Source organism: Hemicordylus capensis, chromosome 1 (assembly GCF_027244095.1).
Source record: "Hemicordylus capensis ecotype Gifberg chromosome 1, rHemCap1.1.pri, whole genome shotgun sequence".
Classification (NCBI taxonomy): Eukaryota; Metazoa; Chordata; class Lepidosauria; order Squamata; family Cordylidae; genus Hemicordylus; species Hemicordylus capensis.
The window spans coordinates 435243852-435388030 of record NC_069657.1 but is presented as its reverse complement, the minus strand read 5'-3'; the positions used below and the strand labels follow the sequence as shown (position 1 = coordinate 435388030).

At 44.1% G+C, this 144179-nt stretch overlaps 3 protein-coding genes and 1 long non-coding RNA gene across 24 annotated transcripts in view; 2 read left to right on the top strand and 2 right to left on the bottom strand.

Moving 5' to 3' along the window:
- Positions 1-47153, bottom strand: part of DHX57 (DExH-box helicase 57) — a 60998-nt gene extending 13845 nt beyond the window's left edge. Inside the window, exons 1-19 of the mRNA XM_053243098.1 lie at positions 47005-47153; positions 43594-43787; positions 41553-41699; positions 36604-36777; positions 34656-35476; positions 28890-29083; positions 27553-27674; positions 24749-24944; positions 21579-21703; positions 19389-19522; positions 16635-16689; positions 15204-15415; positions 14110-14226; positions 10094-10190; positions 5722-5895; positions 4417-4617; positions 2408-2684; positions 672-767; positions 473-556 (exon numbers count right to left, since the gene is read on the bottom strand). Coding sequence (XP_053099073.1) covers positions 473-556; positions 672-767; positions 2408-2684; positions 4417-4617; positions 5722-5895; positions 10094-10190; positions 14110-14226; positions 15204-15415; positions 16635-16689; positions 19389-19522; positions 21579-21703; positions 24749-24944; positions 27553-27674; positions 28890-29083; positions 34656-35476; positions 36604-36777; positions 41553-41699; positions 43594-43784 — 3417 coding nt within the window. The 5' untranslated portion in view covers positions 43785-43787; positions 47005-47153. The remainder of the gene's footprint in view (positions 1-472; positions 557-671; positions 768-2407; positions 2685-4416; positions 4618-5721; positions 5896-10093; positions 10191-14109; positions 14227-15203; positions 15416-16634; positions 16690-19388; positions 19523-21578; positions 21704-24748; positions 24945-27552; positions 27675-28889; positions 29084-34655; positions 35477-36603; positions 36778-41552; positions 41700-43593; positions 43788-47004) is intronic.
- On the top strand, positions 47096-53360 carry MORN2 (MORN repeat containing 2). Of its 13 annotated transcripts, none has more exons than XM_053243133.1 (6): positions 47130-47178; positions 48593-48638; positions 50641-50756; positions 51067-51173; positions 52184-52320; positions 53112-53360. In XM_053243133.1, the coding sequence occupies exons 1-6, from the start codon at positions 47172-47174 to the stop codon at positions 53212-53214; spliced, it is 516 nt and encodes a 171-aa protein (XP_053099108.1). In that variant the 5' UTR covers positions 47130-47171; the 3' UTR covers positions 53215-53360. The 13 variants fall into 13 exon arrangements, with proteins under 13 accessions (XP_053099152.1, XP_053099180.1, XP_053099161.1 ...); XM_053243109.1 differs by having other exon boundaries at positions 47175-47276; positions 48594-48638; XM_053243128.1 differs by having other exon boundaries at positions 47176-47215.
- A 10908-nt stretch (positions 53361-64268) lies between these two features.
- On the bottom strand, positions 64269-70798 carry LOC128340576 (uncharacterized). The gene is made up of 3 exons (XR_008313808.1): positions 70534-70798; positions 67240-67415; positions 64269-64403 (listed from the first exon to the last, which is right to left on the bottom strand). It is a non-coding gene; the product is annotated as an uncharacterized LOC128340576 (long non-coding RNA).
- A 5872-nt stretch (positions 70799-76670) lies between these two features.
- Positions 76671-143973, top strand: ARHGEF33 (Rho guanine nucleotide exchange factor 33). 9 transcript variants are annotated; one of them, XR_008305590.1, is made up of 16 exons: positions 77617-77802; positions 83030-83079; positions 87818-87982; positions 89751-89872; positions 90139-90281; positions 94752-94796; positions 104086-104310; positions 104909-105038; positions 105832-105964; positions 106639-106722; positions 123632-123715; positions 128814-128962; positions 130563-130727; positions 135140-135908; positions 140677-140943; positions 143856-143973. XR_008305590.1 is itself a non-coding variant. In XM_053243062.1 (15 exons), the coding sequence occupies exons 1-15, from the start codon at positions 76767-76769 to the stop codon at positions 140812-140814; spliced, it is 2454 nt and encodes an 817-aa protein (XP_053099037.1). In that variant the 5' UTR covers positions 76671-76766; the 3' UTR covers positions 140815-141967. The 9 variants fall into 9 exon arrangements, 8 of the variants coding, with proteins under 8 accessions (XP_053099037.1, XP_053098999.1, XP_053099015.1 ...); XM_053243062.1 differs by lacking the exons at positions 77617-77802; positions 143856-143973 and adding an exon at positions 76671-76818 and having other exon boundaries at positions 140677-141967; XM_053243024.1 differs by lacking the exon at positions 143856-143973 and having other exon boundaries at positions 90142-90281; positions 140677-141967.
- The last annotated feature ends 206 nt before the right edge of the window (positions 143974-144179 follow it).

Sequence of the window (144179 nt, the reverse complement as noted above, 5' to 3'; positions counted from 1 at the left end):
CATTAGTCAGGATGTCAGCCACTGCCCCTTAATACTGCCTTCCCTCCAAAGATTCTCCCCCATTTCCTCGAAGGAGCTGCAGCTGTATTCAAACCCTTCACCTAGATCTCCCCCCACCCCCCTCAATCTTATCCTATGCCCAGTTTCTCCATCTTGCATCACTTGCTCACTCAAGGCTGACAACAGATATGTTCTACTTCTTGCCCAGGGACAGCATAGTTTAGCTGATCTTCTAGTAATGAGGTGGAAGAAAATTGGATAAGACCCCAGCAGTCATAAATGGTCCAAAATATGTTTTGCGAATACACCCTTTCCTAAAAAATGAAAGGTCAAACCTATAACACATTTTGCTATATAGAAGAGAAACGGTGTTGGCAGAACAGAAAAAGGAAAGTAGGACTAAACCATTTGACAAGAAGGTCAAGATGCTTTTTTAATCCACTCCACAGTTGGGATATAAGTGTCAACTTGCCTGAAGAACACTTTCTGATAAGAAATTTTGCCTGCAAAAGTTGTAACTTGCTTGAAAGCTTTCTTTGGAAGAGAGGCGCCATCCCTAAAGAATGGAAATGTAAAATGTTACTCTGCTATTTAAATTCCATATAGATGAATGCTGTTTATGACAAAAACCGCTTTGGAACTGAATCTGATGGCAGGTTTCTGTTCCTCACCTTATATGCTTGAAGGAGAGCCAGATAATCACTATTTCCTATTGAAAATTCCAACTTTTTCTTGAATGCCTCCTCTCTTTTGTCCCAGGGAGAAACCTTTAAAATTAGACACACCATTATCCAGCAGGCTTCTTAACATTAAAATTGTCTATCAGAGTTCAGATCTACACAGTGAGTTCTGCAGTGGATATACAAGAATTATGTGAATTACACTCTGCAAAAATGCAGGGACACAAACAGGTATGGAATTTGCAATGGTAATTTGGAATTGGAACTGCTTTCCATATGTACGTATTATCATATTTGAATTCTATCCTTCCTCCACAAAACTCAGTACACGTATTCTTATGAGGTGAGATTAGGCTGAGAGACAGCCGCTCGTCCAAGGCTTCCTAGCCAAGTAAAAATCTGGACTCAGATCATCGTGATCCAAGTTCAACTACACTGATTTTCATGTCTGAAAGCACTGAAGATTTGTTAAGGGTGTAATGCGCACTCAGCCTATAGACTTCCTTGCTCCAATGAGGTTGTAGTGGCCTCTAGCATAGATTAAAAAGAAAAAGAAGTATATCTATAATGACCCAGTGTTGAGGTGGGGTGGGGTGACAAAGGAAAGCTATTCCATAATGCCCTAACTGTAAGCCTCCTAAGAACATCCAGCAGGAAAGAGACTGCTGAACTAGATGGAACTTCAGGGCTGGATATAGGAAGGCCATTCTTATTTTCTTAGAGGTGGAAACATTTCAGGAGAATTGACAGGTGGGCCCCTGCTCTTTTAGGTGGGCCCTGGAGGTTGATACTAGGCCTTTGCAAACACTTGGCTTTGACACCAAAACATGTGCACATCACCCCTGGCCCTGTACCGAGGTGGCTGCTTCCACAACTTACTTCCATGCAGAGTGGTCCTGTGCACAGTACCAGAGAGGGCCCTTACAGGGAAGCAGAGCCACAGGAAGGCATGTGGGGGTGGGTGGGACTGGGAAAGGTTGTCCATCCCAGCCAAACCTTTGCATAGGCCTAGGAGACATTAGGCTTGTTCACACAATCAGGATTCGGGTAGGAGGTTCGTCCTACCCAACAGCTGTACCCAGTTGCTGACTGAGGTAGGACAAAAATGGCTCCTACCCAGATGCTGCTTCCCACACGATCACGGCCTCCTGTTCAGTCCTTTGTTTTAATTTGCAGGCAGTTGGCAAATGAGAGCATGCTCAGCTCCCAATTTAAGATAGGAGGCTCCTCCTGCCCTAATCCTGGTTGGGTGAACAAGCCGACTGTATTTTCAGAGAGTAATTTGAGAGGAAGATGGCTACTTGTGGTATTTATATTCATCCCATTTTTGCCTCTGGTAAATAAATGTTGCCGGGTTTTAGTTCATTTGTTTTTTTTAAGCCTGCAAAACCTGTTTGACCAGAGGTGACAATGGGGTAAAATAAAATGTATATACACCATGGAAACCAAAACTTTTCTCGTCGAACCACTCTTAAAAATGCTCTCCAGCCTTTGTTCTTTTAGTGGGTCTCCTTAATAAAAAGTTTAGGAACCATTCCTATACACCAGGGTTTCCCAACCAGTGGTACTCCAGATGTTGCTAAATTACCACTCTCATCATCCTCGGCTACAATTTATTGTAGCTGGGGACGAGGGGAGTTGTAGTTCAGCAACATCTGGAGTACCACTGGTTGGGAAACCCTGCTATACATATATGCACACAGCTTAGAGCAAAATACTGTACTTACAAAGGGTGACTTATAGGCTCTGCTTGCTGCTATAGTTAGCGCAGGATCCAGACAACGAAAGATGGTGCCGAACAGCATTAGCTTCCCAATCCTCACGTCCACAGGCAAGGAAGCCAAATGATAACCCAAGGGGGTGAGATCTTCATCCAAAGTTAAGGCTCCTACATCCTGCAATCGTGACTTTGATGCACGGAGAGAGTCCGTTGTTGGTGGCTCAATCAATCGTGATAAGACTGACAGGAGGCTTTGCGTGGAGAACATTTCCAAGACTTTAATTCTGAAAGAACAGTGGGGGAGAGGGGCAATAGATTTGTCTGAGCAAAACATGACACCTGTCAAAGTGACAGTTCTCCACTGAGAACTTCCTGTCATTGCCTATGGAACATAGGAACATAGGAAACTGGCATATACTGAGTCAGACCATTGGTCTATCTAGCTCAGTATTGTCTTCACAGACTGGCAGCGGCTTCTCCAAGGTTGCAGGCAGGAATCTCTCTCAGCCCTATCTTGGAGAAGACAGGGAGGGAACTTGAAACCTTCTGCTCTTCCCAGAGTGGCTTCATCCCCTGAGGGGAATATCTTGCAGTGCTCACACATCAAGTCTCCCATTCATATGCAACCAGAGCAGGCCTTGCTTAGCTATGGGGACAAGTCATGCTTGCTACCACAAGACCAGCTCTCCTCTCTCTATGGAGAGAGCATGTCATGACCTGAATCCAAGGAGCACTTGAAGTCAATGTTTAATCCTAAAATATAAAAGATGAACTTTTGCTTGCGGATTAATTCACATCATGATTATCTTAACTTTTTTTTTTTAAGCCAATAGCCTGTCCAAACATACCAATAAAAGGCAGGATAACTTTGTTTAAGCCAGATACAAGGTCACTGATTTCAATGTCCCTGTGTAAACTGCCATCTATGGGTAATTTCTAACAGCCGTGGGCCCAGTAAATTCTTACATGCAATAGCAGCTTCCAGAGGCGTAGCTGTATTAGTCCAGCAACAAAAACCACAAAGAGTCTTATGGCACCTTAAAGACGAATATAGTGGTTGTATCATAATCTTTTGTGGAATAGAGCCTACTTCATCAGATGCATGAAGTGTTATCTTCAGGTGGTAGAGAGGGGTGCATGTATATACAGAGAATTTTACATTTCCTTTATTTAGGGGTGATGCCCACCTTCCAATGAAAGCTTTCAAGCAAGCCAGAACTTTTTCGGACAAAGCTTCTTATCAGAAGGTGCATAGAAAAGGGGGTGGGGGACCCAAAATGCTTCGTTTTGGGGATATGGGTCCTAGTCTGTTAAAGTTTACTAGCTGACCTGGCGCAGAGCATCTGCGCCTCTAGTTCTCCGTCTCCCTCCCCCATCCCTTCAGCTGTTCTTGCCTCCTTCCTTCAGCCCCAGTTGGTTCTCCCCCAATGCTTCCTCTCCCTGCTGGCTGGCCAGCCTGGCCACTGCTTTCTCTCCCCGCCCATGGCCAGGCCAACTGCTGCTTCCTCTTGTTGTCTGCTGGCCGGCCTGGCCACCACTTTCTCTCGTCACCCAGCAGCTGGCCTGGCCACCACTTTCTCTTGCTGACCGCTTGCCTTCCTCTCCCACAAAATCTCACGAGAGCTGCCACGCATGGGATTAGTGACGGGCATGCCTTAGAGAAACAGATAGATAGATAATACAATATATGTGTTAGTTTTTAAAGTTCCAGGAGATATGTTGTTGTTTTTGTTATATTGGATAGAGTGTAGGAAGCAAGCCTCAAGAATGCATTCACAGCACAATGGAAGCCAGTTGTGAGACGGGCATCTGTGCTTCTCTCAGAAGGAGTCGAAGGACTGGGTAAGTTGGGCAAACAACTTTCACATATATCAAGGACTCTTTTCTGGACAATTATATTCAGGAGGAGGAATGAGACTTGAGCAGGAGGGAGAAAAAAAACTTAAGAATGGGAATTAGGGCAAACCACAAGCTACAAAGATGATGCATGAGCGGTTCTGCGGAAGAGCGATTTACCTGAGGCAGAGCTGCTCCAAAGGCACTCTTTGTATTTCAGGCAATGGCTGCTTTAAAAGGTGGTGATGATAGTGATGGCTAGTGAAGAGATGAAAGCAAACCCCAGAAGCTACACGGCCTGCTCGCCCTTTCCTTTGCAAGGCATTGGCTTTGGACACAAATGTATCCTCCAGGCTCTCCATGCCTTTGCTTGGATCATACCTACAAGGACAAAAAAAATACGAGACAGTGTTTGGAACATAAGATGAATCTTTGGGAGCACAGAAGTATAAAAACTAGAATGCAGAATACTTCTGGATTACTATTCAGCAAGTTTATAGCACTGTGTACACCCTGTTTAGCCATTTTTATTGAAAGATCTTTAAAAAGCTTACAGCCTTAAGTGTGGGCAAGACATAACACATTCATACAGGATTGTGGACATTGTTATAAATTGATGCCATACTAAACTTGGCATCAAGGAAGGATAAGGAAGAAAAGGGCTAAATGAATAGCTAGGCCTTGTCTTTTTAAAGCAGCAAGAACTGAGACAGACAACAGGGAAAAGATAATTCAGTGTCATATGGAGAACTTAATGTGGGTGGGTGGAGAAAACAATCTAAGGGGATGGGACTGTAGAACTCAGTTGCAGAGTACCTGCTTTGCAGGTTCAGTCTCTGGGAGCATCTCCGGGTAGGGCTGGGAAAGACCCATGTCTGAAAGCTTGGAAAGCCACTGCCAGTTAGTGTATACACAATCCTGAATTAAGATCTGATTCACTATAAGGCAGCTTTGTTTAGTGTTATAAAGGGAACAGATACTAATAGTTACTCATCCAAAAATCTAGGAAGCACATAGCTGATTTTGGATTTGAATTTTGGTCTCCCATAGCCAGAACTATCACTCTCATTTAATTGGCTGCCATTACGATTATAGATGCAGATTTCTGTCCCTGGGTTTTGTGCACAGAACCTTTGCGACATCATCGGCCTGTTCAGACAATATTCTGCTTCAGAACCTCTATTAGACTCCCATGCTTTCTTCCCCTTTCCACATACTGTACAGAGAACATATTATTTGAGTTGTAAAATACTGCACTACTCCCCTGATTTCGCAATCCAAATCCTGCTTCCAAGAGCAGAAATGCACTCCTAATTTAATTGTGGGTAGAGGTTCTGATGAGTGAGCACTGTGTGAAGAGATTCCATTTATAGATCATTTTCTTTTAACAGGTATTATACAATGTACACTGGTTTTGATTACTATTCCTCTTCAGAGGAGAGAAGAGAGAGAAGACTACTATTCCTCTTCTGAATAATCCAATACCTCTTTTCTTTCATCTTCCCTGAATCGATCACATACACCACATCATCAATGGTAATGGAGGTTTCTGCAATGTTTGTAGATATGATGATCTTGGTAACCCCTGGAGGAGGCTTAAGGAAGACAGACTGCTGATCTTCACTGGAAAGTGAAGAATGGAGTGGATAAACAACACAGCTGGAAGGAAAAAAAACAGAGTGGAAGGCTTATTAATATTTTTTAACCTCCATATCACTAACTTTACACCAGGCCTGCTCAACTTTGCCGCTCCCCCAGCTGTTTTTGGACTACAGCTCCCATAATCCCCAGCCACAGTGGCCAATAGCCAGGGATTATGGGAGTTGTAGGCCAACATCTGGAGGTGGGCCGAAGTTGAGCAGCCCTGCTTTACACAGTAACTAGAGGTGAAGAACTTGGGCTCCACTTTTTAAATATATATTTATTAGATCTGTGCTTTTTCATCTTGGCAAAATGCCTCAAAGTGGTTAACAATATTGGTTTAAAACAACACAGTACGACAGCTAAACCCCCATAATTGACAGTCAGAATAAAAACAATGGCTGACATCCTGATTAAATTACTCAGTGGAAGTCCTGTTGAAATATTCTAATAGACTACTTAATTTCAACAGGACTTCCACTGAGTGAGTAATTTAGTCAGGATGTCAGCTATTGCTTTTATTCTGCCTGAAAGTTATGGGGGTTTAGATGTCTTACTATGCTGTTATTCTAACTCCTGAAAGTACTATTGAGTAACTTAGTCTGGATGTCAGCCAGTAAACCCAGAGAGGCATCCTTCACCCTGGTCCAAAGGCACAGCAGAGCAGGCGAGTCTTCCAATGACATTTATAAAAGACAAAGATGGGGCAGCACAGATCTCCCAGGCAAGGGAAGTTCCAAAATCTCGGTACAGCCCAAGGGAAATTCATGTCCTGCATGCTTGCCAACTGAGCCTCAGTAGCTGGTGGCATGAAAAGCAGAGCCTTCTCCTAGGATCACAACAGGTGGGCAAGATAACATGGGAGCAAGTGATCCCTGAGGCACCTAGGGTCCAAACCACTTAAGGGTTTAAAGGTAACTATCATCAGCACCTTAAATTGCACTTGGAAACAGATGGAAAGTCAATACAGAATCCAGTGTACTCCTGGCCATAGTAGTCACTTGGCCTTTCAGGAGCAAAGCTGTGTCCATGAATATCCCCCTGCCCATGTTCATTTAGTGGAAGTCCTAACCCCATCCAGAACTGGCTCCTCCCAAATCAGCTCTCCTATTGACCACCAGCACTCCTGTCCTGTCTGGATTGAGTCTCAAACCTCTCACTCTGGTGGAATGTGCTAAAATTCTGTTAGGCACCCTAAGATGCTGAGACTCATGCTGAGACCAATGATACACATGCCTTGATCCACCAGCCTATGGTTGATGATGGAGCCAGCTGGCCCACTGAACTTGGATGGAATGACACAAATAAGGCTTTTGTGACCCTAAACTGCTCAGTACATTGTAGATAAATTTTTAGGCACCTACACACATCCAATTTATGCCAGGCTTTTTCTGTCTGATGATTCAATTTTGGACAAAAAGATGGTAAGACCATATCCTGCAATTGGTGAAAAGCTGATGACACCTTTGAGATCACGAAGGGATCAGGAATGAGTTGGACTGAGTCAGAGAACATGCATAAGTTTTTGTGCGCAGAGCCCTGAGATCCTTCATGCCGATGTAATTGCTATAAGAAATGATGTCTTGAAGGACAAAAGTCTTAGAGGGATTGTTCTTATAGGTTCAAAAGGCGATGATTGAAGCACTCTTAGTACTATATGAAGGTCCCACAACGGAAACCGGTGGTCTACAGGGGGAGTCAACAAAGTCTACAGATGGGGGTGAGCTTGTAGAGAACTTTTAGAGACTCCAGAGATCAGGCCTACTAATGAGGCTGCCTGGTGCTTCAGTGTATTCGCCCTCAAGCCTTTTTCCAGGCCCTCCTGTAAAAATTGTAGCAGATGCTTCACTGTGGCTTTCCCCCTCGGAACTGAGTTCCTTGCGACCAATGTAGGAAAGCCCTCCATGTACGCTGATAAATCTTGTTGATTGACTCACACCTGGATGCCAAAAGTGTATTAAGTACTGAGTTGGAATAACCATGTGTTTTCAACATGCGCCGCTCAGTCTTCAGGCAGCTAGCTTTAACCAGCCTGTATCCTGATGGAGTACCGGTCCCTGTTGTAAGAGATCTGTCACGGGAAGAGGAAGGTGTTCTGCTGTTGACAGGTTCTGAAACTCCACAAACCACGTCCATCGAGGCCAAAACTATGACTTCTGTATGAGTATGAGCCACTACTAAGACCTCTGCCCTGAGGGTTTGTATCCTTTGAAGTAGATGGCTGTGAAGAAGAGTTGGTGGGAATGCATGTAAGATGGATTTTGGCCATGGTGTTGCCAACGCATCCACTGTCTGCAGTAGAACCTCGTGTAAAAGCGCCATAGTTTTGCATTGTGTGGTGTCGTGAATAGATCTATTTGTGGCTGCCTGAAGTGGGAGGTAATCGGATGGAAGACCAACTGTTTGAGTACCCACTGCCCTGGTAGAATGTCTTTGTGGCTTAGCCAATCTGCCACTGAATTCAGGTTGCCCTGAACATGGTGCGCTGCTATAGAAAGGACATGCATCTCTGCCCCATGCATCAGAAGAGTTGCCTCTGCCTGTAGGGACCTCAAACACGTTCTTCCTTGCCTGTTTACATGGGCCTTTGCGGTAAAGTTGTCCACCTTCATGAGTACATGTCGACAGTGCACCATGGACCTCAGAGATTTCATCCTGAACTGCCAACTTCTCACCCAACGATTCAGGTATTTCAGGTCGAGTATGGCCCCAAAGAAACAATTTCAGCATCTATCTCAATCAGAATAACTGGACCTGGTCTATTGAAAGGTCTGACAGGAATCTGGAGTTTAGATGGCTGTGGATTAGGAGAATCAGGCTCTGACAATTCAGAAGAATGAACGCTGTCTGGGCCCTGGTTCCCTTTATATGACCCCTTAGATTTGTCCTTTCTAGCCTTTTTTCCATGCTTTGATTTCTTTTTGGCCTTTTTCGGGGAAGGGCTTTTTGCCTGTGAGGTAGATGAGCCAGTCTTGGATGAGGTGGAGTGGTCTCTTCTGCCCCATTTTCTTGGATCTGTTTTTTTCCAGTTTGCCAAAAGAGTCCAAAAGGGTATTAAGAAACCAGGCTTGCCAACCTGGGGGCATTTCCTGGGGGAAGCTTGGGTGCCCGAAGTGCCCCCTCCGTTCGAGCTCACCGATCGCTGGGCAGTCATAGAAGAGATAGCAGCTCTGCTTGCTGTCCTCTGTTGGGCCATTGTATAGACATGCAGCGATGGTGCACTTTCCTTCTTGCTTCCCGCCAAAAACTGACCTTCAGGCCCTGCCGAGGCCTCAGCTGCAACAGTTCTTGTTGCGCGGGTAAACCTACTTGCGAGGGGTTACCACTTGTGCTGGGAACTGGCGGTGCCGCCTCCAAAGCCAGCTCCTCTTCGCTGGAGTCAGGGTGCAATGGCTGCTGCTGTGGCTCTCCTCAGGTGTCTGGGAGTGAAGTGGAAGCTTGGCCCAACCTGCCTGCACCTTCACCATGCCGGCGCTGTGCCTCCTTGAGCCGCCATGCTTCAGGTCTTGTGGCCATCAGGCAGGGGACCTGGTGCGGCATTTCCCTTCTACGTGTGGCCGGAGATAGCAGCTCTGAGCTGCTTGGGAGGTCCCTCTTGGTTTTTTCCTTTAGGCATAGGTATATGCCTCAATCGCCTGCTCTGCTCCATGGCAGTGGAGAAAAAGATGACAGAAAAAAGGAGCTGGAGTAGCCAGAAGCACCAAGGAAGGGAAACAAAGTATAAATAGCACGAAAGAAGGGAAACGAAGTGAGTGAGTGAGTGAGTGTGTGTGTGTGTGTGTGTGTGTGTGTGTGTGTGTGTGTGTATACACACATGCGTGTGCATACAGACACAGATTTGTTAAAAAATGGAGTAAAGAGAAAAAACTGGGGAACACACAAGGAATTCAGAATAGTAGTAGTTAAGACCAGAAAAGAGAAGAAAGGATCTGAAGGGAGAGTTCTGCCTTGAGGCAGTGCAGGACTAAAAGAATTAGGTGGGCTTAACGCCTCCCCGCCTCTAGGCTCTTAAAGGCTTTGTCTAATTTGCATAGTCTTGCCTTGAGCCACGTGGAGTGGATAACCCTCTCACTTAGATGTCCTCTAATACAGCCCCAGAGAACAGTAATTTCACTCTTGAATAATCTGCCCTACATTCATTTAATAGATATTTTAAAGTGAGTTTTCTTTTTATTTTAAGAGATCTGGGTTAAAAAGAGGCCTGTTCTTTACTTACCGCTTGCTGTGCCGGTTATTGAAGAGCACATTAGACTGCAGCTGCTTATACAGCGTTTTAATCTCTGCCAGGCCAGGCAAAAATATCAGCACTGCACCTAGATGAGGGTGTTTAAAAAGACATTTGAATGAATAGGACAGTCATCAGAAGCTCAAGAACAGTTATCTAGGTCTTGCTCCCGAAAGCAACCCTGACCCCACCTGCTTTATTTAGTTTTTAAAATTTATTTATTTATTTATTTATTTTTACATTTATATCCCGCTCTTCCTCCAAGGAGCCCAGAGCGGTGTACTACATACTTGAGTTTCTCCTCACAACAACCCTGTGAAGTAGGTTAGGCTGAGAGAGAAGTGACTGGCCCAGAGTCATATTACTTACATTTGTATACCACTTGTCATTCTAGGACCTCACTTGGGGAACAACCAACTTTAAAACAATCATACATATATTAAAAAAAATCAAACAAAACAAACAATCAAACTAAATGAAAGCCAGAGATCAACTAATCACTGGCTAAAGGCCCGAGTCAAAAAAGCAAACTGAAAAATTGGGAGCTATATGGATCTCAACTAAGAGTAAGTTCCACAAACTAAGGGCAATCCCTGAGAAGGCCCTGTCCCACGTTCTTGACAAACGAGTTTCAGCAGGCATTGGCACATGGAGCAGAGCCTTCCCAACAGAACTAGTCAGGTGGGCAGATTTAGTCAGGAGCTGGTGGTCCTTAGGGACCTGGGACCCAAGTTATGTAGAGCTTTGAAGGTAATAACCTGCATCTTGAACAGTACCTGGAAACAAATCAGTAGCCTTCAGGACTAGTGACAATATGCGCACAGTAAGCAGCCCCAGATACCTATCTGGCCACTGCATCTGTAGATTTCCAAATACTTTTCAAGGACAGCCCTCTGCAGAGTGCACTATAATAATCCAAATGTGGCATGACTAAAGCATAGGTGACAAAGGCCAGGCCAATCTTCTTGAGGAAGGGGTGCAGCTGCCACACAAGTCAAACCTCTGCAAAAGGCACTCACCACTGCCACATGATTCTCCAAGAGCAGTGCTGGATCCAGGAGAACCCCAAGGTCTTATCTTAGCAAATCTTATCAAACCGTTGGCAGTTCCAGGAGCCACGCAAAGGTTTGAAATCCTTATCCCGGCTCCTGAAGGAGGGCCGGAAATTCCGAAAGGGCCAGAATGGCCTTTTGAAATTTGGTTTGTCCAGCTTGTGTGGTGCTGTGGGCATGGTTTTTCTCTTCCCTTTGGACTCTACAAGGACGTCCTTAAGAGCTACATCACTTAACAGCTTTGTGCTGTCGTAGGGCACGGCCGACAAATTTGTTTTCGAGTTAGAATCAACCTGCCAGCTCTTTAGCCAGCGGTGTCTCTTGCCCACCACCACCGCTGCAGACGCCCTGGAGGAAACTCTTATCGAACCTAGTGTGGCATCCACCACAAAGGCCTGGGCCTTCTGGATTTTAAGTAATTGCTGCCTCATCCTGACCGAAACTGACAGTGGGTCATGGAGCAAGTAATCAACCCACAATAAGGTTGCCCTAGCCACCACTGAAGCCGATGCTGAGGATCAGGTTGCCAATGAGTTCTTGTGAACTCTACTAAAAGATATTTCCGCTTTTTAATCTTAGGGATCCTTCAGGGTTGCCTCTCCATCCCTCAGGAGCAATGATCCTGACACTAATTGCACCACCAGTGCATCTGTATTAGAGTTTTTAAAAATTCATTAATTCATTTTATTTCTATACCACCCTTCCAAAAATGGCTCAGGGCAGTTTACATAGAGAAAGAATAAATAAATAAAATGGATTCCTGTCCCCAAAGGGCTCACAATCTAAAAAGAAACATAAGATAGACACCAGCAACAGTCACTGGATACGTCTGAGGATTCCTGTAGGAAAGAGTAATAGTGATTTGCCACTGCCATTGGTTTTCTATTAGTTGTTGGTAGGAGCCATTCCTGTTTTGTTACCTCAGTGAAGCATTCTGGCATTGATAATAACATATCCCTAGGCTTAGCCTTAGGGAACACCAGGTCCCCCTTAGCTGACTGTGCAGCATCTGGTGCTACCTTTGATTGTAATCCATTAGTTGCTATGACTCTAGACATTAGTGGATTAAAGTTCTCAGTCACAAAAAGGCGCTGTGACACATTGTTGGAGTCTGATTCTTCCACCCCTGACCACTCACCCTCCTCTTTATCAGGTACAATGTCGGGGTCCTGATTTCCCCCATCTGGCTCCCCTTTGGGATCAGCTTCCAGATCAATCAGAAGTGTCACTGGCACCTTACGCCTGTCTGGGACAGGGGGACTGGGATTTAGAACATTAGGATCTCCTGAGTCTGGACCTGACTGATCCAAGGAGTGCAGCTCTTTATCTTCGTGTTTTAAACCCCTGGCCCCTTTCGAATGTGTAGTGTTTTTTCTCTTTAGCTTTTTTAGGGGATGGACTAGATGATCTTGAGGATGAAGATTCCTCAGATGAAGAGGAAACTTGCTTATGTGTTTTGGATCTTTTACTTTTAACATGAGCCTTGAGCTGCTGAACAGTATAAATGATAACATTCTTGAACCAAGCCTGCCACTCTGGGGGGACTCCCTGCCCTTGGCAAGCAGAGGACTGCCTTAGAGGAACCTACGTGGGGGCTGCTCTCAACGAAGAGAGGTCCCAACATCGATCCTGGCTGCCCCTGGTCCTGGGTCTAATCCCTGGCACTGCCTGAAGCCACCTTCTATGATCCTCCTAGAGTGCTGGGCATTTTTGCGCCATTATCAACATGACCGCCATTTGTGGCCTTGTGCTCTACCGCCGACATCGACTGCCTTAGAATGACCCAATCTGGCCGCCCATGCCCTCAAGTGTGCCCCCGTGGGTGATGTCTTTGTTAGGGAGGTCGCCGTCACCTGTTGCGACCTGGGGCAAGCAGGGATGACAATCCAGGGGCTGCTTCCCGCTCATCCTCTCCGGCCCTCCCTGCTGCATTTTGAGCTGCATGACTGCAAGTTTCACAGCCCGAAGGTGGGAAACTCACTGCAACTTTCTCCAGCATCTCACTGGGCAGCTCTAAAACGGCCGGCATCAACACAGTTGGAGCGGGCAATCCTGGCGCTCTTGTGGCCTTGGGAAAGCCGCTCTGCCCTTTCCCCTTTGGGACACAAATCTTCCTTGCTTTCTGTGTGCTCCATAGCAGGGAGAAGGAGGCAGGAGCGGAAGGAATGGAGGAGGTAAAACTGAAGGAGATCGAAATAAGGTTGGGTTTTTTTAGTAGACTGTTTTAAAGAGGGAAATGTACGAGGTTTTTAAAGATGTTATGAGGAAAATACAAGGAATGGATTAGATAAAAGTATGAGAGAAAATTTATGAGGTGAAAGAATAAGTCTGCCTGCAGCTACGCAAGATTGAAAGAACTGGGGCGGGGTCATCCCCCTCAGGCTCTAGAGGCTTCTGTTCTTTCATCTAATTAGCATAGTCCTGCCTAGGAGTATGTGAGGGGGATAACCCATCGAGATATCCTTGACCCCAGCAACCGAGAATATAATATTCTATCTCAAGTGGTGTGGACTGTAACATGACAATCACAACACATGGTGCTTTGTTGCATGTACACACATTCTTATCAGCCCCACAAGCTGTATGCTTTTTTCCTACATGACTGGCTTTCTGTGTTTATTCCACATTTTGTTTTTGCAGAAGTGCAACAGTTCTTAGTATGGAGAGACAGCAATAGCAAACATGGCCTCTCTTGGATCTCTGCCTGTTATGCAGAAGTCCTGTCAGAAAACGTTGGCAATTCTAGAAGCAACTCATCGCCCATAGCCAAAATACTAAAATGTTGCAATTTCTACATGTGCTGTTGCTGTTCAATTCAAGATGATGGGGCTTACAAGGAAGTAGAAGGGCTCAAGGCTCTAAACCGAGAAATAATGCAATTTGTAATAGTTATTTGGCGTAACTGTCTTAGTTGAATAAGCTTATGAAACAAGTTGCAACCACTTAACACGTTACCTGGTGGATACGAGTGTTTGCCACTGACGATCCACTCCAATAAGGCCTCAATTAATTCAAGATTGACTTTGTCTAGGTCCATGGATACCATTGTTTTTAACACTGATGTGCTAAGCCCTGCAAGAAACGACATAAAAACAGGAAGGAAAAGCCTCAGTGTGCCATATTTTCAGTAAAAGAGCACAGACTACAGTAACTTCCAAGTGCATTGAACCTTTGCAAGAATAGAAGTACATGGGTTTTCAGGGCAGCACAAGGTGCTGTCGAACCATCTCAGCCACACTTAAAATGTCACATTCAAGGTGCAGTCTTGTCTTCCACTGGCAATCCCCACCCTCACAAGCCTAAAGTTTCACATGTCAAACACCTTGCACTTGTTTCTGGATGTACAGTATTCTTAAAAGGCATACCAACAGTTAACCTGATCTATGTTGCCGAAATACGTGATGCATGTGGACAGCTTCCCCAGCTCTTCCTTCTCTTGCACTAAACCTCTCATTCCTTCATTGTCTCCCCAAATTCCCTTACATATTCCATTCAGCAACCCCATGCCCCTTCTCCATCCACTGTGGCTGCGGTGGATGTTTGGAATTTAACAGTCTGATGTAATCTCATTCTGACTTGGGTACCAAAAGACACTTGGGGTAGTTGACATCTGAATGTCATCTCATTCTGAATTGGGATAGGCTGGGAAGAGAGATTCGCAGCTAAAAGAAAAAAAAAATTTTGGCCAGGATTCAGCATCTCCACTTGTATACTTGGGATTCCATGAGCACAAGAGCTTCACATTCTCGCATGTAAGGGGGAAATACTCCTTCAGCCGTGCCATCCTCAACAGTTCAAAAGTCTCCTGCTCCCTCAAATGACTCAGTCCTTTCCCCCCTTATGCTTGGAATTGCCTCCCAGATGATCTGCTTGATCCCTCCTCTCTAATTTCTTTCAAATTGTGCAGACACAGTTGTGCGATAGCACGGCCATCATTCCTGAGTGTACAGAAGCTTGCGCTCTATGTCAGCCAGTATTTTTTTTCTGAAGGAAACTTGGGGTGGGGGGTGGGGGGGAAATGACTGCAATGCACATTTAAGAGAGATCACCTTTGTAGCGTACTAGTAACTGCTGGAATGTTAACTGCTGGTCTGGCATCGAATCCTTGACTGTCCCCGTCGCCTGCACAGCACACTGCCCCAGGCCAGCACGCCTGAGGTCTTCCTCCACCTCTTCTGCAGCAGTCCTCGAGTGTCGTGCTTTCTTGCCTGGAGCTTGTTTCGCACTGCGCATGTATGGACTGCCATGATCCAAGACATACCTGAATGGAAAGAGAGAAATAAGAAGGGGGCAAACGCCACTTGTAATCCCTAGGTTGTTTTTCTATTTTTATTTTTTTTTACGGTTAGTCGCTCTCTTAAGGTGCACAGAGGCTGAGTTCATAAGAAAAGATAACTGCAGAGATTGGTGTGCCCAGAGCCATTCAATAGTATCGTTATCACATCATACATATAACTCTGTCAAGAAACCTGCTCAGCAAAAAGCTGCATACTGCAACAAGCTGAGGCAAACATATACATTTATAGGAAGAAGAGTTCTGACACTTGGGTTTCATCACTATTAAAATGCTCAAAAAGTGGGTAGCTCTAACACAAAAAAATCCCTGCTTCTGTGAGGTTAGATGCTTCCAGATGCTTTACTTGTTCCAAACACTAGGTCTGACATTGTGAGAGGGATTGGTTTCATCTGCCCTAACTTGAGAGCACAGATCTATTCTTTATTTATTTTTATTTTTTTACATTTGATATCCCGCTCTTCCTCCAAGGAGCCCAGAGCGGTGTACTACATACTTAAGTTTTTCCTCACAACAACCCTGTGAAGTAGGTTAGGCTGAGAGAGAAGTGGCTGGCCCAGAGTCACCCAGCAAGTCTCATGGCTGAATGGGGATTTGAACTCGGGTCTCCCCGGTCCTAGTCCAGCACTCTAACCACTACACCACGCTGGCTCTTGCAGTGCCAGTGGATCTATGCAGTGCCTCAGACCAGTGTTCCTTCTAACGGATTCCCAGATGTTGTTGACTACAAGCATCCCTAGCTGCAATGGCCCAAATTTGGCTGGGGATTATGGGAGTTGTAGTCAACAACATCTGGGAATTCCTGTTAGAGGGAACACTGCCTCAGACTGGTTTTGAGACACTATCATCATCAAGGGAAATAAAATGCAAGTTTCCAAAGAGGAACAGGGAGCTCTTCCCGATCCCAAAGTGCTTAACATGGGTATGGGATAGATACCTGTGTCATATTTTTCTTAATAACATAAATATAACTGGTGAGGGGCCATACCTGTGGATATATTGTGCGCCAGAGTGCAGGTAAGAGTTTGACTATAAGAGCATAGCTGGGAGTGCAGTGGTTTGCTTGTTTATGCACTTTTACGCAGTTGGGGCTAGAAATCCATCCCAACATCCAGATGAGGGTTAAAACAGACCAAAGTTACATTAAAGGTGTTAAAAGTCCATAGTTACTACTGAGATTTCTTACCGAGTTACTGCAATTGCATCTTCCAGGAAAAACTGATCAACAGGGAATGTTCTACCTAAGAGAGAGATAAACGATAAGAAAGGGAGAGGCAAATAGTAGTTTTTTTAACATCAAAAATGGAGCAAGGGGGAGCTAACACCAATCTCCTAAATGTTCCATTCTTCTATTAACTAAAATGAGCAACATGTGGTGACAAAATTCTATACAGGGGATGAGACAGTGGCAGCCATATCAGAAAGCATTTACAATCTTGTTTTTAAATTTTGCTATTATTATTATTATTATTATTACATTTAAATCCCACTCTTCCTCCAAGGAGCCCAGAGCGGTGTACTACATACTTGAGTTTCTCTTTCACAACAACCCTGTGAAGTAGGTTAGGCTGAGAGAGAATTGACTGGCCCTGAGTCACCCAGCTAGTTTCATGGCTGAATGGGGATTTGAACTCGGGTCTCCCCGGTCCTAGTCCAGCACTCTAACCACTACACCACGCTGGCTATCTATAAACCACCTTGGGATTGTTTTAATGAAAGGAGGTATATAAATTTAACAATAAATTAAAAAATAAAGCATAGTGAGCTGGTTGCCCCAGGAGGCAGCTTTTGGGAAGGGGTGGTGGCTCATTGATAGAGTATATGCTTTGCATGCTGAAAGTCCCAGGTTCAATCCATGACGTCTCCAGGCAGGGCTGAAACAGATGATTGTCTGGGACCCAGGAGAGATGCTGCCAGTCAGCAAAGCAACGTCTGGGCTAGATGGACCAAATGGTCTTACTCAGTACAAGACAGCTTCATGTGTTTACCATGAAGGGCAGCAGTCTGGGAAACAGATAGCTCTGACCCGAGAGTCAGGCTCCACTGGGAAGTTCGGCCATGCTTTTGCTTAACTCCCAATAATGTCAATAGTCCACATGCTGAGCAGCCTAATGCAGGAGGTGCTGATTTGCTGCAAGCTCCTAATGAAGCCGTGGCAGTCTTGTGCTTTTGAGCAAGAGCAAAATATCTAAAGTAGTATGCCTGCTCTCTGGGAGCGCGAGGAAGATCAGAAACACATCACTGACAGGCGTGCGACCCTCAGAAACAAATTCCTGCAAATGGGAGGTCGTTTGCAGTGTAGGAAGAGAAGCGAGAAACACTCCCTCCTCCCCCTCCATGCCCACTTGGCGGCACAAGAAGCCTTTGCTGCAGGCTCCCTGCAAACACACAGCCATGCCTCCACTCACCTATTCCACAGGAACATAGGAAGCTGCCTTATACCAAGCCAGACCATCGGTCCCTCTAGTATTGTCTACACAGTATTGTCTACACAGACTGGCTGTAGCTTCTCCAAGGCTACAGGCAGGAGTCCCTCTCAACCTTGTCTGGAGAGATCAGGGAAGGAACTTGGAACCTGATGCATGCAAACATGCACATGTTCTTCCCAGAGTGGCCCCATCCCCTAAGGGGAATATCTTACAGTGTTCATACATGGAGACTCCCATTCAAATGCAAACCAGGGCAGACTCTGCTTAGCAAAGGGGACAAATCATGCTTGCTACCACAAGACCAGCTGTCCTCCCTGTCGCCTGTTGCATTAACTAAAAAGTCCTGAAATTAAATCTAGAAAAGCCATTTCCATTCTAAAAAGGATGCTAAAAAAGGGTTGCTTCCCTTCTAAAAGGGATGCTAACCCCTGCTAACTTGGCAAAGAAGCACCTTTTAACGTGGTGATTCTCTTTATTTAGCAGGGGGAGAGTAACTGGCCCTATCTACCCCCAGCACAGTACTTCCAGTGACTGTTGCTGGTGTCTACTTTATGTTTCTTTTAAATACATACAAATTCATGAATTATGGGGCTATAAGAAGTTATTAATCATGACAGCTAAATGCAGGGATGCAAACATTTGTGTCAAGTAACCAGTGATAAATTAATAATTGGGTGTGGAGACTTGCACTTTCCTGTAGAAGCCAGGAAGCAGGTTTTTCCTTATCCAACCTCTAGAAAACTGTGCTGCATATTACATTTAGCAAAAAAAGAAAAGAAAAAACTGGATCATGCAAAATTCCTCTAGACAAAGGATGCTGGGGCCAACAAAAGGGGAAGAGACTGCTTTCCAGGGGCAGCTGACTAGCTACTGTAAAAAAACAGAATGTCGGACTGGACCAGGGCTGCACAACTTTGGTCCTGCAGCTGTTTTTGGACTAAAACTCCCATCGCCCCTGACTACTGGGCACTGTGGCTGGGGATGATGGGAGCTGTAGTCCCACAAGAGCTGGAGAGTTGAACTTGTGTAGCTCTGGGCTAGATGGACTTTGCCCTGAGCTAGCAAGGTTGGTCTGGACTCTTATGTTCTTAAAAGGATGGATGTTAGACTAACATACCTGCCTTTCTTCAACTCAAGGCATTTTTTAGCAACTATTCGCAGCAAGGTACCCTTTTATTCAAGTTCTTGGTCAATAACTTCTCTCTCGCACATTCTCTCACTTTGGTGTTTTTTTGGTGGTTATAGTAGTGCCTGTTTTATTTAGAGGATGCTTTTATTGAAATTTTATGATCGATTTCTTTAACATTGTTCAGCCGGGAGATGAACAATGTTAAGATCAACAGCAGCATAAAATTCATTCATTCATTCATATAAACAAACAAACATTAAATATTCAATAAATCTTGCAAAGATTATGTCAACTAATTAAGAATTGTTACAATGGAGAAGGATCTGTCAAAACACACAACCTGTGAAGAGAGGAACAACAAAATAAAGTGACTGTTTTTCACCTGGTATGTTAACAACGGGACAGGAGTTAAAGTACTGAGAGAAAAGTTCAGCATTCAAGGTAGCACTCATTAGTATAATGCGTAGGTCTGGCCTCTTTAACATTATATCCTTCAAAACCAGCAGCAAGAAGTCACTGAAGAAGAAGAAAATGAAGCAAAAAACAGCTGAATCTCTTCTGTTTTTCTATTCCCAGCCCGCTACTGACATATCACCACTACTGATGCTTGATGGGTAATCCTAGCAAAGTTCAAGGTCATTTATGAATATTCCTCTTTTGGGATATTTCTGATTTCCCTCAATACTGCACTCATTCTATAAACAGAGTTTTGGGCATCTCACACATTTGAGCTTATGTCATTTAGGTCATTTAGCAGAATTTGGAAAACACAGAAGCCCTCCTTTTTTAAAATATGGAGAACAAAATGCCGGTCTGGCCCAGCAGCAAAGCAAATTTTGAGGTGTGAGGAAGTGTTCTGAAAGTAACTAAAATACAAGCCACTGCCATGCATACAGCAAGGACTCCATTGTCTCTCAAATAAGTAAGTCAGGGATGGATCATTAAATCAGCCTGGAATAGGGTTACCAGTTCCTTTCCAAGGGATAGTGGCAGAAACACTGCACAAGTTACCATTTGCTTTGTAAGAAAGCGTGCACATAATTGTGCGACCGTGCTCTCATGCAAATGTGCAAAATTGTGCAAATGCATTTGTGTGATGGACAGCTGTTGGAAATAATGGCCATCCATTGCACAAGTGTGTTCCTACAATTTCACACATTTGCGCAAGAGCGCTCTTGAGCAATTGTGTGCACACTTTGTTACAAGGCAAATGGAAGCTTGCACAGCATGTCAGCCATTCTCTTTAAAAATGCAGAGCATCAAGAGATGATGCAGCCACTGTACCTCCTATTCTGCTGCTCTACCAGTTCCTTCATCTTCCTGCTGTGCAGACAGAAGCCTATTGCAGCAAGTGAGACAGGAGTGAGGGTGAAGGATTGGAGAAGCAGCATTTTCTGCATTCTCTGACAGTGCCTTAGGTTTTTAGAAGGAACACACACCATTCCTGGGTTAAATCCTAGCCTAGAATGTTAGGAAGTTATCAATTCCATCTTTTCATTGCTATTGCTCCATTGCGCCAATGCTTTTTAACATCTACTGTATATGAAACTGCTGGGAGAGATCATCAGGAGATTTGGTGCAGAGTGTTATCAGTATGTTGATGACACCCAAATCTATTTCTCCATGACAACATAATCAGGCATAACCTCTTTAAATGCCTGCCTGGAGGTGGTGATGGGCTGGATGAGGGATAACAAACTGAGACTGAATCCAGATAAGGCTGAGGTACTTATTGTGCGGGGTCAGAACTCGGGAGACTATTTTGATCTGCCAGTTCTGGATGGGATCACACTTCCCCAGAATGAACAGGTTCACAGTCTTCTGGATTCAAACCTCTCCCTGGTGTTCCAGGGGCTTTCTATCAGTTCGGCCAATACACCAGCTGCATCCATTTCTTGAGATAAATGACCTCAGAACAGTGGCACATATGCTGGTAACCTCCAAACTTGACCACTACAATGCACTCTAGGTGGGGCTGCCTTTGTACATAGTCCAGAAACTGCAGTGGGTACAGAATGTGGCAGCCAGTTCAGTTTCTGGGTGATCTCTGAGAGATCATATTACTCCTATACTAAAAGAGCTATGCTGGCTCCCAGTATGTTTCCAGGCAAAATACAAGGTGTTGGTTATAACCTATAAAGCCTTAAACAGCTTAGGCCCTGGGTATTTAAGAGGAATGTTTTCTTTGCCATGAGCCCCACCGCCCATTGAGATCATCTGGGAGAGGTTCCTCTGCAATTGCCAGCTTGTCTGGTGGCTACGCAGGGATGGACCTTCTCCGTGCCGCCATGAAGCTCTGGAATGTGCTCCCTGCTGAAATAAGAGCCTCCCCATCTCTGAAAGCTTTTGATAAGTCTCTAAAGACTCGTTTTTTCACCCAAGCTTTTTAACTGGACTATGGTTTTAGGTTGTTTTAAGGATTTCATCTTTAATCTGTTTTATGTTCTTGTGAACCGCACAGACATGGAAATTTGGGGTGGTCTACACATTTGAGAAATAAAATAAATAAATATTATGAATGTAAATGCTATTTTTTTGGTATCACAACACTGAAAATCAAGGGCCGAGTTACCTTTCTTCAGTTCTCTCATGGACCTCATCAATAACAACATGGGTGAATCCTTGTAAAGTCATGTCCCCTTCTAATCTTCTCAGAAGCACTCCAGTAGTACAGTATAATAACCGGGTAGCAGAAGACTGGAAGAGAAAAGGAAAAGAATCCAGAACATGCCACTGAATGTTTGGGTGAACAAAAGAGTTTTTAATTGGTGCCTAAAGATCAGCAATGTAGGTGCCTGAGGAGGGAGTTCCAAAGTCTGAAAAAGGGCCGGTTTGGGTGGCCACTTGCCTCACATCTGAATAGGAGTGTGCATGGAACCGCGGAACTGCGGTCCGGCACTGGGGTGGGGGGTTCCTTTAAGGGCGGGGGAGGGTTTACTTACCCCTCCCATTGCTTTCCCCCCTCTGGCGCACGTATTCTCATTAGTAATCGGGGTGGCAGGATACCAGGTTTACTTACCCCTCCTGCCTGCGCGCGCCGGAGGGGGGAAAGCGGTGGGAGGGGTAAGGAAACCCTCCCCCGACCTTAAAGGAACCCCCACCCCAGTGCTGGATTGCAGCTCCGCGGTTCCATGCACACCCCTATTCAGATGTAAGGCAAATGGCCACCCAAACCAGCCCAAACCATGCACACCCCTATTCAGATGTGAGGCAAGCGGCCACCCAAACAGGCCCTTTGGGTGGCAAGTAGCCACCCAAACCGGCCACCCAAACAGGCCCGCACGTTTGTGGCCATGCGCACACGTCATGGAGACGTGAAGCGCGCGTGTGACGTGCGCACACGCAAAAGGCTTCTTGAATTATTTTGGGCACCTAAAATAAGGCCTGAGCAGAAGATCTTAGTATATGGGCAGGATCAGAGAAGAGAGAGAGAGAGAAAGAGAGATGAACAGGCTCATATAGGATTCATATATATTTGAACCTATAGAGTCAGATGGAAAATCTGGACTGTGTAGTGCGTTTGTGCATGTAGAGAACTTGTTCAAATATCAGGAGCTGAACTCCACTAAAAGATTTTACTTTTTCCTGGCTGGGATGCTCAGGGCCAGACACAGTACACCAATGGGAATATTTTCTCCAAGTCAAACAGTAACTGTGAAGGCCCCAATCTGGATTGGGACCAGAGACGTAGGTTTTCTGGAGAAATCTGAATTGGAATCTTTTCTGGAGGGGCATCCTGTGCAAATTTCTCCATTTGAATTAAATTTGTATCCCCCACTCCCACAGAAAATGTACTCTACACATTTTCCTGATGCTCTAAGTAGATTGTGATCTTATTTGGCATGTTATCCGACCTATTTATACAGTTTAAAAACACACTGCTACCATACTAATATACCCTCACTGTATCTCAAAAGTTATTAGAATTTTCGATGGAAAAATAAAGCATGGGAACATTTTCCTGAAATGTTTTCCACCCCACTTCTCTGACTGGGACCAAGCCCCCATCATGGTCATAATGCAGATACTGTAAGGAATAAAAGAGGCCAAATGAAATCAAATTGACATTGTAAACATATTTAAAAGAAGAAAGAAAATAGAGTAAAATGTAATCATGGTAGCAGTAGTAGCAACAATAACAGAGTCTCTAGAGTTCTTGCCCAGGAGGAGGTAGATTTCTGCGATATTTGACGTTTAATTTCTTGTAATTTCAACATGCTATTGAATTTTGTATTAATTGGTTTTTGAAGACTTGTGCATAAGCAAGGCCATCTACTAGAACAGATTATCTTTCAGAACTTTTATCTTCCAGTTGAAACTCACACATCCTGGAATACTCCTCTTCCAGTAGCAGCATCAATGGCTTGATGCTGTCAGTAGCATCCAGCAGCAGCATAAACGGCAGTAGCAGCATCAATGGCAATTTCGGGTAAATTGCTACACCAATTTACCCGAGGGAGTGCCTTGCCCCATATTTCCCAACTTGGACCTTAAGATCTTCTTCAGAGGCCCCACTCCAAGTGCCCCTGCCAAATGAGATGAGGTGGGTGGCTACTAGGGAGAGGGCCTTTTCAGTGGTGGCATCCCATCTACGGAATAGCCTCCCCAATGAGGATTGCCTGGCATCATCACTTTGTTCTTTTAGACCCCAGGTGAAGACCTTTCTGTTCACTCAGGCACAAGTTTTAAGATGATTTGCATTGTATTTTGTATTTTCTATTGTAATTTGTTAGTTTTGTGTTACATGTTTTAATTGGATGTTTTTATTGATGTGATGTTGTGAGCCACCAAGAGAACAATTTGTTATGGGGCAGCTAACAAATGAAGTTTATTTAATTATCATCATAATCATCATCATCTGACAAACAGAGGAGACTGTTTGAAAAGGGCTCGGATGAGTCAGGCCAAAACTTATTTTATTTTATTTATTTATTTAACATATTTTTATACCGCCCAAACCTAAATCTCTGGGTGGTTTACTTAGTCCTAATGTGATGGAGTCTCTGAGGCTCTGCCCAGGAGGACGGTAGATTATCTTTCAGAACGTTTATCTTATTAGATTACTCTGCTTACACACACAAGTCTTTCAAACATTGTTAGTAGGCTCTGCTGAAATCACAGGAAGTCAAATGACAAACATAAATAACAGAGTGAATTCACTCTCCAAAGATAAAGCATGCTATCTGCTACTGGAAACTTAATCTCATGGAAACTAGCTTTGCGCAAACACTACCTAGAGAGATATATATATCAGGTGGTATATAAATATGATAGATAGATAGATAGATAGATAGATAGATAGATAGATAGATAGATAGATAACCAGGACTTTGAGTATTCTTTGTTTATATGGATACCATGCATACTCATGGAACACAGTATCTGGTGCAGAATTCAGAATCCTGGGAAGTTCCGCTTTATTTATTTTTAGGGCATGTGTCAAAATTATGGATGCAAAGATAAATGGGAAAACCTGTAGTCCATTTTCTCTGAACCCAAACAGAAGCTAAGCAGAACTTCTGGTGTTATGTCATTGATCTGCGTAACAACTTGCTCCTGTACTCTCATTCTCAGTAGCTGAAACAGAAGCTATACTGCTTGAATTAATAAAGATACAGTTAAATGCCATAAGAGAGACCTTTTTAAGAATTGCTATCAGAAGCAAAACAAAAAAGTGCCAATTGACTAGTACCTAGGATACCAGTGGTGTAAAAATAAATGAAAGTTAACAAACAAACAAACCTTTACACTTTCTAGCCGGATCTGGTATCCAACTGTGATCCCAACTCTCTCTGTTCGTTCCTTGGCTACACGTTCAGCCACAGAAATGGCAGAAATCCTGCGAGGCTGGGTGCAGATTATGTTGGCTAACTGACTGGGAGGGCCTTCTAGTGATGAATCCAAGATAAACTGAGGAATCTGAGTGGTTTTTCCACATCTGTATCAATAAGAGAAAACAAATTTTTAAAAATTCAGTGCAATCCTTGACGAAGCCTGTCCACTGAGAACTACAGCTGTACAAACTAGCTTAAGCTAGGGGCCAGAATAAGCAAGTTTTGTATCATTTTGAACCTGGAAGTAGGCAAACTGCATAGAAATTCTCTCTCTTTTCCAAACTGGAGAAAACAATCATTCTACTCTGAGATGCAAGGCCTATTTGGTTTCCACAGAACATGATTCCTTCCAGGTATGAAGTTCCTCACAGGATCTTTGAGATTAATGACCAGCCTCCTCTCCATCTAAAGAGTTAACCGGAAGTGAACCCATTTCTTGACAGGCTGGTGAACTCCAAGGCAGCCAATCAGTACACCAGGTGGGTGGGACCTAGGAAGCTGTTGCCTGAAAGAAGGGAGTTCTTTAGGAGAAGAAGCTAGGCTGGAGGTGCAGAGGAGGACATGTGGCCATGGAGGTTGGCTGTAGGAGAATAACTGCATATCCTTGAAAGACAGGAGGGCAGGAAGCTTGAATTCTCATCAGGGGTTTGGTGAGTTCAAGGCAAGGAGCCAGGGCTTATGGCTTCAGGAAGTTTAGCATAGGGAACAGTTTGTTTAGTCAGACTAGGCATTAGGGATGTTATATTGCTTTGTGTGTGTGCTCTGCATATTCTGGATACTATTCTATTATAGTTTGCCTGCAATGTAATTGAAATAAGAAACACTAGCCTACGCTCAATACACCTAGGGCATTGCAAAAGGCTCTATAAACATTTAAATGTGCATTAAGACAACCTATTTTTGTAATCCTAAAGTGTGCCGTCAAGTCGATTTCGACTCCTGGCACCCACAGAGCCCTGTGCTTTTCTTTGGTAGAATACAGGAGGGTTTACCATTGCCTCCTCCTGCACAGTAGGAGATGATGCCTTTCAGCATCTTCCTGTATCGCTGCTGCCTGATATTGTAGCAGCGGGGATACAAACCGGCAACCTTCTGCTTGTTAATCAAGCATTTCCCCACTGCGCCACTTAAGATGGCTTTTGTAATCCTACTAAGATACGTAACTGTATCTAAGAAAGCTAGAAGCCTCAAATGGAAGAAGTCTGTAGTAATTGAATAAAATTGGGGTGGGTTTTTTTAGTTCTTTTCTTTCTCCAAGCCTCTCCGAGTTGGTTTTTAACAGAGAAAAGGGTGTGGGGGGAGAAGGGGGATTTTTCTGGTGCAAACATGTCCTCAAGCATTCAGCAGCTACCAGTTTTCTCACCACGTGTAGGCTTGCACGTGGAAGATTTTTGTACTTGTCCAAGAGGCAAATTAAGAGAGATTTTTTCTGGCTTATCCCACTCCAAGCCCAGAGAGTTTCTGTAGACAAAACGGGTGGTGATGGCAGCATTTTGAGCCTACCAATAATACAGAATAGTTTTAGGAGAAGCCTAGCCAGGCAGTTCAGCAGGGATGATTCAGCATTTCTTTCTCTCACGTGAGCTTGTTCTGAGACAAAGGCTATAATATGCTACATCTTGGCTGAGTATAAGAGGTAAGGGAACACTGAAGTAGAATCTACACCTTTGTAATACTCTAAAAAGATCAATACACGCACATGTATATAAACTATACTGCCCATTGGACTTTTACATGCATGTGTCTTTGCAACTGTAGACTTAGGTTGCAATTTTTAACAGAATACTTTAGGAATTGGATTACTTAGATATCCTATGCACACTTACCATGAAGTCAGCCCCATGGAACACAGTGGGACTTACTTTCAACTAAACGCGCAGAGAACTGTGCTGTCAACCTTTCACCATAAGTGATTAGGGATGTGCACAAATCACAATTTGAACAGCGATTCACTGCACATCTCTCACGCCTTTAAAAGGGAGGAGACCAGGTACATATCTGCTCCTCCAACACTCACTGCCATTTCCTGTTCCGGCAGTGCTTCTCCTGCAGCTATCAGTGTGCGCTGGAAGCGCTCCCCCCGCTACCCTTGGGCACTGCTGGCACGCACATGGCCTCCACACATGCTGACCATGCAAATGCGGTTACAGACCATGCAAATGGCTGCCACGCACGGAGGCCATGTGAGCCCCAGCGTCACAGCTACAAGGGTGGCTGGAGAATGCCGCTGAAACAAGAAGTGGTAGCAAGTGGCGGAGGAGCAGGTATGGACCTGTTCTCCTCCCTTTTAAAAAGGTGTGTGTGGGATGTGCTGTGAATCGCTGTTCGAATCGCGATTCATGCACATCCCTATCAGTGATGTGTACTGTAGAGTACATATTTCTTGAAGAGGTAGGGGACTAAACCTCACTAACACCCCAGATCTCACAGGGCAGGTTCAGATATTACACAGAACCATGGTTTATTTAATCTAACTATGTGGTTAGTTTGTATTCTGAACCCACACCAGTCAACTAACCATGGCTTATTTCAGGCTATCAAACAATGAGCTGAACCCAAGGTTTGAACTTGTTTGGTTTGTCATAACCATTTACACTTGCAAATTTGGCTTTGAGCTAAAATTTCTCCAAGTTGAACCAAAGGCAGAAGTGCACACATGTGTAGCCTATATATGTGTGAGCAAGTGTGGTAACAGTACAAGGCATGGCTTACCCAGTCATCCCACTCACAACCAGGACCTGATTTCTGTTCAGCAAGCCAAGGATGGTTTTTCTCTCTTCCCAAGCAGGAAGCTTCTGTCGTTCTTGCAACATGGCCTGGTAGTGTCTAGAAGACTGAAAAATACATACATGAGGTCTGCAGCAGCAACTCCTATCTCTCAGTTTATTATCAAGACTTAGTTATAGATGGTAAACAATATATGTACAGCTTTACAAGCAACTCAACAAAAATGTCTACAAAGCACTTGTGAAGCTATGCCTTATGAAAGAGCTCAGACAGGCAGGAGAGACTGTGGCCACAACCCAGCCACTGAAGACCTCAAATGTTTCCCTGGGCCAAATTCACCTCCTTTTACAGAACTGCACAAGTGCTCTGAGCATGTCCAATAGTGACTGGGAGCATTACAAAAAGGGAATGTGCTCACAAATATGACAGTCTATTTTAACATCATGAATTACTTAGGAGTGGTTTACGATGTTATATACATATTTGTATCTCTTTTTGGCTATACAAACACACAGAGGCTATTCTCACGCGTGGTGGAAACTGGGCTAAGGGAGCCCAGCCCAATTTGCACCGTGCATGTGAGCTGCCGGGAGCTGTGTGGCTCCTGGCGGCAAGCCCGCCTAACTCCACCCCACCCCCATAAAGTTAGCAAGCACTCCGCTAACCCTTCTCCTATTGTGTGTCACGCCTCCTGGCGTTGGGGCTCCAGAATGCCCTGCGCATTTGCGTGAGACATTCTGAGACTTCCAGGGGCCAGGAGGCCCCCGATCCCCACCGCCCCAACCGGCTCCATGACAGAGCCGGTAATCACAGGGCGAGCTCCCTGCTCATCTGCAGGGAGAGCGGGTCAAGTCCACTCTCCCCACAGAACCCTCTTAGGCTCTCCACACTGCGCTCATATGGAAAGCCTTACTATTGAAAAGGAAATAGACTGACAGTCAGTAGACTGTTTCCAGATAACCCTATATGCTGTATAAAAATCTCCTCTGGGAAACAGACATAGGTGCTATTGATCCCACACTAATTATTCAGAGAGCATGGGTACACAGATCTTTCCTTTAGGATGCAAAAATTTTAATGTGGAAGACAGCAATAAAATAATTTGTGAAGCCACAGAAAGCAAACTTTAGATATTCAGAGTTTTGCTGTGTTAGCAGAACCTCCATTTTCTCTCTCTCAGATTCTGAGATTACAATTTATTTCAGAGTTAGATGCATACAAAGCTAAATTATTTGGTAAAAGAAGAGCTTAGTTGAGCCTATACTAAACATTACACATTCCCCACCCATCTTAGTAATTTAAAAGATAAAACATAATTGTACCTTTTTAATTTTGAATTGTTTGCAAATCTTAAAATTTTCTTTGTCAATGGGCTTTGCTGGAGCACTGTACTTTCTCAAAAGCTTCTTTTTGAGGTTCACATAACTCTCACTCTCTATGTGAACTGTCTGTAGTTCCTCATCGTCATCTTCGTCATCATCGTCCTCTCCCTCTTCAATTACCAATTCCTTTGTGGCTTAAAAGAAAAAACAACTTCTTAACATACACTCTGCAATATTAAATGCTCTCTGGAGAAGACATTTGAAACTGCCTGATACCGAGTCAGGCCAATGGCCCATCTGGGTCAGTACTGTCTGCCACTAACTAGTGGTGGCTCTCCAGGAATCATACCTAGAGATGCCAGCTGGGGCCTTCTGCACGCACAGCTTGTGTTCTGTTACTGATCTCTGACTACTATCAAAAGTCTTATAACAGAACATGCTGTTTCATAGAACACTGCTGAGTGCTGGCCTAGAGATATTCTCGTCACATGAAATGGCAACCCAGCGCTGAATTTCTCATCACCCTGAGCAGCATTATTTAGTAGATCTCCCCTCATGAATCTTGCCCTTGACATACTGTATTTACCTGAATTCAAGACTAACCCCCCGCTCCGCCCCCAAGTTCTTTTATGTTATAAATAGCGAGGGCGGGGGGGGGGAGCGTCATCTTAAATTCAGAGTCCTCTTCCTTTCAGGTAAAAACACAAATATAACCTGTATTTCAGCTGTATTCTTAAAAAGGGGGCATTTTAAATCCAGAGTTGTCTCCTATTAGGGTTAATATGGTTCTGAATTCTCCTGTTCCCCCAGCAGCTACAACTGAGATGGACTGGGGTCAAGGAAATTCACAACTACATGATATGAAGGATTCACATGGAGAATTATATGAAAGAGTGCTGGCACTAAGTTCACGGAGGCTGCCATTTCTGGCCTCTTTAATAGCAGCTGGAGGGACATAAGAATATAAGAACAGCCTTGCTGGATCAGGCCCAAGGCCCATCTAGGCCAGCATCCTGTTTCACACAGTGGCCCACCAGATGCCACTGGAAGCCGACAGGCAGGAGTTGAGGGCATGCCCTCTCTCCTGCTGTGACTCCCCTGCAAATGGAACTCAGAACCATTTTGCCTTTGAGAGCAGGGCAGTGGAGACAATAATACACAGTCTCCACTGCAATATCCAGTGGCCAATGTGTCAATGGATACCGCAGGGGAGATAGTGTACTATTGGTCAAAGAAGATGGCAGCTACCAGTGCAGCTGCAAAGAATACTCCAAGCTGCTGCTGCTGCCGCCACTAAGGTACCCCTGCACAAGGGCTCTGAGGAGGTTTACCTTGGCAGTTGTAACAGCAGGGGCAACTTGGAGTGCTTCTCAGCAGCCTTCTTCATGGGCAGCTGCCTTCTTTTTCACCAGGTCCTCAGAGGTTAGCCATGAGCCCTTGGAGGGCCCTAGGCCTTCAGCCAGTGCCCGAGTTGGCTGGCCCCGGATACCAAACAATACTGCAATGGGGTGGGAAGCTCACTGCAGTGATGCCAGTTCTAGTGGAGAGTACAGTGGCTCCACGACAAGCTGACTTGCCAAACCGCCTCTTTACAAGAGTAACCTCTCATTCTAAAGACCCGGCTATTTCGCTTTGTCTCATATTTTGCCTGCAGCGGGAATTGTGTCCTAGAGCTGTCTCCAACCCACTTCCTCTTGAATTTACTCACATTCTTCAAATATCCTAGTATTGTTTCCTCTCTTGCGAGAGTTCCCCACAGACCAGAGCAGTTCTTTTATTAGATTTTGTATTGCAATTTGGGATTTGCTTCACTTGTGCATAACCCTGAGAATTAATACACAGCAGATAACTGCAGAAAACTGTTAGGTACTAGAAAAAAGTAGGTACGTCTGGCTGTTAACACCGGTAGCTTGCTGTTTTTAGGCATTAGTTGGTTTGTCTAGTTCTCATGGCAGGTGAAGACCTTTTTGCTCACTCAGGCTTTTAGGATTTTGATCTGATTTTAAGCGATTTTAAAACATGTCTTTTAAATTGTTTTGCATTGTACAGGTGAAACTCGAAAAATTAGAATATCGTGCAAAAGTTCATTAATTTCAGTAATGCAAATTAAAAGGGGAAACTGATATGTGAGATAGACGCAATACATGCAAAGCAAGATAAGTCAAGCCTTAAGTGGTTATAATTGTGATGATCATGGTGTACAGCTCATGAGAACCCCAAATCCACAATCCCAGAAAATTAGAATATTACATGAAACCAATAAAACAAGGATTGTCAATAGAACAATATCAGACCTCTGAAAAGTATAAGCATGCATATGTATTCAGTACTTGGTTTGGGCCCCTTTTGCAGCAATGACTGCCTCAATGTGGCGTGGCATGGATGCTATCAGCCTGTGGCACTGCTGAGGTGTTATGGAAGACCAGGATGCTTCAATAGCGGCCTTCAGCTCTTCTGCATTGTTTGGTCTCATGTCTCTCATCCTTCTCTTGGCAATGCCCCATAGATTCTCTATGGGGTTCAGGTCAGGCGAGTTTGCTGGCCAATCAAGCACAGTAATCCCATGGTCACTGAACCAGGTTTTGGTACTTTTGGCAGTGTGGGCAGGTGCCAAGTCCTGCTGGAAAATGAAGTCAGCATCCCCATACAGCTCGTCTGCAGAAGGAAGCATGAAGTGCTCCAAAATCTCCTGATAGACGGCTGCGTTGACCCTGGACTTAATGAAGCACAGTGGACCAACACCAGCAGATGACATGGCTCCCCAAATCAACACAGACTGTGGAAACTTGACACTGGTCTTCAAGCATCTTGCATTGTGTGCCTCTCCATTCTTCCTCCAGACTCTGGGTCCTTGGTTTCCAAATGAGATGCAAAAGTTGCTTTCATCAGAAAAGAGGACTTTGGACCACTGAGCAACAGACCAGTTCTTTTTTTCTTGAGCCCAGGTAAGACGCTTCTGACGTTGTTTGTTGTTCAGGAGCGGCTTGACAAGAGGAATACGACATTTGAAGCCCATGTCCAGGATCTGTCTGTGTGTGGTGGCTCTTGATGCACTAACTCCAGCCTCAGTCCACTCCTTGTGAAAGTCCCCAACACTTTTGAATGGCCTTTTCCTGACAATCCTCTCCAGGCTGCGGTCATCCCTGCTGCTTGTGCACCTTTTTCTTCCACGCTTTTCCCTTCCACATAACTTTCTATTAATGTGCTTTGATACAGCACTTTGGGAACATCCAACTTCTTTTGCAATTACCTTTTGAGGCTTTCCCTCCTTATGGAGGGTGTCAATGATGGTTTTCTGCACAACTGTCAAGTCAGCAGTCTTTCCCATGATTGTGATTCCTAATGAACCAGACTGAGAGACCATTTAAAGGCTCAGGAACCCTTTGCAGGTGTTATGGATTGATTAGCTGATTGGAGTGGGACACCTGGAGCCTAGACTGTTGAACCTTTTCACAATATTCTAATTTTCTGGGATTGTGGATTTGGGGTTCTCATGAGCTGTACGCCATGATCATCACAATTATAACAAATTAAGGCTTGACTTCTCTCGCTTTGCATGTAATGCGTCTATCTCATATATCAGTTTCACCTTTTAATTTGCATTACTGAAATTAATGAACTTTTGCACGATATTCTAATTTTTCGAGTTTCACCTGTATATTGTATTTTCTTCCTCCCTTTTTTGGTTTGCTAGGATTTAATGTGCTGTGTGTTTTTATCTCATGTTTTAATGTTGTGTTGTAAGACACCCAGAGGACAATTTCTTATGGGGTAGATAACAAACACAGATTATTAATTTATTATAATAATAATAATGGATATTTAGTGGTACTCAGGATAGTCCCAATGATTTAACTGCAATTTTTTAATCCAGCTGCTTGTTTGCTGTTTTAGTTTTTATTTGATTTGATCTGTGAAGCACCTTGAGGGCACTTATCAAAAGGCAGAGTATAAATTCTGAACATAAATAAAAGGACTAATAGTGTTATCAGTCATGCCATTAAATGTAATCTTAGAAGTTTTTTTTTAACTTAACTTGCTTCTAACTTTACTGATTGCAACAGATAGATACAGCCAGTCTTTATTATCAGTTACAAGATTCTATGATGAAAGATTGGTAGGGAAAACAAACCCCAGAAGATAATAGTACTAGTTTGAGGCTTGATTTATGTGTTTTAAAGAAGAAAAGGAGCAAAGATTTTGCCTATAAAAGCAAATGTTTTAGAAAACTTCGAGGTGTGTGTGTGGACTGGATGGTCTTTCGTCTCCTCAAGTTCTAGGATTCCCTGTGGAAGCATATGAGGCAGCAACTATAAATTACAATTATTTTAGATTAAATTTGTTCTTTTTCACCATACCTTATTGACTCAACAACATGGTGTAGTGGTTAGACTGTTGGACTAGAACTGAAGAAGTGCAAGTTCAAATCCCCATTCAGTTATGGAACTTAGTGAGTGAGCCTGAGCCAATCATTTATCTCTCAGACTAACCTACCTTACAGGGTTGTTGTGAGGATAAATATAATCATATTCTCTGCTCTGGGCTCCTTGGAGGAAAATGTAATAAAATAATGGAAGGATGGAAATGTAATAAAATAAAAATGGAAATGTAATAAAATAAAAATGACAAGCCATAACCTTAAAGTGTTTTCATTTTTGTTCTGTCCAATCTAATACATTCTCAGATTTTTTGAAACACACCTCTTCCACTCTATGAAACATGCTCCTGCATCCTGACAGTAAATTCTATATGTGCACAAATCCTGTCATCTTAAGCGCATAAAATACTGTAGTTCTCAGCTGTCCCCCTATTTCCTCCCGAAAGTACCTTCTAAAACAACATTCTTAACCTAGACTGTAACAAGAACATCTACCGGTGCTCTTTATGCATTAGAGCAGGGGATTTGAACCTTTTTAAAACAAGTGTACCTCTCTTGTCTGAGACCTTCAACTCAGATTTCACAGAGATATTTTTAGTGAGTGTGTACACACACACTCTTAAATGTTACTGTTATGAGACAGACAATTATAGTCATTGGCTCACATCCAGACTAAGCAACTCATGAGTTCTCACACTGAAATTAACAGGACAAGTAAACTTGCCTCACTAATTTCAATAGCACTACTCAAGCTGCATCCTCATCACTACCCAGTGAGTCTGGGAAGAGGGAGGGTACACCTTACAAGCCTTAAAAAGTATCTCCCCACCACCGCCACGTCTGTGTACCCCTGGTTGGGAAGCACTGCATTAGAACACATGCAGAGCTCTAAATCAGAGGCAGGGCGGAGCTGTAATTGCGCGCATGGGTTCAAAGAACCCATGTGCAGTTGCTGTTGGAGCCACCACACTCACCATGACTGGCACCTGGCGGTGGCCCCCATCCCATGTGGCAACCATTCTCTCACACCTTGCCTGTATGGCGGCGACAGTGGCCTCCCTGATGGAGCAACCCAGAGTAGACTGACTTGCCCCGCCACTCAGATGGCCACCATGAATGCCGACCACTCAAATGGCCACTGCGCATGGACAGTGGTCACCTGACCATTCAGGAGGCCACCACTGCCACACGCAAAGGTCAGGAGAGAAGGGGCATGGGGTGGGGGGTGGGGGTGGCCCAAACATGGGCTACCTCTGCCCCTCCCAACGCCCCTGATCAGAGGCTACACATATCCAATGGAAACAGAATCCAGACCTTCAAATTGCATACATGGTCTCCTTCTTTAACAGCTGTACTATACATTAAGGGTTTTATGATATTGCATGTACCTTCCGATACCTGATATGCAACACATGAGCTATTAAGAAGCCCTTGCTTATCAGTATCTGCTGGTGTTCTTCCCAAGGGCGACATCAGAGGCAAAGGAGCAACACTGTATTTGTGGGAAGTCTTACTGAGCAGTTTCATGACTTCAGCTTCATCGTCTAAGCACGTTATTAAAGCATAAACAACAGGTTCGTTTGACTCGGATGCTAGCAAGGCCTTTTCATAAAGGAATTCAGCAATGTGCAACTGACAAGCCAGAGGCAGCTTCTCATTAGTAGAATAGAGTGCCACAAGGGGTGGTTGGTAGGGGTATTTGTTATCCTCAGGAAATCTGACTTCAAGTTCATATACAGGAGCATTAAGTCTAAGATGACCATCTTCTTTGATGCTTGGAAGTGTTTTTTGCTTGCTTGGGTTTTCATGCTTGAATTTGCATCTGGATCCAAACCTGCACTCTCCTCGAAGGTAATGCTTACAGACTTCCATGGGAACTGAATTTGGTCCATTACTGGCGTCGCTATTCCCTTGTTTTGGCTTGCTGAGAATATCTGTGAGGTACGCCAAGTCTAACGTAATAGTCCAAACTCTGTTCTGAATCCTCTCCACAAATTTGTCTCCACAAATTGAATGGAGGGCAAAAGCCTCTTCTTGTCTTTGCTCCAGACAGTCTTCAGCACTAGCCTGAGCAGACATTTCTGTGAGCTGCATCCTCTCTCCGAATTTTTCCGAGAAGCACTGCAACAGCAAGTGCTCCAGCGATGCCCCAATGTTACCATTACAGGATTTCAGCACTGCTCGACAATGTTCACTATCAAAACCATACCTACAAGGAGAAGAGGAAAAGATATGTCGAGCAAGCAAATGCACTGCAAGCATCCTTAAAAGGAGTTACCTGTGGCAAGAAATAAAAGCCACACTTGATTTCCACAAACTGAATAAATTATACCATTTGGGTATACAGGAGGGCCTCTATATCCGTGGATTCATTATCTGTGGATTCACAGTCAGGTAAAAGACACCCAACCTCGGCATACGTGGGGGGAAAACTGAGGGGGAAAATACATTGACCTCACATATCCATGGGTAAAGGGTGACTGGAAATGACCGGGGAGGTCATTTCTGGCCGCCATTTTGTGTTTCAGGGCCTCAAAAAAAACTCTGTTTAAAAAAAGAAAAAGACAGCAATTTTCAGCCGATTTGGGGGCATTCCGGGGCACTGCATAACTCAGGGAGAGCAACAAAGCATGCAAGGGAGACCCCTGCCCCGCACTCCCCACCCCCAAATTTAGCTGATTTTTGGAAGGTTTTGATCATTTTCCCGACAGGGAACCTTACTTCCACGATCCCATAGCCCCCAATAAATTGATAGTCACAGTTTCCGTATTCATGGTTACAGCTGGAAACAGAACCCTCACAAATACTGAGGTCCTCCTGTACTTGTATACATTTGTTTTCCTTTTATGCCTTACACAATTTACATAGCTGCTCTATAGGAGGGGAATGTTTTCACAACATGAAATTTTGTATTCTTTGTATGGGGGAGGAGAATGGAACAAGGAAAATGGGTCAGAACTCCTGGAAAAGTGCCTGGGAAGCAGGGAAAAGATTGGAAGAGCATAGAAAGGGGGAATGAGGGCTCTATTAAATGGCTGATAGCTGGCTTAAAAGAAAGAGTCCTCTAACCTCCCCAACCTCCACACTGTTCAAATGGTAGCATAGAAGCTGTTGTGTTTGCAGAGTAACTTTTTTAAAAAAACCCACAAGGGATAGAAATTTGCTTTTAAAAAATATGAAACCTAAGATTCTCCACCTTATGCTCAAAACAGTATTCCAAGCTGTCACAATCCACATACTTTTGTATAACTGCAGATATGCAAGTTCTCATCTCAGTGCTGGTGTTTTTAATCAGTTTCTATTATTTTCTTTTTGTGGGGCGGGGAGTGGCATTACCTGGAAAGTTTCTGCACAGCAAATGAAGACACTTCAGTCTCTGGAACATGGCTTACTGGGGGTTGAGAAAAAGCACTTGTGATAGTTTTAGAAATTCCTTGGCCATCCGACTGGTACTGCTCGTCATCCAAGTAGTCTGGTTCATCACACTCATCTTCACCTGAATCTGGCATCCTAAAAAAAGAAAGCAAGGATCTCATGTAAAAAGAGTAGTCCTATGAGTAGAAGTCTGAGAAATTGATCCTATTCTTTGCCTGCAATCATAAGATAAATGATTCAGCTTAAGTTTTCAGTGTTAAGACTTAAAACCATCTCTGCATTCAGTCCTCTTAGGGCCAAACTGGATGTGACAGTAGCAACCATGCTGATTCATGTGCCTGCCCCATTCACGGGGGTGGATTAAGCATTTTGCCACCAATAGGCAAAAAGGGGGGTTGCCTTTGTACGTAGTCCAGAAGCTTCAGTTGGTACAGAACACAGCGGCCAGGTTGGTCTCTGGGTCATCTCGGAGAGATCACATCACTCCTTTGTTGACAGAGTTACACTGGCTGCCAATAGGTTTCCGGGCAAAATACAAAGTGCTTGTCATAACTTATAAAGCCCTAAATGACTTAGGCCCTGGGTATCTAAGAGAACGTCTTCTTCATTATGGTCCCCACCGCCCACTGAGGTCGTCCGAAGAGGTCCGTCTCCAGTTGCCACCAGCTTGGCTGGTGGCCACACAGGGGTGGGCTTTCTCAGTTGCTGCCCCAAGACTGTGGAAAGCGCTCCCTGCTGAGATGCGATCCTCCCCATCTCTGACCATTTTTAAGAAGCATTTGAAAACCTACCTCTTCACCCAAGCCTTTTCTGTTATTTAAAAATTTTAAGGTTTTAATTTGTGGCTGATTTTTAAATTGTTTTAAGTTTTTGTATATATTTTAACTTGTTTTACACTATTGTTATTGTTAGATGAAAGTTTGGGGTGGTGTAAAAATGAAATGAAATGAAATGAAATGAAATTAAAATTAAATAAATGGCCTTTGCCGCCCTTTAACCTTAAAATTAAAAAAAAGCACCACTGCGCCGCAGTAGCAGTGGGGGGGGGGGCGAGGGGAAGGTTTTCCCTTTTGCCCTCTAAAGAACGCTGCTGCCATCAGTGGGATGGGGTGTGGTGGCGGCTGCAGGGAGGGAGAGAGGGAGGGAGGGAGGGGGACAAGGAGGGGAAAGCTCCCATTTCACCTTTGAAAAGGCTGCGGCGTGGCAGGATGGTGGGGGGTGGCAAGCTCCTTCCAGCTCTCCTCCTCCCAAGTGACTGCTCAGGCCTCTCTGCTGTGCACCCTGTTTTTGGCCTTCCTCCACTCCTCAAATTTTGCCACCATAGGCAAATGCCCACTCTGCCTCTCCATTAATCCGCCACTGCCCATTCATATATGAAGTGGAGCTGATTTTTTACATCAAACTGGACATATGAAAATAGCATCACAGGTACATTAAATCCTCCATGGTTTGGCAAGGTGGTTGAGCGAGTAGTGGCCTCTCAGTTCCAGGCAGTTTTGGATGATGCAGATTATCTAGACCCATTTCAAACTGGCTTTCGTGTGGGCTATGGGGTTGAGACTGCCTTGGACGGCCTGAAGGATGATCTCCAACTGGCTATCAACAGAGGGAGTGTGACTCTGCTGATCTTTTTGGATTTCTCTGCAGCTTTCAAAACCATTGACCATGGTATCCTTCTGGACCGACTGAGGGAGGTGGGATTGGGTGGCACTGTTTTACAGTGGTTCCGCTCCTACCTCTCTGGCAGATTCCAGATGGTGTCGCTTGGAGACTGTTGTTCCGCTAAGCGAGAACTGAAGTGTGGAGTCCCACAAGGCTCAATACTGTCTCCAATGCTTTTTAACATCTACATGAAACCGCTAGAAGAGATCATCAGGAGGTTTGGTGCTGGGTGTTATCAATATGCTGATGACACCCAGATTTACTTCTCCATGCCAACCTCATCAGGAAATGGCATATCTTCCCTAAATGCCTGCCTGGAGGCAGTAATGGGCTGGATGAGGGATAACAAACTGAGGTTGAATCCAAATAAGATGGAGGTACTGACTGTGGGGTGCCAGGACCTGAGAGATGGTTTAGATCTGTCTGTTCTGGATGGAGTTACACTCCTTCTGAAAGATCAGGTACGTAGCTTGGGAGTGTTCCTGGACCCCAAGCTCTCCCTGGTTTCTCTGGTTGAGGCGGTGGCCAGGAGTGCCTTTTATTAGCTTTGGCTGATACGTCAGCTATGTCAATTTCTAAAGGTGAATAACCTTAAAACAGTGGTACATATGCTGGTAACCGCCAGGCTTAACTACTGTAATGTGCTTTATGTGGGGCTGCCTTTGTACGTAGTCCAGAAACTACAATTGGTACAGAATGCGGCAGCCAGATTGGTCTCTGGGACAACACGCAGGGACCACATAACATCTGTTCTAAAAGAACGGCACTGGCTGCTGATATGTTTCCGGGTGAAATACAAAGTGCTGGTTATTACCTATAACGCCATTAACGACTTAGGTCCAGGCTATCTGAGAGAGCGCCTCCTTTGTCATAAGCCCCGCCACCTGCTACGATCTTCTGGAGAGGTCCGGTTACGGTTGCCAACGGCTCATTTGGTGGGGACCCAGGACCGGGCTTTCTCTGCTGCTGCCCCAGAACTTTGGAATAAGCTTCCTGCTGAAATAAGAGCATCTCCTTCTCTGTTTGTTTTCAGGAAGAATCTCAAGACCCTCCTGTTCTCTCAGGCTTTAATTAGAATTAATTTTAATCATTTTTAAAACTTGTTTTAATAATTTTATTATATTGTTTTTATTGTCATATATTTTAATTTGTAACTTTTAAATATTTTATATTTTGTACACTGCCTAGAGATATGCATATCAGGCGGTATAAAAATATGATAAATAAACAAACAAACAAACAAATGTATGTATGTATTTAGAGGACAACCAGAGAAGTTCACTTTTGAAAAAAGGGGAAACTAGCCTGAAACAACAACTAACAAGCAGGAGCTCTTTCCAAACGTTGCCTGTAGGAACAAGACATGTGCAGAACCGGGGACTGATTGACACTAGCTCTATTACAGGAACTAGCCTGCCTGAAATTTGATTGGGTCCTGTCTGGAGCATGCAGAGGCCGACAGACGAGCATGGAGGATGACCTCACTATATCATGGAAAAAACTGACAAAGGGGGATGATGTGAAACTAAAAGATGAAGGGCAGATAAATCCAAGACAACTGCAAGGCTCTAAGTTGTGCTCAGGTCTTTTTTGTTATTTTATTCAGTTATGTAATTCCATATCCATATTTTTAATCACATACACATGACCTGGAGAATATATTACATATGTTAGAGCCATTGTGCTGCTGTTGAAAATTTCTGTTGTTCTACTGTCAAACAGCTTTTACAGTCTGGAAATCCCTCTTACGGTCTAGTCTGAATCTGCTTCCTTGTAATATCAACTCATTGGTTCTAGACCTGCCCTCAGGTTGAAAGAGAACAAGCCTGCTCCTTCTTTTGTGTGACAGTCTTTCAGATATTTGAAAATGGCTGTCATGTCCCTCCTACCCACCCCCACAACTCCACTCTTTTCTTCTCCAGGAAGAACATACTCAGCAACTTTAGCCTTTCCTCATAGCACTTAGTTTTCAGACCCCTCACCATCTTGGTTACTCTCCTCTAAGCCTGTTCAGAGGCTCATCAAATCAAGCGAGATGACAAAGAACCATAATATTTAAGAGCATTTAAAATATTTCACCGTTCATTAAAAGCATGGATCAAAAGAACTGTTTTAACTTGACACCTAAAGCTAAACAGAGTTGGTACCAACACATTTCTCTGGGGAGGGCATTCCACACATGGGGCTTCACCAGAGATAAGGCTCTGTCCTCGGTCAGCACCCACCTCGCCTTAGACAGCAGGTGTGCCTGAAGAAGGGCCTCTGCAAATAACTTTAACATCCAGGCAGTTTCACATAGAAGCAATGGTCCTTCTGATAAACAGGGCCTCACGTAGAGAGCTAGTGTGGTGTAGTGGTTAGAGTGTGGACCAGGACCGGGGAGACCCGAGTTCAAATCCTCATTCAGCCATGATACTTGATGGGTGACTCTGGGCCAGTCACTTCTCTCTCAGCATAACCTACTTGATGGGGTTGTTGTGAGGAGAAACTTAAGTATGTAGTACACCGCTCTTGGCTCTTTGGACGAAGAGCCGGATGTAAAATGTAAATAAATAAATAAACAAGGCATCAACACTTTATACATTTGTTGCAGGAAACATTAGCATACCTGTAGCAATTATATTTCCTGCAGAAAATCTGGAGCTTCCCTGGGATGAGTAAATAGCTTGATGTTTTACCCAGAAACACTGCAAAACCATGTAGGACAGGAGGCATGAAGGATGGTTGGCTTAACAGATTCAGGTCACGAGGCTTGTTCACATAACCGCTGGCAGAGTAGGAGAAGTGCCCAGCCTGGGTAGGAGAACCAGGTGCACTTCTGATTTTCAGTTGTGTGCTTGCAAATATTAAGGGAGGAGGCAGGGAGAATGATTGTGTGCAAGGCTGCAGCTGGATAGGATGGCTTTTCTTCCTACCTTGGTAAAGAGCTGGAGACGGAATCTGGGAAGGGTGTGCTCATCCTGCCCAGCCGCAGCCTCACACACAATCATTCTCCCCGTCTCCTCCCTTCATGTGTTCAAGCACACAACTGAAAACTGGGAGTGCACACAGTAATCCTACCCAGGGGGATGCTTCTCCTACCCTGCTGGTGGTCGTTTGAACAAGTCTGCTGGTGTTCCAAGCTTAAAATAATATCCCTACATATCATGAAGTATCCACTAAACAACAACAACAAAAGGATGTTCAGGTTCTGCCGCATGTAATGATATCTGTTTCACGCAGAAATTAGGTAGATTTAGAAAACATACTCTGAGCCAGCAGCCAGGTCTTGCCCTTGGAGCTCACGGAGCAGTTCTTTCACCCTCTTCTGATTCTCTGAAGTCATGTGCAGTGTCTGCAGAGGCGTCTTGGCTTTCGATACATGTCTGGTCTGTCCATTACCTCTGTCAACAGTACTGGATATTTAAAAAACAATATGTTACAATTCATGCAACAATGGGAAAGAAACACACAGGAAAACATCAGTATTCGCAGGGGTTAAATTCACAGCTAGTGCTGTGGATACCAAAACCGTGAATACCGAGTAAATGGGGCAATGGCATTGCGGGGGTTAAGTATCTAAGGGGAGAAATGGGCTGAAAATGGCGTGGGTTTTTTTGCTTTGTTTTTTAAAAATAAATTAGCTGAAAAATGGTCCAAAAATGCAAATAAAAGCAGGGCAAAGTGCCCGGCCTTGCTCCAGGGTCCCCAGCAGTCCTTCAGTGCCCCCCCAGTGCAGAAAATCAGCCAAAAATAGTGGGATTTCTTTGTTTTAAAAGGAATTGGCTGAAAAACGGCCCCAGGTTTCAAATAAAAGCAGGGCAAAGTACCCTACCATGCTCTGCAGGTCCCCAGCAGTCCTTCAGTGGCCCCCAAGGGCCGAAAATTGGCTGAAAATGGTGGTGTGTGTTTTCTAGGCAATAAAAGCATGCTCTGTATACGTGCACAGAAAGGCCCAAAATGGGCTGCAGACGGCCCATGTGGTCATTTGGAAGGCAGGGAGGGAGGGAGGGAGGGAGAAGTAGTCCCTGCTGCTGCCTCCACTGCTATCTGCTGCTGCAACCGACTCTGCCGACATACTGAAGGTACCATCTCCACCATCCCCCTCACCCCCCTCCAACCCAAGCCCTTTACAAATCCTTGGCGGATTCCCCTTTACAAATATGGCCATGGCCAACCCCCAGCCAGCGGATACGCAAGTCTTCTCCCCTGCCCCACGTATACCAATGTCGGGTGCCTACTCCCCGACCACAGATATGTGAAACCGCGAGTGTTGAAACCATGGATAATGAGGTTTGCCTGTACGTACATACTTAATATACATAATCAAAAGCTCTAGTGAAGACAAGAACTGCCAAGCTGGGCCAGGTCAATGGGCCATCTAGTTCAGCATGTTGTCTTTTGACCAGTTAACATGTTGTTTTTTTCAACATGTTGTCAGTTCAGCATGTTGTCTTTTGACCAACTAGGAAAGTTCAAAAGCAAGTCTTGTTCTGCCAAGATCCATCCTTTGTTGATAGAGAATTCCTAGAATTCCTAGACAGACACTCTGAGCCAAGAGGATTCAGTGTGCTTGATACTGATAATCCATACAGCAGCTATGCTGAGCCCCAGATTGATAGTGGTAAATCCAGACTAGCAGGATCAGGACAGATGCCACAGCAATTGGGAAGCAAAGCTATAGTGAGATTTCTCAGAGATTGGCAGTTAGCTTTTTAATAGGATTGTTTTTTCCTCTTAACTAAGCTTTCACTGACAAAGAGCTTCCTTTAGCTTAAAACGTAAGGATTCCTGTCTGCTTAATAAATTCCACTTGCATCTACTATATTTGACTTATTCTTCTCTAACTTTAGCAGATTAGAATATTGCTCTCTCAATCTCCTTTCATCATGAAAACAAGCAATAGCAACATACAAGTGCACAGCTACATAGTACTTCTTCCTAAAAGTACTTGGTGCTACAGCAATGAGGGAAAGCAGCAGCCTTTGGTTCCAGAAATCTAGTAGTCAGTTTACTGTGTCTGAAATGGCTAATAGCCTTCAACAAACCTGTCCCTCCATGGAAGCCAACATCCAGGGAACAGCAGATGAAAACCAAATGCTAGGACAGTGCTTTGCTGTCAATACACCCTAGGTATGTCTTAGTGAAGACATCTCCAGTAAACATGCCAGAGTGTTTTGGCTGAACATTTAGTCAAGTGATTTCACTTTACCAAATCTTGTTCTTTGAAACCTCAGTCTTCTAAGGACTTAAGATTTAATGCTTAAAATCTCAACATGTAAGACTCCAACAAACTGGAATTTTGCTGACCTGGCTACATTTCTTGCTCCAGTGGGAACATAAAAGTCATCATCATCATCCCAAATCTTGTCCGAACCCTTTTTGCTGCCGCCACCAGCTTGATGTTTGCTAGGTCCACCACTTCTTCCTCCCCTTCCTTTTCCTCCTCCTCTTCCTCCTCCTCTGTTTGGTCTTCCTCTTCTCTTCCCTGAGGAACTCATTTTCTTTCATTAAAAGAGAAAAATAGAGAAAAAACATATTATCAGCACTGATTCACAGCTCTAGGTTCATCAGTACCACATGCTTCCATATAAACATACACTAAAGGTAATAGCAACAATTACTTCTATTTATCTAGCACTAATCACATCAGTCAATCATCCCACTCCACCAAGAACCCATTAAAAATGACACCCTCTCCCCTTATCAATAGTCCAAGATATGCACCCTGAATAACTTTCATCCCTCACACTCCTCTGCATACACTCAAACCCAAAATATTCATTTATTTATTTATTTTATTTTATTTGTCACATTTATATACCAACCTATATAAAATCTCAGGGTGGTTTACAATTCAAATAAAGAACAAGTAAAACCTTAAAATCATATAAAACAGATTAAAATTACCATAAACAAAACTTTAAAACATCATCGTTTAAAAACAATCAGAAACGGGGAGAAACTGATGTCATTTGCAAATATGTGCCAGAGCAACCGTAGAGAAGGTTCAGTTTTGGGTCACCACCAAGCAAGCCGGTGGCAACTACAACTGGACCTCCCCCGATGATCTCAATAGGCGGGCAGGGTAAATGAAGAAAAAGGTGCTCTCTTAAATTCCCTGGGCCCAAGTCATTCAGGGCTTTATAGGTAATAGCCAAAACTTTGTATTTTGCCCAGAAACTAATTGGCAGCCAGTGCAATTTTTTCCTGTTTTTTAAAATAGGAATAATATGGTCTCTACGGATAGACCTGGTGACCAAACTGGCTGCTGCATTCTGCACCAGTTGCAGTTTCTGAACTATGTACAAAGACAGCCCAACATAGAGAACATTTTGTTTATTTTGTTCATTCATTCAGTTTATATACCGCCCTTCCTAAAGTGGCTCAGGGAAGTTTACATTAAAATAAAACACACATAAAACAATTAAAACCAAAAAAACATTTAAACCAGATTAGAAGTAAAACCAGGTATCATTAAAAGCCAGGCTAAAAAGATGGGTCTTTAAGATTCTCCTGAAGGCCTCCAAGGAAGATAATCCTCTTATATCCACATGGAGCGCATTCCACAACCTTGGGGCAACAACTGGGAAGGCCTGATCCCAGGTCATCACCAGAGGAACTGGTGGAACCCAAAGACAGACCCCTCTTGATGAGCTTAGTGAGCGGTGGGGATCTTGTAGAGAAAGGCGCTCTCTCAGGTAACCCGAACCCAAGCCATTCAGGGCTTTAAAGATAATGATCAGCACTTTGTACTTTGCCCAGAAACATATCGGCAGTCAGTGCAACTGGCATAATGTGGTCTCTCTGGTACACCCCAGAGACCAATCTGGCTTCCGCACTTTGAACTAACTGGTTTCTGAACGATATACAAAGGCAGCCCTACATAGAACACTTTGCAGAAGTCCAACCTGGAGACTACCGACTGGTATACCACCATTTTCAGGTCATTCTCCTCAAGGAACAGGCAGAGTTGTCGAATCAATCACAGCTGGTAAAAAGCGCTCCTGGCCACAGCCTCAGGCACCAGCATGAAACCCAGGTCCAAGGGTTCCCAAGCTACGGAATTGTTCTTTCTGGGGGACTGTTACCTCATCCAGAACAGGAAGTTCTATCCCATCTTGCAGATTACAAACCCCCCAAATGAGCACCTCTGTCTTGGTTGGATTAAGCTTCAGTTTATTATCCCTCATCCAGTCCATTACTGCCTGTAGGCAGGCATTTAAGGGGCTAATGCCATTTCCTGATATTGATGACAAGCAGAAAAAGATTTGGGTGTCATCAGCATACTGATAACACCCAGCACCAAATTCTCTAATGACCTTACCTGGAGGTTTCATGTAGAAGTTAAAAAGAATTGGTGACAGAATGCTTTTTATTGACTAATGCATTGCAGTAGTCAGACTTGGATGTTACCAGTATATGCACCACTATCTTATGGTAGTTTATCTCATAATAAAGTTATTTGATTTTATATCCTATGTTAAGCAACTCCAACCAAATTAAAATGTCCATCCCCTTTTGCCCATTATGACATATTCAGCTTGTATTTCCTGCTTATTTTCTGTATAAGAACTCATGGTTTTCTTGACAGAATTTTTCCAATGAGTCATCAGCTTTGTTTCCCTATTTAGCATATACATTGGTTCTTCTTGTGGTTTTTCCTTGTTTGGTCAACCAGATCCATGTGTTCTGACTCAATTGTTCCTAATCTGTCTGGACAGCTAGAGATCAGAGCTTAATTTGTTAAACAATATGCCTATGATATGCTGGTTCCCATCATTCTACATTTACATGTATTGATTATGATATGCATGTATTGAAATCCCCCTTCAACACTAACCCATAGCAGCCCGCTGGCTTAGCTCTACATCTCCTATGAACATATGAAACTCATTCTGAATCAAACTCTTGATCCATCTGGCTCAGTACTATCTACTCCAACAAGCAAGGCTTTCCTTAGTCTCAGGCAGAAGTCTCTTTCTCCAGGTAACCCGAGATCCCCATTCCCTACTGTAATCAAGCTTAGGTAACAGTAGCAAGTTGTAACAACTGCACATTCTATTTACCATGATTACTCCTGCCTCCATCCATTCCTCTCTCCTTCTTCTGTTGTCTCCCTTATGTCAATATTTAGACTGTAAGCCCCCTCAGGGCTTTGACTTGTATAAAGCACCATGTATATGGGTGATGCTATACATACATGGATAATAACAATAATAATAATTCTTTAAATGGAAATGACAGAGATTGAATTTGGGACTTTCTGCATGCAAAGCATGTGCTCCATCAGTTACTGGGCTGTGGCCCCCTCACATGAACTATGGCCAACCCCTATACACCCTAACTCTACACACACACACACACACAACTCATTCTCCACATAGGGTTGTCAACTCTGACTGAAGCTATTCCTGGAGATTCCCCCCCTCCAATATTTTCCTTCAATATTCAAAATATTATCAAGCAACTAAAATCTCCAGGATGTTTTCAGTAATCACCTGGCGATGGGTGCCGATTCCTGGAGACTCCGGGCTAATCCTGTAGGGCTGGCAGCCCATCCCTATCCCCCCACCCCCAGAGGTCTCCCTCAATAGTCTCCATCCAAGCCCACAAAGGCACCTCAAGCTCAGTGGCTCCCCCTGACTTCTTCCACGCCCTCATTTTATCCCCTCCGACTGCACGACAGTCAGCCCGGCCAAGGAAAAATACTCAAACTACCTCCTCTCTCCGGATATTTCGGTTCCAGGCATCTGTCAAAACCGGCTTTCTGCTCAACCCCCACTTACATACCAGCCACCCGGAAGTGAAAGGGAGGACTCATTCTGCTTCCGGTGCTAGAGGAAAACCCCGGTCTCCATAGCAACCACAGGAGCGTCCTTGTAGCCATGTCCAGTGAGTGGGGGGATGCTTGCTGGGCCCTCCCTTCCAGGTGGCTTTCGGGGGCGGGGAGAACGCGCACTTTCTAATTCTGACGAAGAATTAACAAACAGGTTGTGCCAGTTTCGCGCGACAGCTCGGCTTGGAGTGGCTGCAAAATGGATCTTGGATAAGCTCCTCTCCAGACTATGTTGCTGCGTGCCTTTTAGACCCTCCTTTCCTCCCCACCCCCCGATACTCAGTGACTGCTGGCGGCCGAACCTCCCAGCGCCCCGCGAGCAGGGATACGAAATGAGAGGCGCTCCGGCGCCCTGAATGAGGCTGCTTCAGCAGGGCACTCGCGGGCCTCTCCTTTAGCCCCCAGCTCGCACGGGGCTGGGAAGTTAGATCGCCGCTCTCTTTGCTGGGAGGAGGGAGGCGGTTCAAGTCTGTAGAGGTCTGTAGCGCTCCGCGCTAAATCAACCCTAAAGCGATTAGGGTACTTTCCTCTGCAGAAGCTCGTTTCATTTCTCTGGGCAGGGAATGGAGGGCGAGGAGCAGCCGCCTCCGCGGACCGGGAGTGCCCCGCTGAGTATCCAAGTGGGGTGGGGTGGGGTGGGGGGCTGAGGGGGAGCGCAGCTTGCCCCCAGCCCCGCACCCTCCTCGGGGCGGCTCTGCTTCCCACTCGAGGCCATCTCAGACTGAGACGCATTTCTGTTCTCCAGATGAGCGGAGGCGGTGTGCTTACTTGGCACACCACGCACTGGTCATTTCCCCCGCTTGTGTGTGTGCATTTATTTACGATTTTTAGTGCAGAAATCTTCCAGAATCTTAATCTTAAGTCTAGAGGGAAAACGTCTTCCAGGAAAGTTCATTTTTCTACACATAGCAGTGTGGACATTTGTTGAAGAAAATCTATTCGTTGTTGTTATTAGTTATATTTTTGTTCTTCTGCCCTTCCTCCAAGGAGCTCAGGGAGGCATTCATGATTTGCATGCCCTCTATGAACTCCCCCAAAGCACCCCAGAAGCATTGAACCTTCTCCATTCTTGTAGAGGGGAAAGCAACAATCCAGGCTTTTAAATTTTCTGTACATTTCTGAGGTGAAAGATGGTTTACCAAAGCGATGGGATATTGCTTTACTGGAAAAATTAATCTTGTAGAACAAGAGAAAAAAATACAGCAACAGACTTCTGATATGAAAGCTGTTTTTTATTTTTGAAATTTTGGACCTTGCATGCTCATATGTATGGTTTTACTACACTAGCTGATGATGTGCATACTTTATTCCAAATGTAAACTCTAATAGTAATCTTGTAAAAGACATAAATGAGATAGGAAAACAGTTCATATTATTTGGTCCATTGTTCTTGTTTTATATGTAAAGGCTTGAATTATTAATGTAATGCTGCTTTTAAAGATCAATGAAATTAGTGTTCTCTCTCAACAGGTCCTGAAGTTTATAAAGTAACATTTATATTTCCTAACCTAGATAAGTATGGTAAAATATTTTCACATAATTATATAAGTTCATTTAAGTACACTTTTTTGGAAACTTTTATTTTATTTTGAAAATGCAACTAGAATGCATACGAAGTATAAAACTTGCAGTTCCCATCCCACCTGTTAATCCACCCTGCCACTCATTAAAAATGAAAAATGGATGGAATCCAGGCCTTTAATGGAATAATGCACTATCAGCAGAAGCTCCTTCCTTTCATGGAAGGAGTGCTGAGCTTCCATGACTGGAAGGAGTTTCTATTAATGGAGCAGTGCAGAGAGGAGAGCTGGTCTTGTGGTAGCCAAGCATGACTTGTCCCCTTAGCTAAGCAGGGTCCATCCATCCTAGTTGCATATGAAAGGGAGAATAGGAGTGTGAGCATTGTAAGATATTCCCCTCAGGGGATGGAGCCTCTCTGGGAAGAGCGGAAGGTTTCAAGTTACCTCTCTGGTTTCTCCAAGATAGGACAAGATATATTTTTTTTTATAGGACAAGATTTTTTTATTGAACCAACAAACTACCAAAGCATACAGTACGAGAGATTCCTGCCTGCAACCTTGGAGAAACCACTGTCAGTCTGTGAAGACAATACTGAGCTAGATAAGACCAATGGCCTGACTCAGTATATGGCAGCTTCCTATGTTCCTAAATGTCTGGACGCCACCCAATATTTTCTAATCTTTATGGTATTGTATAGGGAGGGAGCAAAGTACTTAGCATGTCCAGTCAAATCATAGGCTTCCCTAGGTTTACATTCCCCTTATATGAAGGGGATATCAGTTGTGCACCTAAAACTGTGTTCAATTTTGCAACAATTGTTACTTGAGCATGTGGCAAATGCCCTGTGAACATCAGAGTTCCTACATTGCAAGGAGCTTCATCTTGCTGGGCTGAAAGGAGACTGAATCTTCAAGGCTTCAAGAAAGCATTCAAGTGCCCTAAACAGGGGCGTAGCAAGGTTGGAGTGGGCCCAGAGAAAAGATTTTAAAATTGGCCACCCCTCATCCTAAATTATTTTTTTAAAGGTTTTGTAAATTGTGGACGATGCAAGTCATTTAATGGTACTTGAGAAAGACATGCTGTTCTGGTAGCTCCAGGTCTTAACACTCACATCAATTTCGGAGGATGAATACAACTGAATGAAGCCGGGGAGGGGGTGCCCAGCTGGGGGAGTCAGTCATGTGACTTGCCTCTGGGCCCCCCCCCAAGGCAGTGGGCCCCCAGACAACTGTCTCCCCTTGCCCTGTTATAGTTACGCCCCTGGCCCTAAACACTTAGACACATGGGGCAAAACTAAGGTTTATTAAAGGATGACATTATAATTGAACAGGGAGAGAGCCTGGACTCTCATCAGCAGATTAGCACTGTGCCATTAAACTGCAGACCCTGCCTCAGTGATGGTGTTTTTTCAATAAGTTTTATATTCTTTTGAAAAACTGGACAAGCCAGTAAAACGTTCAGCCTAGTCAGGCGTCAGCCCTTCCCTAACTAGTGTGACTGATTTATAAAACCATGTTGTAGCTCCTCCTGCTGACAGTCGTGCAATGCATTTCAGTACCCTTTAGTCCTGTCCGATGGACTCTAGCCCACTGAATAAAGTGATGGAGATTGCTTAGAAGTGTATGTAATGCTTTTATCTACACTAAATTGCCAAAGGAGATTTAAGAGTTTCTACACTGACACTGTTCTGTAGCAGTGAAACAAGAGGAGCTAGAGTAAATTTCTTTTAACTGGAGTAAGTCTTTGTATGCATCTTCGTATGCATCTCCATACTCTCAATCCGAGAAGGGGAATGCTAGAGAATGCCAGGGAAACTTCAGAGTCATTGCCCAAGATCTCTTCTTAGCTATAATCTGAATCTGCTTGAAAGGGAAATGAGGGTGACTTGGAAGGGAATATCCAGCTACTGGAGACTGCATAGGTCTCCTGTATACCTCTGTTGTGTGACATTTGCTGGTGTGAAATAATAAAACATGATGTTATTTCTCTCACTGCAGTAGCTCCACTGAAACAAAAAGAATAGTTAATATCATAGATTTGAGAGAGCCTGTGAGAAATTGCTGCAGGGTCAGAGGAAAACTCATAAAACTTATACACAGATGTGTGCAGAGAGGTAAATGAAAATATGCTGTGCGGGAAACCATTGAAATCTAGCCAGAAAATTAGGAACTAGATAATATATTGTATCTCCATATTTCTAATGCTCTAAGGATGGTGAAGGCTTAACTTTTCTAATTAAACAGTGATTGAAATGGTGGAACGCTTAGCTCAGTGGTACAGCACATAATTTGCATGCAGAAGGTTCTAGATTTAATCCCTGGTATCTCCAGGGCTGGGAAAGACTCTGTCTAAAACCTTGGGGAGGCAGTTTAACATTTATTTTATTGAGTTTTACCTGCATTCTTCTTCTTTTGCTTAATTAGATGGTGATTGTACAAGAACACCTGATGGAGCTCTTGAGAGGAATGGCTACGGAGTTCATACCACTCCAGATGGAATTATTTACAAGGGGAATTGGAAGAACGATAAGGTATGATGCATTTAAGTTCCTTGCCTAATACCCATTCTGCAAGTAGAGTCAATAAAATTAGAGCAATTTTTTAAACATTTGTATTCAGCTCACATTTCTGTATATTGGTGTGTGGTGGGCGGGGGATGGTGCTCAGGTTAACAGTTTTTTCCTCCAAAATAATTACATCTGTGGTGATTTGGATACTTATCCAGTGCTAAAGAGTTATTGTGATTACACCCTAACTTGCAGAGGTGATAAGTTCTGGTATGGAACATTGTTTTATTCTGACTACTCAGCTGTTGTAAAGCTCATCTTGATCAGTTGCCTTGCTTTAATATTTAGGAAACACAGTGAGGAGAAACCCCATTGTGTTCAGTGGCTGACATTCTGATTAATGAAGCACAGGTGCTTCGAGGGACTGTGGAGATTCTCCTGGAATCTGTGCACAACTAACCCAGTCTCTCTATGTGCACACTGTTCCACCAAAGACTTTAGCATTCCGAATGCTCTCCACACTTCAGAAGGGCTCTGCAAGATCAGAAACATCCCTGAGGTCAGCAACGTGTTTTTGATCTCTCCGGAGCTTAGGGAGCGAACTCTAAGGGTTCTGGCACAACAGTGCACATGCAGTGCTGTGGTGGCAAAGCAAGGGGGGGGGGGGGCGGGCGCCGCGCAGAAGGGACATTATTATTATTATTATTATTATTTTAAAAAATTTTAATTTTTGGATCGTCGGGGGTCATGGCGGTGCCCCCCACGTGACCCACAAAGATGGAGCCGGGGGCACGTGTCCCCCTGACCCCCCTATCGTTACGCCCCTGGGTGGAGGTGTGGGAGATCCTAGCATTTCCCCACAGTCCTTCGAAGCATGCCCACTTTGTTGGTTGGGATGTCAGCCAGTGAAACTTCATTTCAATTATGTTTGCTTAAGATTACAGCCTTAAATGTACTAAATTCAGGGAAATGACAAGCCAGAATGACTATTTTAGGAATGGATATTAATCTGCTATCTCCTCTTATTAAACCAGATGAATGGTTTAGGAAGGGTGGAATATCCTTCTGGTGCAGTTTATGAAGGTGATTTCAAGAACAACATGTTGCACGGAGTAGGAACGTACATATTTCCTAATGGAGCAAAGTACACTGGACAATTCAGTGAAAACAAGTAAGTTGGAAAGAAAATAATTGTAAATGTATTGCCTTGATGTAGAGTATATTCATCCTTAACTGGTGTGTTTGGCTTTTTATTAGAACCACTGACTGTTCTAATTGCCTCAATTGGCTAGTATATTCTCTCTTCAATTATGTATTGCCAGGAGGTTTCCTGGGGTTATATTCCAGGGAACATGGTGCTTCTGCAGGTGACTGGTACATTGATACCTGCCATTGTAAACAGTCATAAGCTAGACAGGGGCGTAGCTAGAGGAGAGGGGGCCCGTGTTTGCCCCTCTCCCCAGTGGCCCCTTGGAGTGAAGGAGATAATGAAGAAAATAGGGAGGGGTGGAGTTCTAGGGCCCTCAGGAACTGGGGGGCCCAGGTTCTTTGAACCCATCCACTCAATTATAGCTACACCCCTGAAGCTAGATATCAGTTGATCCAAATGCTTGATGGCAGAGCTTGGTCCCAAGGCACATGATGCAGCAACCTTGCTAATGTTAAGCAGGTCAGTGCCTAGATAGGACACTGCCTGAGAAGCCCATGTATGCTACCTTTATGATGGAAAATAAGCAATAAATAAATAAATAGCACTAATTAACTAGTAGAATCAATGTGATGGAATCATTTCTGTTCTACAAAACTGGCAACCATAGTTCAAAAATTTCTCTTATGAAGTATTTCCCATTTCACTGGTTCAGTGCTGCCATTGCTGGGAAGCTGACCATTAGCATGTACATCATTAGACATAATGCAATGGCTGCAGTCTTCATGTAACACACTGATTCTATCTTGTTCCAGGCTGGAAGGGAAGGGAGAATTTACAGACACAGAAGGCCTGGAATGGGACGGCACATTTCATTACACAGCAGCACCAGGGCTGAAGTTAAAGCTGGAAATGTAGGATATTTTATACTGGAAGAAAAGCATGTGTTTGCCTTTTGTGCTTTTAACTTTGACCAAGCTTTTCTAAAGCAGATAATTTCTTAACCTAGTGATAAGAAACAATGAATAATTTTTAAAATAAACACTGGGCCTTTTAAAAAATGAGAGCTTCAGAATGTTACATAGTTTGATTTTTTTCCTTAACTAAATTGTCATTCTAAAACTCAAATACACAAGTATTTTAATAATATATTTTTTAAGATTTTAAAAGGATTTTAGCTTTTTGTTCTGGTGATTTGTGCTTCAGAACATTGACCCACATCTTCTTCAGTGCTATGAGGGCACTATGGTGCTTCAGTGCTATGGAAGCTTCTCTCCAAAGGCTAATAGCCAGGTGGGCAGATTTTCACTGGGATCTCAACATGAGGGGAAAGGGTTATTAAATCCTCCCTCCTTCTGTGCCAGTCTTGATCACTGCCCCCTCCCCCCCACCCCATGGATGGGCATGTGCACTCTCTCTCTCATTCACTCTCTCTCTACTGTACATATACATACAGGTGAAACTCGAACAATTAGAATATCGTGCAAAAGTTCATTAATTTCAGTAATGCAAATTAAAAGGTGAAACTGATATATGAGATAGACGCATTACATGCAAAGCGAGATAAGTCAAGCCTTAATTTGTTATAATTGTGATGATCATGGCGTACAGCTCATGAGAACCCCAAATCCACAATCCCAGAAAATTAGAATATTGTGAAAAGGTTCAACAGTCTAGGCTCCAGGTGTCCCACTCCAATCAGCTAATCAATCCATAACACCTGCAAAGGGTTCCTGAGCCTTTAAATGGTCTCTCAGTCTGGTTCATTAGGAATCACAATCATGGGAAAGACTGCTGACTTGACAGTTGTGCAGAAAACCATCATTGACACCCTCCATAAGGAGGGAAAGCCTCAAAAGGTAATTGCAAAAGAAGTTGGATGTTCCCAAAGTGCTGTATCAAAGCACATTAATAGAAAGTTATGTGGAAGGGAAAAGTGTGGAAGAAAAAGGTACACAAGCAGCAGGGATGACCGCAGCCTGGAGAGGATTGTCAGGAAAAGGCCATTCAAAAGTGTTGGGGACTTTCACAAGGAGTGGACTGAGGCTGGAGTTAGTGCATCAAGAGCCACCACACACAGACGGATCCTGGACATGGACTTCAAATGTCGTATTCCTCTTGTCAAGCCGCTCCTGAACAACAAACAACGTCAGAAGCGTCTTACCTGGGCTCAAGAAAAAAAGAACTGGTCTGTTGCTCAGTGGTCCAAAGTCCTCTTTTCTGATGAGAGCAACTTTTGCATCTCATTTGGAAACCAAGGACCCAGAGTCTGGAGGAAGAATGGAGAGGCACACAATGCAAGATGCTTGAAGTCCAGTGTCAAGTTTCCACAGTCTGTGTTGATTTGGGGAGCCATGTCATCTGCTGGTGCTGGTCCACTGTGCTTCATTAAGTCCAGGGTCAACGCAGCCATCTATCAGGAGATTTTGGAGCACTTCATGCTTCCTTCCGCAGACGAGCTGTATGGGGATGCTGACTTCATTTTCCAGCAGGACTTGGCACCTGCCCGCACTGCCAAAAGTACCAAAACCTGGTTCAATGACCATGGGATTACTGTGCTTGATTGGCCAGCAAATTCGCCTGACCTGAACCCCATAGATAATCTATGGGGCATTGCCAAGAGAAGGATGAGAGACATGAGACCAAACAATGCAGAAGAGCTGAAGGGCGCTGTTGAAGCATCCTGGTCTTCCATAACACCTCAGCAGTGCCACGCCGCATTGAGGCAGTAATTGCTGCAAAAGGGGCCCAAACCAAGTACTGAATACATATGCATGCTTATACTTTTCAGAGGTCCGATATTGTCCTATTGACAATCCTTGTTTTATTGGTTTCATGTAATATTCTAATTTTCTGGGATTGTGGATTTGGGGTTCTCATGAGCTGTACGCAATGATCATCACAATTATAACAAATTAAGGCTTGACTTATCTCGCTTTGCATGTAATGCGTCTATCTCATATATCAGTTTCACCTTTTAATTTGCATTACTGAAATTAATGAACTTTTGCACGATATTCTAATTTTTTGAGTTTCACCTGTATGTATACATAGCTCTGACTATACAGTGGACATATTTGGGAGGAGGCCTACTTTTACATAGGATTCTCAAACTGGATCCTCAGATATTGTTGGACTACAACTCCCATCATCCCAAGGCTTTGGCCATTGTGGCTGGGGGTGATGGGAGTTATAGTCCAGCAACATCTAGAGACCTAAGCTTGAGAACCTGTGGTTTAGCTGACAGCAAGCAACTGGCCCACAAGGACCTAAGAATTCCTCTGGCAGTCTCATGCAGAGCATTCTGCAGGTCAGCCAGATCCTTCCGAGTTCCAGATAATACTTTTATTGAGTGCTGTTTGAAGCTTTAAAAATCTCCTCTGCATATGCATACACATATAAAATAAATACATGGCCTTTGGGTTGGAATAAAGCAAGTAAGTAATGACAGAAGCTTCTAGGATCTGGTTCCACCCTAGGTTGTACTTCCCTAAAGACAAATACCAGAGGAGTAACCATATTAGTCTGTTGCAACAAAACAAAAAGCTCCTGTTCAGATGCAACACCAAATCATGGTTTGTCACTACATGAGACCTGACTCATCTCAAGCTCATGTGCCACACACACACACACACACACACACACACACACACACACACACACACACTCTTCTTGCATGTCATTATTATTTGTCTGCTTTCTGGTTCTCAGCAAATCATGGTTTGCCATTTTGTCTGAAACAAGCAAACTAAAGTTTCAAGAAACCATAGTTTGCCTGTAATACTTTGTTCATAAATAAGGACTGCAAAATAACATTCAAAGCATGGATTGCAATCCTGATTCACACAATTTGGATGAAATTGTGAACTATAGTTTGTCAAGGAAATGTTTGCATTTGATCAGTTGTGGGCCAGCTCAGATGAACTTCAGTCTGTTGCTGCTCCTACATGCAATAATGCTGGGACCATGGTGCAAATGGGCTCGCCCCTACTTCAGTCAAGGATGTGCTGATGTGGCACATTCATTAATCACATGTGTGGGTTGTGTGTGTGTGTATGTGTGTGCGCGTGTATGTCTCAGTGCAGAGCCTTTCAACAGTAATCGTAATACTAAAATACAGGGCCAATTCAGATGAACCACAGCGCACCACCTCTCCTACACATGATAATGTTGAGGCCACACCCACGCCTATATCACTCAAGGATGTGTCAACGGCATATCCTTTAGTCATGTGGTGTGTGTGTGTGATCATCTGAATCACCCATCTATACATGCTTAAAAACCCTGTTTGGACAGGGTTTTCTAGCACACATAGAAGGGTGATTCAGATGATCACTCCCCATGCAATTAAAGGACATGTCGCAATCGCATCTGCATGTCCTTGAGTGATGTTGGGGCGGGGGCACATTCACACCGTGGCCCCAGCTTTATTGTGTGTTTGAGTGGTAGTGGGTTGAGGTTCATCTGAACTGGCCCTGTACTTTAGTATTGCAGTTACTGCTGAAAGGCTCTGTACTGACACCTCAGTTTGGAAATTTTATTTTATTTTATTTAAACTTTTATACCGCCCTTCCAAAAGGCTCAGGGCGGTTTACATTACGCCATTAAAATCAGTTAATAATTAAAACAAAAATTATAAAAGCATAGAACAATGATTAAAAATTAAAAACATCGTAAAACAACAATCAAATAGAACAATTTGAAAACAAGTTTTAAAAAGCTGAGAAAGCCTGGTTGAAGAGATGTGTTTTCAGAAGTTTTTAAAAAATTGCCGGAGATGGGGAGGCTCGTTTCCCAGCAGGGAGTGCACTCCACAATCTTGGGGCAGCAGCCAAGAAGGCCTGTCTCTGTGTAGCCACCAAACAAGTTGGCGGCAACTGGAGACGGACCTCCTCAAGTAACCTAAATGGGCAGTGGGGCTCATAGCGAAGAAGACGCTCTCTTAAATACCCAGGGCCTAAGCCGTTTAGGGCTTTGTAAGTTATAACTAGCACTTTGTATTTTGCCCAGAAATCTATTGGCAGCCAGTGTAGCTCCATCAACAGAGGAGTAACGTGGTCTCTCCGAGATGACCCAGAGACCAACCTGGCTGCCGCATTCTGAGCCAACTGAAGTTTCCGGACTACGTACAAAGGCAGCCCCACGTAGAGCGCGTTACAGAAGTCAAGTCTGGAGGTTACCAACAGATGTACCACTGTTTTGAGGTCATTGATCTCAAGAAATGGGTGCAGCTGATGAATCAGCCGAAGCTGATAGAAAGCACCCCTGGCCACCGCCTCAACCTGAGAAACCAAGGAGAGACGTTGATCCAGAAGTACTCCCAGACTGCGAACCTGTTCCTTTTGGGGAAGTGTGACCGCATCTAGAACAAGTACATCAAAATTGTCTCTAGAGTTCTAAAGCAGTACAAGTACCCAATTTCAATAAAATAATTTAGGGTGTTCTTTAAACAGAATTCCAGGTCCCAAGATTCCAAGTCCCCTCCCTGGCATCTCTAAGATAGGGCTGAGAGAGATTCCTGCCTGCAACCTTGGAGAAGCCGCTGCCAGTCTGTGTAGACAATACTGAGCTAGATAGATCAAGGGTCTGACTCAGTATATGGCAGCTTCCTATGTTCTTCCCATGTTCCTGGTAACACTATTACTTGTTTGATATTATTATCTTTTCTGGTGAAAGATTATGGATGTGACCCCTGGACATATACTGAGAGGAAATTTGACGCTTTAGTTCTGTCATGGTTTGGCAGCATCTGGCCTTCTGAAAGGGGGAAGCAAGCTAACCAACTAGTAGTTGCGCCTCTGTGTCCCGCAAGAGCAGCTCCGGGGGGGTCGGGGACAAGCACCCCCCCCAAAGGTAGTGTCCCCCCCACTGCCCCCATTTCTGTTTCAGAAATCTAATATGTGGGACACAGCTTACCCACTGATACATGCACTTTGCCCCTTCTGTGCCCCCCCTCAATTTTTTCTGGTGCTGCCACTGCCACCCCCTGCCTCCACTAAACAGCTCACAGTATCTCTCAGTCCCCAACAATAACTTGGGTAGAGTAGAATGACCAATAAGCATGCGGTAGGAAACAAAACTCAGAGACTACAAAAGATCTGAACAAAGTTAATGTCTTTACTTGGAAAGAAAAACAAAACCACTTCTATTTTTAGAATTGTTTTCTGACAAATTTCTCAAAACAAACCCCAGCACGTTAGCAAAGGATAAATCGAAAGTAGAATAAACACATCCAGCTGTACAGACTAAACTGTGCCACTAACACAGCTATTCTCACCCACTCCTCAGGTTTTCCAGATTCCGGCAGCTTTTTCGTTCACCTTTCTTCTTCCGGCAGCACCTCTGATGCTTCTGACTTTCTTCCTCTGGATTTCTCTCTCTTTAAATATAAGCCATCTTCAAACCCTGCCTATTCCCTATGATTAGTCCCTCTGACTCTAAAGTAGCCAATCAGGAGGACAGATTTGGCATTCTTGGTTTCTATTCTTCCAGGACTTTTGGTTTCTTTTCTCCCTTAAGTTACCATTTCCTCCTCCTATTGATTTATAGTATGGTACGGTCGTCCAAGGAAAGGCCCTGTGTCTGCCACCGACGGAAGATTAGACTTTAACTAATCTGTTTAAGAGTCAGTTAGAACTGCTGTTGTTGAAGACTAGTGCCTGTTTAGATATGTTGTTCTGTGGCCCCATTCAGAGCATGCAGAGGGGATAAACTTCCAAAAGCTGCAGATGCTTGATTTCCCATGGGATGGGAGGGAGGGAGTTGCAGCTGTGACCCACAAAACATGAGGAGGAGATTTGTAGGTTCCCCAAGTTCTTTCGTACACATTTGTGTATGTGTGTCCCCAATACAGGAGGATTTGTTATAAAGGAGAGTATCTGTTATATTGGACCTTTTCTGTGAATATGGCATGGTCTCCGGTTCAGAACTAAATGCCGACAAAAGTGTGTTTGTTAAAATGGACCCCGAATGGTGGCAGCTCTCATGCCTGCCCATCTCTGAATGTAAAAACAAAGGACCCCCGGAGCCTGAACTGGAGTGGGCAGATTATTATTATTTTTATTTAACATATTTTTATACCACCCAAAACTTACATCTCTGGGCGGTTTACAACAAAATAAAAACAGAAAGTAAAACAGTTAAAACAAAAACAAAAAGTTTAAAACATTACAACAGTTTAAAATTTAAAAAATTATTTTAAAACAGCATTAAAATAATATTAATTAAAAGCCTGCGTGAACAGATACATCTTTAAAGACATTTAAAAGAATTTTTAAGGTGAACATTTTGGGGATCAAATTTGGGATTAAGGAAGAAATCCGGGGGGGGGGGGGGATTGGATAGAATGGGAAGAAAAAGTAATGCTTAAAATCTCCATGTGGAAAAAATGGAACCTTACAAAGAACCAGAAAGTGGTTTAGGTCCGAACTTACCTGATACCCCTGGTGCACAACCTGGCAGTGGTCTACCCTCCTCCACTCTTTGCAGAGTTGAAAGCCAAGTCTTCCATCTAGTATGGCACACAGCATTCTTCCCGTTGGCCCGTGTGGTAGCCTTTAAGGATGTTGAGGTGGCGGGGTCTAGCTCTACTGGCCCTGCAGCCCTACTTTGTGACTCAATTTATGTCCTACAATTTTGGAAACTGGATTTTTGTGAATGTTTGTAACACGTCCAGCCTCTTTCAAAAGACTTGGGTTTCACTTTCGCCCTGTGCTGGCGGAAGTCGATATGGGGTAAGGCATGGTGGGAGAAAGGAAATTTTGAGGGAAATGTCACGCAAGCATTGAAAGGGGACCATCTGGATTTTCTGAGGGATTTGTTATTTATACTAAAGAAATGGAAGGTTGTTCTGGATCTCTTTAAAGGATCCTCTACGGTCAAGCAGCTAAGGAAAACAATTTATATGGGATTCTGGAAGAGGCTTTTTTCAAACCTGCTTTAGAACATAAACACCACAAACACCACACTTCACAATACCTGTTGCAGTCCAATAGGCCTATAGCTCTGTTTAAGGGAAAAAAGGTCCCCTTTCATATGTGGGAAACGAGGTGGCGTTTATACCACCAAGTGTTACCGCTTAATGCCCCTGGTGGCGCAGTGGTAAAACTGCCGCCCTGTAACCAGAAGGTTACAAGTTCGATCCTGACCAGGGGCTCAAGGTTGACTCAGCCTTCCATCCTTCCGATACACAGTGGTCCCTCGACTTACGAAGATAATCCATTCCGAACGCACGTTCGTAGGTCGGAATTTTCGTAAGTCGAAAAGCGCATCCACGGAGGTCCGGAAACATTCGTAAGTCGAGGAAACCGCATCTAAAAATTCGTAGGTCGAGGAAGCCACATCTAAACCGGCAACAACTTCCGGTATTTTTTGTCGTTCGTATGTCGAAATCTTCGGATGTCGAGTAGTTCGTAAGTCGAGGGTCCACTGTATATATATATACACACACACACATACATAATACAATGTAAAAACAGATCTTTTGTATATAATTGTGTTATGGTAACATACTGTATGCTTTGGTAGTTTGTTGGTTCAATAAAAAATTTGTCTTCGCCGCCCCCCCCCCCCCCCGCCCCATGTCTTCCCAATAAAGGAGATGAACTGGATCATTGCTGCAACTTCCCCATTGGACTTGCTGCCTGCGTTTCCTTTCCTATCCAAAGGTGAAAAACCTAACAAGTGCTGTGCCTGCTTGCTTCAAGGTTGGGGGTGGAGTGGGGCTTCTGACACACCTAAAGGGGTGTGCTTCCACAGTCTTGTGCATTGTGGAAGCCACAAGATGCTATGGTCCCTGTGACCATTTTTTCAGAAGGTGCTCCCTACATGTGCCCCAAAGTTACAAACGAAGCAGGGCATTGGGAGGCTCAGTAGACAACTTTCCTAACAGGGAGCATCGCCCCCTGCATGGAGGGCATGCCATGGGGCTGTAATTTCAAAAGCTTGTAGGCTCTTTTTTCCCCTGTGCTCACAGCTGCACAAATAGCTGGTAATCCATCTTCATCCACTTCCCCAGCTGAACAAAGAGCTCTCTGGGGACACCACCACTTCTGATCTGATATTCAAGGAACTTACAGAGCACACATGACTTTTTTGCAGACAGGAGGTGGACACTTCCTGGACATAACAACACCTGGCAGTCCATGGAAGATTTGTCAGAGTGAGATGACTAGTGGTTCATGGGCAGCTTCAGAATGTTCAGACAGATCTTTGACTTCCTTGCAAGTGAAATAGAGCCAATTCTCCGCCTCCAGGACCCCACTATGCGTCGTGCCAGTGTGGAAGCAGCTGGCCATCATGCTGTACAAGTTGGCCTCCAATCTGAACTATCTGACACACCACAATCTGTTTGCAGTGGGCACCTCCACGGCATGTGAGATTTTCCATTAATTTTTCCTCCTGCTGAATGAGCTATTCCTGGAGGACATGATTCAGGTGGCAACCCCAGGAAGTGATGGCAGGGTTCCAGCACAAGGACTTTCTAGGCATTTTGGAGTGTATAGACAGCATACACATCAAAATGTTGGTGCCCCCTCGCCCCCATGATGAGTACTACAACCGTAAGCACTACTACAGCATGACCCTGCAAGCTCTGTTGGACTCCATAGGGCATTTAATGGACATATATGTGGAGGTGTCCAGAAGAAGCCATGACACAGCAATGCACTTGCAGCAAAACTGAGGGCAGGGGCCTTCATTTCTACATCCCGCATCACTGTCAGCAGTGTTCTCTCTAACTTTTTTCACCAGCGTGCGGGTTGAGTTTTGTTCTGGGTGGCAGTATCAAGGAAGTGTGTGCACACAAGCAATCAGAGTGGAGCCTTTCTGATTCAACCTGGGCGGGATATAACATGAACTGAGCAGACATCAAAAAGCATGTAAGCGCGCGCACAAGCGCATGCCTTAGAAGGAACACTGATAGTCAGTGGTGTTGCAGTCAAGCCTGTGATATTTGGAGACCAATGTTACAGCCTTCAGAAGTGGCTCATCACCCTCTACCATGCACCTCAGAGTGCCATGGAGAGCAACATCTGTCACAGCAATGTAGGAATGGTCATGGAGCAGGCTTTTGGGAGTCTGAAGTCTCATTGGAATGCCCTCTACACCTCCCTGGATGTGGAGGGGGAGCTAGGTGCACAGATCATAGTGGCCTGCTGCATCCTTCACAACAGCTGAAAGTTGAGGGAAGACACCCTGCTGCTGGACCATCCAGATCTGCCAGCCCCTCAGGCAAATGAGGGCAGCAGCGGCCAGATGCAGGAGCAAGTCACGGGAGCAGCACCTGCCCTGTTCCGGCAGAGAGGAGTCAGAGCAGCACTGGAGAAGCGAGGGCAGGAAGAGCAGCAGTGTTCTCAAGATACAGATGGGAACATCTTCCACCGCCTTAACAACAAGGCAGAAAGCTGTGTGGTGATAGTACACACTGCTTTTAAAGCACAAGAAACTTGGATGCTGCCCCCCTGAATAGCCAAACTTCCATCAAAGCTACACTTGCAGTAGCCCCACCCGTGGCAACCAGTGCTCTCCCTCATTTTTAGCCTACTTTCCAGTAGGCTTGTGAGATTACCTGGCATTCTGTGTGTCCATCCATGTGTCCTCCCACTATCAACTTCACAATGCCTGAACCACTATGAACCAAACCAGGTACAGTTATAGAAGCACATAGGGACACTTCAATAGCATAATTTATGAAGATGTCATCCACCCCGATCCAAGATGGTGGACCCGTAAACTTTTGAGGCGCAAGTGGGCCAACTTGTGAACCACCTAACCGATTTGCTACAGTTGTAGGGACACATAGGGATGCCCAAATGGTGTGGTGTGTGATGTCATCCACTTCAATTCAAGACGGCGGCTGTGTGAACATCTGAGGCGCAAGCAGGTTAATTTGTGGATTGTCTAACCAATTTAAACCAAATTAGGTACAGTTGCAGTGAGTGACACACAGGAACACCTCAATGATGTAGTTTGTGATGATGTCATCCACCCCAGTTCAAGATGGCAGATATGTAAACTTTTGAGGTGCAAGTGGGCTGACTTGTAAACCACTTAAACAATTTGAAACAAATTTGGCACAGCTGTAGGGACACATAGGGACACCTCAATGGTGTAGTTTGTGATAATGTCATCCATCCCAATCCAAGATGGTGGTCACGTGAATGTCTGAGGTGCAAGTGCACTGAGTTGTGGACTGTCTAACCTATTTGAACCACATTGGGTACAGTTGCAGTGAATGACACACAGGGACACCTCTATTTATTTATTTATTTATTTATTTATTTATTTTTCCATACCGCCCTTCCAAAAATGGCTCAGGCCGGTTTACACAGAGAAATAATAAATAAATAAAATAAGATGGATCCCTGTCCCCAAAGGGCTCACAATCTAAAAAGAAACATAAGATAGACACCAGCAACAGTCACTGGAGGTACTATGTTGGGGGTGGATAGGGCCAGTTACTCTCCCCCTGCTAAATAAAGAGAATCACCACGTTAAAAGGAGCCTCTTTGCAAAGTTAGCAGGGGAATGGCATAGTTTGTGACGATGTCATCCACACCAATTCAAGATGGCAGATGTATAAACTTTGGCGGCACAAGTGGGCTAACTTGTGAACCGCTTAAGTGATTTCAACCAAATTTGCTACAGCTGTAGGGACACATAGGGATGCCCCAATGGCATAGTCTTTGTGGTGATGTCATCCACTCCAATCCAAGATGGTGGACATGTAAACTTTTGAGGCACAAGTGCACTAACTTGAGGACTGTCTAACTGATTTGAACCAAATTTGCTACAGTTGTACTGAGTGAGGTGTCCCATTGAGGGACACCTCAGTGGTGTAGTTTGTAATGATGTCATCCACCCTGATCCAAGATGGTGGACGCATTAACATTTGAGGTGCAAGAGATCTAACTTGTGGACCTCTATTTGAACCAAACTTAGTCCAGTTATAGAGACAATGAAAGGAAAGTAGGCTGATTAATTCTTACTAGAACAACTTGTTTTCATGTGTCTGCAGACTGAGTTTTGTTCTGGGCAGTAGTATCAAAGCACTGTGTGCACACAGAGTGGGACCTTCCTGATTAAACCTGAGCGGGATCCAAAATTATCTGAGTGGACATAAAAAACATGAGCACATGAATACCTTAGATGGAACACTGGTGACAACCTTTCTTATTGTTCTTATTGTTCAGCCAATTAAAGAGATAACATTTTGCTGTAAAAATGTGATGTCTATCTCTCTCGGTCAATTGAACCTGTTCATTAACAGTTGTGTTAATGGATCAAAGGATCAAATATGAAGGGTCAGGCTATTTTTGACTTGTGATGTGCCTTCATGATCATGAATAAAAAGCTTATTTGAGCTCACACCCCTTATTGAATTTGCCTCACTTCTGTCAGGCAACAAGTTAAATTGTGGGAACTATGTCAATTCTTCTTTAGTTCAGTAAGACACCCCATTCTCTATCAAATCTGATGGAAGAATGAAAGCAAGGGACTGAATTAAACAGGAGAGCAAGGTTCCAGAGAATTTTCCCACAACAAAGTCACCTTCAGCGAATGAATGTATATTGTTGGTTTTTGTGTGTGTGTGTATCATAATAAATTCTGTCTATCTATCTATCTATCTATCTATCTATCTATCTATCTATCTATCTATCTATACACACACACCCACACACACACCAGTAAAACTGCTTACAATTTGCAAGCATGTCTCCCATACCACAAACTCTGGACTTCCTGTATTTAAAAGTACCCAAGAAAACTGACGTTTGTTTGAACTGTAACCCTAACCCTAACCCATGCTTTTCCAATGGGAGAGTTTTCCTGCATTTTCCAGGACAGTAGTTATTTTTTCCAGGCTTTTATTTTTTTTTAGTAGTCTGGGTGAAGTCTCAAACTTACATGTGAAAACTGCATGTTTCTAGATTTTGTGGTTTGGTCTGGGAGTTTCATGTAAGTCAGTGAGGCCCAAGCTGCTTTGCATATATAGATGCAGATATAAATAATCAGTTCATGGGTTTATTAATCCAGTATTGCCTAATCTTGCTGGCAATAGCTCTCCAGGTTGTCATTCAGAAGTCCTTACGGATCCCATCCCCTGATACCTGAACCTTTTAACTGGAGATGCCAGGAATTGAACTTGGGGCTTTGTGTGTGCAAAATGTGTGCTTGCTTTACCACTGAACAATGGGGGCCCATAGTCTAGAACAGGGATTAACGTTGGGTCCCCAGATGTTATTGGACTTCAACTCCCATAATCTCCAGCCCCAGTGACCTTTGGTTGGGGGTTATGGGAATTGAAGTCTAACAACATCTGGGACCCAAGGTTGAGAACCCCTGGTCTAGAAGAAGTAGAGTGTGCAAATTGAAAATTCTCTCTCATTGCTTTGACCTTCTTGGATGCTTTGTGTAAGTTGAAAACAGCAATGCTGTTGAGGTGGTGTGTCTTTTACCATGCTTGGGTTGGGTCCTCAGCAAATGTCTGACCTGAAAGCCTTCTACAATCATCCATGACCCTCGCTATAGAAAGTAGGTTAAACTGAGCTGGGGACACACCCTTGTTTCTCTGCAAAGACTGGTGCAGTGTGAGATCTCCTGGGCTGCTTCCTCCCTCCCTGCCTCCCTATAAAAAGAACAAGGGCATTGCTTCAAGCAACAGAGTTTTCCATCACTACTAGGAAAAAAACCTACAATGTACAGTTTAATAAATATCACCATTGTTTTAACCGTTCATCTTCATATTAAACTAGCAGCTGTGTTAACCAGCAGGGACACAAGGATGTGACCTGAGGATTGCATAATTAGATGGTTCAGATTAGATTTGCTTGGATTTGAAATGAGTATTAGCATGTGATAGACCCACTTCAGAAAACACCAGACACCCGTAGTTGCCTTCTTGCCTTCATTTTTAGACAGTAATAGTTCCTGACCCAGGAAAGTCCTGGAACTGCAAGAGATTTAGCAAAGCTGCTGAAGGTAAGTTTAAAACGCATTGCTCTTCCATTTTATGGAGCTCTTTAAAGCTTGTGTGTTTGCTTGTTTGTTTGTAATACCATACATTTAAAAATATATTCTTATCGGTAATGAATTAGTGCTGCACTCACAAGCAGTAAGATATTCTCTAAGAGCAAGAGATTCATCTTATTGCATTAGGCAAACTAATTAGATTTTTTACCTACCTTGGGATCCCAGGCTGACATAGGAAAATTGCTCAAAGCCGTCCCATTGAACTTCAAAGGATATGTGAAGCATTACCTAACTTGTCCTTTTAATTTTAATGGGACTACTTTGTGTAGTTTTTCTCAGTATGTCAGCCCCAGATTGGTGTGTTATGAAATATAATAAATTTAGGTACTGAGAAGGATAAATACTGTTTGACTGCTAAAAGACTTCCCTATTTGATATCAGTTCTGTACTCTCTTTTTTGGGGTAAAGTTGAAGTAACTTGGAATTTATTCAGATTTAAGGGGTGTAATAAGACTCAAAACTATGGGGAAAAAAACCCTAAACTAAATAGAGCCTCCAGTAGGTTTCATTAAAAAGTCCCCAGTGTATGAAGATCAACTGTTAAATATATTCTTACATCCAAAATATTGTAGGAAGTATTAGAGGTAAGCAACCTTTTTTTTTCTTTTTCTTGTTTAGCAATGTAGTCACCAAATGTGAACTTTAGTGACTTTGAATAGTAATTCCATAGTTGGTTTACTAAAGGCACTACCATTCTGTTGATCTGTCTATGTGTTATTTGTCATGCTTGTATTCTGCTCCCAATGATCTCCTGTCCAGATTTCTGACCAGGTCCACACCTGGTCAGTCCCAAAAGCACCACAGCTGCAGGTGCTCTCAGATCATCCATTGGCTCCCCAAATCAATAGATCTTGACATTATTTATTTTGGCTGGATAAGTTTTTGGCCCTAAGTACAGAATCTAATACTTACATCCTAAACACACATGGTGGAGGTTTCCATGGTTATATATTGGAGAAAGCAAGGGGACTTTCTTCAAAGTAGTCATGTCAAAGGCTACATCTCTTTGCCTTTTCTTTTAAGTGAGTCCCATAAGATATGGAATTACTAGGAGCAAGTGGCGCTCTCTCTCTCTCTCTCTCTCTCTCCTGTTAATACATAAATGAAAATGAATAGTTCTTTCCTTCAGGTCATATGATTCTGTGCTAAAAAGAGCATGTCTGTGCAAATACCAATATAATACATTATAAATATTCAGGTTATAGACTGACAAAAGAGGACAGCATCACGCACCTCCCTACTTCCCCATTCTCTATCATCCAAATATTTCAAAATAAAATTTGAAAACATGTTGTGTTGCCCTGTTTTTGAGAGTTCCAGAGAGCTATGGCATTTTGCTAATATTAATGGAGAGGGAAGTATAAGCATGATATATATGGTGGAGAGGGATTAGTGAATTTAAACAATGTTTGCCCAAAGTTCATCAAATTAAAGAATACTGTGATCAGCTAAAAACAAACAAACCCCAAACTCCTGATAATAAGAGGCAAATTGGGGTGGATATGGTAGCAGACACGGTATTTATGGTATTTATTAGTACAGGGGTTCTCAACCTCTGGTCCCCAGATATGGTTGGACTATAGTTCCCATCATCCCTGGCCACAATGGCCAAAGACGGTTGTGGCTGGGGATGATGGGAGTTGTAGTCCAACAACATCAGGAGTCCCAAAGTTGGGAACTCCTGTACTAGAACAAATCATGCAGCTTTGGGCTGCCTCATACAAAGACGGCTTCTCATTTTCTGAAAGGCTCAGATGGACCCTTGAAGAGAAATGCTCTACAGACTTTGCCCAGGAACTTCTCTGACATGGCTCTAAGGGTTGGTTATGTTTGATTTCACTGTAATTGACTACACTGATTTGACTGGACTTGCCCATGCTTTTCTGAGCTCATGAAGTTTGCTGGGCAGAAAAAGGCCTTCTCTGTATTAATATTTGTACAACATTATCAATATAGATGGTAATTATGCTCCATGAGTGGGTGGATTTTGTTTTGTTTTTATTTGTTCCTCTCTGAAGTGCTATTTACCCCCTGCTAACTGGCTACCTCATGGCGCATCAGGGAAATGACCTGATTAGCAAGCCGGAGGTTGCCGGATCGAATCCCCACTGGTATGTTTCCCAGACTATGGAAAACACCTATATTGGGCAGCAGTGAAATAGGAAGATGCTGAAAGGCATCATCTCATACTGCGTGGGAGGAGGCAATGGTTAAACCTCTCCTGTATTCTACCAAAGACAACCACAGGGCTCTGTGGTCGCCAGGAATCAACACCGACTCAACAGACACTTTACCTTTACTTAACTGGGCAAAGAGGCACCTTGTGAAGTGGTGATTCTCTTGTATATAGCACAGGGAGGAAGAGCAAATATCCCTATTTAGCCCCCACGCCACATTCCTTCAATGACTGTGGCTGGTGTCCGCCCTCTTTTTTTAGACTGTAAGCCCTTTGGGGGACAAGGAACCATCTTTTTCTTATTATTCTTTTTCTGTATAAACTGCTTTGAGAACATTTTGTTGAATAGTGGTATATAAATAATAGCAGTAATAATAATGGTAATTGTGGGTGGCATTTAAACTTTTTGCACAGTAGTGCACTGAATGAAAGCTCCTTCTGTGAATCTTACACAGGTGGGAGATATCCTTGCATATCCTTGTAACTCTGCTTCTACTGGCAGTGTGCCCTCGCACCAAAGGCATGGATGCCACCCAGTCTGTATTTCACTCCTGTGCTACAAAATTTTGCAGTGTTCAAATGCTGTTTTGACCATTTGGGGGTGTATGACAATGTGCAACTTTTAATCAACATGTCCAAAAGTGACTGGATGCACACATATCCAAGCACCAAGAGAGACTGAAGAAGTGGCACATTTCCCCCCTAGACATGTAAATAGGTGGCTTCCCAACATTTCCTGCATCATCGTCCTTAAGGAGCTTGTCTTATTGTTCTTGACATGTTTTCCCTCTAATGCATAATTTACGTGTGCTAAAAAAAGAAGTTAAAACCCATTGCTTCCTATCCCACCTATCCTTATTTTACAGGGTGACAGGAAAGAGGGAGAACAATTGTTCTCCCTCTTTCCTGTCATCCTGTAAAATAGGGGCTCTACAATCTGTGATTCCTCCAAACCAAACACTTTTTCCCTGTGATGAATGGCAGGCTCCCCATCAGCGGCCCAATGAACTTCTTGTTTCTGCTGCCTTCCTCAGACTGCCAGAAGAGTGCCACAATATATAACTGGTGGACTATGCTTTAGCTTGGGAGGGGGCAGTGTTACAAGTTGTGCAGGCCTGCTGAGCCCTTCTCACAAAACACTTGTTAAGTAAATGTGGGGACCAGGGGAGCAGGACCATGCCTACTGGTCCTGCTCCTGATATGGACATGATGCCCCCAGTGGTCACATGTTTGGATTGAATAAGGAAGTGCCTGTATCCCCCTTGTAGCCTGAAACACAAGCATGGAGTTCAAGAGTGTAGCTCCTTTCTCATGAATCCTGAATATGTGGCTGCTGAGTAAATGGCCTTTGGGCACAGCAGCATATTAGAGGTAGCACCAGTAAGCACAGTCCTTCTCCCTGTGCAGCCCAAGACATTTTGCTGCCTCCAGCAAAGGACAATATGATGCCCCCTTCACTTGTGAGCAGGTGCTCAGCATTCTCAGGCCATGCTGCTGAGGCAGTGACAGAACACCAGCACTCTAAGACTATCCCACCAAGCCAGGTTGTGGCGGCGGCGGCGGCGGCAAAGACATTCTTAGCTCACACTGTGGGGGAAGTAGAGCAAGGAGTGGGATGAGGAGGATGAAATGGACAGCATGTTCCAGTGGGATGATGATGATGATCATCATCATCATCATCAACATTGATAACAAAATTCTGGCATCGCAGGTCCTTGGGAAGGACTCAGTGTCTGGATAAAACAAACCATTCAATAACACCTGTTTGACTGTGCAAACAAGAAATAACAACAATAATAACAATAATAATTAAAAATCATAATTTTTCAATTTTCTGCAACTGCATACTTTCGACATTGAGTTTGTTCTTCCAGTAGCTCTACAGCCTCCAGCCCTGGTTGCTCAGCTGTAGATCCTGAGTCCTGAAACCCATTTTCCGACAAGTGCCCAGGTACTCTAGCACTCAATGCGGCCCTTGTTGACCCAGGCGACGACCGCTCCAGTATAGAATTTGTTTTTCTTGTTCTCACCTTGGTTGTGGGATTAGGCACATTTAGTCTGACTTCTCAGCAGTGAAGTCTGGTTTGGACGACCCTCCAGCATAGTCCTCTGCATCCTTGAAGCTTGCAAGCCCATCCACCTCATCAAGGTAGTGCCCACTAGAGTGCCCAGTAGTGCCTGTCTTCTTCTGAAAGACTATGAAAAAGGTGCAGTACCAAGTAACTATAGGCCAATAACTTGCCTTCCAACAATGTTCAAGCTCATGACAGCAACTGTAGCAGATGCCGTGCAAGACCACCTAGAAAGGAACAGTTTGTTACCAATGGAACAGAAGGGAAACCATCAGAAAACAAGAGGCACAAAAGATCAGCTTCTTATTGACAAAATAGTTTTGGAAAATTGTAAACGAAGGAAGATGAATCTAAATGTAGCTTGGATTGACTGTAAGAAAGCGTTTGACTCATTACTACATAACTGGATTTTTAAATGCCTGGATATGACTGGAGTGAATGATTACATTAAAAACTTTGTTTAAAAGGCAATGAACACATGGAAGACTCATTTGCTAGTAAACGAAGAAGAAGTGGGAGAAGTTAACATCCGGAGAGGAATATTTCAAGGAGACTCTTTGTCGCCTTTAGTTTTTGTAATCTCCCTAATTCCGCTATCCATTATCGTGAACAAAACAAAGCATGGATACCAAACTTCAAAAACATCAGTTAAGCTTTCCCACCTTCTTTTTATGGACGATCTAAAGCTTTATGGAAAGTCACCATCCAAAATTGAGTCATTACTCAATATGGTTAGAATTTACAACCGTGATATTGCAGTGGAGTTTGGACTGGACAAATGTGCTATATTGGCACAAATCGAGGGAAAATGACAACTAGTGAAGGAATTGAGATGCCAAACGGAAACAACATAAAGAGTCTGTCACCTGAGGAAAGCTATAAGTATTTGGGCATTCCCCAAAGTGATAAGATCAAGCATGCTGAAGTGAAGACCAAAGTTAGTAAGGAATATATCCGGCAAGCAAGAAAGACACTGAAGTCCAAATTTAATGGTGGTAACACTATCAAAGCAATCAACACATGGGCAATTCCTGTAATCCAATATACAGCAGGACACAAGCAAAATTGGATGCACTGGATCAGAAAACCAGGAAAATAATGACCAATCATGCCCTGCACCCAAGAAGTTATGTTGATACGCTGTACCTGCCAAGAAATGAAGGTGGACGTGGAATGTTGCAAGTCAGACTTGAAGAAGAAAAACGAGCATTGGTGGAATACATCAATGAAAGCCAAGAAAAAATGCTACAGGAAGTGAGTAAGACAGGACTGTTGAAATTAAAGGAATCAAAGGACAAATACCAAAAAACAGCAAATGAGGAATTGTCGAGAAAAGTGGCACAACAAACCATTGCATGGTCAGTTCTTAATGACATACAAGTGAAAGTCAACAATAGCATAACATGGCAGTGGTTAAAGAAGGGGACACTGAAGAAAGAAATGGAAGGTATCATTTTTGCAGCCCAGGAACAATCACTACGGACAAATGTTATAAAAGCAAAAATTGATAAGACCCGGAAAGACAGTAAGTGTCAGTTATGCAAGGAAGCGGATGAGATGGTTGAGCACCTAGTATGTTGTTGTAAGAAAATCGTGCAGACTGATTATAAAGAAAGACACAATAAAGTTGCTGCGATGATCCACTGGAACGTTTGCAAAAATTATACATTGCCAGCAAGCAAGAATTGGTGGAATCATCTGACTGAGAAGGTCACAGAAAATGAGAAGGCAAAAATCCTTTGGAATTTTAGAATACAAACTGATAGGCATTTTATTTGCGCACAATATGCCGGATCAGACAGTCATCGAGAAGAATCGGGTTCTGATAATTGATATTGTAATCCCAGGGGATAGACAAGTCGATGAAAAACAACTGGATAAAATAACTAAATACAAGGACTTTCAGATTGAAATTGAGCGGCTCTGGAAAAAGAAACAATAGTGGTGTCAATAGTTGTTGGTTCCCTTGGTGCAGTACCAAAAGAACTAGAATACCATCTTGACACCTTGGGCATCGATAAAATTACAACACATCAGCTACAGAAGGCCACACTACTTGGGACAGTACGCATACTACAACACTATCTTTATTTTTTCTTTAGTTATCCTAGACCCTTGGAAAGGCCCCGATAATTAAAGTACCAAATCCAGTCAATAACATCTGGTAGACTGTGTGTAAATAGCATAATAATAATAATATATAATATAATAATGGTGGCAACATGATCAAAGCAATCAACACAAAGAGCAATTCCTGTAATCCAATATACAGGAGGTATTGTTGATTGGATGCAAGCAGAAATGGATGCGCTGGATCGGAAAACCAGGAAAATAAGGACCATCAGTGATGCCCCTTACCCAAGTGATGTTGATAGGCTGTAAAGGTAAAGTGTGCCATCAAGCTGATTTCGACTCCTGGTGCCCACAGAGCCCTGTGGTTGTCTTGGTAGAATACAGGAGGGGTTTACCATTGCCTCCTCCCACGCAGTATGAGATGATGCCTTTCAGCATCTTCTATATCGCTGCTGCCCAATATAGGTGAACCTGCCAAGAGATGAGGGTGGACATGGAATGTTGCGAGTCAGACAGTCTATTAAAGAAGAAAAACGAGCATTGGCGGAATACATCAATGAAAGTCAAGAAGAAATGATGTGAGTAAGGATGTGAGTAAGGACTGTGTGTATATATAACAACAACCACCACCACCACCACCAATAATAATAAATACTGTTCTTGTTGTTTGTTATTTAATCATGATAAATGAACATTATTTGTTAGCTGCCCCATAACAAATTGTTCTCTGGGCCACTCACAACACAGCATTAAAACATCAAGTAGAAACACATAATACATGAAATCACAATACTTACACACACACCCAAAAATACAAAATAGAGTACAAATCAGTTTTAAACCTTTTTTAAAAATCAGTTTAAAAAACCAAACTTAGAGATCAAACTTAGAAATTAAACTTAGAAATCTTTACCTGGTGTCTAGTGGTCCCTCTAATTTTTTTCATCTCTGTGCGGGATGAGTTTTGTTCTAGGCGGCAGTATCAAGGCAATATGTGTGCACCTGCATTCAGAATGGGGCCTTCCTGATTCAACCTGAGCAGGATCAAAAATGAACTGAATGGACATCCAAAAACTTGTGAGCGTACACATGTGTGCATGCCTTAAGAGGGAACAGTGCTGGTGTCTAAAAGTGATGATGCCAGGTGAACCTCACTGCGGAGGCTGTATTCCATAAACAGGGTGCAACCACCAAAAAGACCTTCTCCCTGGTAGCCACCCACTTCACCTCATTTGGCAGGGGCACTCGGAGCAGGGCCCCCAAAGAAAGTCTTAAGGTCCAAGTCAGGACATATGGGGCAAGGTTCTCTATCAGGTAACCCGGTCCCAAGCCATTTCGGGCTTTAAAGACTAAAAGCAGCACTTTGAATTAGGCCTGGAAATGGACCGGGAGTCAGTGCAGCTGATGAAGCACTGGCGTGATATGATCAAAACACCCAGTCCCCAGTTAATAATCTTGCAGCCCAATTTTGTACCAGCTGCAGTTTTTGGACCATTTTCAAAGGTAGCACCATGTACAACGCATTGCAATAATCTAAGCGAGAGGTTACCAGAGCATGAGTAACTGTGGTCAAGCTATCTCTATCCAGGTAAGGTTGCAGTTGGCATATCAGTCAAAGCTGATAAAAGGTGCTCCGAGCCACAGAGGCCACTTGAGCCTCTAGCGACAGTGCTGGATCGATGAGCACTCCCAGAGTGCGAATCTGGTCCTTCAGGGGAGTGCAGCTCCATCTAGAACCAATATGTTTCTGGGCAAAATACAAAGTGCGGGTTATTACCTTTAAAGCCCTGAATAGCTTAAGTCTGAGTTATCGTAGAGAGCACCTTCTTCTGCATGATCCCCACCACACATTAAGGTCATCTGAGGAGGTCCGTCTTCAGTTACCAACAACACGTCTGGTGGCGACTCACAGGCGGGCCTTCTCCGTAGCTGCTCGTGGGCTGTGGAATGCTCTCCCGGCAGAAATCCGTAATCTGTGTTCATTATTGGCATTCAGGAGAGCCCTTAAGACCTATCTGTTTGGCCTGGCCTTCTAGGATTTTAAAACTGTTTTTAAACCATAAAGGTTCAGCCTGGTTTTCCAGGGTTTTACAAACTGTTTTAATTGTTTTAATAATGGTTTTATGTTGTTTTTACAGTTTTTGATTTTAATAGTTAATTGATTTTAGTTTGTTTTAATATAAACCGCCCTGAGCCATTTTTGGAAGGGTGGTATAGAAATCAACCAACCAACTAAATAAATAAATAAATAAATAGAACAGGCTGCACATAATTCACCTGAGCAGAGGAATTATTTTTATTTTACATTTATATCCCGCTCTTCTTCTGAGGAGCTCAGAGCAGTGTACATGGTTATTTTTATCCTCACAACAACCCTGTGAGGTAGGTTAGGCTGAGATACATGACTGGCCCAGAGTCACCCAGTGAGTTTCATGGTTGAATGGGGATTTGAATTTGGGTCTTCACGGTCCTAGTCCAACACTCTTAACGATTATACTATGCTGGCCAACAGTACTTCTGTCTTGTCTGTATTGAGTCTCAGCTTGTTCACCCTTATCCAGTCCATGACTGCATCTAGACATTGATTTGGGACAAGTCACCACCTCAGCTACATCTGATGAAAAAGAGAGATACAACTGAGTGTCATCCACATATTGATGACACCTCAGGCCAGATCTCCAGATGACCTCTCCCAGCAGTTTCATGTAGATGTTAAACAGCATAGAGGAAAGAATGGAACCCTGCAGAACCTCAAAGCCCAACTGCCAAGGGGCTGAGCAGTGATCCCTAGGCACCACCTTTTGGGAACGTGCCTTGAGATAGGAGTGGAACCACCTCCAAGCAGTGCTTCTCACACCCAACTTGGCCAGCCTATCCAAAAAGATACCATGGCCAATAGTATCAAAAGTATTGAACAGTATCGAAGAGGAGAGCTAGTCTTGTGGTCGCAAGCATGACTTGTCCCCTTAGCTAAGCAGCATCTGCCCTGGTTGTGTATGAAAGGGAGACTAGAAGTGTGAGCACTGTAAGATATTCCCCTTGGGATGGAACCACTCTGGGAAGAGCAGAAGATCTCAAGTTCCCTCTCTGGCTACTCAAAGATAGGGCTGAGAGAGATTCCTGCCTGCAACCTTGGAGGAGCCGCTGCCAGTCTGTGAAGACAATACTGAGCTAGGTAGACCAATGGTCTGACTCAGTATATGGCAGCTTCCTATGTTCCTATGAAAGTCGCTGAGGTGCACTCCCCCTGTCTCTGGAAGGGTGGGGGCAGAGGGATCTGTGGGGTGGCACTTATGGTGGCAGGGGGCCATTGCTTGTGGCCCCCTGTGCCCCTCCTTGTACCCACACTTGAGTGTGGCTGTCACCTCAGGTGGCTAAAATTTATCTTTGTAACCACTTATTTATTTATTTATTTGTTTATTTGAAATATTTCTATACCGCTCACATCTCTGGGCAATTAAAATAATTTAAAACATAAAACCAATTAACAATTAAAATAATATAAAACACTGAAAACTTAAAAAACCCAATATTAAAAATATTAAAACTATAAATCTAATTAAAAGCCTGGGTGAATAAATGTGTCTTCAGTGCCTTTTAAAAAGTTGCCAGAGATGGGGAGGCTCTTATTTCAACCGAGAGCGCATTCCAAAGTCCAGGGGCAGAAACGGAGAAGGCCCGTTCCCAAGTAGCCGCCAAATGAGTTTTCTGTAGGCAAAACATATCTATTCTCTTCATCATTTTAGAACCCAATTTTGCCAAAGGACTCTAGCGACCCAGGGACAATTTTCTCCCCTCCTTTGTCCAATGGTATCCACACCCTTGCAGATATATATATTTCACATAGCTGGATAACTATTCTGTAAATGCAGCCATGAATTCAAATATATTTCATGAATAGCAAGTTATTAAATTCCTTGGATTTGTTTTTCCCTTTTTCCAGGGAGTGGCATTGCTGGCAAAAACTGAATCAGTAACTTCATTATAATTTTTTCCCCCATTAGGAACTGGATCATCTGATTCAACATTGAACTCACATGCTACATTCTTCAAAACCATGGGATGTCTTTTTGTGAACAATAAAAGCACTTTGATGAGGGGACAGACATCCTGACTAGATGGAAAAACACCAAAAGCATTTAAGAGGCATGGATTCAAACAGAAAAGAAGGTATATTGTATTTTATAACAAAGCTTAACATCCTCACTGAATGTTCTCTCAAGTGAGGTTAAAAAAAAAAATTCTTTCTGCAAACAAAACCTAGATTTGAAAGCAGTAACACTTGGGGCTATATGTTGGGGGACTTGGAGGTAGTAATTTTTAAAAATATTATTTATTTAAAATATTTATATACTGCCCAAAACATGCATCTCTGGGTGGTTTACAATTAAAATCATTTAAAACATTAAATCAATCAATTAAAATCATGTAAAAGATTGAAAATATTTAAAACCCAGTATTAAAATTATTTAAAACTATAAATCTAATTAAAAGCCTGGGTGAATAAGTGTGTTTTCAGTGCCTTTTTAAAAGTTGCCTTAGATGGGGAGGATCTTATGACTTCATTCCATGCATGGGCATAGCAAGGTTGGAATGGACCCTAGGACAAGGTGAAGAGGAGTCCCCTCCCTTCCTCTCCTTCCCCCACCCCCATGTCTTTAATATGCAGCAACCAAGAATTGTGACACTTGCAGGAAAATCTTGCCAGTGTTGATGGCAAAAAAATGTATATCTAATCCAAGTTTACCTGATTTCAGGACTGGTTAACAAAACACCCACTAAATGCTGTGACTTCCTCCTCTGCTCTGGAGCCTTGTAACCAGGATTCCACAGCAAACCCCTGGCTTGACCCCTCCCACCTTCTTACCTCTGTGACTGATTGGCTCAGGCTCAGCACAGCCCTCCCTCAGCATGACTGACAGGCTCAGCAAGTGAGGGCAACATTTCCCTCACTGCTGAGGCTATCAGTCATGCTGAGGGAGGGGTGGACTGAGCCTGAGTATATTAGCCAGTCAGTCAGGAGGAGGGAAGGTTGCTGCCTGACACTCCTCCACCCTTTCAACGTCTCCATTCCCTCCTGGATAGGGCACGTCGTGAGATTTGGGGCCAGCAGTGTGCAAGCGAGTTGCAGAGATGGGAGGTGGAGAGCAAAGAGTGAGTTGCCACCAGCTCCAGTGAGTCCAGCCGTAGTTGTATTTATACAGATATAGACATTTTAATGGACTGCCACCCTAGCAGGTGAGGGCGCTATGGGAGGTGGCCCCTCTCAGTGCCAGGCCAGGGACAAATGCCCCTTCTAGTTCTATTGTACCTGCACCCCTGAATCAATGGCCATAGAGACATGGCCTCAAACAGAACAAATATTCAGAGAAAACAAATGTTCCGTAAGCATAGACCCATACAGCCAAATCAGTCATGAGCAGCTACAATAATGACCAAAACCTCAATATTTTTGTTCACAGGGTCAGGGTGGAGGGAGGTTTTAATTTTATATATTCTCATTTATCAGCACTAGCTGAAGTAGAAATTAATTTCAGGATGCTTTCAATTAATTATGTCCTTAAGGGAATGAAAACACTCTTTTGGTCTCACAGCAGGGGTTAGACAAAACCAATACTCGGCTTGTATCTGTCTTTTGTGTTCTGTTGAAGGGTGTGTGTGTCTGTGAATGGTCGTGGGTGAAGAATGAATGATTCAGATGTTTAATTCATGTTGGCTTTCTCATGCTGGTTGTTGGTAGAGCGGTTGCCCCCATTCCTCTCCCATCTTATTATATTTTATCGTATAACTAAATGGCAATATGTTGTGCAGCACTGCTCAACCAGGATTGTAAGAGGTACACTGAAGACTAGTGCATAATTTATTTTCCCTCCAGGATACACCAAGTTTATTGTAGGAACTGAAGGCAACAATATGGACTGCCCAGCCCATGTTGATCCTGGTTTGTTTATTACCAGATTTCTGGACCAGCAAAGACTGAAGGCTGACGTTTGTTCTGTATTTATCTAAATTGTGAGGATCAGAAGTGCTGAAATGAAGCTTACACCTACCCCCGAGTTGTGGAACCTTACCAGAAGACTTTACAGTCAGGGCTGTTACCCTGAATCTTTTTCAGAAGAGAGTGTGTGCGTTCACACACCAGCCAAACTTACCCCAAAGTCCCTTTGGGAGCCTTTGAAGCACTCCACACACAAATCAGGCTTTGTCTTCTAGCTTATCTCGGTGTATTTCTGGGTTTTTAAAATGCTTGTTTTAAGTGAGTTTTTCTGAAAACACCAGAGCAAATAGGGAGAGGAACTGACATAGAATCATTAGCATGATAAGAGGGATACTCTCTTTATAGATACAGATTAATAATAATAATTATTATTATTATTATTAACACAGTCAGACAGGTGTTATTGACTGGTTTGTTTTATCCAGACATTGAGTCCTTCCCAAGGACCTAGGATGGCTGAATTTTATTGTCAATGTTGTTGCTGTTGTTATAGATATCGTCGCAGAATATAGGCTGTTCCCAGTAAAGTTGCTTTTTGTAATTGGCTGATAGTGATTTCTGTGGCCCCTATGGTGGTATTATTATTATTATATTTATATCCCGCTCTTCCTCCAAGGAGCCCAGAGCGATGTACTACATACTTAAGTTTCTCTTTCACAACAGCCTTGTGAAGTAGGCTAAGCTGAGAGAGAAGTGACTGGCCCAGAGTCACCCAGCTAGTATCATGGCTGAATGGGGATTTGAACTCGGGTCTCCCCGGTCCTAGTCCAGCTCTCTAACCACTACACCACGCTGGATGTAGCTCTTTCGTAGTTTCTCTCCCCAACCCCTTTGGCTAGAAGGAAAATGCCTGCTATGTGAACTTGCATCAAAACAAAACCTGAGCAGCGGGGAGGGGCTGCTTCCCTCAATGCTGCAAGTGTAATTTGAAGTGCCTTCGCTCAACATTTACCCTGCAGCATGAAGCCATGTGTGGATAACTCCCAGATAGTACTTTACTGCAGACTTTTCAAAGTTTCCACACTATTTTCTCAAATGGTCTCACTCACAGTCCAGACACTCTTGAGTAGGTTTCTGTAGATGTCTCTGCTCCCATGTAGTACAATTTTATGCTCTCTGGCCAAATTCTGAGTGTAGACTTTGTGCAATTCATTACTTTTCTTAAGTAGTTATTTTATTTAACATATTTATATACCACTCAAAACTGAGGTCTCTGGGCGGTTTACAATAAAATACCACAAATAAAAACTCAATTAAAACATTAAAGCAATTTAAGATGTAAAAACAGTGTTAAATTCTATAAGTCTAATTACAAGCCTGGATGAACATATGTGTCTTAACAACCTTTTAAAAAGTTGTCAGAGATGGGGAAACTCTTATTTCAGCAGGGAGTGCATTCCAAACCCTAATTTGCAAGACCTAAAAAGGGTGTATTTGCAAAACCTAAAAAGCAAGCAATGCTGTGAAAATTGCACGCGATCTCGATCTGTGCTAAGTGTGTGATCAGAGTGGCCGTCAAATCATGCTACAAGGGAGCAAGGAAGTCTCCAGAAGTCTATGCAAGTGTCTGGACTGTGAGTAAGACTGTGTGAGAAACTAGTGTGGAAGCTTTAAAAAGCCCACACTAAACTGCTGTCCGGAAAGGCTTACTCAGTGCTATGTGGAAGTAACCTCACAGTGCTGCTTTTGCTTCCAGACACATTAAGATATGCAAACGAGGTATAGGTTGAATGTAGTAATGTTATTATTTTATGATATGCTGTTAGCTGCTTAGGGTTCTTGTATGGAAGCAAATGAGGCATAAACACTGATTGATTTTGTATTTTTTATACCGCCCTACATAAAATCTCAGGACGGTTTGCCATTTAAATCCAGCAACTAAAACCTAAAAATCATGTAAAAACAAATCACAATTACACAGATAAAACTTTAAAACATCATAAACTAAAAGCCTGATAAAACAGGTGTGTTTTTAAAAGTTGTTTTAAAACAACCAGAAATGTGGAGATTCTGATTTCATTTGGGACTGTGTTCCAGAGCCCTAGGGCAACCCTAGAGAAATCCCAGTTGGGTCGTCACCAAACAAGCTGGTGATAACTGCAACTGGAACTCCCCCAATGATCTTTAGGTGGATAAATGAATATATTTGCCAGTGGATCTTTAGCAGAGAGAATAACTGGGGAGTGAGTTGGTAGGAAAGACATAGAAATGTTAGGGATGAAAGGATTTATACAGATGAAAGGTTAGACCTCTGTGATTTAATTGTCCCAATTTTTAACATTTGACAGAAGCAACCTCTATTCCCAAGGTGTTTGTAGCTCTGAAATTCATTAGTATTAATAGAAGCTTATGTCATCTGTAATGATAATTTTTAATTACCTACCGCAGAGAAAAATGCATACATCATTATGTCCTTGATCTAGCAGGATTTAAAGCAACCATTAAACACATGTAGGATAATGATTTCATTTTTTAAAATAATAATAATAAAAGTTATTTTAGAAAGAACTGTAAGCCTCAAAATTTGGAGCATAAGTCAAAACATAACTTGGTATTTTATACAGAATCAAAGTAGGGACCACTGTATAATGAAGTGGAGTGAACCAGGAAAGAAGTAGGTATGTAATCAGGTGAGGCAGAAGTCAAGGTCTCATGCAGCAAACAGAATTGTGGGGAAGAGCAGACTGAGATAAAGATAGATAGATAGATAGATAGATAGATGTATAGTATATGTATATATATATACATATATAGAGGGGGGGGCAGGGGTGGTAGAATAAAATGTTGCTACCTATGACACCCCTTCATTAGCAGGTGGGTGAACCCATGGTGGTGGGGAGGTCTGTACTGCTTCCTGTGCACCTCCAAATGCTCATGTCTGAGGCAACTGCATCACTCTGCCTCATGGAAAGGCCTCCCCTGGATCCATCAGATGGTTGGATTTCCAAAGGAGGCAGTTGGTCGGTGGGTGGAAAGGAAGTGACACGTCTATGTAGCTACTCAGAGAGAGACTGAGGAACCAGGCCTGAAGCAACAGTTATGTACGGCTAGCCAGACCCCTGTTGGTTCCCCATATCACCTGGCATTGCTGGGATGATGAGCAGCAGTACCTTCCCTGCCCTTATTTGGGTGACACCACAGAGCAGCAGAAATAAGGTAAATGAATCCCCCTGCTTGAGAGCTGAGCTGGTGGCACAGGGGGAAAGATGCTGGGCCTGGCTGTGGTAGGTCCTAGTTGGAGAACTGTCCTCTCCTCTCCCCTCCCCATACCTTCTATCTCTACTTTGGAGATGGAGATGCATTGTAGAAGTGGCAAATTTTGTATACTAAAGCTGCTTACATTTGTTACTAAAAAGCCTGCAACGCTGGCAGTGGTGTTAGTAGGGAACAGACCCTCCAAACTGGTACCACATGTGCTTTGCCCACCCAAGCCATCATTTGGAAGATGTCATCCCTGCCACCACTGAAGTAATATTATTGCATGTGCTTTGCAGTTAGGATGGCTGGATTCACTTTGGATGTCTGAGGCCATTTCTGGTAGAAACTAATCCTGAATCATCCCAACATGAACTTTCCCACAGCTGATCTCATTATAGACCTATTCATACATTACGTGGAACACTTATTCAACGACTGTCCAATGTGCACAGGTACAAATCTGTACACAGTTACAGTTATTCATGTTGTGTGGAACATAGGTACAGCATAAGAACATAGGAACAGCCCTGCTGGACCACGCCCAAGGCCCATCTAGTCCAGCATCCTGTTTCGCACAGTGACCCACCAGATGCAGCATTACTCTTCCTATTTGTACCATGCATTTGAGGGGCCTGTGCTTAGATTCACTTTTAAAACGAACATATGCATAGTAATTCACACAAGAACTTGTACGAGTGTACAGACATCTATATACCAGTGCAACATAATGTCTGAATAGGGCTATTATGAGCACAGGAAATTAGGTTAATTAGTTGGGTAGCAAACATTTAAATTACAAACATCTGGTATGAGTTTAGCCACCCTCATTTATGATCCTGCTCTGTTTACTGAACTAGCCCATCACAATATCAGACCTTTTCACAGTTTATCCCATGATAGAAATTGTAATATAGCCATAACCTGCCATAGCAGCACTGACCTCTTCTCCAAGATGGAACTAAACTGTACCAATGGGATGCTTAATTGAAGAAATCATTGTATTCATCATTGTGGCAATTTATGCATCCTCCCCAAATGTGGCATCTGCAAAGCAGGACTATATGTTCTAGAAAAGAAGGAGAAAGATTTGCATCTGAAGTGGACTGCAAATTACGAATGCCCCCATTTTATATATAGTAACCCTAATAAATCCCAGTAATTGACTGAAATTCTTTATTCCCACAGGAGAAACTGAAACTGTGACAGTGATTAACCCTTCAACACAGATTGCCCAGGTAAAAATGAGCAAGAAGCTCTGAATAATCCCAGACATTTAAAGGATTAGCTAGGCTTTGCATACTTTTGTTAGAGCCAGCAGGAAAAGCAACTCAACAAAGCAACGAAACTGATCAACTAGTCAATAGAAACTATAAAACTTAAATGCTATTAATCAGTGATACAAAAAGTGTTTGTGGTATTGTCTTTCACACACAATCAGCAAATATTCTTAGAAGCTTCCAAGGTTCTCATTTGGGATTAATTAATCTGGAATAAATATTTCCTCTTGTTCTGTTTTTACAAATTTTTAGTGAAAACCATCACTCCAAACCTTGGCATATGTGTACCTAATCACATGCTCTGAGTTTGGATGTACAGGTTGTGTAATCCACAGAAAGTTAGGCATGCATATGTTACACTACAGCTATTAAGTATTTAAACCCAATTTATTTCTGTCAGATTTAGAGCCACATTATCAGGTTTCTGTAAGGAAAGCAGAAGAATTTGATAAAAGTGTAAGGAAACCCTGATGGGCAAACTGCATGTTACACACAAATACCCGTATTCAATACAAAAACATTTTAATTTTGTTTAAAATAAAAAGCAAGTTCGGCAGGCTGTGATTTTGAGTGGAGGATTGTTATGCATGTTTTTAGCCCCCTCCCTGGCCGCTGTTTTTCTGTTCACAATCGTCCCTCCATCTCTCTTCCCCTGCAAGTTTCCAAATTCATAATTACCCTTGTAAGCACACATCTGGAATGCCATTGGGGAAAATGTAGTTGTAGGGGATGATGTTTAGCAATTGTCAAAAAGGGCTTAAGCATCTCTTTCCATTTCTTGATTCAGAATTGCAGCTTCTCAAGTCTTCTTTGTTAAAAAATCTCTTGCAGCTTAATTTCATGGAATTCCCTTCTAAACTGCCTCCTAAGGACAGGATAGCTATAGTGGATATGCTTGAAGGCCAAGAAACATTTCTCTTTAGGTTAAATGAATTAATATGTTTCCTGCTGCTCGTGGCATAAGCCCAAGGTTCCCAGCCTTGGGTCCCCAGAAACTGTTGGACCACAACTCCCATAATCCCCAGCTACAATGGGGATGATGGGACTTGTAGTCCAACAACAACTGTGGACCCAAGTTTGGGAACCTCTGATATGATCAGTCCCATTATTGGCAAGAAGTTTTATCCTCAGCTCATATCTGCCAATGACAATTAGGTTTTCCCCACCCTGCACTTCAAATATGTAGCTCAGCTCACATGCTTGAGACTTTTGAGATTCCTGTTCATTAACTGCAGGTATGAAGCCCCCTAATGGCGCAGTGGGGAAATGACTTGCCCAGGGAGCAAGAGGTTATGGGTTCGAATCCTCACTGGTATGTTTCCCAGACTATGGGAGACACCTATATTGGGCAGCAGCAATATAGGAAGATGCTGAAAGGCATAATCTCATACTTTGCGGGAGATGGCAATGATAAACCCCTCCTGTATTCTACTAAAGAAAACCACATGGCTCTGTAGTCGCCAGGAGTCAACACCGACTCGACAGCACACCTTTACCATTATCTGGGGTACAGGGCACCTTCTGTTTGTCTGTTTTCTGCATGTAGCACATTAACATCTGGATTAGGGAGATGCATGTGTAGTGTAAGTGTTGAATAATTTGTGGAACATCCTGTGTTAGCTCAGAGGACTGTACTAGATGATTTTGAGAATATCATAGCTCAGTAGTTCTCTTGACAAAGATAAATGGTGAAGAAAATACACCAATGTCAGGAAATTGACATCCCTAATGCCTGAGTAAAATATGATACATAATTAAAATTGTAGGACTTTATTTTTAATGTGTGCCTTGTGTTTGTCCTTCAATCACTGAAACTATCACCTTACTGTAGCATTGTCCTACAAACAGGCAGGTGTAGGCCCATCTACACCTTGAGAGGAGAGCTGGCTTTGTGGTAGCAAGCATGACTTGTCCCCATAGCTAAGCAGGGTCTGCCCTGGTTGCATATGAAAGGGAGACTAGAAGTGTGAGCACTGCAAGATATTCCCCGCAGGGGATGAAGCCCCTCTGGGAAGAGCAGAAGGTTTCAAGTTCCGTCCTTGGCTTCTCCAAGATAGGGCTGAGAGAGATTCCTGCCTGCAACCTTGGAGAAGCCGCTGCCAGTCTGTGAAGACAATACTGAGCTAGATAGACCAATGGTCTGACTCAGTATATGGCAGTTTCCTATGTTCCTATCTGTAATAGTTGTGACTGCACTGGGTTTCACATCAGCTGGAGATATAAAGCCCAAACCTCTAGCTTTGCTGCCAGAGGGAAAGGTGAGCCTGCATTAGGTATGCATGTGTGCGTTTGTGTGTGCATTTGCACATGTGGAATTTAATTAGGGCTAGAGCTTTAAGACCCTTCCTGCCAGACTCATGTAGGGTCATCCGAGACACTCTGGTCTTGTGACTGGGGATGATGGGAGTTGTAGTTAAACAATATGTAGGGACCCAAGATTGGGAGCCCCTGCATTAGAACATGTCACAACATAGACCAGGCTTGCAGAGTTTGGTCAAGCAGAATGTAGTCCACCCAACCATATACGGCAGCCTGTCTGGGACTTAATAAATGTATTTTGCTGCCTACTTGGGATGGCCAAAAATGGGATATTGTACAGCACCTAGCAATGCTATCATACATGTCTGTTGGGCTGCAATATGCAAGTCACAAGTCATGCAGACCTGATATCGGGGGCAGGCCAGGCAGCCGGTTCATGAGGCGATGTGAGATGGTCACCTCAGGTGGCGGATTATTGGGGCACCAAACAATGGTGAAAGCAAGATGCCCCCTGCTTTCACCATTGTTAGAGCAGCTCTTTGGAACTGAGCTGACCCTTGCCAGGTTGTTAAGGAGCACTTTTTCTCATATTCCTTGCAAATCTTGCAAGAAGCACAAGGAACGAAAAAGAGGCTGCTCCCCTTCTCCCTGCCGCCCAAGCACTTTCAAAAGCTACCAAGGCTGGTTTTGAAAGGAGGTTGGCCCCAACCAGGGATGTGGGACCTGGCAGCATTTTGCACCTTACCTCAGGAGTAGCAATACCATTGGCCTCCCCACCTGATACAGATTCAAAGTGATATTGGTTAGGTTAAGGGACTCCAGGAGAAAGTTCTCACTCTCACTCATTCTGTAAACTTTCAAGGAACTGGGCTTCATCCACAGGAAAATGTTCTAAAGCTTTATACCTTCTAGTCATGGAACAGATTATATAAAAATGCTTAAGTCTAATAAAAAAGACCACACTAAAAGCAATGCAAGGAATCATTGTTGTTTGTTGTGGTTTATAATTATCAATAGTATTATTTATTATACAGCCAACAACCTGGATGGCTTTAAGAGGGGCTTGGATACCTTCATGGAGGAGAGGTCTATCAATGGCTACTAGTCAGAGGGCCACCTCCAACCTCAAAGGCAGAATGCCTCCAAGTACCAGTGTCAGGGGAGTAACAGCAGGAGAGAGGGCATGCCCTCAACTCCTGCTGTAGGCTTCCAGTGGCATCTGGTGGGCCACTATGTGAAACAGGATGCTGGACTAGATTGAAATATAAATGAATTAAATAGTATGTTAGATCCAGACTTGTATAAATGGAAGGGACCTTCTTTCCACTGCAGCTGTCTACACCCAGCCTTACACTATTCACAAGGGTCCCCTAACCTGAAGGTGGTTTGTGGGGATGTACCAGGGGGCTGTCATGAAGAGGAAGAGGCAGGAAAGATCCTTGTACAAGTTCCATTCTGCTCATATGTGTCGATCCTACCTATTATTGCTATGAGCTTACATTAAAAAAATAGATATAAAAAACCCAACAGGTCTTGTTTGCAGCCTCACAGTCAAATAAAGACAGATACATTAGGGGGAAAGGGGAAGGAGAGTAAAGGGAGAAAAGGGTCAGTCAGGTTAAGCCAGAGTTAACATGTGTCTAAAGGAGGCACTTGAAGGTAACAAAAAGGAAAAGGAGAATTGAACATAAAAGGTGGAAAGGTATTTCATGGTAGAGAGCTGCAAAAGAAAAGTGATACAGGTGGAGGATAGTGGATCGTCTTATATTTAACTGGAAGCCTGGTGGCTGACTCTCTAACTAAAGTTAGAAAACTAAACTGTTTAGTTGGTTTTAACCAACTGTGGTTTCAAATTATTGTAAAACTTGTTTAAAATTATTGTAAAACTGGGTTTAAAATAATTTCAGGATTTTCATTTTTGTCTTAATTTGTTTTATGTTGTAAACCACCCAGAGATGGAAGTTTGGGGCGGTCTACACATTTGACAAACAAACAAAGCTGTGCATGTGCAGCCAAAAAGACACATGTGCCCCTATAGTGTCCCTGCTTTGGAAGCATGAGAGCTCATGCTTGGGACTGCAATTTTCACCAATCTTCCCTTTCTCTAGAAGTGCTCTGTGCAGTGTGAAAGTATGCCTCTGAGGACTGTGTGACCTTCAGGGACATAATTTTGTGATGCACAGAGAACTTCTGGAGGAAGGGGAGACTGGTGAAAACTATATCACCACCACCACCACCCATGCACAGGTCCCTGTGTTTCAGAAGCAGGGACACTATTGCTGCTTTGTGCCATTTTTAGCTGCACAAGCAGAGCTTTAGTTAGAATATTGGCTGGAAATCAGAAGTGGTGGCAGAGCAATGTAAGTGTATGTAGAATAGGAGAATCCACAATGTATCCTATGGCATTAGCAACTGATACAGGTTCTGGTTTATTCAGCTGCAGGCCCTGGCTTCTGAACTGAAAACTGGCTTCACTGAAGCAATGCAGGAACTTTCAAGAATTCAGCATGAGGAATATGCTCTGGAGGAGAAAGTTCAAAGTTGCCGCTGTGCAATGGAGGAGAAAGTGGCAGAGATGAAGAACTCTCTGAACTGTTTCAAGGTAGGCAGTGTGGATTGACAAGCTCTTATGTTTTCAGCAAACCAATTCAGTGCGGTAATAAAAGAGTTCTGCCAGGCAAGCAGAGTGGCTCGAAGGGCTGCCAATCAGGAGAGGACTCCCTCCTATAAACAGAACCTCAAGGAGTGGGGGGGTTGGGCCCAGAGACAAGATTTTAAAATGCTCCCCCCCTCACTGAAGCTCAGCTCATGAAGTAAAGAAATGTTAAATGAGGCTGGATAGTGGTAACAAAAAGCATAATAAAATTTTTATTTATATATAACCTAGGTGCCACAATAGAACATCATCCTAAATTATTTTTGAAAAGATTTTGTAAATTGTGGATGATGCAAGTCATTTAATGGTACTAGAGAAAGACATGCTGTTCTGGTAGCTCCAGGTCTTCACACTCACATCAATTCCGGTCCGGAGGATGAATACAACTGAAGGAAGCCCGGGCGGGTGCGTGGCTGGGGGAGTCAGTCATGTGACTTGCCTCTGGGGGGGCCCCAAGGTAGTGGGCCCCCAGACAACTGTCTCCCCTTGCCCTATTATAGTTATGCCCCTGGTGGGATTAAAAAATGTTGGTTTGGGCATTTGGTCTTCTGAGCGAGGGAGCTCTGGCAGGGATCTCTGAGGAGAAAAGTCTTCAGAGAAGTGCCAGCTGTGTCTGTGAGGAGCCCTTGGGCTCTGTTGCAATGTTACCAGTCTTTAAATTTATTCCCTAGAGACTAGAGAGAGAGTCTATTTAAATATTAAGATGGTAGCCTTTGGGGTGAGCAAGCTGGTGGCAGCAGGGAATGACAACAAATGTCCCTGGGCCACACCGAGCTGTGAGAGACAGCTTTGCTCTCCCTCCTCTTGCCTCTCTGCAGAAGAAGGGGGGAGGTGGGGGGTGGGTGGGCTTAGGGATCCATCTTAACTTTTTATCTCAGGGGCCACTCCAGCCTTGCTAGGGCCCTCATTAAGCCTGCCCTGTTGCTGTTTGTACCCTTTCCTTCAGTTGAGTCCTGTATCCCTTTAGAAACCAAATAAATCTACTATCTATGTTACAGGAATCCTGCCTGGTTTTATTCTGTGAAGAATTCCTCTCAGATTATATCCCCCACAATGCCTTCTGCGCAATCATGCTAGGTTGATTGCCTGTTTATTTGAACAGGTTCTCTTTTTCCCGACCCCAGTTCCCTGGGGTGAAATAAGGCGTGGTGGCAGCATCTTATATATTTATTATTTCTCTGTGTCAACTGCCCTGAGCCATTTTTTGGAAGGGCGGTATAGAAATCGAATGAATGAATGAATTAAATGAATGAATCAATCAAATGAATGAATCATGAAATCGAATGAATGAATGAATGAATTTCAAATTCTTTTACAATATAAAAAAGGCCTGGTTTACCTTGTGGATACTGAAAGTGGGCCATGTCACAAGGGCGTATCAGGATAGGCCTGTGTGAGGACTAGAAGGAGGGCTGCATCACACTGCACAGAGATGCAGAAGATAGCAACTACTAGGGGCAATAAATGATTTATTTCCAAGTTGATTTCTGGTGTATTTCAAACATGCTTGTTCTTCAGAGGTAATCACCAATCAAAATATGAAAGCAGCCTGATTTTATTCTTCTCCAGATTATTCCAGAGTTTATAGACATTCAGCTGCTGAATGGATATGAAAAGAGCATTTTGCTCAAATTTGTTGTTAACAGCAAAGCTTCTTGTCTCCATCATATCTACATTTCCCAAGTCTCGTGCCAGCATTTTCCTTTTTAATTAGGAAGAGCTCAGTGATGCCAAGTCCATGATCGAGGAAATCAGTGCCAAACAAGAAGAAATGCAGCAAAAGATAGAACAACTGCAGCAGGAGAAGAGGAAAGAACCTCGTAAGCTGAAAGCTAAGTAAGTGATAAAAGTCAAATGCTTGATAAAGTCTCATTATAAACCCACACCCATTTCAGTTTATATACACTACCTGGATTTTGTTCTCTCCTTTTCTCATAGAACTCAAGCAGCAGTATATCAGATAAGATTATTATGGTAGTTTGAAAGGGGGGGGGGGAAGAATTAGTTTAATTTAACTTTTGTTAAACTCTTTACACTTTAATTAAATGTGTACCTCCAAGTACATGTTCTGGTTGTCTTTTATTTATTTTTTCTCTCCTCAGAAGAATACAAAAGGAGGAGCATGGGTCACAAACAGTGCCCACACCTCTACAAGGTAGTCCATTTCGATCACTGAACCTCCCAGAGCCAGTTTTAATTAATGAAGATTTTGTAAACCTTTTGCACAATGCAACTTATGAAAAAGGTATTTATTTTATTTGACTGTATACCTCACCCTACTGAGGCTTAGGGCAGGTTATAATATTTTATATTACAAATACGATGAATATTTATATACCACTTTTCAACAAAAGTTCCCAAATTGGTATGTATGTATGTATAATTATTATTTATTCGATTTCTATACCACCCTTCCAAAAATGGCTCAGGGCGGTTTACATAGAGAAATAACAAATAAACAGATAAGATGGCTCCCTGTCCCCAAAGGGCTCACAATCTAAAAAGAAACATGAGATAGACACCAGCAACAGTCAGTGGAGGTCCTGTGCTGGGGGTGGATAGAGCCAGTTACTCTCCCCCTGCTAAATAAAGAGAATCACCACATTAAAAGGTGCCTCTTTGCCAAGTTAGCAGGGGACATGAATGAATGAATGAATGAATGAATGAATGGGGAAGTAAGCAAGTAAGTAAATAAATAAATAAAATGGCTCCCTGTCCACAAAGGGCTCACAATCTAAAAAAGAAATATAAGATAGGCACCAGCAACAGCCACTGGAGGGACGCTGTACTGGGGATGGATATTATTTCTCCTTGGTTTCTTATCTCCTCCCATTTTACCTTTGCTCTATAACCTATTTCATAGGGCCTGGCCTACCATTAGGCAAGGCGGGATGGCTTGCCTTGGATGACATAGTATAAGAAGGCAGCAAACTGTCAATTATTTTAATTTAGTGTGATCTCTCTTGTGGAGGCGTAGCAAATATTTTGGGTTTTCTGCTTCAGGCACCACAGTGTCTTGGGCCTTCCAAGAGTGACAGGCCACCAGTAACCCAATAGGAGTACTACTGTTTTGAACACCCTGCAAAACCAAAAAAACAGGGGAAATAGGATGGCGAGAAAGGCACAAGCTGACTGACCCCATGCTTTTCCCCCACCTAAGTGCCATACTTCCTTTTTTCTAAACACCATTGGCTGTCTCAAAAGTTCTTTTCCTTTTGGTCTATCTTTCTCCTTAGTGATTAAATTAGTCCCAGGAGGCCAAGGATGGCCATAGTCAAGCAAAGCCCTAGGAATATGGAAGGCTTGCAGGTACCTCCACCACCTCTCAGCTAAATGTGGCATGGCCCTCAGCTTGACCAGAGAGAAAGTTTGTTACCTCCTTCCCTCTCCCCTGCTTCTCACACGAAGAGGCTTTATTCCCCAAGACCATTCTGTCCTAAACATCTGCATCTCCTCTCACTGTGTTCTAAATCTAGTTCAGCTACAGTGTGCTTGATGTTAGAGCACAATCTGCAGAAATAGAGAAGAGTTTATCAGGGATTTTGATTCCAAGCAGAGGAAGCCAGGAACCAGGGGTGTAACTATAACTGAGCAGATGGGTTCAAAGAACCCACACACCCCAGCTCCTGAGGGGCCCCCAGCTCTACTCCTCCCTATTTCCTTCATTATCTCCCTCACTCTGAGGGGCTACGGGGAAAAGGGGCAAACATGGGCCCCCTCTGTCCTAGCTATGACCCTGCCAGGAATTACATAGCATTACACACTCCCCACCGGGACGTACCAAGGTTGGAGTGGGCCCAGAGATCAGATTTTAAAATGGGCTCCTTGCTGCCTTCCTCTCCTTCTCCTGGCCCCATGTCTCTAACTATCTCAACTACTGTTACAAGTTACTAATACAACAGCTAACAAAGCTGAACTTAAAACTGGTTCTGCTTTTAAGAACAGGATATGAACCTTCCTTGGTTACAACTATGCCCATTCAATATGATTTATTTCTGAGTGCACACACACTGTGCAGGATTGGGCTTTCAATCGGCAAGACTCCTTTTTGCAGGAATCTTTCAGCTCTGCCTTGAATTTCCACTCAAGGCAGAGCATGTATTTTGCATTTGTAAGGTATTCCCCCACCTTACAATTGCAAAATGGTACAATGGATGCCAGCATACCAATAAAAAAAGCTCCCATTTTCTCAGTAACTGAAGCATGCAGCATTCTGCACCAATGAGCAATCAATGAATGGATTTTGAAAGCAAAAAAAAGTATATTTCATACTGGAAATAGCTGAAAAGTAATTGTTATAAAATTTAAATGATATTTTAAAACAAACAGAAAGAGTTATCTTGTCTTCACTTTGGGACAGCAAGGAACTTCCCTGCCAGCATGACCCCCTGTGTCTCTCTAACTGACAAACAATTAGCATGCAAATGCTAATGCATTCTTCTGCTGCCTGAGTGGAAGGCTCTAGCATGATCCAGAAGGCATTTCTTTTCAGCTAAGGAGAAGCACTGTGAAAATAGATCGGCCAGGGCTGAGTTGTCAAGGAGAATTTTGGGGAGTGTCTATTACGGCTCATCATGCCCACCTACAGCCACGGGGGAGGGGGCAGCAAGAAAGAGGAGAAGGAAGCCTGATTTCAAAGGCTTGAGCTGTGCAAGCCCACACGCTGGTTCTTCATGTTCTGCCCCTGGCCCCCACCTGCACTGGAGAGGAGTCTTGCAACTTCTGAGCTGCTAGCTAATTGTTACTAACAACAACTCAGACTCATGCAGGAGGGGAACGGAAGAGCGGCTCAAGTGGTGAGTGTGTAGATGAGGAGGTAATGGCCCATCGCAGCAGCAGTCCCTACCCTGCTTGCTCTGGAACTTCTCTCCTCCTTGTCTTCTCCTCAGGTCCTCCGTTCAAGTTTGTTTGTTTGCAAATTGCAGTGCCACCGGGCTGGCTGACCTCCTGGCTGCCTACCTTCTCCTACGCCTCCTTGCTGCTCAGTCACAGGCACACGAGGCAGGCAGGCGGCTGCTGACTTGCCCCAACCGGAAGAGGGAGGGTGCACAGGTGCAGCTGCTCAGCTCTTGCCATGAAGGCAAGGGAAAGCCTCCCCCCGCAATCGGCATCCTCACCGCACTGAGGAGGCTGCTGGCTATTGCATGGTCAGCTGCAATTGGGCAGGTGCAGCAGCTGCAGGGGATAGGTGTGTGTGTGACTGGCCTCTGGGGGGCCCTTTGAGGCAGCAGCCCAGCGGGCCAGGAGACAACTGTCTCTGCTTGCCTAATGGATGGTACGCCCCTGCTCCCAACTTCCTCAAGCAGTGAGAAGTTCCAGGGACAGAGCTACTTAGAATTTGGCTTCCTTGGGAGGAGAGATAACTGGAAGCTTATGGTGCCTTTGTGATATACTGGCTGCCGATATGTTTCCGAGCAAAATACAAAGTGCTGGTTATTACCTTTAAAGCCCTGAATGGCTTAGGTCCAGGTTACCTTAGAGAGCGCCTTCTTCGGTCTGATCTCCACCACATGCTAAGATCATCTGAGGAGGTCTGGCTCCAGTTGCCACCAGCTCGTCTGGTGGCAACCCAGAGGCAGCCCTTCTCTGTAGCCGCTCCTGAACTGTGGAATGAGCTCCCTGCAGACACCCGTAATTTGAATTCTTTATTGGAATTTAGGAGAGCCCTAAAGACCTACCTGTTCGGCCTGGCCTTCCAGTGCTCTTAAATTGTTTTAAAGGGTCTTTGATGTTTGTGAACCTCCCTGAGCTATTTTGTAAGGGCGGTCTAAAAATCAAACAAACAAACAAATACAAGCAACAACAGATTACATCAGATCCTCAGAGAGACACCCCTGTATCCTGAGGTACATGCTTTCCATTAGCCTTCAGTTCTGTCTTTCTTAGCTTGTCCAGTCAGTTTCTCTCTTACTCACTGCCTGTCTGCCCTTTCTTTACACTAACACCACACACACACACACCCCCGAGTGGATGGATGGATGACCTGTTTCAGCTTTCCAACATTCTATAATATTACAGAACTTTATTTATGTATGTAGCCATGTATGGCAGCTCCCGCAAGAGTTTGCGAGCAGCTGCCGATTAGCGACGGGGATGAAAATAGGGCTGCCGGACGCCAGCGGCCTGCCCAGCCACCGGGAGCAGGCAGTGGTGGGCCGGCCCAGTCGCTGGGAGCAACAGGAGGTGGCGGGCTACCCGGCCATTGGAAGCAGATGGCGGCAGGCTGCCTGGCTGGTGGGAGCAGGCAGCGGTGGGCTGGCCCTGCCACTGGGAATTGGTGGGCCAGCTTTCCGGCTGGCCAACCTGCCAGCCAGAAAGTGCCGGGTGGTGGTGGTGGGGTGGGGAGGGGCTAGAAAGAGTGGGCTGGCTGGCCCACCAGCCAGAAGCCATGGGCAGGCAGAGCGGGGAGAGAAGCAGGCCAGGCCGGGGGGAGAGAAGCGGGCCGGCCAGGCATCGGAGGATGCTCTGCGCCCGGCCCAGCTAGTTATTATTTTCTTTACTTTTCCAACATGAACAAAATTAAGTAGAACCATGTTTTCTCAAAATTTGACTACAGGCCTCTAGAACCTACTTTATAGCTTGCTCTGTAAAGCTTGCTTTACTATTTTGAGATATTGTAGTTGATCCTAATCAAAGTATTACTGCACTTTGGCTTTTGTTTGACTGATGTTTCTTCCATATTTATAACTAAAATATCTCCTCTGTTCTTGCTCAGTCTCTGATTACAGACCCATGACATTGGGAGAAGGCAATTTGAAAGGTAGGTGAATGTGGAATATGTTTGAGTTGCTCCTGCCAGATACTCACTTATTGGTGGTAGTTCTCAATTTACAGAGAGTTTGAAAAAATTTCATGGTAATTTAGTAGGATTCTTAACTAACTTGTGGAATTAACTGCTGGGGTGACCACTAGCTTAGGTAGCACTCTGGAACCTTTTGAAATTTATTTTGGCAGTTTGCTTCCAATATGTAGAATCAGGGTTTTAAAAAGAAAAAGAGAATTCAGAACTGCACAAGGTAGTTCACACGCATAGTATGTGCTGCTACAACACACACCTATGTATTTTCCTTGTCTGTGTGTTCACACTTTGTTGCCTAGAGTCACATTCCGTAACATTTACAAGCTTACACAGTGTGGGAAGAAATCCTCAGAACTGGGAATCTGACAGCACTATTGCAAAACAGTGCTATATTAGAAAGTAAGTACGTTTATTGTTGTAACCACAGGTCATAACACACATATTAAAGCATAATAAAAAAATAAAGCATAAAAACCTAACACATAATAGCTAATACATAATGCTTAAAGAAACACAGATAAGACATAATAAGACAGTAAAAACGTAACTAATTAAACATGCATGAAAATAAAATATATATAATCCGAAATACCTAACTGTAGTTACAGCTCTGATGGGTACAACTCGAATAAGAGTTGTAGTCCTGGAACTACAACTTAGAGGTAGTCCTGGAACTACAATTTAGCCAGATGTGTACCAGGGCTAGCAGATACTGTTCTCTTCCTAATTTTAGACCAAAAAAGAAAAAAAGAAAAGAAAAGAAAAAGAAAAAAAGGCAAAAATGGCCACTTGATAACTAACATAAGGAAACATATCCACCAGCAAGTAATTAACACATTCTGTTTCAAAACCTGTGAATTTATCAGGGATCTGACCCAGTGTTTTTTCTCTTACTGTTCCATAAAAGGAGCAGTGTAGGATGTAATATTTAATGTCCTCCACCTGACCCTGACCACAGGGGCAAAGGCACTGTTCTATGGGAACTTTGTGAGATCTACCCTCAAGATATGCCAAGGGCATGGTTTGAAAACGTAAACTGGTAAATGTCATCCTTAGTGGTGTGTTGGTGGGGTTGAGTAGGTACTGCGACATGGATCTGTTTTTCTTGAAATGGGAATACCATAGGGAGAACTTTGAATGTTGAACTAAACCAGCGTCTTGGCTGGTGTCCTGTTCAAGGAACCAATCATGGATTTTTTCACTATCCCAGGACTGAAGTTCCTCTAGTGAAGACGGAGAGTACATTTGCAGAATATGGGATAGCATATCTGCCCACTGATTCTCTTCCTGGTAGAGCCAATAGCATGATTTAACTAGATGGTCTTACTTCACGCCTATGTGGGAGACTCCTGGCAGCCTCTTTGTGGTGATTGCCCAGCTTTCAGAAGAGCAGAAAGTGGATAAGAGACTGTTATACTCTAGAAATGTCAGTGCCTTGGAGGAGCTTGATGAAGTGGTACAATCCGCACTTCCAAGATGGTGAGAGCTATCTTATCCTTTTATATCACCTATTATAGGAAATTTAAAAAATGCAACCAGACCAATTCTGGATTCCTAGGATCCCCACAAATAATAATAATAATAATAATAATAATAATAATAATAATAATAATAATACATTTTATATCCCGCTCTTCCTCCAAGGAGCCCAGAGCGGTGTACTATGTACTTAGGTTTCTCCTCACAACAACCCTGTGAAGTAGGTTAGGCTGAGAGAGAGAAGTGACTGGCCCAGAGTCACCCAGCTAGTATCATAGCTGAATGGGGATTTGAACTCAGGTCCCCCTGATCCTAGTCCAGCACTCTAACCACCAAACTACGCTGGCTCTCATGGTGAAATGAATCAAATGAAGAAATCCAGCAAGCAACTTAAAATAGATGAATTTTGCCCTCTTAAGGAAGATGAGAGGGACTTTATTACAATTCCCTCATGTAATAAATATTCTGCCCTTGAGACAGACAGTCTCCTCCCCTTAGAGAGGCCAGTTTCATCCGCTGATGTCCCAATTTCATCAAGAGTAACATTAATGCCTGATGACCAGGAGCCTTTAATAGATAAATTGTTAGCACTGGAAGAGGCTCAGAAATTAGGGCAACAATTCACTTTCCCCCACAGACCATATAGCAAATCAATGTTTATTGACAAACATGGTGATAGCATAGTGATCTTTGAAGATATCACGTTTGTGAGTAGAGAAGTGGACCTGTTAATGACATCTTTTAAAAATGTTACTCAGAAGTACTTGGCAAAGACAGACTCTGTAACTAAGTCTTCAGTGCCTAGTTTCAGTGCGGCAGCAGGCTCAGATAAGCACCGAAAACAACCAGCTGTGACCTTGGATTTCGGCCAGCTTGCATCTTGAGCTGGAAGAGCTGCAGTTACGAACTGTAACCGGACATTGCAATTAAATCAGGTTATGCTTTATGTCTGAATAATATTAACACAAATTGTTGGCATTCTCACAGATAAATCATTCATTCCTTGAGCCAGCTCCTGAGATGTGGGCCTCAATTTATTTATCTTGTTGCCAACAATTGGCTACCTAGCCCTCCAACAGCTAAGAAAGTTTTGTTAACTTTTAATCAACCCACTATTCCACATATGCTGTTAAAGATGAAGTCCTTCTTGCATGCATTCCAAATCTCACTGACTATTCTGTGACATGACTGTAAGCCACTTGTCCATCAAGCCAGCTCAAATCCAAGACCTCTGACTATAGATAAGTAGCCTCACATGGATTCCGTTGCCATTTCTAATGAGTCCTCAGCCTTGCCGGAGGCTAGAGAAGAACAACATACAAAGAAATCAGTTCTGGCCCACAGACCAAAATAGGACTTGAATGTTTCAACAGAGGAATGTCTGTTTGATTCCTTTGGAATATTGCCAAGAAATGAACAGAATGAGATTATAGGCAGGCTAGAAGGCTAATGACTAATGACAACGGGCAATAAACTAATGGCAATGGGCACAGCAACCAGCCTCAGAATTGATAATGAAGACACTGAAGTGGTGGTTAGCTTCTGCCTTTTAGGATCAAAGGTCAGCAGTAAAGGATCCAGCAGTCAAGAAATATGCCGCAGACTAGCACGTGGTAGGGTTGCAATGAAGGCCTTGGAAAGGATATTTAAATCTATACCTACAAAGATTAGAATAGTTCAGACAATGGTTTTTCCTGTGACACTTTATGGATGCGAAAGCTGGACTTGAGGAAGCAAGATAGAAAAAGCATTGACGCTTTTGAACTTTGGTGCTGGAGAAGGATACCACGGACAGCCAGGAAAACAAGCAAATGAATCAAAGAACAACTAATCCAGAATTTTCACTGGAGTCACAAATGACCATGCTCAAATTATCATACTTGGGACACATTCTGCAAAAACCCAGCTCCCTTGAGAAGTCCATAATGCTGGGGAAAGTTGAAGGAAAGAGGAGGATGACCAGCAGCAAGGTAATGGCAATGGATTTTATTACGACAACAATGAATGCACCACTGAGAGACCTTATAGGCCAAGTTGAAGACAGATCATCCTGGAGATAATCTATCTATGTGGTCACTAAGAGTTGACACCAATTTGATGGCACTTAATCAATCAATCAATCAATCAATCAATCAAAGTCCTCAAGAATACACTGACCTCCCTATGCTCTTTTTCTGAACCATTCTCAGCATGTCTCTCTTCTAAAGAGAATCACACTCTAAAGTGTGTTATTGTTGATGACCTACTATCAAAACAAGAACCAAATAATTCTCCTGCTCTCTCCACTCAGGATCTTGAGCTTATCTCACTTAACAGCTCCTCAGCCCAGATATTTACTGACTAAATGAACTATTTGTATATACTCAGTATCAGACCAATCCCTTTGGTTAATATCTCCCTCAGGTTTCACCAAGATTAATGTTAGGAACCTAGGAAGCTGCCATATACTGAGTCAGACCATGGGTCTGTCTAGCTCAGGATTGTCTTCACAGACTGGCAGCAGCTTATCCAAGGTTGCAGGCAGGAATCTCTCTCAGCCCTATCTTGGAGAAGCCAGGGAGGGAACTTGAAACCTTCTGCTCTTCCCAGAGTGGCTTCATCCCCTGAGGGGAATATCTTGCAGTGCTCACACATCAAGTCTCCCATTCAGATGCAACCAGGGCAGACCCTGCTTAGCTGTGGGGACAAGTCATGCTTGTTACCACAAGACCACCTCTCCTCTCCCATAGGAACTCTGTTTGATGGCTGGTAGAGTAAAACTGCAGAACCTCTACAAATATAGTAAAGAAGTATCCTGGCACCACATCTCCTGCAAAAAGAAGACTATCAAAGTTTTCCAGATATTGTTCAAAATTATTACCAAAAATTTATTTTGCCACCCAACAATATTCCAGTAGACTGCTTTTATGGAGCCAGGGTTTTTTGACAGTCAATTAGCAGGGTTTAAAGCTTCTAGCAAGTTGGGGTCTTCCAAACAGGTTTCTGCACCAGGACACATTGGCAGCCTATCTTCATCTGTTCGGAGAAGTGAAGAGTTTCATTGTACCAGGTTTTCCAGCTCTTTGGCACTTGCTATTGGAGGGTTAATATTCTCTTGTTACGCAATCGCTTAGGATCTCAGTATCCAACCACCTTCCTTCTTCTGATCCTGTTCATAGGTTGTGGAAGTGGCCTCAGAGGTGCTGGTGAGGGGGTTAATTGTCACCCTTTCCTCTACCAGAGTAAGGGGGGTAAGACTGCTCCTCACCGGGAGACTCTAGGTCCAATTCACTCCCATCTCTCCTTACTGCCTCCTCCCTGGCCATCCAAGCCTTAAATAAAGCCCTGCAATCAGGGCAATTCCAGCCATCCTCTCCTGACCCTGCCCTCTCCAATGTAGCTGCCTGCATCCTCCCTCCTTCAGCTCTTGCCTGTCTTGCCAGCTGTTGAGGCCCTGCCTTCTCCTCTTTGCCATCAGGAGGCAACCTGTTGGGCCATGCTGGCTCATCCACGGTCTGTGGGTTCCTGGGTGTCCTGGCTCTCCCTGGCAACTGTGTAGGGTCCCAGCTGACTTTGCCTGTACCCAGGGGCTGTGTTGCCTCCGTCTTCTTGGCCCTCCGACTGGGTGAGTACTCAGGCCTTCCTGCGGCCAGCAAGTGACCATCTGCCCTTGGTCATGACCTTTTCTGCATGTACTGTACCCCCCTCTGAAACATGCTATACATTAGAGGGCCATACCCAAGGTAAACAATGCCTTAAATGGAGTACTGCTCTTAATGAGAAGATCACAACCCTGTTAAACTCTCAGCAGTTGCTGAAACAGAGGCAACTTGCAATACTATCCAGTTCAGACATTTATGGTATTTTTTTCTGAAATTATTTCTATAATGAATTCGCATTTGACCACAGCAGGTCAAACTCAGAAGGGCGATAAAAGGAAGGGCTGGTTTGAGAGGAGAGCTGGTCTTGTGGTAGCAAGCATGACTTGTCCCCATAGCTAAGCAGGGTCTGCCCTGGTTGCATCTGAATGGGAGACTTGATATGTGAGCACTGCAAGATATTCCTCTCAGGGGATGAAGATGCTCTGGGAAGAGCAGAAGGTTTCAAGTTCCCTCCCTGGCTTCTTCAAGATAGGGGGGCTGAAAGAGATTCCTGCCTGCAACCTTGGAGAAGCCGCTGCCAGTCTGTGAAGACAATACTGAGCTAGATAGACCAATGGTCTGACTCAGTATATGGCAGTTTCCTGTGTTCCTATGTTCCTATGACCAGGAATGTAGGCTTAAGAGACAAGCCTTGAGGCATCTTCAGACCAGAGTGTGAGTGGAAAGTTCTGACCCCTCGATTCAATCATTAATACAGCTCCACTCTCAATACACACAGTTCTTGAAAGTTAAGAAACTTTCTTATTATACAGATCAATGGGGAGAGCTGGGTCTCGATATAAGCCAGAAAAATGATGGGAAGTTCTAGGAATTGGTGGCAACTGGCATTCAGTCTAATCCCATCTCAGATGCACATATCCCAGCCAAGACCTGGTTTCAATACTTCTTGACCATGTATGGTAGAACACAGAATGACACAACTTATGAATACCAAGTTCTTGATTCTGGCCCCCTTCCAGAGTGGCTTGCAATCTTGGTACTAGAGTGCAAGTAGTTGATTGGTACCTTGACCTTGGAGATACCCCCTGGAGAGGATATAGTAAAAGAGTTTTGGTCTGAGTGGCAGTATTAGAGCAGTGTGCGCACATAACTCTCTCTCTCTTGCACACGCACACACGTGCATGCGTGCACACACACCGGTTAATAATTATTGCAAAAAAACTTACCTCCCCCCCACCAGGCCCAAACCTCTGATCTCTCAGGGCTACCAGGGGAGCCTCTGCCTCCCATCCTCTGCCCCTAGGCTCCCAGCTCTGGTCTCTCTGGGCTGCTGTTGCAGGGGGCTGCCAGGGTGAGCCACCACCACCTCCCCTCACCCCAGGCCCCAAGTTCTGGTCTCTCTTGGCTGCCGGGAGGGCGGGGAGCTGCCACTGCCTCCTCCCTCCCTCCTCCTCTTGCTCCATATGCCAGAAGTCTCGTGAGATCTGCAGCTGGAACTGGAAGAGGAAGAGGCCTGTCTGGGAGGAGGGAGGCAGCGGCGGCGACCCGGCTGGGGAGAGGGGGAAACGGGGCAATGCTTCCGGGCCAGGCAGAGGGGGAAACGGGGTTCTGGGCAGTTGGGTGGCAGTGGTGGGTGCAGCAGAGACTGCACGTCCACCAGAAACTGTTGCGCGGAGGCCTGGGGGTTGGTGTACGCGCATGTGCACATCTTAGAGGGAACAGTGCTCCTGAAGCATTTAAATTGAATGACTACTGGTTGACTCCAATTTTAGTAAAGCTATTCTAACCAAAATTGATGACACCTGTGTGGTCCTCCCAAATGGGAAAGAAAATATTATTTATCCAATATACAAAAAAGGCAATAGACAGGATCCTTCTAATTACTGCCCAATTAGCCTTCTGGATGTATCCTCCAAATTATGTACTCAAAATCTTTTAAACAAGTTGGAGGATTGGGCAGATATGACAAAGTTGTTTCATCCAAAGCAGGCAGGCTTGTGTAGGGGCCACAGCACAATAGATCATTGTATCACCTTGAAGGACTTGATCCAGAAATATGCTAATGGTAATTAAAAATGCCTTTATGTTGAGTTTATTGACCTTTTGTCAGCTTTTGACTCTATTGATAGTTTGAGATTGTGGAGAAAGCTTAAGAGAACTGGCACTGACATGGCTTCTCAGGTTACTGATTGAATTGCAATGACTGATTTTACTGATTCAATCAACTCAGTAATCAGTAATGATTGAGGTTACTGATTGAATTTACGGATTGAATCACAGTCTAATTAAAAAATCACATTTTATTAAACAGAGGAGTTAAACAGAGCTATCTATTGGCTCCCTTTTTATATCAATGATATAGTACAGGCCATGGAGTCTCAGAAATTCTACTCCCTATCACTGAATGAGTGCAGAGTCTTGATCTTGATGTATGCTGATGATATGGCAATTATATCTTGTGTGGAGATCGGGCTTAGAAGAATACTGGTCAGATTGGCTGATTACTGCAAGGAGGAGGAGAAGTGGGGGATCTATTATGATAAAACAAAAGTGGTAGTTTTTGGTACCCGTAGAATCAAACACAGATGGACAACTAACACTCCAGCAAATAGATCAATACCCCTCCTTTAAATATTTGGGTGTCTCCTTTCAGAAATCTTTATCTTGGTCAGTCCATCTTAATGCAGCCCTATTAACTGCACAATGTACAGTGGGGATAATTTTAAAATCCTTCTTTTTAAAGAAGGTCAATTAATAGCTCCTGCATACAAAATATTTCAGGGCAAAGTAATTCAGCAGCTTTTCTGTGGGGCAGAGATTTGGGGGTGGAATGTGGAAGTGAGTGCTATATTAATTGGAGAAGACTGTTTGGATAGTGGACTCTGCAGGAAGTGCAGGAGAAGGAGAAATGGGATTGATCAGGGTCTGAGTTCTAGAGGAGAGTGGACTACTCACACTTTACCGCTCACATTTTATATCATCTCAGCTTTTAAAAATTTGTCGGTTTTAATTTTGTAGTTGATTTTAAATTGTTGAATTGTTTTAATTGTTTTTTGTTAACCGCCCAGAAACGAAAGTTTGGGCAGTATATAAATTTGATTGATAGATAGATAAATACAATTTCTGCAAGACTTGATTTTTTGACCTCACAAGTATTATTTTAGAATCTTTCTCCCTCCCTCCCGGTGGAGCTACATGTTTTATGTCTGGATGCACATTAATAAAAAGTCTTGCTGATAACCACATTTTCTTTCCTTGATGATGATGATAATATAATTCTTGGCCACCTCCTCCTCCTCCTGGCATGTATATATACATTAGACCTGTGCACAATTGCAAATTTCAGATCAGATCCAAATCCTATCTGACACCATAGGTTTGGGTTTTGGGTCCTTTGGACCCTTCAGAATATTATTTTTGGTATTGGAAATCTGATAATTTGGGGGTAAAAATCTCCATAGGTGTCTATGGGGAATTTTTTTAAAAAGCAGGAAATATGACTTGGCAGGGAGCTCTGACATTTAGCACACATATAGTGGAGGGTGTCAGGCCTGTGTATATTTAATTTCAATTAAATAAGGCCATCAATTGAGTTATTTTTAAAGACTAACCTGGTAATTGTACTTACATCTGAGAATCATGGCAAAAAGTAATGTAACATCTGAGAATCACAGGGGAAGTGACATAACATCTGAGAAGCTACCAATTTATTTTTAATTCTGTAAGTAAATAATCACCTAAATAAAGAAATAAATGCACAAGCAGTCAGGCAGATAGTTGGCTGAAGATGCCCAGCAGTGTCAATCGGGGGGAATGCAATCTCCATTTTGTATTTGTCACTATTTTGTGTTCCAAAATACCAAATTTCCAAATTTTACCCAATTTTTAAAAACCAATTTTCTCAAAACTGTATTGGATAATTCCCATCTGATATAGGCTTCCCTATTTTGGATTGGAATTATCTCCGATATCCTCCAAAATGACCAATATAGACCATTTCTGAGATCTGAGATCCAAAAATGCAAAGATCTGTTATGCATTATTTTGATTGGGTACACTTGTTTCAAAGCCTTCACTCTATATGTTAGTGTGGCTTCAGGTGCCTTTCACAGGGGTTTTTAGACCCAGCTGTCAAATGACCATTAAGGAAACACTTGTTCATCCTGCTGATGATATATTCTGATTCATAGGGCTAACAGGTACAAATCTAGAGACAGAAGAAAGCCTCAGATCTTCTTCCTCAGCTGATGCTCAGTCAAAGGGCCAGTCATCGTCTACAGTGTGGAATCAGCCCAAGGAAAGTAAAGAGTGGGGGGATGAATATATTTCAAAGGACCAAACTGAGAAGCAAAGAGAACTTGGCCCAAATAAATATAGCTCCATGGAGAAAGTATTGCGGGAATCTTCTGTAGCAGGTAAGAATAAAGCAAGGCCAGTGTCTAAAAAGAAGATTCTTTGAAATGTTGAATGAAAAATAACTGTGAACTGCTATGAAGGATTTGAGATCACCCATCCTAATGGTAAGAGCTTGGAAGTCGTTTGAAATCAAGTTGATGGCTTATGACCTCTTAAGGTGCTAACAAACTGCTCTACCTCAGTACAAGAAGCAGTTCACATGTTTTTCTATATTTAACAGTTATTTGAAATTTATTTGCCCTTTGCAATGTCCTATGTTTTAACTGCCCTTGGGACACTGTTCCATTTTTAAAGTGTTCATTTTAAAAGTGAACCTGGGTACAATTTTTGTTGTAGTTGTACAGATGTGTACACTCATACAATATAATGTCTGAAAGGGGCTTTAAGTAACAGCTGCTCTTACATGTTGCAATGCCATAATGGATCCAGACCATCCTATTTCAGAAAAATTACTACAACAAAAATTAGGCCTTTGTCTTATGCTTACTTGCATCTTCCTCCTATCATGAGAACTTCCTTTTCTAAAACCAATCTCAATAATCCTTATTAACCTGTACAAAATGATAAATCAGTTCTGTTTGGATTTTTGGGTCATAGCTAAAAGACAGAACATTGCTTTGGACTTGTTGGAATCAGAAAGGAAATATGTTGTTAACCTTTCCCTGATACTCAAAATTAAATCTACATTCCATGGACCAGAAGTGAAGAGGAACACTATGGAGAGAAGGTATTTCATTCATTTCACCTACTTTTGTAAAATAATGTTTTTTCTTTAAATGAGTCAGAGGTAGCCAATTACTGTTTTCAGTCACTATGGCCCTATCCTATTCCCTCTGCTCTTTTCTGTTCAATCCTACCCTCACCTTCACAAGCCATGTGCCCTACTTTGCCCAAGTTATGTTGAGCTCTGCCTTCTTGTTCATGGAGCACCCTTGTGCTGTTATCTGTCACAGAGCAATTCCAGCCACATGAGCAGGCATTAACTACAATGACCTGAGGCAGCTAAATGCCTCCTCCCTGTTCCAGGAACTACACCAATGCACTAGTACCAAACATGTTCTGTCCATGTCCATCATGACTGGATCAATCTTACCTGCAGACTGATGCCAGTTCTGGAGATTCCCAGTCCCAGCTAATCCTGAAGGAGTGACAATGCTATTATCTGGGCCAGATTGCCTAATAAACCAGCATGAGTCCATAGCTTAGGTACAGCCCAAACTGTGGGGCAGCCACTGAAAATGCCTCACTGTGTGCCTTTGTTGCTGAGCATGGTGCATGCATGATGGTATTGTCAAGAGGGCACTCTAAGTTGATTTTAGAGATTGTGGTAGGATAGAAAAGATGTTCTCTTCAGCATGGTGGCTACATGCTATTGTGGGCTTTATAAGGAAAAGTCATGTGCCTAGATGGCTTTCAGTTTGCTCCAGTCTGTGTAAAACTAGGTGCTCCCCCGCTTGTATGATTTAGAGATGCATTTCCCCCCCTGATATTTGTTAACTGTTCTTGTTTTCTGGCCTTAGTTTTTTTCCAAACTCTTTGCGATACCTGGCTCAGCAGCATATGGACTTACTTCATGCCTTGCAGGAGAGAGTGTTGAGCTGGCCCCAGCAGGGAATCCTGGGAGACATATTTCTTAAGCTGACCAATGATGAGGTATATGTTGGAGAAGAATATGGGGAAAGTTTCACATTAACATACCTGGCCAGTTAAATATGTATTTCACTGTTTTTAATATGTAGGTACTACATACACAAATACAGCTGAGTATTTTGCAAGCTAAAGTATGTGAGATGAGATTGATTTTGGAGATATGGAAGGAGAGGCTTGAGGGAGTGGAAATATTCATGTTGAAGCAAATGGTTTCTGTTGAATTATACATGTATTTTTTAAAAAATTATTTTTTTCCAGGGAAACAGTGAAGGTCCTGACTTTAGATATTTACTGCAAGAGCTTATTGATTCAGAGACAATGGATTACCATTACTTTATGTACCATAATTGCTTTTAGGTTTTTATTAAGAAACAGTAACTTTGGACTAATATAGTATTCCTCAGACTTTCCGAACTTGCTTCCACCTTCAACCTTTTCTACATTCTGCTTCCCTATAACTTACTGGCAGCCACCCAAATCTTTACAATATTATACAATAAAAATCTGCATTTTAGATTGTGAGCCCTTTGAGGACATGAACATTAACATTTAGGGGAAATGCTGTAAGCTGTTCTGAGCTGCAGAACAGAGCAAGTGTTAAATAAAAGAAAATAAAGTAAGGTCAGGCTTACCTACATTGCATGTAATGAGTCTCAACGTTTTTATTTGCTTTTCAGAACAATTTTTTAGATTATTACGTTGCTTACTTGAGGGACTTGCCAGAGTGTGTCTCACTGATCCACGTAGTGATTCTGAAAGAGGTATGTTAAGTTTTCTAATTGTTAGACTTGCCCAGTAAATTAATTTGAGCAGATATTCATGTTTGCTGCTATCCAGACCCATAGGGAGCTTCTTCATGAGTGGGTTTCAGCAAAGAGTGTAGCTCCAATGTCCATATATTCCTCTGTGCACATGCAGTTGCTCCTTCCATTGAAACAAATGGTGAAGTCTTCACAAGTTCTGTGTGAAATCTCTCAAAAGGGGGGCCTGGAGTTAAATAATGCCAAAATATTTCTCTTCCAGCTACCAGTGCCATATTTAAGGTAGATGTGTGCTGGAAGTTGGCAGATCCACTGGGGACACACTCTCTTATACAGTAGGGGCCTGTAGGGGGCACTTACCAGAATGGCCTTACAATGTTATTGCAAAAGTCCCTCAGCAAGCTTTAGAGCCTAAATGCTGTAAATGTGCCCAACTTTCTCAAATGGCCACCAATAATCCCTAATAGGCCCTCCCAAAAAAATTGTTTTTTGATGTACTGCATAGGATTTTTAATGCCATTTTTGTGCCACAAAGACCTGAAAAAATCAGTTTGCCTACAGGACACACTATGAGCCCTTCTAAACAGCAATTTGAACCAGCTTCAGTGCTCATTTCAACAGAGGATGTTGATGTCTGTATAATGACACACGTAGAAACACGTAGCTTTCTGCCATGAATTTCCCTCAAATCCATGTTAAAGGTGGGGCGGGGGAATCCATGCTAAAAGGGTGGGGGAAGCACCACTTTCCCTCCAGGTTGAGTGCAGGACTGCTTTGTGTGCATTAGGTGGACCCGTGTATACAGATCTGGATAGTGGTTCCAGACATTCATAATGATTGGGTTCTGCGCCTGCGCAGACCACACTTCAGATAGAATTCTTTAGCTCCTCATGACGCCAACCGCTCCCAGCATGAGACTGCAGCATTCTTAAGCGGCTGTTAGGCGTCCCTTTCCTCAGTTTCTTGTTGATCGCCTTAGTTCTCACATCTTTGGAAACGTTTTTAATGCTCCTCAGATTACAATAGTTTCTAAAACTTCACTGTTGACGACTGGCACGGACTCTGACTAATCATTTGGACAATCCTTAACTGTGACAACAGATTTAATTTTTTTAAAAAATGACCTGGAATGTCTATTGGTTTCTCTTTCGCTTTTCCCTTACGGCTTTGGAAAGGACTTGAAATGGACAACGGGCTTTGGAACGGACAACGGACTTCCCCGGACAACGGACCTTTACCTCAGGACTTTAGGTAATTTCCTTATCGCTTTCATATGAGTGCCGAAAAGAGGACGACAAGGGAGAAGACCACCTTTAAGAGGTGCCGGGAATGCCGTGGGGAGATTCCTTCCACTGATGGGCATGAACTCTGCCTATTTTGCTTAGGGGAGGCCCATAATACTTTGCAGTGCCTGGTCTGCTTGACCTTTAATAAGCAGACTCTGAAGAATCAAGCAGCCCACCTTAAAGTGGCTTTGTTAGAGCAGGCATTGCTGCCTAAACACCGAGAGATCACAACATCGAGATCTGCTGAAATGCAGTCTAAAGTCTCGGTATCTAAGCCAACGGCTGCTACGAAAGTGGCCCCGACATCGACCTCCTCAGCGCCGGCTGCTTCGACATCAACAGCTTCTACATCGGGCACACCCCAAGTTTTCAAGAAGCCAGTAGGCTCGGGACCGGCCCCAAAGAGGAAGGGCTCGGCGCTGGAGGGATTGCCTCGTGCAAAGAAGCATAGAACCAAGGTATCGGACGCCGAGCATACGCCTTCTCCATTGGGCCTTCAGACCAATAAAAGCCCACGACGTCAGCCTCAAACCTATCAGAGCCCTCGGCGACAGGCTGCTTCACTTTCTCCGGCGCCCACCCCACGACAATCCCCGATGTCGGTGCCAAGCGCACAGTCGAAGACGACTCTACCAAAGCCGAGAAAGTTGGCATTGGATGACGCGTCAACGTCGATGAGCGGGCAAGCTCTTTCATTGCAGTCGAGGAAGCCCACGGCGATGACGACGGATTCTGCCCCGGATACGGCTTTGGTGCCGAGGGCACCAATACAGTGATACACACTGGATCCCAGCATGTCTATGGGAACCCACGGCACCGTACTCAACGCCGAAGGAGAGGGGTTGGATACTATAGCAGTGATTCATGACACTGATCTCGCCGCCGCCATCGAACTCGAGGCCAAGGACAAGCAGGAAGGGGTAGAAATCCCAATTGCTGTTGTGGACCACTGCTCCAACAGTCCAGATGACACGCTTCACTGCCTGCTACTATTGGAGGGAAACACTTCATCTTCACATACAATTCAGGGATTCAACGCCCATCCCTAAGACTCCATCCTGCACAGGGCCTACTACTCCTGTCACAGGGATCCTCCCTCGGGATGGATGGCGAGACACTTACACTGTTTCTCCTCAGGAGTATTCTCTCTTCAAGCAGTGGCTGAATGAAAGGAATCAGCCAGGTCCACAGAGGCAATGGAAGGAATCAGCAGTTCAAACTGCTACTGTAACGACTTCACAAAGGACGGTCTCTCTTCAGGTTGGTGAGCCTACAGATTCTGGTCGTCCTGTCATTACAATGAGGTCTGTCTCTCTGCAAACTGCTTTGCCACTACCAGTACTATCTACGAAAAGGTCAGTCTCATTGCAAATGACCCTGGTGGCACCTCCACCTATCGATCCAAGGCGTGAAGAGGCCCAAGTGGACACCATACCACACACCATACCATGCCATACGGTGGCTGTTCCTCCACCTTTGCCTTCCTCTTCGGATGGAGAGGGGGATAGTGACGCTTATTCTTCCAACACTATGGAGCCAGATGCTCCAGAGGAACCGACGTTACCTAATCCTGCTGATGATGTTGCTGCCATTCCATCCATCTCCCCGAATGAAGAAATGAAGGGCTATCACCAACAGATTGGGGAAATGGCTCGTGTACTAGGTCTTGATATACAGCAGAAGTCACTAGACCTGGATGACACAGTCTACAACATGATGACCAAGACTTCAGGCCTGCAACCTGTATATTTTCCAATGTTAACCCACATTTCCAGGGCTGCAAAATCCGCATGGGAAGTTCTTCAGACTTCAACTCCTACCTCCAAGCGCTTGGAGGTCTTGTACCGGATCCAAGAAGAAGGCAATGAGTACTTAATTAAACAGCCAGTACCAAACTCGTTGGTAATAGACTGCTCAATGGCATCTAAAGGGAACAAGCGACATTCAACACCAGCAGACAAAGAAAGGCTCAAATTGGACGTCCTGGGAAGGCGCACTTATTTGACCACATGCCTATCAATAAAGATTGCGAATTATATCGCATGCCAGGCCGATGAGCGGTCAACCATGGACCACGCAGAATTCATCAAGAAGTTTGAGGAGACCTTCCAGCACACAACTACTACCACTAGACAACAGTTGGCGAATGCTAAACATCTGGTGGAATCGGAGTTGCGTACTCTTACCATCCTCAATCATACTTCGACACCATGCATGATTGAGAGCCACACAGCTTCAGCCTGACATGAAGGAACGTATTGAGAATTTACCCTTTGGGGGAAAAGGACTATTCTCAGAAGACATAGATACTACCATGGAACAGTGGAAAAAATCTAAACTGACAGCGCGGTCCTTTACCAGCCAGAAATACAATAATTCAAGGTACCAAATGAACCAATGTTACCAACCCTATCAGAGGAGACAAAGTTACTACCGTCAGTCTGAGCGTAGAGACTACCGACAGCCATACCAATGCTTTAACCAGCGCCAATTCCAGATGAGGAACAAGAGCAACCAACAGAACCTCAACAACGCGGCACATCAGCCTAAGCAACAACTTTGATCTGTCACTGAGCCCACTGGCCAACAACTTCATGGTCCCAACTCCCAGCAATACCAGCAACAACCTGTGCACAAGGAACGACATCTACTTGACACATGCCAGAATTACCATCAAACTGGCAAGCCATGCCCCAGCATGGCACCATGTAACATCAGACCAGTGGGTCTTGAGGATAATCAAGATGGGCTATGCTTTGGAGTTCAAGAAGCTCCCGCCATTTGCGGGGATAACATTTATCCCAGAGACTCCTATTTTGTGGGAGGAAGTGCAGCAGCTGCTGCTCAAAGAGGCAATATCGCCAGTTCAGTGGGCTCAGACCAATGCGGGATTTTATTCCCGGTACTTCCAGATACCCAAGCGGGACGGGGGGATACGCCCCATAATGGACTTACGCTGGCTCAAACAGAATATCGAAGTACAAAAATTCCAGATAACAACATTGCAAGCCATCCTGCCGCTGCTCTACGAGGAGCAATGGATTGCGACGCTCAGCTTCAAGGATGCATATTTCCTTGTCGGCATACAATAGAGCCATCAGAAGTATCTCCGTTTCACCCTTGGTGCGCAGGTTTATTAATATAACGGCCTACCCTTCGGGCTGGTGACAGCACCAAGGGTTTTCACCAAGTGCATGGTGGCCATGCACCGCTGCAGTCTGTGAAATCCACTCAGGTACTTCTAGGCCTGATGGCCTCCTGCACCACCACAGTGCCATATGCAAAACTGAGGATGTGCATTCTGCAACTGTGGTTTCTACGCTCATTCCGGCCCATGATTGATCCTCCGTTCAGGTGTCTGTTGGTACCCAAAAAAGTCCTGACTTCATTGCTTTGGTCGACAAAGGTATCTCATCTACTGAAAGGTGTGCCATTCAAGACTACTGTACATTCTAACGATGGACACTTCCATGAGGGGCTGGGGAGCTCACATGGGGGATTGGACGTGACAAGGCCTCTGGTCCCAGAAGGAGGTTCTAATGCATATCAATTTCCTCGAGCTACTGGCAGCATTCTGAGCGCTGCAAGCCTTACAGGACACTGTATCGGACACGGTGGTCCAGTTGCAGATGGACAACCCCACGGCAATAGTCTATGTGAACAAGCAAGGCAGAACAGTATCTCGGGCTCTCTGAAACCTCAGCCTCCAGATATGGAACTGGTGTATCCCTTGAGGTATTCACTTACAAGCGATACACATCAAGGGCGTCCTGAATTGCTGGGCAGATTCACTAAGCAGGGAGACAGTGTTGCATCAACATGAGTGGGAAATGCACTCGGAGATACTACAAGACCTATTTGTGAGGTGGGGATGCCCAGAAGTAGATCTATTTGCGACACAGCACAACAAGAAGTGCAGAGTATATTGCTCCAGGATGGGATGGGGCGATTATTCCAAGGGCGACGCTTTTCAGTTTCAATGGGGAAGGAGCTTATTCTATGCATATCCACCAACTCTGCTCCTCCCACAGGTAATAGCCAAGCTATTACAAGAACGAACATGGGCTATTTTGATAGCTCTGTGATGGCCAAGGCAGCCCTGGTTCACAAAGCTACTCAAACTGTCAAGGAACACGTACATACGTCTCCCCAGGTGGCCAGATCAGCTCTCTCAAAGTCAGGGCCAGATTCTACACCCCAATCTGTCAGTGCACAATCTTGCAGCCTGGAGGATAGGCTTTTGAAAAAGATCCTTCTTAACACTCGTAAGGCTACCACCAGAAGAAATTACAGAGCAAAATGGTGTAGATTATGTGCGTATGCTCAAGAGCATTGTTTCTTACCGAAGGAGGCAGAACTGAAGGAGGTTCTCCTCTATTTGACCTCTCTAAAGAAGGGGGGCTTGGCTAATGTATCCATAAAGGTAAACATGGCAGCAATTTCATGATGTCATGCGGGGTGGGATGGAAAGACTGTCTTCACTCACCCGAGATGCAAGGACTTCCTTAGAGGAATAAACAATTTGTATCCACCTATGAAGCGTCCAGTGAAGAAATGGAGCCTATCTCTGGTGCTCCGTGCTCTTACTGAGAGCCCGTTCGGACCCTTGGCTACTGTGTCGTTGAAGCTGACAATCTAAAAGACTCTATTCTTGGTGGTGATAACCACGGCAAGATGAGTTAGTGAGCTCAAAGCACTCCGAATAGATGAGCCGTATATCCAGATTTACTCAGACCGCGTTCTAATGCGCTTGGATCTGGACTTCAGACCTAAGATCGTCTCTGACTTCCACTTAAATGCAGATATAGTCTTGCCCACCTTCTTTAAAAATTCACAATCACGCTGGACATGGCAATGCACTCATTAGATGTGCGGAGGGCGCTGCTGTACTACCTAAAGGCTATCCATAAGTTCCGTAGGACACGACTGCTCTTCGTCTGTGAGAAGGGGATACATAGGGATGAGTCCCCTTCACGCCAGAAGTTAGCATTCTGGTTGGTTGAACTTATAAAGCTTGCCTATGATCAACAAGGAGTCACTCCGCCCTCTACAATAAGGGCGCACTCCACTCGTGCTTATGTGACTTCAGCGGCACACTTAGTGGGAATCAGATTCCAGAACATTTGCTTGGCAGCAACCTGGGCTTCGCACCATGCCTTATGCCTTGGACATCAGGTTAGCAGCGGCGGCTGAATTTGAACGGGCGGTCGTGAAAAGGATCCTACCGTAGCTTGCTGCTTCCACTGCCTGGTCTGTAACTCGTAATTCACCCAATCATTATGAAAGTTGGAACCACTATCCAGATAAACAGGCTGCTTACCTGTAACAGATGATCTGGTAGTGGTTCCAGACATTCATAAGACCCACCCATCCATCCCCGTTGCAGAAGAGGACAAGCTACTACGTCAAACTTCAAGGATTAAAGCATCATTTTATGACCATGCACAGGACTTAAAGTTCGAGCAAAAAGAACCAGTCGCAAGCCAGTCGCAACACTCATACTAAAGGGCTAATCGGCCAACAAAAAAACTGAGGAAAGGGACGCCTAACCGCCACTTAAGAATGCTGCAGTCACGTGCTGCAGGTGGTTGGCATTGCGAGGAGCTAAAGAATTCTATCTGAAGTGTGGTCTGCGCAGGCGCAGAACCCAATCATTATGAATGTCTGGAACCACTACCAGATCATCTGTTACATGTAAGCAAACTGTTTTTCCGTCGGGTTTCCGTGGCAATCCTGGGTGGTGTGATTGTTCTTCTGAGGAGGGAGGGAAGGAGGGGGAGGAGTTTTTCCCCCCTTCATGCACACCTTTCCCCTCCTCTCCTTCTGGTCACCTATCTTTAAATGTGTGGGTTGTGCATGTCTTGCTCCTTCCCCCTGTCAGCTCTCAGGCCTCGGTGAGCAGTTCCATCCACCCTCAGAACCTGACCTTGTTCCTCTGCAATGCCAGGTTGGTTCAAAATAAGACCGAAATAATCCATGATTTGATCATGGATGAGGGAGCTGACTTGGTTGTGGGAGGCAAGTGGCCCGGTATGGGCTCAGCTCCTCCCTGCTGGGTACTCTGTGGTGGAGCAGATTAGGGGAAAGGGGAGTGGAGTGGCCGTGATCCATCATAATAACATCTCCTTTACCAGAATCCCTGTGAGACAATTGGACCATATTGAGTGTGTTTATCTTGGCCTGGGGACTCGGGATAGATTGGGGATTCTATTGGTGTACTGAGTACTCTGTTGCCCAGTGGAGTCCCTAACTGAGCTGATGGAGCTGGTTGTGGAGTTGGTGTTGGAGTCGCTTTTTGTGTTGGTTGACTTAAATGTTCAATTTTGGGTCGGCTTGTCTGGTGCAGCTTGGAAGTTCATAACATCTATGACAACTATGGTGTTGGGGGTATTTAGCAAAGCAATAACAAAAGAAACTACCTACTCCAGTTACAGAATACAGTGCTGAATTTAGTTGTTGTAGCTATTTAAATAACATGCAAGGAGATTGTTGTACAATCTAAATACTAAGTTGATTTATTGGTGAAGTACATTTGAGATAGGAAAGACCTATTCTATCTATCGGCTACATAATGAATAGGTAGGGAGGGAGAGAGATGTTTCCACCTTCTCTCTAGGAAGAAAGGAAGAGGACTGACTCACTACAAGAAGTACCTGAGGAGTCAAGGCAGGGGTCCAGGGGCATCACTAGCATTAGACAAGGGGAGACAGTTGTCTGGGGCCCCCCACTGCCTCAAGGGCCCATCACATGACTCCTCACCTGTCCGTTTTGCACCCCCTATTAATTAATATTGAGTCTCTTGGAGATCAGCACTTTGGCAGTAGCAGAGAGTCAAGAAAGGGTTAACTTTTCTCCCAGCCCTATTGGTTCTCCTGGTGTCTTGTGCTCCTCCCCCGCTTGGAATGTGTATGGAACTGCAGAGCCCAGGAAGCTGGCTGTTGGCTTGTTTGTCACTCTCCAAGAACGAAAGTAAGAAGACATTTTGTAAAAATAAACCCTTTGCTGTTTGTTTGTTTTGTGTGTGATTTGTCCCCCTTGGTCAAGCTACCACATTGCTCGCTCTCTCCCCCAGCCTCCATGAACCGTGTGTGTGTTGTAAATGTGAGAGAAGTCCCATCCTCTGTGTGTGTGAGAGAAAGAGATAATTCTTAACCTTTTTTCAAAAACAAAACATTTTCAAAGTATGCCAAAACTATTCTAGTGCAAACTTGTAAGAAAAACCCTCCCCATCCCAACAGTATACTTTGTTGTGAGGAAATTAGTACAAATGTACTAAAAGCTTTGAAAAGAAGGGGGGCGTGCGGGTGGATGCTCTGACAAAATTGATGTTTTTGTTCCTTTTTATTCCTGAAGTTACACTGCTTATACCGGTGAAACTCGGAAAATTAGAATATCGTGCAAAAGTCCATTAATTTCAGTAATGCAAATTAAAAGGTGAAACTGATATATGAGACAGACGCATTACATGCAAAGCGAGATAAGTCAAGCCTTAATTTGTTATAATTGTGATGATCATGGTGTAAAGCTCATGAAAACCCCAAATCCACAATCCCAGAAAATCAGAATATTACATGGAACCAAGAAGACAAGGATTGTAGAATAGAACAATATCGGACCTCTGAAAAGTATAAGCATGCATATGTATTCAGTACTTGGTTTGGGCCCCTTTTGCAGCAATTACTGCCTCAGTGCGGCGTGGCATGGATACTATCAGCCTGTGGCACTGATGAGGTGTTATGGAAGACCAGGATGCTTCATTAGCGGCCTTCAGCTCTTCTGCATTGTTTGGTCTCATGTCTCTCATCCTTCTCTTGGCAATGCCCCATAGATTCTCTATAGGGTCATGTCAGGCGAGTTTGCTGGCCAGTCAAGCACAGTACACTGTATACTTTTCAGAGGTCCGATATTGTTCTATTCTACAATCCTTGTCTTCTTGGTTCCATGTAATATTCTAATTTTCTGGGATTGTGGATTTGGGGTTTTCATGAGCTGTACGCTATGATCATCACAATTATAACAAATTAAGGCTTGACTTATCTCACTTTGCATGTAATGCGTCTGTCTCATATATCAGTTTCACCTTTCAATTTGCATTACTGAAATTAATGGACTTTTGCACGATATTCTAATTTTCCAAGTTTCACCTGTAGCTGTAATCTGGTCTCTGTGTGTGTTGCTTCCCCCCCCCACCCCGCCCTTATTAAAAATATTTATATGCTGCTTTTTTAGCAACAGAGTTCTCACAATGGCTTAAATAACAAAATATAAGAAAATGGTTCTCTTAACATGTTTCCCCTTGTAAACATTACTATTTTATTTCATTTTGCTTTGTGCTTGTAGCATGCTCCCCCACCAAAAATCTATTTTTGTACTGTGTACACTTGCTTCAAAATAAGGCTTTGCAAATCAGTTCATAAGAACTCATTTTTAAATTGCACATGAAATGATTGGTTGTCTTTAAATTCTGTAAAATTGGGGTAACTCCATATATGTCCTATTTGAAATAAAAATTGTGGCTTTTCTTTCTGTAGCATATAGACACACTATACATTATATATATATATACTGTAGTATATAGACATACATTATAGTTGCATATGATTTTTTCATATGATTTTCTTGCTTAAATGAAATGTACTAAATAAAAGATCAAACTGAATTGCATGCGGCTGTGATTGGTGTAAAAATGCTGTCTGAATGTGTTTCTGAGTATGTGCTTAGGACTGGAGTGCATGTGGCTATAAGTCTCATTCATATATATATATATATATATATATATATATATATATATATATATATATGAATATGAATGACACACATCCTGTTCTTTCTCCAAAGAGGTCAGGGTAGTGTACATGTTCTTCCTCCCCACTTTTATCCTCACAGCAATCCTGTGAGGCAGGTTTGTAGGGGAGAGTGAGAGTGCCTCAGCTAAAGTCCCACAGTGAGTTTCATGACTGAATGGGGAACGCAAGTCCCCCAATCCTAGTCTAGACACTCTAATCAGTACACCACACTGGTTCTCAGCTGTGTGCGTAGGATACAGGAGAAATCTGATGCAGGAGGAAAAGGAGATTAATTTTTAGCTGTGAAGCAAGCTAGTGGGGAGGAGAGTGTTGAATATCTTTAAGAGAGCATGAAAGGGTTTCATTATCAAAATGTGGGGAGGCTGTGGGCCCAAGCCCTGGATCTTGTAAGTACCTAGTAACACCTTTGTAAGGGAAAGAGGAAGAGTGATAGGATTTTCCATGCAAAAGCTGGTATTAGCAGGTATGTTCCGAATTTCTTCTAAAAAAAGGGGGGGGGGGTTGACTCAGGTTCCTTCTTCTCTGAACATAGACCTGGATTTTTCATTATCCCGCTGTGATGCTTTTAACAACATTTTTGTGGATAAAATCTCTTGCATTCAATCCAACTTGGACTCCACCGTTATGGCAGGGTTAACTGCAGAGGTATCCAGTGTCTTCTCTGGTTCAATTAGAATGGATCAGTTTCAATTTGTGACTCCTGAGGATGTGGACAAAGTCCTTGGAAGTGTTTGGCCTACCACTTGTCCTTTGGATCTATGCCCAATGTGGCTTATAACATCTAGCAGGGAGGTTGTTAGAGATGGCCTGGTTGACATCATAATTGTCTCACTGAGGGATGGCATGATGCCACCATGTTTTAAGGAGACAATTGTGAGACCTTTGCTTAAGAAGTCTTCCCTAGAGCCCTCAGTGATGGATAATTATAGGCCTGTCTCCAGCCTCCCTTGGGTGGACAAGATATTTGAGAGGGTGGTGGCTGATCAACTCCAGGCAATTTTGGATGATACTGATTATCTAGATCCATTTCAAACTGGCTTTAAGGCAGGCTATGGGGTGGAGCCAGCCTTAGTCAGCCTGATGGATGATCTCTACCAAGGAATGGACAGAGGGAGTGTGACTCTATTGGTTCTTTTGGACCTTTATGTAACTTTCTATACTAACGACCATGGTATCCTTCTGAATTGCTTGGGGGATTTGGGAATACTCTAGGTGGCACTACTTTGCAGTGGTTCTGTTCCTATTTCTCTGGTAGATTTCAGATGGTGTCGCTCAGAGATAGTTGCTCTCTGAAACAAGAACTATGCTTTTTAACAGCTACATTAAACTGCTGGGTGAGATCGTCAGGAGATTTGGAGTGGGGTATTACCAATATGCTAAGGACACCCTGTTGTGATCAGTCAGGAACAGCTTTTCCTTTTCCCCTAAGGAGTGAACCGGAAGTGAACCCTGTCCTGTTTGTCAGGCAGTAACCTCTAGGGATCAGCCACTCAGCACACGGTGATCGACATAGAGGGCCTGGCGGCAGGAAGTGAAGGCGGTCTTTGTTCTCAATGGGAACCAGGCAGGAGATGAGAGAGGATGGGCGGAAGGCTTAGTGGGGGAGCAAAGGAGTTTTGTGCCTCGTGCTCAAAGCTAGCCTGAAGAATTTTCTCAGGGAAGGACATCTGCAGATCCAGGAGAGACAGGATTGCAGGAAGCTTGAATCCTCTGCCATGGATATGGTGAGTTCAGGAGGGAAGCCAGGGCTTTGGCTTCAGAGAAAAGTTTAGCCAGGGAACTGTGTGCGAGGCAGCCTGCATTAGATTATTTTGGATTTTGTGCATTGCAAGCCCTTACAACTGGTTTATTGTGTTTTTATCTGTAACGTAACAAGCTGAGAGCAATGCTAGCCTGAGCCCTTTCTTTCCAACAAGAGGGCTTTTGTATCTTCTTGCATTTATGTTCTATGCAATGGAGTAACCATTATTTTAAAAGTGTGCCACTCCAGACAAACCAGCTGGAGTGCTTTTTGGAAGTAATCTTGTAAGGTATTGAGTGTTTCTTTTTCCTGTAATGGAAGCTGCTAGAGCCTCAGACTGAAGCAGTCTGTAGTCTTTTGAATAAAGTTTTCTCTTTTTATTCTTTGTAATTTCACCTGCCTCTGAGTGGATTTTTAACTCAGGAAAAGGGGTTTTACTCTGGTGCAGACACGCCTCAAGGTTAATTGTTCAGCAACCTACCAAGTTCTCTCACCACGTGTAGGCTTCACACGGGAGTTTTTTGTATTTTTCCATTTGGTAAAAAAAAGTGTCTCCCTGGACACTCACCCAAATCCTGAGAGGAGTTAAACTCTGTAATGAGCATGTGGTGTCAGCGATTACCAAGAAACAGTTAAGTTTTAAAGGAACAGCCATTGTTGAACAATGAATCAGCATTTTTCTTTCCCCCATGTGGACTTGCTCTGAAACAAAGGCTGGGCTTAAATCTGCTATTCGCTAGTCCCTATTTGCTACACACCCAAATCTATTTCTCCATGACATCATCAGGAAATGGCATAGCCCCCCTAAATGCCTGCCTATAGGCGGTAATGGAATGGATGAGGGATAATAAATTGAAGCTGAATCCAAGCAAGACGGAGGTACTCATGGTGAGGGGTAATACTTCAAGGGACATGATAGATCTACCTGTTCTGGATGGGGTTGCACTACCCACAAAAGAACAGGTACGTAGCTTGGGAGTGCTGTTGGACCCAGGCTTCACTCTGGTTTCTCAGGTTGGCTATGGCCAGGAGCGCTTTCTATCAGCTTTGGTTGATATGACAGCTGCGTCTGTTCCTTGAGGATAATGATCTCTGACCTGTGGTGCACTCTCTGGTAACCTCTAGGCTTGACTACTGCAATGCGCTCTGCATGGGGCTGCCTTTGTATGTGGTTCAGAAACTTCATTTGGTTCAAAGTGCAGTGGCTAGACTGATCTCTGGGGTATCTCAGAGAGAACATATTATGCCTGTTTTAAAGCAGTTGCATTGTCTGCCAATAGGTTTACGGGCAAAATACGAATGCTAGTAATTACTTTTAAAGCCCTAAATGACTTAGGAATGGGTTACCTGGGAGAGAGCCTCCTTCTACATGATCCCTACCGCACATTAAGATCTTCGAGAGAGGTCTGTCTCCATATACCGGCAGTTCATCTGGCAGTGATTTGGGAGCGGGCCTTCTCTGTAGTTGCTCCTAGGCTGGGGAATGTGCTCCCTATAGACATTCATGGTTTAACATCTTTACCAGTCTTCAAAAGAGCCTTTAAGACACACTTTTAAAGCCAGGCTTTTTAGTAATTTCTGAGTTTAAAATTTTTAATTGTTTAGATTTTCTAATTGCTGTGATTTTTAAAAGTTTTTAAAATTTTAATTGCTGTTTGGATTTTTTAATTGCTGTAATTTTTGAATGTGTTAGATTTTTAATTCTTGTTTTAATAGCTGTTCTTGTTTGTTTTTGTTTTTGTGAACCGCCTGGAGCCAGGCAGTATATAAATCAAATCAATCAATCAATAAGCAAGCGAGAAGACAAGGGCCAGATTCAAACGTAATGGCTAACTGCTGTCAAACATCGCTGAGGTTAATACTCTGTAATGCCCGAACTCGCGATACCGCAGTTACGGGCCAAAAGCTACCTCCAGTTTGCCCTGCCAAACTCCAATTTGAACCTTTGATTATCTCTGCAACTGACAAGTGCAGCTTTGCTGCCGAAGCATTTCATCCAACTGCTGGCACAGTTATACAAACAAAGAATATTTATATACCACTTTTCAACAAAGCAGTAAATTAATAAGATGAATATCCCCCTGCCTCAAAGGACTCACAGTCTAAAAAGAAACATAAGGTTGACACCAGCAGCAGCCACTATAAGGATGCTGTGCTGGGGCTGGACAGGGCCAGTTGCTCTCCCTATGTTAAGTATAAGAGAATCACTGCGTCAAAAGGTGCCTCTTGGTTCAGTTAGCAGGGCTATAACCCTGCTAACTAATGGGGGTGGTGCACGGTGAGGTTTTGCACCTATTCCAGACCCCAATAATAGAGGAGTCTGTGCAGACCCACTTGGGGATGTGGCCACTCTACACACGCCACAGCTTTAGCTGGCAAGCTCTCAGAGAACAAGCCCCGCCCATGACATCTTCCCCTATCTTGCCAGTTCTGCCTGGCAATAGTGATGTGTGTGGGGAACTTTAAAGAGACACAGCCTTCATTTCACTCCTGGCTGCCCCAGTAGCATACACTCCCCATTCACAGTCATGTGACCAGTGTTGTTTGGTTGTCCACAACCTTGAGTTCAGATCCAAGGCCCAGCTGCTCCAAACAACCATGGAATCTCAGCCGCCTTCTGCCTCTGCCCCTTCAACATCTACAGGTGGCAGTGCGATGGGCAACAGCCAAGCGGCAGATGCCTCAAAAAAGATTAGGGCAAGGGTCTGGCCCGATGCAGAGAGTGGGGCATTTATCAAGAACCGGACCAGTGAAAGCGTCCAGATCCAGCTGTAAAGCAGTTTCACAAATGAGACCACCTATGCCTGGATTTTTGATAAGATGAACCACCATGGCTGCTAGGGATATGCAAACAGGTTCGACTGTTCAGGTTTGAACTGAACCACCCCCTGTTTGGTCCAACCATGGACTGAACTCCTCCTGGGGGGTTGCGAGTTTTTTTTTTTAATTAACTTACCCCCTCTGGGGGAGTTGGCTGAGGTGGTGGTGGTGGGATTCCCATGGAGGTTCCCCCTCCCCCATGACCCAGGTCACACTGAGGCCTATTGCACAGCCGCGGTAGCCTCCAAAATGGCCACCATGATAAGAGGGAAAGCCCGAAAGCTGGTAAATGGAATAAGGGAGGCCGGCTGGGGCTGGCTTCCTGACCCTGCTGCCTCAGACAACTCCTGGAGGGGGTAATTTTAAAAAAAAAAAACCCACCTCACGAACACCCCCTGAACCAGACTAGGGGGGCGGGTTCAAGGGGTGCCAAACCGAACTGGCCTGGTCTGGGTCCAGTTTGGACTCAAACCAAACTGGACCAGCCGGTTCCGTGCACACCCCTAGTGGCTGTCACAGGTCTGCCAGCCAGTGCAAGGAAAGGCTTCAGTACCTCAAGAAAAAATTTAAAGAGGTGACCATGAACAATAGGATGTCCAGAGTGCAGCCCAGGATGATGCCTCATTACAACATTGGTGCTACTGGGATTGGAGCTACTGGGCAGGAAGTACGTAGTACCTGGTCCCACAGCCGGTATGTGCAACGGCCACGTGCACGCTGTTGCCTTTTGGGGAGGATAGCACTGCAACCGGAAGAGTGGCGGGGCAGCAGAGGAGCAGGTCAGGACCTGCATGCCTCATTCTTAAAGCTACTACTCTCTGCCCCCCATCTCAGTGGCTGCCCAGAATGATTCATGCCCATCCCTAGTCTCTAAGCCCTCAGGGATGGAATTTCACAGTGTGCTGCTAGGAGAAAGAGAAATTGGCAAAAACCATCCCCTCACACACAAGCCCCGGAGCTTCAGAAGTGGGGGTGCTACTGCTTCGTGTGTGCTTTTTTTTGGCTGCACATGCACCGCTTTAGTTAGGGTGTCAGCCCATGTTTGTGAAATAAACAAATTTATATAGCAGTGCACACTTCCCATAATACACTTCACTAACATTTTGTCCACATATTAACAGAGTTATAGATAAGCTCAATAAAATGAACTAGCTTAACCTGTGCAGAGCATCTGCACGCTAGTACTTGATTGCTCCCCTCACCCCCTGCCACAGCCCCCCTCACCTCAGAGATCTCCCCACCCTCACCTGAGCTGCACTCCTGCTCCTCCTCCTCCATCCCGTTGCTTCCATCCCCCTCACCCCTCTTGGTCGTGGCTGCAGCGTTGCTGGTGACTATTGGACAAGCTGCAGCCCCCTATCCCCAAAGATCTCCCCACCCGAGCCCTGCTCCTGCTCCTCCCCACAGGAGCAGCAGCAGTGGTTGACCGGTCCCTTCCTCGCTGCCACCACTGTCATGGCCATTCCCCTCAGGCCACTTGGTAGCCCCAAACAGCCACAGTGGTTGACTGGACCCTTCCTTGCTGCCAGTGCTGCCATGGCAGCTCATTCCCCTCAGGCTGCTGACAGGCTCAGGCCTGTCCCTTGCCCTTCCTTCTGTCTCTCTTCCCCTCCCTTCTTTTTCTCTCTCCTCCACTCACTCTTCCCCACTTTCTTCCCCTCCCTTCATGTCCCCCCCCCCGAGTTAACAGATCTTGTTCATCTTTTTTCCTCATCTAATTCACACAACGGCAGTCTCCTCCTGAAGGGGCTCTTTCCTCCCTCACAACCCCTCTCTTCATAGGCCCCTGCCTGCTATCCTTATAGATATATTCCTGTCCTCTACAATCAAGAACATCTTCCAACCAGTAACAGTTGCATTCCAACTGACCTTAACCATCACAGGCTCCTCCTCCTCAACTGCATATGGAATCCCCACTGCCCAATCACCACAGTGCCACAGGCTCCTCCTCTCTATCTGCATATGGAATCTCCACTGCCCAATCACCATGGTGCTTCTGCTCTCACAGGCTCTTCTCCCTATCTGCATATGGATAGATATGTGAGTTATAGATAAGCTCAATAAAATGAACTGCCTATTCTGGTGCTTCTGCTTGTGAACTCACGCGAGAGCTGCTACACACGGGATTAGCCATGGGTATGCCTTAGAGAATTAAATATATAGATAGATGGACTTGCTTAACTAAGTGTGATGGAGTGTGGTTTATATTTGCAAATGATCTAAACCCATTTTTCTTTTTCTTCTCTCAACAATAGATTGAAGAAGAAATTAAGTCTGACCTCTACATATTCTTCTTTCACATAGTCCAGCGTATTCCTGAATATCTTCTTCATTTGCAGGTAGCTCCGAATGATTATAATTGTTCTTCCTCTCAATAATATACATTAGCAAAATGACAAATCCTAATCAGCCATGGAAGCAGTAATTGTGGGAATAGCAGGGGAGGGGGCTTAATTAAGTTCACAAGCCCACCCAGGACTCCCCATCTCCCTTATAGTCAAACTGTTTAGTCTGTAATTTTCTAAACCAGGACTGATACAAAATTATCCAAATTTCCAATTTTACCACCCCATTTTCAAGCATCGTAATTGTGGAGGGTGGGGGATTTCAGCAGGGGTGAGTAAGATGAAATTTGGTCTGCATGAAACTGAACAGTGACAGTAGAGATGGCCATAATGCCCTTCTAATTGCCACTTGCTGGCAGTCTCCATCCTACCCCCCCTCCGAACCTTCCTCCAAGCAATGCTACATAATTAGGTAGCATCATTCGGAGAAGGGCTTCTGAGATAAAAATTAGCACCCCCTCTGGCAGGTGCAATTTTTTCTCCCAGAAACTCCTTGAGAATGGCATAATGATGTAGCCTTTGTCTGAGAGGAATTCTGGTGAGGGCAGAGAAGATGGCCACCATTCAATGGCAGGAGGAGCACTACCGTTGTCACCCGTAGAACTGCTGTGAGAAATCAGGTGGCAGCAATGAAATAAGGGTGAGCCTGCTGTGGGGAGGCATGGGATGCTTAACGTACTGCAAGACCTGTGTGTCCTGAGAGGAAGGCAAGGCGAGGCACCCAGGTGAGGGAGCTCTTGTCCTCAGCTCCTTGAAAAGACCAATAGCCCGAGACAGCGTTTTATTAATCTTACTAGTGTTTTCAGGCCCGTTGTAATAACGGGCGCTAGTAGGGGAGAGTCCCCCCCCCAATCCCTCTGGCCTTTGCCCCCCCCCCATCCTCCCAGCTGGGCGAGACCTCCTTACCCGTAGCAGCCCGCGACAGTCAGGCGATCTAAAAGCAGTTTTTGCGAAGAAGAGAGGAGCTCCTGAACAGAGCTCCTCTCTGTGCTAAGCCAATGCCCAAACTGCTGCTATGGACGCAAAGGACGCAATAGGCGTCATTTGCACCCAAAGCACTACTTCGGGAAGAGGCTTAGCACAGAGAGGAGCTCTGTTCGGGAGCTCCTCTCTTCTTCACAAAAACGGCTTTTAGTTCGCCTGACTGTCGCAGGCTGCTTCAGGTAAGGAGGTCTCAGCCAGCTGGGAGGGCGGTTGGCGGCCGTGGTGGCGGCCGCGGAGGCATTCTTCTGGGCCATTTTGGCCCTTAATCATTGGGTGGGGGAGTGGGGAAGGAGTATTTGGGCAGCTGGGAGGGTGGGAGAGTGGGCGGCGGCGGCCGGGCGGACTCTGGGGGCGCCACTGCCGGTCCGGTCCGGGCCGCCCCCGCCTCACATTCCCAGCCGGTCTCCCGGGCAAGGGCCCCAAGGACTCGCAGCCGCCCGGCTGCGGCGGCGGTGCCAGGCCTCGGCGGCGGTTCCGCCACCACCTCGGCCGGCTTCCCCCGCCACCTCCTCCCCCCGCCTGGCTTCGGCGGCGGGGCCAGGCCGCGGCCATGGCTCTGCCGCCGCCTTGGCCGCGCTGCGTCCTCTGGCTGAGGCGGCGGCTTTGCCGCCGTCTCGGCCAGTGTCCCCTTTCTCCGCAGTCCTGGCCGCCGGGTCCTGCCTTTCGTGCCTCCCTGGCTCTGTTCTGGGCATGCGCAGAGCGCATGCCCAGAACAGCCGAGGCACGAACGCACGCTTGGTGTCTGTCCACGGACGGACACCAAGCGATTTATTAGAGAGGATGTAATTTCCTTGTTTTAAAATTATAAGCTGCTTTGGGTGCTTTTGTTAAGACAGAAAGGCAGTATAAAAATGAAACAAACAAACAAATATTCCCTCTCAATTTGAATATATGCAGCTTAGCCTTACTAAAACATATCCAAGGGACTGTTATTTTTTTTTCAAATTTATTTATTTATTTAACATATTTTTATACCACCCAAACTTACGTCTCTGGGTGGTTTATAACAAAGCAACAAAAGATGACAACAGAAATGTTTAAAACATTAGTTAAAACAAAATAAATGACAACAGAAAAAGTTAAAACATTACAACAATTTAAATTTTTAAAACAATATTTTAAAACAATGTTAACATTATTAAAACAATATTTAATTAAAAGCCTGAGTGAACAGATGCATCTTTAAAGACTTTTTAAAAGTTGTCAGAGATGGGGAGGCTCTTATTTCAGCAGGGAGCACGTCCCAAAGCTTCAGGACAACAGCAGAGAAGGCCCATCGCTGAGTAGCCACCAGACGAGCTGGTGTCAACTGCAGACGAACCTCTCTTGATGATTAAACTTATAGAAGCAAGGGTACTACATCCAGTCCCACCCCATCCCTGCTTCCACTCCTGATTGGTGCTTTCTCTAATTAACTGACAGAACTAGGCATGTGCAGCTGGAACGGTCTGGGCTGGAACAAGAAGGAAGACAGATTATAGGGATAAGTTATATATGTTTTGCAAGGAGACTAGCAATTTCACATTTGAGTTCTTTAGATGAGGATGATGATGACAACGACTACTAATATATATATACTACTCTTCAACCAAAGTTCTCAAAGAGGTTTACACAGAAAATATAATAAATAAATAAGATGGTCTCCTGTCCCCAAAGGGCCCAACCCTTTCTCGTGCACTTTTTTCTGAAAAGGAAGCCCATTTAACTAAATCATTTACTTCTGTGTAATCCCACTTTCTGAAGAGCCTCCCCATCTCTTACAACTTTTAAAAAGCAGTCAAGACACATTTGTTCACCTAGGCTTTTAATTAGATACTGTTTTAATTGTTTGAATTTTAAATTGATGTAATGTTTTAACCTTTTTATTTGCTGTTTTTATTGTTTTGTTCTAAACTGCCCAGAGACTTGCATTTTGGGCAGTATACAAATATGTCAAAAATAAATAAATAAATAAATAAATAAATAAATAAATACTACAAGACAAAGGGCAGGGAGAGATAACAGTCATGTACTTAACATTACATTACAAAACTGTGGTGCGGCCACACTTGGAGTACTGCGTACAATTCTGGTCACCACATCTAAAAAAGGACATTGTAGAACTGGAAAAGGTGCAGGGCAACCAAGATGATCAGGGGCCTAGAGCACCTTTCTTATAAGGCAAAGCTACAACACCTGGGGCTATTTAGTTTAGAAAAAAGACGACTGCAGAGAGACATGATAAATGGCTATAAAATCATGCATGGTGTAGAGAAAGTGAATAGAGAGAAATTCTTCTCCCTCTCCCGTAACACTAGAACCAAGGGTCATCCCATGACACTGATTGCCAGGAAATCTAGGACCAGCAAACGGAAGTACTTTTTCACACAACGCATCATCAACTTGTAGAATTCTCTGCCACGAGATGTGGTAACAGCCAACAACCTGGATGGCTTTAAGAGGGGTTTGGATAATTTCATGGAAGAGAGGTCTATTGACGGCTACTAGTCAGAGGGCTGTAGGCCACCTCCAGCCTTGGGGGCTGGGTGCCTCTGGGTACCAGTTGCGGAGGAGTAACAGCAGGAGAGAGGGCATCCTGTTTGGAACAGGATGCTGGTTAGATGGGCCTTGGGCCTGATCCAGCAGGGCTGTTCTTATGTTCTTAACAGGAAGCCCATTGAACTGAATCATGATTCATTTACTTCTGTGCAATCCCAAAGCCCTCACTGGAAGAGCACTCCCCTCCCCTCCTCCACTACCCTGCTGTTTGTTTGTTTGTTTGTTTGTTTGTTTGTTTGTTTCTCCGGGCGCTCTGCCATCCTCCCTCCTCAGGAGAAGGCCTGGCAGGAGAGAATCAGTGAGGGCAATGGCAGAGAGGAGAAAGGTGTCCTGCCATCACCACCACCAGGCTCCCTGGCCCTATTGAGGCTCTGCCTGGGGCATCACCAACTGCGGAGGAGTGGTGGAGGCTGCTGCTGCTACTACGGCCGCCTCCAGCAGCCCTGGCAGGGTAGCTGAGAGGCCGCTGGCCACCGCTGCCATGGGAGAGAGCACCCATCCGGGTGTGCCAGTTCCTCTCTTCCAGGCTCACCACAGGATTCCCTTTCACTCACGACTTCATTGGCCCAAAGAGCAGATAAATGCGTTTCAGTGAGAATATGGCCATTCCTGCCTGGAAAATATGTCTCAGCAGATGGAAAATATGAATGGCCGACAGCTCACAACAAAGCATTAAACAACCCTTTACTCTCGTTTTGAAACTGTCGCACTATTCCATTACAGTTTGCAACACATTAAACATTGCAAATCTTGTAGTCCGGGAAATGACCAAAAGTCATATGAGGATTTATTTATTTATTTATTTATTTATGAATACATGAGCTGTTGCACATTTTAAGTGCTGAGATTTGGTACTGCAGTGTTTTCTAAAGTTGAATATGTAAGGATGGATATTTATCATTTATTTTATTTATCAAATTTGTACACCGCCCCAAACTTTCGTCTCTGGGCGGTTAACCATAGTGGTAATCCGTTACACATATTCATAAATAATCTGACATTTCTGTATAATCAGTTCAGAAAAGAGATAGACGTTGGCCAACATGATACACATTATTATGGAGATACTGCAGCGATGCTGCTGTGAGCTCAGAATGCACTGACGTCACTGCTGCTGGCAAGTGGTTGCACAAGCAGCATCCCCACAATTGTCCCCATTGTGCTGAATGAGATAAACTGCAGGGACGCGACTTATGCAATTGCACATCCATTCAGCATCCTCCTTGCCTGCTGAGCCCACAACAACATTGCTGCAGTGCACATTGATGCTGCAATGAACAGCGCAATCTTCATAATGGTGTGCATCATGTCAGCCAATCAAAATAACAATTAAAACCACCAAATATTACAACTGCAGAAGTGCAATGTCTAGCTCACCTGAACATAGCATTCTCTCACCCCCAAATGACAAACCTTGAGTTCTTGACCATTTTAGAACCTTACGTTGCAGACATGGCCCTTGATGCAAGACTAATTAGGTTGTCTGGCAAAAAGCAGCATACAATCTAAAAATAAATAAATAAATGATCTGAGAAAAACATTCAACATTGCTTTTCTTCATTTGCACCAGAATATTCTGAAGTATACGGAACAAGAGCATCCTGATTACTACCTTCTCCTGGTTTGTGTTCAGCGCCTACAAGTTTTCATCTCGCATTACAGCCTTCTCTTCCAATGCAACGAAGATCTGCTCATACAGAAACGAAAGAAACTGAAAAGGTGAGTTCAGTGAAACAGTATCCTGTTTCTTTCTCTAATTAGTTTTGTATCTTCCTTCTAGGAGCTCAGGGCAGTATAGCTTCCCCTTTCCTGTTTTATCCTCACAGGAACCCTCTGAGGTTGGTTAGGCTGAGAGAGATTGATTGGACCAAGTCTGGTCACCTAGTGAGATTCATGGCCATGCAGAGATTCAAACGTGGGTTTTCCAACAAAAACCCATGCTGGCTCTTTAAAATGTCTGAAGGTTTGGGGGGAAAGTACCATACTTAATGATTTCTTCTAGTTCAAAATTTGCTAGATTGTGGTCACAGGCTACAAATGTCACAGTAGTGTGGTCCATGAGGATCTCTGGCCAGCGCCATCCTAGTCTAGATAATTAGAATGTGTTTTGTTGTCTGCCCTTTTTGCTCCTAGTCTGGGAGATTATCCTGGCAGAAGGAGAAACAGCCAGAACTTAGCACATACATATACTCTCAAGAGGAGGTTGTGCAGTGAGATGAAGGGCTTTATGTGCTTTGTGATAAACACAAAAATTAACAAACATTATGTACATGGGGATCTATATTTGGTAGGGCTGTGTCTGATGCATCCAATGCATCTGCAGGACCCCATCCCACCCCTGTACCACATGCAGGTGGCCGCTCTCTCAGTGTGGCCATTGCTGTACAGTTCCTCCTCACATTTCCAGTGTGGGGGAGCCCTCTTCTATGAGAACCAGAGTGTGAGAACACACAGGGATGCCAAGAAGCCATGTGAGCACGTGAGGAAGCCGCATAAAAGCATCTGGGAACTGTAGGTCCTCTCAGTACTATTTCCATGGGTTGTGGGCATGCCCCCCTATGTGCAGCATTGGAGGGGCGAGTGGGGGGGGTGGCTTCTGCTGCAGATTATTTGCTGCAATGCATAGCCCTAATATTTGACTCCAAGAAAAGCTGGACTCTGTGGGCAGCATCCAGATGACTTTGTGACTAAGCACTATTGAAATAAATTAGACTTAGCTAGCTTATGCCCCATTAATTTCAATGGGATTTAGTTATGCCTAAAATAGAATGGTTCCTGTCCTGAGTCCGATATAAATGAAGCAAATTAAGCAACCCTCAGGGACATATTTTCAGGTGGCACAAAGGGTTTCCTGTGGTTAGGGAAGGTCATCAAAATTGCTCCTTCCTTGTTGCACCTGTGCAGTTAATTAGGAAGTTATTTTAAGCTGCTCTCTTTCTGCACCAGGGCATCTCTGTATGTCAGCCTTTAAAGTATCCTTCCTAGCCATAAGGGCTGGAAACTTGTTTTTAATTTGTTAATGAAGGACAGGAGCTCAAAGTGGACTTCTGGTGCCCAAACCAGATTTGTCTTATTTTCTGGACTTGCACAAAATTGTAGAACCAGTAGCAGCAGTAGTATATACAGAAATGAACTGTATATAGCAAGAGCATATACCAGTATTGGTATATACAGAAATGAAGCAGTATATACAGAAATGAAATTCTCTGCTGCTGAAATGAATGTGGGAATAGCCCACTGCTATTTAAAAAGGGTGGTGCAGCTGTACCCTTGCTTATTTGTTTAACTGAAAGTGATACTATACTATTCATTTTACTAGATCTTCTTTCATAAAGTTATATAAAGGCCTAGCTTCTCAGTGTGCCAGCAGTGGCCAAGATGCGTCTCCAACACTCAGCGCGACTTCCATCCGTGACAGTGGGATCCACTCTGAAGAGGCGATGCAGCTCTTCCCATCAGGACCTTCTTCCGGCACAACCTCTATGTGAGTACAAGGCTATCCTTCAGAGAACGGCCCACATATGTAGCTGAGGCCGAAGCAGCAGCCAAAAGCTAGCAACAAATGCATGGACCAAAAACTATTTATGAAAAGACAAGACAACATAGTGACCCTTTGGGGGTCTCTACAGAAGACCCTCTCCTTGCATTTGCCTGAATTGTTGGAGAGCCACTGCCAGTCTGAGCAGACAGTACTTAGCTAGGTGGACCAAGGGCCTGACTCCGTATAAGGCAGCTGCATAGACTCCTGCTGATTTCTGTGAAGCAGAATACTGACAGCTGGCTTGTTGGGCACTGCAAGGGGTTTGGACTTTGTGGACAGTAAGATGTGTTCAGGAATCAGCAGGGAGCTAGAGGTTAACTAAAAATATGCAACCAAACTGCTTTCCTCCCAAGCCTTTTACCCTCTCATTTGTGGACAACATCACCATCCACCCTCCCAAACAGGCACAAAGCTTGGGATTTCTCTTTGACTCCTCTTGACCCTTTGCCCCCACCCACCGCGTATTTACTCCATTACCAAATAATGTTTCTCCCTTCACAACACTGAAACTGTCCAGCCCTTCCTCTTTGTCCCCTCAGCAACAGCTCTGCTTTGCACTCTAGTTGTCTCTCTCTTTGACTACTTCAATCTTTTTCTTCTCTGTTGTTTTCTCTCACTCCCTTTACCACTCTCTAGCATTCTGCTGCCAAAATTATTCACTTCTGTCATCATGCTGACTACATGACACCTCCCTTAAATCCCTACACCGACTTTCTGTTCCCAGAGCCTGCACAAATGTCTCGTCCTTCTCTCCAAAACTTCCTATCTTGACCTCCCTTCTCCCTCCACTCTTAAATCTCAATAGATCCCTACTTGTAGCCATTGCCTATCCAGTTCCACCACTATCAACCATCCCAAAGTGTATTTTGTATTTTATTTTGTTGTGTTGTGTTCTATGTGTTTTTATTGGATGTTTTTAAATGTTTGTTGTGAGGCACCCAAAGAACAATTTCTCACGGGGCGGCTAACAAAGTTTATCATCATAATAAATAACATCAACAACAACTAGCTTAACCTAGGGATGTGCACAAAACTGGTTTGCCCGGTTTGGTTCGAATTCAAACCAGGTTCGAACCATGAGGGGGTGGTTCGGTTTTGGTTTTGCTCGAACCTCCCCCTGGTTCGGTTTGAATTTGAACCGTTTTGAACCGGTCCGAACTGGTTCAGCATCCAAAAATTGGTAGGATGGTAGCTGGCACCCAGGGGTAACTGCCACCCAAACCCCAAAGCAATTGGACACTTGTATGATTTTTAAAGAATTTTTGAAAATTATTTTTATTTTTTCCTCATAGGGTGTAATGGGACTCAAACCAGACCATTATTCCTTATTGTGGAGCACCCATGGCTGCCAACAACCATGCAAACACTGAAGCAATCAGACACCCCTATGATTTTTTATGAATATTTGAAATATTTTTAATTATTTTTCTCATAGGGTATAATGGGACCCAAACCAGCCCATATCCCCTATTGTGGAGCACCTAGGGGCACAAAAGCAAGGTGGGTGGTAGACAACCAGGGGTGCCTACAATCCACAAAGTTCCAAGGCAATCGGACATTCCTCTGATTATTGGTGAATTTTAAAATTATTTTGGAATTCCTCATAGATAATAATGAGGATTGCATAATGAGGATTTATGCGTCTTTAAGGTTTTTCTCCATAAAGAAGCATGGAGGTGTCAGCAAATGTATAGTTTCACGTCGGGGGGAAAGGGGTGTCCAAGAGCAGAGTGTGGTGGGTGGTAGCGCCCAAGGGGGGGCAGGTAGCTATCAGAGTTATTTGAAAGGAATTGGGCAAAGGGCTGATTTTTAAGTGATTTTTGAAGTTTATGTGTCTTTAAGGTTAGTAGATGAGAGTGGATTCATGGTTTGTCATTGAAAATCTTATATGCTACCAAAGAATCTACACTCAGAACACTTCAGAAACAACAAAACCCAGTACCCCATGGGTTAGCAACCCATGGAGGTGGTTGGCACCCTCACTTTGGGCCACCCCAGCACCTCCCAAGTGCAGTTTTGGGGCTGCTGAAACTTCCATTCTTCCCAATGGAGAAAAACCTTAAAGCTATTTGTGGAGTGCTGGGATGGCCCAGAGTGAGTGGGCCATCCAGAGTGAGAGTCTAGTGCAAAGAGGGTGCCAACCACCCCCATGGGTTGCTAACTCATGGAGTACTGGATTTTGTTGTTTCTGAAGTGTTCTGAGTGTAGATTCTTTGGTAGCATATAAGATTTTCATTGACAAACCATGAATCCACTCTCATCTACTAACCTTAAAGACACATAAACTTCAAAAATCACTTAAAAATCAGCCCTTTGCCCAATTCCTTTCAAATATTTCTGATAGTTTCCTTGACCACCCTAGGAACTACCACCCACCACACTCCACTCTAGGACATCCCTTCCCCCACCCCTCGACGTGAAGCTATACATTTGCTGCAATCCTCATTACTCCCTATGAGGAATTCAAAAATAATTTTAAAATTCACCAATAATCAGTGGAGTGTCCAATTGCCTTGGGGTTTTGTGGATTGTAGGCACCCCTGTCTGTCTACCACCCACCCCGCTTTTGTGTCCCTAGGTGCTCCACAATAGGGGATATGGGCTGGTTCTGGTCCCATTATACTCTATGAGAAAAATAATTGATAATATTTCAAATATTCATAAAAAATCGTAGGACTGTCCAATTGCTTCAGGGTTTGTGTGGTTGTTGGCACCCATGGGTGCTCCCCAATAAGGTATAATGGTCTGGTTTGAGTCCCATTCTACCCTATGAGAAAAAAATTAAAATAATTTTCAAAAATTCATAAAAAGTCGTACAAGTGTCCGGTTGCTTTGGGGTTTGGGTGGCAGGTACCCCTGGGTGCCAGCTACTATCTTACCAATTTCTGGATGTCCAAACTGGTTCAAACCAGTTCAAACCGGTTCAAATTCCAACCTGCAGCTCGAACCTGATGGCTTGTTCGGTTTGAATTCGAACCTTCAAACCACCCTGGTTCGAATTCGAACCGGTTCAAATTCGAACCGGTTCGCACATCCCTAGCTTAACCCGCACAGAGCATCTCCACGCTAGTATTTGATTGCTCCCCTCACCCCCTGCCACAGTCCCCTCACCTCAGAGATCTCTCCACTGTCACCTGAGCCGCACTCCTGCTCCTCCTCCTCCATCCCATTGCTTCCATTCCCCTCACCCCTCTTGGTCACCTCTCCATCCCCTTTACTCCATCCCCTTACCCCTCTTGGTCATGGCTGCAACGTTGCTGGTGCCTATTGGCAAGGCTGCAGCCCCCTATCCCCAGAGACCTCCCTACCTGAGCCCCGCTCCTTCTCCTCCCCACAGGAGCAGCAGCAGCAGTTGACCAGGCCCTTCCTCGCTGACGCCACTGCCATGGTCACTTGTTCTTCTCAGGCCGCTGACAGGCCCCGGCCTGTCCCTTGCTTGCTTGCCTCACTCCACCAATGGCCTTGGTAGTCCCAAACAGCAGCAGTGGTTGACTGGGCCCTTCCTTGCTGCCGCCACTGCCGTCATGGCCACTTGTTCCCCTCAGGCTGCTGACTGGCTCAGGTCTGTCCCTCAGCTTTCCTTCTTTCTCTTTTCCCCTCCCTTCTTTTTCTCTCCTCCACTTGCTGTTCTCCTCTGTTTCCTTCCTCCCTCCCTTTCCGTCTCCCCCTCGCTTCCTGAGTTAACTGATCTTGTTCATTTTATTTCCACATCTAATTCACACAACAGCAGCCTCCTTCTCCTGAAGAGGCTCTTTCCTCCCTCACGACCCCTCTCTTCGCAAACCCCTACCCACTATCCTTATATATAGATAGATTCTGATCTTCTACAGTCAAGAACATCTTCCGACCAGTAACAGTTGCATTCCAACTGACCTTAACCATCTCAGTCTCCTCCTCCCTATCTGCATGTGCAATCCCTACTGCCCAATCACCACGGTGCCACAGGCTCCTCCTCCTTATCTGCATATGGAATCCCCACTGCCCAATCACCATGGTGCTTCTGCTCTCACAGGCTCCTCCTCCCTATCTGCATATGGAATCCCCACTGCCCAATCAGGTGCTTCTGCTTGTGAACTCTCACAAAAGCTGCCACGCATTGGATTAGCCATGGGAATGCATATATATATATATATATAGAGAGAGAGAGAGAGAGAGAGAGAGAGAGAGAGAGAGAGAGTGAGTTACTTTGGTACAATACAGCTCACTTGCCCACATGGTAATGTAAAGTTTGGGCTTCCCTCACTTGCATGCTGGGGGCTGCCCCAGTTTGGCTCTCTCTGTAGCTCCCTTAGCCTCATGTTTCATCTATTGCCTATGTGCCTCGTGACATCTTAACATTGCTGCCCCTTCTTAAGGCATGTGATGTCACACCTGAAGAAGAGCCCACAGCAGGGGATGGAGAATCTCCAGGGAATGTCACCATGTGAGTGGGAAACTGATGGAAGAAGGCGTAACAGGCCCGAGAATGTCTCTACTCCATCTCAGTTCAACGAGCAGGATCTGAAGGCTTTTGCAGCTTCCCTGCAAGCACTCCCGGACCTGGAATACAGTGCTCCCTCATCCAACTTGAAAGGAAATCCTGAGAAAACTCGGAGGGCCTCAACATCAGATCTCTTCCACAATGCCACAAGCTTCACTCCTGACTACGAAGACTTTGAGTACAGAGGGGACACGTACACCATGCCAGGCCCCTATGAGGAAGAGCCACTTCAAAACCTTTCTGCCTTTGAGACCTGCTCTCCTGCTTCTTCCGAGTCCAGCATCGACATCTGTTTCTTGAGGCCTGTCAACTTCACCGCAGAGCCAGAGAGGACTGAGCACACAGTGCAGCCCCTCCCCAAGAGTGGTGCGCCGGTCACCACCAGCAGCAACACCACCTACAAGCGTGAGGTTTTCCGAAGCAAAGGCAAACAGCTGAGCCGGTCGTTGAAAGAATTCCCCCGCAGCGGGACGGAAGGTGTCAGCACCAGGCTCTACAGCACACGGAGCAGCAGCGGCAGCCGAGTGCCAAGCAAGCAGGAGCGGGGCTTCCAGTCCCACCCAGTCTCTGCCTCATCCAGGAGCTCCCAACGAAACTACTTTCCTCCACAGAGAGGAGTGGGTGAAAAGCAAAGCTTTCTGGAAGTAAGGAGAGAGAGAAAGGCAAGGGCAAACCCACTTCCCAGCAGGGTCTGAGAAACACGTAAGCAGGGCTGGCTGTGAGACCAAAAAGGGAGAGGGCAGGGCTGTGTCCCGAGGGCATGCCCTTAGGGCCCCCTTTAGTGGCAATCTTTAGACTCCTGTTGGGAGTCCAGTGGAGAGCAACGTCCATAAGATTGTCAGGCAGTCTCCCATCTAGACAAAACATACACGGCCAGGTCTTTTTGACTGTAGCAACAGAATGGCATCCAGGTGCCTTCAGTCTGTTCTCTGGGCCAATGCCTCTGAATCTCTCCAGCAAAGTTACAAGTTGTTGGGTTTTTTAAAAAAATGTATATTCTGCCTTTCTTCTTGAAATGATTCAGGGCACTCCCAGTCAGGATGGTATATGTCTTTTTGCCAGGGGCAGCATTTCCAGGAGGCAAGGTGAGGCAGTTGCTTCAGGTAACAGATTATTGGAGCACCAGCTAGGTGGCAAGATACCCTTCTGCCCCCTGCTTTTAAAATGTGTATGTGTGGGGGGGAGTGCATACAAGGGGGTGCAGCATTTGGCACCCTGCCTCAGGTGCACAAAGACATTGTGCCACCATGCTCTCTGCCTTTCCCCCAGCCTTTTCTTTTAAGGTATGTGATGCAAATGGATTTCTGCTTACCTGTGTTAACTCTTTCCTTTGCAATACACATTGCAAAGCAAACCAAACGCCAAACTATCCTAGTGGCCCATGTTCCTTTCCCTGTCATGAGCAGAGAATGGGAAAGGTAGGGCTCCGAAAGATTCCTGCCTGAAACCTTGGAGAGCCACTGCCAATCAGCGTAGACAATACTGAGCTAGATGAACCAATGGTCTGACTCAGCATATGGCAGCTTCCTACGTTTCTAATGAATGCAGACCAGCCAGGCTGCCCTGTGAAAAGGCTGCCATGTGATGGTGGAAAGAGTGGCTGTTCCAGTCATTAGAGGATGACCTGCTACTATCCCATTGCCTGCACCTAAGAAGTGATTTCAGGAGTGAGGGAGCTCTAAGTAACTCCCTAACCCCTCAGTTCTGAGGCTGGAGACAGGTCACTATTTTTGAGTGTTTCAGTTGGTATGGCAGAGACACACATCTCTATCTCTTATGACACATCCACATATTTATTTTTTGCCAATGTCATCCCTTGTCAAACAGGTTTTGCAAGAACTGCAAAAACCTGCAATACAGACAGGATTATGGGATGGGTGTACAAAGCGGACCCCTTTGAATTCTCTCAATCAGCCCAGCTGCTGCCCCTTAGATGACAGGAGGTGATGGTGGATGGGTTAGTCTCTGAAAACAAAATTGCTATAATGCTAAAAGGAAGATGGTAGCCAAGTGAGAGAACTCCTGCAGTGGAAGGATCCCTGGAGACCCAAACCACATTGTGTGTGAGGACCAAAGCTGTCCCTCTTTGCATTTGATTCCATTTCTTGGCCATGCTTGACAAAGAATGAGTCCAGGCACTGATTTTCAGCGAGGAGACTACATACAAGGAGGAAGAGAAGCAGAGCGCACCCTAGTTAATAGAGAAGCAGAACTGGGAACTGTAACAAAACGTTGCAGAGCATTCTTGGCCCAGAAGAGAAGGACTCCTGTCCTGTTGTAAGCTCCATTCTGCCTGTGACTGGAGCCTTGTAGTGGTGTTCAGGATTGGTGGACTGGGATGGACTGCAGTTAAGGAGCAGAGAAGGTGGGGGGACCTTCCCTATTCCTTTGCAACCTTCCTCTGCTATGCTTTTAACTCTAGAAGGTGAAGTTTGTCACTACCTGCCTGTCCTGAAGCGAAACATTTTATTGCGATATAGTGCTGAAGGATGATGGTTTTGGAGAGTGGGAAAAGGTATCCTTTTTCTTTCCTTTCTGCTTGAACCATCCCTACGTAATGCAGAGAAGGGAGGTTTTTAAACCTACAGCAGCAGATATCCTTCCAACCCTAATTTCCCTGCCCCCATGATTTTTATTGTAAGCTTTTAGGGGTTTGAGTTGGCCAATTCTCTTTCAACCCGTTCTCCATTCTCGCCCCGCTTTTTAAAAGCAGAAAACATTCTGTGTGTCTCAGCTGTTCTTAGACAGATTCATACAGACTGCCCTTCTTTCCCCACTCCTTAGGGGCAGAAATGAGAGCTGCCCATAGAAAACAATGGAAAAATCCAGGTAGTTGTGATTGGGTAGTAGTAGCAGGGTAGTTCCTCATCACCAGTGGTATCCTTTACTGACAAGGAGCTGGGTTAGTCTAGTTTTTTCTTATCTCTATGCCCTCAGTTTTCTATAATGTCCTAGAAGCTCACAGAGGCTTTTTGGGGACCTGGCGCAGTGGGAAAATGCTTGACTAACAAGCGGAAGGTTGCCGGTTCAAATCCCCACTGGTACTAAATCGGGCAGCAGCTATATAGGAAGATGCTATAAGGCATCATCTCATACTGCACGGGAGGAGGCAATGGCAAACCCCTCTTGTATTCTACCAAAGACAACTACAGGGCTCTGTTGGTGCCAGGAGTCGAAATTGCCTTGATGACACACTTTACCTTTTACCCCCTTTACCCCCTTTTAAATTTACAAGTGTATATACTTTGGTATATCTAGTAAGTCCCTCCAAGTATATAGAAACAATTACCTTCTTTTGGGGTGACCTTGTGTTTGCTTTGTCATGGGTTGTACCTGTGCTCATACCACTTGTCAGAGCTTGGTCTTAACCAGCCCTGTGACCTTCAAGTTTAACCACTGCCACCAAGTAGACTTTTGGCTTATTCTGGCTGAGTCTACTACAACAGCCTTTCAAACCTCTGTAACAAAAAGAAAACATTGGTAGAGTGGTAAGGGCGTTAAGGCATGGGGTGGAGAAAACAGAAGCTACAATTTTTAGTCATTTTCACTTTGCAATTAGTTCACTTTAAATCAAAAGTTGCTTTAAAAGTTTAGTACAAAAAAACCAACAACCAACAGAGAACAAGGAATATACAAAATGTGGTCAAAATGCATCCAATTGACTTGACTCTCACCGTGCCCTAACTTAGAGTCCTTTGTAATCACATCAGCTTTTTAGCAACCCCTGCTTTTCTCTTGTTCAGCCTCAGGTCCTGTTCTTCACAGGTCTGAGGTTCAGCTCAGACTGATTCTTTTTGCTGGTAAGTATTTTCAGCTCTCCAGAGAGTTTCCACACTCTGCCAGTGATTTCTTAGCTCTTTTTAGCCCCAGTTCTGATCCTCTCTCATATTGTGTCAGTAGTATTTCAGTTCTTCTTGAACTCCTTTTCCAACAACTCGTACTCCAACTGGTACTTCTTCTGAATCTGAACTAACACTGAACAAACTCTCCTTTAACTTCTTTTTCAACTCTGAAAACCCTGATGAAGCAGCCTCATATATATATACACAAAAACTTCCCTCTTATATTTTTCAGAATACCCAATCAGTGAAACTCAAATTCTCTCCATTTTTCAAATCATAACCAATAAAATTAAACCTCCATTTCTCTCCAAAATCAAACCCATACATTTTATCACCCTCAAAAATGAAAGCCATGAACTGTTGATGCCTGCACAGCTTTCTTAATACATTGAATAGCAATGCAATTTACAATACAAAGTTGTATTTACAAAAAGAAGAGGTGTAGGCCTCGTTTCTCCGTATGCTCCCAGACTATTTTATTTTATTTATTTTATTTCTATACCACCCTTCCAAAGATGGCTCAGGGCAGTTTATACAGAGAAAAAACAAATGAATAAGATGGATCTCTGTCCCCAAAGGGCTCACAATCTGAAAAGAAACGTAAGAGACACCAGCAACAGTCACTGGAGGTACTGTGCTGGGGGTGGATAGGGCCAGTTACTCTCCCTTTGCTAAATAAAGAGAATCACCACATTAAAAAGGGGCCTCTTTGCCAAGTTAGCAGGGGTTAGCACATAGGCACTCAGCTGCATGATTTTGCTAGAGGGAATTAGAGTTCAGGCCAGTGCAAACATGTTAATGATGGGTTAAGGCTGGTGGCGGGATTCAGAGGGGAAAGGGGAGGGGAGGGTGCACATGATCCATCTGCTAGTTCCGTTACTGTATTTTATGGACTATAAGACTCACTTTTTTCCTCGAAAAATATCTGCCAAAATTCAGGAGCGTCTTATATGTTTTAACAGTTTAATATGTTAAAACTCTGAAAAACTGGATTAAAATTAAGGTGCATCTTATAGTCCGTAGCGTCTTATAGTCCGTAAAATATGGTAAGTATGGTTAAGGGTTCAGGGCTTGTTATACTGTTCATAGATCCCCCCTCCCCAGTCATGTAGAGATGTGCATGAATCAATTCAGTGCAGTGGGGAGTGATACCTTTAAGCATGAGTAAAGCTGGTCCTTATTTTCTCCGCCTCTCAGAAGTATGTGTGTGGCTGTGGTGCTGCACCCAGCAGCCTGCACACCTCAGGACGCAAATAGCCACTGCACATGTGCTGTGGCCATGCGAGTCCCACCACATGGGATGTACATGGATGCAGCAGCACGTGGACTTCTGAGCAGCACAGTGCTGCACCATGAAATGTGGCGGGGCAGTGAAGGAGCAGGTAAGGACCAGCTTTACTCGTGCATAAAGGTACTTCTACTCAGCCTGCCGGAAATAATTCATACACATCCCTATCCCCTTGTTTTGAAAACTTGCCACCACATGTGCCTAGCTACCATGGAAGGGAGGAGGCTCCACCTGAATGGACAACTTTGAAAAACTCCGGTTGAACTGTGTTTTCCATTTCAGGAGATGCATTTAGAAGACAACACCAGATTCTCTCATAGAGATGACAATGAACAAACATCTTTCAGCAACCACAATCCAAGGCAAGAACAGAAAGGGCGCTTTCGCAGTTCCTTCCGCAAGCTCTTCAAAAAGAAATAAGCAACCTACAGAAAAGTCAATCCTGTCCCATAGGCTTCAGCACTTCCCTTGGGTTCTTTGCTTTGAGTCCACGGGTTCTGTTTCTTCAAGCAGTTTTAGGACTGAGAAGTGAAACTATACATTACTAAGGTTGGTGATGTAAAATTAGATTTTTTTTTTTTTAAGGACTCCAGCTTTGGGGCGTGTTCAGAGGAAAAATCTGTATATAGACAAGGATAGCCAGCTTCTATATTTCTTGGGCGGGGAGGAGGCACAAGTTCCTTTTACCATCCAATCAGACTCCTTCACAGAGGGTCTGATTCTGTATTCAAATTGGAATTACTCGGCAGTTAAGCCTTTGCAGTTATGGCATTATTGATGATTTTATAGGTATGGTATGATAGCATCAGTGCCCATGTTGTCTCATGGCTTCTCCAAGTTGCTTTTGGTCTAGACATTTTGCAACCAAAACCCACAGACACCCCATTCAAGTATGAAATCTCCTGCAACTTTGACCACACCTTTATTAAAATTGGGCAGGGTCTCAGGGGCTGGCTAAGGCTGCCTTGTGAATGCTGATGGGCCAGAGGGTGACCATTCCCTGGAAGACACCATGCAACTCTATACAGTGTATGGGCTGGTTCAGGAGATGGAAATGTGCTTTATCTACAAATTTCAGACAACAATGTTAGACTACAAGTGAGAGTTAATGTATGGAGTTTCACAAGGCTCCATACGTCTCCAATGCTTTTTAACATCTACATGAACCCACTGGGAGAGATTATCAAAAGATTTGGTGCAGGTTGTTATCAATACGCTGATGACACCTGGATTTCTCCATTTCAGCTTCATCAGGTAATGGCATAACGTCCCTAAATGCCTGTCTGGAAGTGATAATGGGCTGGATGAAGGAGAACAAACTGAAATTGATTCCAAATAGGATGGAGGTATTGACTGTGGTGGGGTCAGAACTTGAGGAAAGGTTTAGATCTGCCTGTTCTGGGTGGCATTACACACCCACAGAAAGAACAAGTATGTAGCTTGGGAGTGCTCCTGAATCCAAAACAACTCTGGTTTCTTAGGTTGAGGCAGTGACTAGGAACATGTTTTATCAGCTTCATTTTTGTATTGTATTTTAACATATGTACACCACCTAGGGATGCATATGTCAGGCGGTATAGAAATACCATTAAATGAATGAATGAATAAATATCCTCTCTACTCCCAATAACCTTTCCTTTGTGGGCTCTGTCACATATTAAGAACTTGTTATCAACAGTGTAAAGACCTGAGCCTCATAGCATCTTATCAGCAAGTCATGTCTCAGTGGAACATAGAAAAATGGCTGTATGGTTCAGATGGCTCTGGCTGCTTTCCCTGGAAGAAACAGTTTAGACCCCAAGTAGCCTAGGGAGTTAATCGTAGCACTTTGGTGTTTGTGTCACATGATTTAAAACAGTAGAATGCAACTTCAGTTTACAACTTAGGGTTTTTTTTAGTCTGTTTCAGAGAGGCATTGTATCAAAAGTTAAATATAAAAGTGATGGATGACAGTTCTGATCATCCATTAGTTCTCTCTCCAAGTCTGGCCTTAGTGGTGAACTAGAATCCAGATTTCACAGTATTTCCAGATGGAAGGCTGTTTTATATGAGTTTCCATGGGCTTGCCCAATGAACTGCATGTCGAGTAATTGCTGAGCAGTTTCTTGCACCTAGCAGTTCCGTGCACTAGCTCATCCCACTATTTGCAAGCACTGTCAGCTAGGGATGTCCACGAACCAGTTTGGCATTCTATTCCTAGAACGCCAAACTGGTTCGAGAACTGGTGTTCAAACCAGTTGAAACGTGGCAGTGGGGGCTCCTTTAAGGATCAGGGAGAGTGCCCTTACACAAACCCGTGCCGCGTTTCCCCCGCTGGTGTTGTGCTTAAAACTGTTCTGTGTGGGACAGCAGCATACCTCCTTGCCACCCCGGTGCACACCAGACTGGAAGTTCTCGGTGTGTGTGCGCGATGTGCACATGCACACTCGGAACTTCTGTTCTGATGTGCACTGGGGTGGCAAGGAGATATGTTGCCATTTTGTGCGGGACCGTTTTAAGCACAACGCTGGTGGGGGAAATGGAGGGGTGGGGCATCCTCCCTGATCCATAAAGGTAAACTCCCCCCCCCTCCACTGCTGAACCGGCTGTTCCTGGTTCCGTGCACAGCCTTAGTGTCGGCTTGGATCCCTTAAGTTCCTTGTCCGTCCTACTGATGTTTGTTGCATTTTAAATTTTGTTGTGCTGGTGCATACTTCCAGTTCAGCATAAACTTGTGCAGCATAAGAAAATAAGAACAGCCCTGCTGAATCGGGCCCAAGGCCTATCTAGTCCAGCATCCTGTTACACACAGTGGTCCACCAGATGCCTCTGAGAAGCCCACAGGTAAGAGGTGAGGGCATTTCCTCCCTCTTGCTATTGCTGCCCTACGACTGGTACTTAGAGGCATCTTGCCTCTGCTCTGAGGATAGAGGTGGCCTATAGCCCTCAGACCAGTAGCCATCGATAGACCTGTTCTCCATGAATTTGTCTAAGTCCCTTTTAAAGCCATCCAAGCTAGTGACCATCACCACATCCCATGGCAGAGAATCCCATAGGTTAAAATATGCACTGTGTGGAAAAAGTACTTCTTTTTGTTGGTCCTAAATTTCCTGGCCTTCATTTTCATAGGATGACCCCTGATTCTAGTATTGTGAGAAAGGGAGAAAGCCTTCTCTCAGTCCATGCGCTCGATTCCATGCATAATTTTATACACCTAGATGATGTTTTCCCCATAGTCACCTATTTTCCAAAGTAAAAAGTCCCAGATGATGTAGCCTTGCCTCATAAGGAGGGTGTCCCAAGCCCCTGATCATCTTGGTTGCCCTTTTTGGTACTTTTTCCAGTTCTACAATATCCTTCTTAAGATACTGTGACCAGAACTGTACACAGTACTCTGAATGTGGCCACACCATTGATCTGCATAAGGATATTATAATATTAGCATTTTTATTTTCAATCTACTTCCTAATGATTCCTTGCAGCATTTCCTCTCCATTTCTGCTAAGACTTCCATGGAGCTCAAAAGGGAAGAAACCGTGTCTCCTAGATGTGCTTTCTGGCAACTTTGGTGATCACTTAATAAATCATTTCCTAAATTTCCATTAAGTGGTTTCCCTTTCCTCCTGCCTGATAGCCCCCACGTTAGTTATTTGGCTTCAATCCTATGCACACTTTCCTGAGGATAATTCCCCCAAACATAATCATATTTAAACACTCATATATTTATGAATATATGACTCTCTGGCACCAGAGCCAGCGTGGTGTAGTGGTTAGAGTTAGACATGCACACACAATGTCCAGATATT

Bases quoted from the DNA above. Each gene is read 5' to 3' on its own strand.
- ARHGEF33 (XM_053243013.1), top strand. From the start codon at position 77,619: ATGCTGAGGGAGGGGTGGACTGAGCCTGAGTATATTAGCCAGTCAGTC. The intron at 77,803-83,029 runs GTGAGTTGCCAC...TTATTCCCACAG, and splicing joins TGGGAGGTGGAGAGCAAAGA to GAGAAACTGAAACTGTGACA. The intron at 130,728-135,139 runs GTGAGTACAAGG...CCCCTTCTTAAG, and splicing joins TCTTCCGGCACAACCTCTAT to GCATGTGATGTCACACCTGA.
- MORN2 (XM_053243109.1), top strand. From the start codon at position 47,191: ATGCTTGCTGGGCCCTCCCTTCCAGGTGGCTTTCGGGGGCGGGGAGAA. The intron at 50,757-51,066 runs GTAAATGAAAAT...TTGCTTAATTAG, and splicing joins ACACAGATGTGTGCAGAGAG to ATGGTGATTGTACAAGAACA. The intron at 52,321-53,111 runs GTAAGTTGGAAA...ATCTTGTTCCAG, and splicing joins GGACAATTCAGTGAAAACAA to GCTGGAAGGGAAGGGAGAAT.